Raw genomic sequence first — 144,179 nt, forward strand, 5'->3', positions numbered from 1 at the left:
TTCATCAGCATTAATTAAGTAGCTCTCACAAGACAGAATTTTAAAAGGTATGTAATCATAGAAGGATTCAGCATTATAATAACATTCAGTAAACACAATTTCAAAACCAAAATTGACAAGGCTAACAGCTGAAAGAGCTCTATACCCAAAGTTAGGTCTTGATATTAAAGATAAATTACATAATCCATATTTTTTCCTTATTATTGTGCTGTGGATACACCATAGACATATATTTCTGAAAAAGAGGTCAACAGTAGAATAGCTGTCATCACCAACATTTACTGTGCTTATGTTTCAGATGTAACACCACCATTAAGAAGCCTGCTCAACTCATACATTTCAGATATATTTTTGAGATTCTTTTCCTTAGGCAATATAGCTTTTGTGCCTAATCTGGTCACATTTTCACAACCCCCTGAGAAAAAAGCCTCTTAAGAACCCCACCAAAAAAAAACAAATTAGAGATTGGAGTGTTCATCTTATAACAAATATTGACTATGGACATACGTCAAAAAGCGTTAAGACATTCAGAACACTCTTGAATTATTACAAAACACCCCACCAAAACTAAGGGCATTTCATAACAACTCCACAAGTGGATGGACAGGTTGAAATACTTCTTGAATGACAAAATAAAAATTCAAACAGAAAACCCTTTTGTGTGATTGTGTCTCTGAACTCATGTTGGCTTGTACTCCAAAATTATAGGAAACTTTATAGTTTAGCATAAATATGTTAGGGAAGTCACCTGAAGTTTAAGCATGATCAAGTGCAAATCACAGTGCATCTTACAGATTTTCAGTGAAGTCTCTACATCTCTATTGGTGAGGCATTAGCTGTGCTTCTGAACTGAGGTGAGATGCCATGCAGTAAAAAGAGGATGAGGTTAATTTTAAATGCTCTGGACTTCCATCTGTCTTTATCTCCAGCTGCTTTTTCCTGTCCTGTGAAAAGACATGAAAAATGATAATTCTCTGATTTATTTCAATATTTTTTCATTTTCTATTTAAATATTTTAACTACTTAAATATTTTCTGAATTATATACTACTTTTAGAGCAAGCTGTAAGGCTGCAGAAAATTCTGACCCAGATAGCAAAGTATCCTTGATTCCAAAAAGGCAACTAAAAGCAGTACAGAGCAAATCTTGCCCAAAATAATTTTGGGGTGAAAGCAGACATTGCTTTGATGTTAGTCTGGAGAGGGAAGGCTCTTCCTAAAAGATACCTTTGGACAGCAAACTTCTGCAACTGTCAGAGTCTAAGAGAAACGATGCAAAATAGTCACTCTCCCTTATTTGTTTTGCAAACAGCCTGATAATATGTTCTGCATCTTCCAGTAGTACTCTCTTGGACCTGCAGTACTCCCTCTCTCGCCCTTTGAGATCCATTTTTATTTGTTGCTGCCTTCTCCAGTCTCACCAGTTCCTACTCCATGTTAGATAGACACCACCAGGCAGCTCTCAGAGAACTGCAGAGAATCTCTCAGTTTCTGATTTCTTTTGCCAGCATCACACTAGTGAGGAGCAACAGCTGCCGAAAATGCCCTGTAGAGACACTGGATTCATGACTGGAAAACAACAATGCAAAAGCAAATTCAACATGTTTAGTAGCTCAGCTCTTATAAGTCTCTACATACAATGTATAAACGCAGGGTTTCAGGAGCTTACAATGTGGCCAAATTTGTACTAGATTATGAGAGAGGAAAGCACATAACCCTCATTTATATTGGGAATAGTTAAAAATATTTTAGAGATATTATTAACATATACAAAAAACAATGCCAGTTTTTCATTTCTCAAAATTACTGGATCTTATCAGAAATGAGTGGGAGAGAAAGTTCCCATAAAGAAATCAATTAAGCCTAAAGCAGCATGGAAAACTTCCACTTGAATGGTTATGATCTGGCCAAAGCTACAAGCAACTGGAACTAGATTTTAGCACGGAAAGCATCGTTTAAACCCTAAACACAGACAGTTCTAACAGCTCTGCCCATAAACGACAAAGACCCAAATATCTTCCACATGTAACACAGTAAGAAATATTTGTCTTCAAGTGATTCTGCAGAGTAACCCCGAAGGAAATTAGGAAAACGGTGGCGGTCAAACGATGAGGTTGCTTTCCACGCCAAGGCCAGGGACGGGTTGCAGAGCTCCCTATCCGCAGTGCGATGGGCAGCGGGATCAGAACCTTGGACAGCACCGAGGGGACGGATCCAGCCCCGAGGGACTCGGCCGCGCCGGCTCCGGCCACCGCGCCCCGGGGTCCCGGCACCGCTGCCCGCCCACCCCCAGCCCCGGCCTCCCCTCCCTCCTCACCCCCGGCACCCCTTCCCCACACCTCCCCTCCCACCGCCACTCCCGGAACCCTTTCCCTCCTCACCCCCAGCCTCCCTTCCCTCCCTGTTGTCATTACCACTTAAAAGAGTGTAGTTATTGTATTAGCAATTGTTATATTTGTACGTTATGCTGGAATGTGTGATGAACTGTTGTGTTGCAGTCACTAAAAGTGTTGAGACTTATTTGTATACATCTGTGTATCAAAGGGGAGAATAATTGTCATTATCACTTCAAAGAATAAATCCTATCTGCAATTGCTAACCTAAAGATAAGTAAATCCTTTCAGTTATAGGTCAGTCTGACAAGATAAGAGTGACTTGCAAAACACCTAATCACAAACTATTAATGCAAAGACTACTGACCCTACAGCTTTAGGCATTTTGAAGCCCACACCATTAGTTGAGTGTTGCTTTAACACGTATCTCGAAACTGTTGGATAAAGTGTTCTTTAGCTGAAAATTGCTCATTATACGCTAAAACGACGATGTAACCAATATGCAAATGTCTAACCAATTGGCTTTTTAGGGTGTGAATGTAATAATAAGATTTTGTATACAATGGCTGTTACTTTCTCTTTCTGACATGCTGGCTTTGTTCCAGCATCTAGGCTTGTGCGACTCTGTAATAAACAATATCTTGTCTCTCTGTGCTACAATTTGGCTTTTTTTTTGCACACCAGGTGATAGAACCCTGTTTTGGCGACGATATCCCCATCCCCAGCACCCCTTCCCTCCCTACCGCCGCCTCCCTTCCCCACACCCAGCTGCCAACACCACTTGCAGACATCAAAGTGGTGTACATTGCAGAAGCCTTAGGGATTTCAAGAAGGAAGTGAAAAGGGAAAAGGAGTTCTTCTGCATTGCTTCATAAATTTTCCCACCCCTAAACATTTAACATGAAGAAGTCTACTTAGAGTATTGTAATATGACAGCATATTCTAAGTCAATGTAAAACAATGATATAGATAAGGCTAGCTACAAAGACTTAAGGTAATTTTGGGTACAGCCTCATATTTTCAGTACTTTTTCATTTGCAAATAAATAAGAGGTTTTTTGGAGTCTCGCTATGCACTCCTGCTTCAAAATATAAACTCAACTGCTATAAAGACATTGTGACAATGGCATTAACTGCCTGGGATTTTAATTTTTGTTGTTTACAGTTAAAAATGTATTTTACAAGTGCTTTAGGCAAAACAGACCTAAATTATTAGAAGCAGTAAAAATTCAGAGCTTCACAAACATTTAAGCTTATTTCTCATAATTTGTAAGAAAGCTCTTTAAAAATCTATATATTTAAGATGAAAAACCAACTCCCTATTCCCTTTTAATAAAAAATAGACCTAAAAAAAAAATCTAATCATTATTGTTTGAAAGCATTCTAAAGCAATAAGATGGTCACAAGACTTGATCTGACTGTTCTGCCCCTTTACAAACTCCATAAAGCTTGCTTTTTATGACTGATTGCTGTGCTGTATTAATCCCCTAGCATATAAAACAAGCCTATTGGAGACTGGGACTCCACTGGGGGAGGACAGGGAAGCTGTTGTGTTCTGAGAATTAATCCATCTAGGAAAATCAAAAGCCAGCCACTCACAATACAGTAATCAGCATGTTCTCCACTGTGAAAGCCCCACATTTCCCATTTAGAAAACTAAACTATTACTCAATTACGTATGAAACACACAACCCCCTTTTATTTATTTGTGTTTGTTATTATCTGACTTATATTTATGGCTTTGTGCATATTCCATTGGTGGGTATACAACGATCGAGTTAAAAAAAAAAAAAGAACCCTGCTTATTCCCAACTGCTTAAAAGGAAAAAGGGACTCCCACTGCTTTTTCCACAACCAAAGTTCTTTCTGGATTTGCTTTGTGAACAGGATTTTAACTCTTTATTACCCTAAATAAAAGGAAATTCTTTGGATTTTTTTCCTTACACAAAAACTTCATTTTCTGTTCAGGCTAATTACATTTTTTTTCCTCACTTTGTTAAATTATCTACCATGAGTTGCTTAAGTAGTGATACTAAAAAAAAAGTCTGAAGTTTTGCAATTAGTCAACTGAAAATTACTTTGTTTCTAGGTGCTATTATATTTGATGTTCCTTTCTTAGCAAAAGTTTAATTCTTTCATTTTAAAGTTGAACGATGTGGCTTTCCATATGTCCCCCCTCCTCTTTTTCCTTAACAGTGGATTTTGTTTTTTTTCTGCCATTTAGGTGCTAGTATGAAATTAAGGGAAAGTATGGTGAAATGGTGAAAGTATTTTCACCATTTAGGTGAAAAGTATGAATTTTCCATTGTGTTATGGAGATAAAAATTTAAAAACCCAAACAAAACCAGCTGTAGATCTTATGTGACACAGTAATTAAACTGTTAAATTAATTCTGGCCTAAACCAAGAACTAAGGCTTATGGAAATCATTGATAAACCACAATCTGTTCGATCACGTGCTCAAGAAGAACCAAAATCATTCTTTTCCATTCAGCTAGCAAAAGGCACCTACCTGTAAAACAAATGACTTTATAAATCAGCACATAAACACAACAACTTTTAGTTGTTGAAATGTTGCTGAAATGTTCCTGTCAAATTATTTTTGAAAAGCAAACAAAGCACTTCACTTATATTCATGTTTATTCTTTACTAAAGCAAAGGACACTTTTCTCCCACATTTGTTTTTAAGGTAAGAAGTCACTAAAAGCACCAAAAGTTACAGTCTTTGTTCCCACTGCCATTATCCCTTTATATACATCCTTTACTTAAATGACTAAAGAGAGCGGTTTTATATCATTGCCTTTTAAAACAACAGGTGACTAAAATCCCACTCAGTCAATTCCATAGTCCCACCTGGTCAGTGTGGTAGACACTGAAAGCTTATGGTTAAGTTGGAAAGGCCTTAGTAGTTTGGCTGTACTCACCACGAGTTTTAAGTATTACTCTATATTTCTTAGTTCAAAGTACCACATGGGGTTTTTTTTCATTTTTAAATAAAAAAACAAATTGGAGGAGCAAAAGCTGATGCACATGGCTGAATATCTGTTACATGTATATGTAGTTTTAGGACATTAACTTACCTTTCCATTTAAGAATGGGATTAACTGATGACAACAACATGAACAATTTAACTTTCCTGGGACCTGTTACACACAACTGAAGATAAACAAACAACAGCAATGATTCACAAGCGTTAGGAACGTTAAGCTGCAGCTCCTGGTTTGCTTATGGATTATACAGTTCTTAGCTACCAGGGCAAAGCTATGGCACACACAGAGTTAACCGTGCCCTCCCGCGCTTTCTTCACCCCCCTTCTCCCTCCATCTCATTCATGCCACATTCCAGAGTGGCAGGGTCCAACAACAATATAGGAGGGTACCCAAAATGAAGAGGCAGGGCCTTCCATTCTTCTGCCTCTCTTGAATTAATTAACTGGAAATGAGTTTTGTCAATGTTTTGGAAAGGCAGAGGGGTGAAAAGAAACTGCTAGAATTAATCACAGTGAGAAACTACCTCTTCAGCAGTCTGCCAGAGTTCAGAAAACCCATGAGAAGTGCAAAATAAAAGGAAAGTGGGCTGACTTACCATCCAAAGGAACAAATAAAATTCAAACAAACACCGAAGTCTCCAAAACAGAGACATGCCCCAGTGCAAAGGAATGTAGCATCTGTTGCCACAACAGCCTCAGCTTTGTTTTTAATATACTTGTCATGAAGACTGAAAGGTAACAAGGTAGAAAAGACAATTTACTAATAATTTAAACACACAGAAGGCACGTTGTGTTTAATTCATTAAATATTTATGTACATCAACTGTTCCACTGATCCTTATATAAGTAGAGATATTTAAGCACCATGACTGAAAATGAGTATATTTCATTGTTGAGCCCTGACTCAGCATAGATCTTTTAAACAGAGAAGGCAGACTGCAAAGCAGTTATTTCTTTGTTGAGTTTTTAATGATAGTTATCTCTGGGTTCAGCAATGGAAATTATAACAACTCAATACTGCACGCATGACATCTTTCTACTAAAGAAACAAGAAAGCAGTGAAATTTCAACCATCTGAAAAGAAGGATCTTCTTCCATAGGTTAATTTACCTAGGTATTTAGAAAATGTGTGGGTGTTCTTTTGTTTACAATAGTGAGGCAGAAGTATCATTTGGCGGTATGTCTGAGAATGAACGTAAGACTTCCAGTAGACTGGAACTAAAACTGAAGAAATCTTGATAGCCTGAGCAAGGAAAACTATTTTAAAAGAGAAATCCTCTTTTAATGATTTGACTCTTCTTCAGTTTTTGTTCACGAGGGCTTTTTCCTAGCAGATCTCAGAATTAACTTGTCATCTCGTTTCTCTATCTCTAAACCCATACTCTGAAGGGCAGAATTGTCTGCCAGCCCCTTCTCCTCCATCTGCGCAATAAGCTCTTGGTTTCTCTCATTCTGTTCAGTGAGATTTCGGATAGCATATACTGCCCACTGGTTCACAACTGTTGGACAAAGTTAAGGATCATTTATTGATTTAAAGATGAAACTATGCTTATTTTAATTTATTACCGCATGCCCCTCTCCCTGGGCCCCCACTGCCCCCCTAATCCCTCAAACCCAGAAAAACAGTAGAAATCAAAGGTTTTAAAAAGTAAGACATTTACAGGCAATGACTCTGAACCTGCAAACACTTGCATATGAGGTAATTTAAGTTTAAATGAGGTATGTCCCTTAACTTCAGGCAAGTTTATTAGGTTTCAACTAGAATTAAAAACCAAAACAAAACACAGACGAACACAGGAATTAAAAGGACATACTGTTTTACAACAAGACTATAGTTAATTGAAATGTTCCAATGATCTTCCTAGTGAGATTGGGGGAAAAAAAAGTCAGTCACTGTATTTACAATCTGAACACTTCAATGCAAACTGGCAAACAAAATAAGCCATAAATGCGGTACGAGAAAGAAGACAACTATTATTTCCACTCTAAAAGTTGAAGAAATGCAAAAAAAGAGAAACATTTCCAGGTTAGCAACTGAAAACAGCACAAATAATATGGGAGACACTTAAAATATTTAACTCCTAATGTTACCTAAACTTGGTTCTTTGTACCTGGGTCCTTTTACAAACTTGCCAACAGAACAGACACTATGATCACCACTGGGTAGCTCCTGCTCATGTTTAAATGGGCACAGGCTGCAACTCATTCACCTTCTAAGGTGGTCCCTTGAGGCCAGGATTGAGGTGCACGTCAGGGCTGTAGACAAAGGATTTAAATTCCCAGGATTATCAGTCAGGCATCTTCCAAGTGAACTACAGTGTTCATTTTATGAAGTGTCAGAGATGTTAGTCCCAATTCTGCAGCTGAAAAGCTCTGTTATGATATAATCTTTCCCAAGTTACCCATATGGGAGGCAAGCCATTCTGAATCACACAAAAGTGGTTTGCCTGCAGGGCACCAATTATTTACTACATGTAGCTTCACATCCAGTAGAAGAATATGCATCATTTACTCATCTCCTTGATGTCTTCTGGACAGGACAGTGTCTAAGCATAGAAATAAGATAGTATTCTTATGGGTATTTGCCAGAGGTGACTAGAGGGGAAAACTCCTCAGTTGTGGAAATGAGAACTTCAGCCAAAAGAACAATATACAGGAACTGGACTTTCTTGCACAATCTATCATACTAGTATTTGGAAAATCCAGCACCACCGCATGCACATCCTTACAGCAGCAGTCTTGCCATTGTCTCTGTGCACCTTGCACTGACTGTTGTGCCAACCTTGCCGCCACCTCCAAGCATTCCCTAGGCTTATGTACTTTTGGCAGAGGCAGCTGCTCGTGCTGGGTCATTGGATACACCAGGCAATGTGGATAAATAACAAAATGTAGCAGGAGCAGTTTTCTTAATACAAGACCCAGTCCTGCCTTCACAAGATTACATTTTAAGAGAGGGGAAGTGATAAACTGAGAATACAGAAGACCAAGAAAAAAACGTTTATGACTATACCTAACCACAGTGCTACTTCGATGCCAAAACAGAACAGGGAAGGGACTCAAATAAAAAGCACATGAGGAATCATCAGCAGAGAGCGAAGGGTTTAAATGAAGAGTAGCTTGGATGAACATCACAGGAAACACATGCTAGGGAACAATCCTGCACTGGCATGCATCAGTGAAACAGCCCCCTGCCTTTTAATAGCAGTTTATATTTATTTTCATGTTCAACCAGACCAGAACTGAAATTTAAAAAATAGCAAAGCAGTTACAACTATAGGGTTTTTTCTGACAAAGTTCTTCAGACTTTGTCAGGAAGCATGCTACATTCCTCCTCCATTTAAAAAATTCTGGCTAAGTCCTGGATCTGGGTGGGACAATGACAGAGGAGAGAAATTAAGGAACAAAATTAATTATGTATCACATCAAAGCCTCAACAGGTGAGCATGAAGTCCCCATGCCTGGAGGTATTTAAAAGATGCACAGAAGTGGTGCTCAGGGACATGGTTTAGTGGTGGACTTGGCAGTGTTAGGTTAACAGTTTGACTCAATGATCTTAAAGGTCTTTTCCAACCTAAAAGATTCTATGATTTATGACTGAGAATATCAATCTGTTCTCTCCATCAGTGTATCACTGCTATGGTATAGTGAAAAGTCAAGTGCCAAACTACATGTAAGTTACATAAACTGAATATTTCCACTGAAGATTACATTTGAGTATGTGAAACAACAACAAAATACCAAAGAAATCAAATCGTATATAAGCAGAATCTCACTCAGCTCCAATGGTGAGAATAAATTTCAGAATCGTAAAGTATGCAAGCTGACGGATGCACAGGAACAAACAGATGAACAAAGGCTGATACCTAGGCAGGTCTTTCCGAGGTCGGATTTAAGGCATTTCACAAGTGCCAAAAAATAATATTAAATACTCCCAATCGACTGTGAAAAACATGCTACCACCCTCCCTGGCTCTGCTCCTGGGATGACAAGCAGAATTCTCGTGTTCTTCTACAACTCTGCATAAAATACAGCACTTGCATAAAAGAATACCTCCAAAAAATATAAATTATTTTCAAAGAATGACAGTTCTCAATCTCACAAAGTGCCACACAGAGAAAAAATACTCTCATTTTATTTTTTTTTTTTATGTAGTAGCCTTGGGAATAATCCTGTTACCACCATTTTTATGTCCTTCAACACAAAAAAACTGCTAAACCCCAGAGCAAATGATGTTTTCCCATTATCATACTCATTCATGCTTACATAATATCTAAGACATCCCCATTATCTTATGAACTCTATCATCATTATGGCATTTATCATTATTGACTACTGTAGCTGAAGCTGCAAAATGGTTTCAATAACGTTTTCACTCACTCAAAAAACTCTTTTCTGCATGTAGGTTTTCCATTGTAAATTCAGTCATGAATATGCATGATTTCCCTTGTTCGCATGCTGTGTGAGGCTAAGACCTTTGGATGGTTGTGTGCAGACCTAGACAGACTTAAGTGTCAGCAGAGATTAAAGCTAGTCTCCAGCTAATATTCACATTACCCTCTTGCTCCTCTCCAAAGATAGCGACACAGAGAGAAAATTAAACATATTCTAGAGTCTCTAATCCTACCCACACTTTAAGCACTTTATTGTATGCTCAGCTTTAGAAAGAGAGCTTCTGAAGTTTCCATAGTTACTACAAATAAGAGCATGAGCCTGTTTGTTGTGAAACTGCATAAAAGAGAAGAAATGCAGCAAGCACAGTAGATCCAATTGCATAGAATGGTCTAGATTTTTCCAAGAGGACATAGTGTGCTCTGAAATTAATATTATAGACAAAGAAGTGAAGATTATAGTATCTCTGTCACAGTGCAGAGGGCGCACAAAAGAAAGAAAAATATTTCTTTCATTTTGCAGGAGCTTCATTACTAGACTACCTGTGTCTAGGGAATAAAAGCAAACATTCGTACACATTTATAGCAACTTTAAAAAAAATCTATCAGTACTGTATGCTATGGGATTCCCATGTTATTTTGACTTATACAAACAATAACAAAATGGAATCAACTTGTCCTGCATTCCATACTTGTGTAACATCTTCATCCAGCAATTTAAAATTTATCATCTAAACTCCCCTGGCTTGTAGCTTCAATTAGCAGGGAGGGGGATGTACAGAGAGAAAGGAAGAGAGATGGAGAAAATGTGCTGGCAATCTGCCCCAGAGGATGAAAGATTTTACTATCTGGAATCAACATAAACCACAAAAAACTATGCCACTAAATCCTGTGTTTTGCCATTGACTGCAAAGGGAACTTTTCACCATTCTCTTGTTTCTTTTCATATGGTTTCGGCTACAAGAGCTTGCTAGAGTGAATGCTGCAATAGCACAGGGACCATTTTATAAGTTTAATGGTGTATGAAAATACAACCACATACTGTCAGGAAACACCAACCAATATCCTATTGTGATACATTACTGGAGAGGAGGACTTACAAATCATTTCCCAAAGAGAGTATTCCCACTTTTCATTCTCATATTAGGAGGTCCAATTTGGATTAAATGTTATTGGCAAGTCTATTGGAGCCATCTGGATCCCTATGAGTTGTTCTTTAAAACAATTTTGATTCTATGGATGAAAGACAGTAGACATAATTATTAATAATGTTTGAATCTGATGAGGTAGATATACAGCAATGCATAAGTAAATGTGAAAGTATGTTGCTTGGGAAAAGCAAGCAGTAAGTTTTAAAACTTAGGTATTATCATTTTCTAATACAGATACTGAAACGTGGTAACAAGGAGAATTAAATACGTACACCTATTTTCTTAAGTCTCCTTGACAGTTATTAATACTGAGGAATTTCTAAGTCTAACATCCTTGCTGGAGAGTCTGATTTATTATAGAGTATAGATACTTTTTTTTTTTTTTTTTTTTTTTTTAATTAGACCATTTCCTGCACTGCAGTTATTTTCAATAATTAAATGATTACTTCGGAAACTTTCGTTCTAAAAAGTCATTGGACTAATGAGAAAACGAGGATATTCTTTGCCCATTTCTATTATTTCATTTAAATCAGATTATCGACTATTAAAATATTAACTATATTTTATGAAATGTGGGAAAAGATACAAAACTTTATCAAGAAAGACAACCCACACGGATTGGAACCCTAGTCAAATGGGCTGTTTATGCATCAGCTAAAGTCAGTCAGCTTCTCTAAGAGCTGGAAGAGGTCTATAGGGCTATTATAGAAACCAGAGACAATGAAAATATAATTCTTGTTAATTATATTTCTTTCTGGTCTTCAACAAGTAATTCAATTATCACTAAAACTTGTGTAGAGAGGAAAGAAATACTAAAGTGTCACGTTGGAAGGATTGCTTCCACGTACAGACCTGACCGGACCACACTGAAAAGACATAAACCATTTCCCCTTCAAGTCCTTTTAAGTACTTTTGTTTCACAGCAACTTGAGGATAATTCTTCTCACCATTAAAAGAGGTCTCTAGACAGCTACTGCAACTGTTAATCACCATTTGGATCAATGTGCTGTGATTGACCACACGTAGTAGACAGTCAGGATTCAGTCCTGTGCAGTCAGCCAAATTGCTTACAAAGCTCTACAAATTTCTTCCTGTTGGGGGTTCCAGTAGTTTTATGAAGTCTAGAAGCTGTATAAGATGATAGAAAATCCTTACAACTTATTTACCTTTTTTACAAAACTTTTACTTGTGCTTAAGTCATTACCAGAAACATAAGGAGCTAAAGGTTTTATCTTAATTTGCTTACTCATTTTAAAGAAGCTAATTCATTCTATCTGACATTAAATTATCAGCATCAGAAAACTTCACGAATTCAGACTATATAAACTTTAAATACTCTGCCTAGAAGTTACAATACGGAGGTCTAAAATATTTTGGTTGACTGTACTTTTATTTATTCCATAGCAGTCACTACATTATCACCTATGACTGCAGTCACCACCTTCTGGGTTTAAAAGCTACAACCAGGCAGTGCTCTATCAGCTGGGAATGTCTTCCTCCTTCTCCTTCTTTTCCTTTTCTTCCCTTTCCTTCCATCCCCCCCACCTTGGCTTGACCTGGCTCTTGCAGAGCAGCCACAACACAACTCATCTAACCTAAAAGCCTCCAGGTGGAGAGGCACCACTGGATGCTGGAAGACGCATATATTCCTGATCACATTATTCAGAGATAAGATTTGTTACACTGAGGAACCTAAAGCAGAGGTTCATTTCTGCTACAGGTAACTCTCACCTGGTCCAAGAGATCAGTAGGAGGGTTGGACCATCCACCTCCCAACAAGCTTCAATCTCCACCACTACGTGGCAGCAAAGCTTCACTGGAAATACATGAAATAAGATGCCTGCAGCCAGCCCTTTCCCACTACTCCTTACTGGGACAGGAAAGATCAAGGTGGGCTGTGAGCTCTCCCCATCTAAATTTGCCTCCACAAAATATTTTGGTAAAGACAGAAAGCCTGTCCCCAAAAACCTGAACTGAGGTTTGCAGCTCGAATTCCACTCTGTAGAAGAACATTGTTTTGCCAGAGAAAGATCTCAAATTGTGCCGCCTCACTAACAGGCAAAACTACTCAGTTTAAACTCATCAAAATAGTTTCAATACAAAGGCAACATTCTCAGTAATTCACAGCCTACAGAAATTAGGAAGTATCTGTAGCAGAAAATAATTGTACATTAAATATTGTTTTTCCAGTTCTCAGGCCTTCCCTAACCTCCCACACTAGGAGTTATCTCTTCCTCTAGCAGACAAACACCACCTTTCTGCCTACCTGGATTTATACCAGTCTCTTAACATCCTACCTATTATCTGTAATGATAAATCCATTTCTTAAATTGTGCCCTGTGGGATACAGTTTTCTTTAACATGGGACTCATATCTTCTGAATAATCAACAGACAGGTATGTTATAGCTCATGTATAACTTTCAGTGAAAGTTCATCCATTTAAGCATCTATGGCCAACAAATAAACTTTAAAACCAGAATGGATGATTATATCTCTTTTGCCCAACACTTCGGCACAGAACAAAGATGACCACTCTTGAAATCAAGCCTGCTGATTCTGTTTCATGTACAAGATATTTTCACACCTTTTTCTGAAAGACATCTAATATTGACCCCAAGATTTCACTGTATCACTAAATAAACTGTTCCAGTGGGTAAATACCTCATTGGTCGCAGCCTGTGATTTATTTCTAGTTTAGATTTCTTTAGAATGGTTTCCAAATACCGATTCTTTTCTTCATTATAGATTAAAAATAAAAATCACAGATCACGATCAAGGCACTTGGCAAGTATCTTTTCCATGAACTAAAGAGAGAAACTGAGGCACATAACCCCAGCTTTGCATAATTCTTGTACCTCTTCTCTCCATTTGTATTTTTCAGCATCCCTTTTGAAGCATAGGCATCAGAGCTATGTAACAAATTCTGACAAAATTTCCTATATGGCTGATTACAGGTACAATGCAGTTGCCTGCTTCTTCTGGCTGTTACCAATTTCAGAAAAAGTGAAAAGCAAAAGCTCACAATATTCGGTTGCCCCCTCACTCCTTGTTACAGTCCCGCAAGTAGAGTCCAAGCTCTCCAGGTCATTCAGAAACATGTTTCCAGCACTGTCCAATTCTGACACTCAGACCTCAATCATGAGGCTCGTAGTTCCAACGCTTGACTGTTCTTAACTTCATACTCACTCCAGTGACATCCAGCTGAATAGTACCTTGTGGTAATTAAAGGACTGGTTACTACTTCAGCAATTTGCATTACTAAGACATTTCTTACCTAGAGCAACGTGGGGGTTTTTCTCCCCAGATCACTGGTGTGTCTAAGTTAACAGAATATATAAGGCACTACTGAACAGTATTATATACCTAGATTGCTACTAGTCTTGAATGCCTGACAGCTAAACAACATTTTATCCATATTCTATGTGCCTCATTTCACACCCTGTAGGACTTCAAAGCACAGTGCCAACATGCCTTAGTATACTATGAAATTAAACACAAAATTTCAGCCAAGTACTCCAGAGCTACAGAAGCCATAGTACATGTTTAGCCATGTCAGGCTATTTTTATTATCATGTCTCTTATGCCAAAACTTACAGAACTTTAAAAAAAATTAAGCTATAACCTCTAGTTTGTTTTACTTTTTCCTATACTCAGACTTGTAATACTAGCTCAAAACCATGAATATGACACATTCATTTTTGCTGCTTAGGCTGCCAATTTTTTTTTAAATTATGACTTACATTTTTAATAGAAACCCGTAATTTATGAGTAACTATAAATCATCTGGTTTTATAACAGAAAGAAATCACACTCTCGATCAATCTCAAGCTAATGCTCCACAGTCACAAGATGCTGTTCTTACCATCCCTTCTATTACACTAATCCCATTTTAAGAATTCATGACAACTAAAGCCGCTAGTTATCTCCAAGAGGTATTGGAGAGTTAGTAGATTGTTACATTAAAAAGGAAAAGCTTCAGTTGCTGTTACCTAACTGTTAAAAATGCCTTAGCTTATCTTCTTTTCCCAGGTACAGAAAAAAAATGCAAAATTCCATTAAGTTGAAACTCATGTATCAAATTACTATTAAAACCTACCACAGACATTGACATGTAAAGCACTAAAGCACAGGGGGATGGGAATTTTCTTCAAAAACTCATTAAATATCAGGCAAACTGTAGTAATTTTAAATTTCCTTGGATGTGTAAAGAAAAAAACTCCACCTACACAGAGAAATATATTCACGTGCATTTATACACATACAAATAGAAATGAACTGCTTTACTAAAACACTTTAAAATGGAAATTACATCAGTCAAATAAAACTTTCAAAAACTTGGCACCAGACTCAAAAGCCCAATCTAGTTAATACCTGAGATGTGGTCAAGCTAATTATAATTTATCAGTCTAATGTAGATGACAAGATAAGCTGACTCATAATTTGGATAGAAGTTCTTTTTCTATCTATAAGCTCTGGACATTAATCTATTTATATGGATTCAACATGGTTCTGTATGACAGCTTAACTATCAGCATTGTGCTTGAATATTTATTTTATTGATTCAAGTCCTGAATAACTTACATAGCATAAAACCCACCCCTGGTGCTTTTGGCAATTTCAAAAGTCACTTTATGACAAATAAACAAAACAACGAAGGTAAACAAAACTCCAGTTTCAGTCTCATAAACACCAGACTATGTCCAGTGTGCATCCAAAAATAAAAGCTGTTAAATAAATGGGTGTTTTGAAAGATGCAACTGTATTATAACCAACTAAGGTTTTTCTCCCACGTTTTGCAAAACAGCCATTAGCCACAATCTCAGGAAATGGTTGCATCTACTTGAAGAAATCTCAGAACACCAAGAGACAAGAACAAACCAACAAGGTCAATGGAATGGACTGCAAATATATCCTTAGCAAGAAACGAAAGGTTAGATTTTGGAAACCAGTCTGGAAATAGAAAGAAAAAAGTCTAAACAAAGATCTGGGGAAGTGAAGAAAAATGATTTAAGGATAACAAGGTGCTACACAGGACAATGCATTTGCTAGCTGAAGTTCCAGATTTTTTTAATAACAGTGACCAAAAATGGGACAACAGAAATATGTCAGATTAAAGACATTATGCAAAGCACTGGCCATATGACATCTGAATATTCTTTGGAGGCATGTGAGGGACAATGTCAAGAACACAGACTGCAACATGATAAGGCAGTTGTAGAAGGCATTCCATTCCCAACAATATTTTTTAATCACTCCCAGTGTTATTTAAAAAACCCCCAAACACGACAAAAAACAACAAGAAAAACACAATCAAACAAACAAACACAAAACAAAACAAAAAGGAAACCCCCCCCCAAACCAACAAACAAAAAAACCCCAAAAATCTTTGGGTATCAAATTTCTAGTGGTCCATCTAAGCCCAGAGGGGAATTTTTCAAAAGAAAGTCTACAGAAAAATCAAGCAAGGTCTTTGAGCTATAAAAGCAGTGAAATATTATATTTTCTCTGATTTTTTTTTTTTTTTTTTTTTTTGTGCTCCTGGTAACGGAAGATCCACCTTCTTTCAAGAATTCAAGCCTGTCATGGATTTAAATCCACCAAGAGGATTAGGGCAGAGGACAAATACAACAATATTTAGTTTAGAAATAGAGTTATTAACTTTAATTCCTTACTTTTACATGCATGAGTTGGTGCCTACAGAGATTACTTTTTTCAAGGGATTAGAAATATTATAATGTAACACTTGAAAGGGCCTTCTTACATTCTATATAGCTCTGTTAAACTTTCTCCAGCTCTAATAGGGATCCTGTACATCACACACTTTTAATGATGGTAGTTCTCACTTACTGGAGCTAGGTAGAGGTGAGATACTGAAGAACAGGCTTCATATTCACATCTCTGCAAATGTGCTTTAGTATCTTATATATTCTCAAGAGACTTAACAGTGCCCCTCTGTCCATGAACTCTGAATTTCAGTATTTTAATTATCCTGCAGAAGCACTAAATAAATTGCATCCTCAAATTATAGAACCAGCAACCTGAAATACACCATTATGAATTAAAAATTTTGTTAAATGTCTAAACACCAAATTTAATCTTGGTCATTTCTGGAAGAAAAAAGGGACAGCATTTTAATTTAATATCTTTTCCTGTACCACATTGTGCATTCCTCCTGTGGTTTCAGTCTTCTTCAGTTCAGGAGAACGCTGCATTTGACAAGAGAAAATTTGTTCTTGGGGAATGGTGTGGATTATTGATACAGCTAGTAGATGTAAGACATCTCACGAGAAAACTTAACATTTTTGTCTTCATTCTAAAGTAAACATTTTCTTACAAAAATCATTTCAGAATTATAGTCTTTGAGTCAGAAGTGAAATCTACCCAATATCATGTTTAATCCTGACAGGGTAGGTGTTTTTCTTGGTTCTTCACCTTTAAGTGAGTTCTGTTTCAAAGAGTTTGCAACATACAGAAAAGACAAACAATGAGTTAAGACATGGAAGCTGTATTATCCCAGCTTCTCAGATGTGAAGTAAAAGTCAAGAGTGATTTAAAACTGGATTAGGTTACACAAATGCCTCCTGTACCCTTTTCAACAGGGACCACGCACCTAGTTCCTCCCTCTTCAGAGATTTACAATAATCCCACTTTACAGACTTTACTCAATATCATATAGAAAAATCCTACTCAGAATGAAATCCAGACCTCGCTGGTTCATTAATGCTTCTGTAAGAACAAGACCAGTCACTTCCAGTGCTACTTTCAAGACTGTAAAGATGACCTGGTACACAGTGACAGAAACAGGCATTGGTGGGCAATGACCTTCCCAAAAAAACCCAAAAGGAGTGTTTGGGAATAGCTGTGTTTTTCCCCTTTCACCATGAGAAATAACAGGAAAGCTGAAGCCTCTTGGGAATCATTTAGGAAACTAGGCCACCACTGCATTGAAAAAACGTCTTATCATACAACATTGAGGGATCCCCTTATGAGCCACACAGACCCCTAGGCTCCATTAGTATCAAACAAAATACAGCTATAAAGAATTCACAACAACTTGCAGGAACAGGATAGGATTTGGTCTGCTGAATAAGGTAAAAGAAATAAGTCCCTCTCAGAGACTTATTGCTCAATGAATAACCACACTTGTACCTGTTCCAGTTTCTAGTCTGACCAGTTCATCCGAATATATAATTTTAAGATATAGAGAAAGAGCTAAGTTTTGCACATATGCCATGAAACAGAAATCCTCCACTCTCTCCAGGCTTTTAGGGAAGAATTCTCAGCACATAGGAGCTGAATTGGACTGGAGTATGGCAACATAGTGACTTCTTCTTGCTTGACCAATTTTTCATCCTAGTTACATCTGTGGTAGTCGGCTGCCACTCAGTTGATATTTTGTGTTATCTTTGGCACTACGAACCTGAAGGTTCAGGCCAACAAATTTCTGTTCTTCTTCCACTGCTAGGTCACTAAACACTCACTGTCTTCCTTTTTCTTAAAGTCATTGTGACAATCAGTAGTGGTTTACAGAAAATACAATTCTAATCGTGCTCTGTGTCTGAGGATAAGGGCTGCAGTGGCAGTAAACTCTGATAATGCAGAACTTGAGCCAGCTACCAAAGAACACACTTCCATTCAGCCCAGGTAAACTTCAGACTTAATTGTGTAGCAAGGCCAAGTGTCAACAGGATGAGGAAAAGGGTAATTTCTTCCAAATGGGCAGAACTTGACTGGGCATGAGGAGGTCATTATGTTTTTCATCAGTAGTCTAGGTTCTTTGCACTGACATGATCTTATGTGTGTTTATGAAAATGCAGAACCAAATAGCTCACCTCAAACTACTAACTGCATTGGCAGTGCCTGAAGTGAGCTTTCCAAAGAAAGGCAACCATTACTGATGCAACATTACGCTGTATTTTCTTGCCAGTGTACATGAGATAGCCACATTTACATAAAAATGCTCAACTGTCTGATGGTTTAGTCTAAAAAGTCAACTCACTGTCCTGTTTTTGCTTTCTACTGGCTTCTGTTCAGCTGTGAGGCTTTTTTACAGTATGTGGCCTGTTTTAGGTTGTACTCTGGAACTTAGAAATAAAATGTCTGTCAGCTCGCCCCAAACTCTTTGTTGGCATCTCACAAAAACAAACTGACATTGTTGTAGACCATAGCAACTTGATTTCTTCTAGCTTTAGCCAGACGTTTCATGAACCACAATTATACTTGCTGTTGCCATGAAATCAAAAGTATTTTCAATCTATCTCTCAGATGACTCTCAGACCGAATATAATCGAAGAAGCTTAGGGAAGGAGTATCTGAAAATTAACTTATATTTTCTACATTTTCACCCATTATTTAAACTAAGGGGCTTATGTATGGATATCCACAGCAACCACAGGTTCTTCCTTCACAAATGCTGAAAATTCTTACTCCTAACATATAGCCTGCTGGGCTTTTACTCATGTGTATAAACATATATATATATGTGTGTGTGTACGTACACACACACACTCTACACAGCAGCGTATTTTTCCTTCAAGCATGACTGCACTTTCGGTTAACAGAAAAACATGCCCGATTAGGAGTTACTATAATATATATACTTACAAAAGGTCATTCCAATTAAATTCAGACATTCACAAAATCAATTTATCAAGAGATCTACTGTAAGAATCTCAAAAGAGTAAGACTGGCAAGCATCCTGAAAAAAAAGGAATATTCGATCTTCAAAACTGCATTCCCCTTCTGATTTTCAAGTTGTACCAGTTTAACTAACAGTTACTACATTATAGTTATTTGGATAATGTCTTTTTCCTAAAATAATAATAAATATTTTTAAGGACAGACATTAAATTGAAAACAAATAAGCAAACAAGAACAAAAAAAAAAAAAAAAAAATGAAAAGGCACATCTTTGTGTGCTACTCATGAGCCTGAATGTCAGGAAGGAGCAAAAAAGCAGACAACTTAGTTAAGGTAAACTGAAAAGTCTTCAATAATAAACAGGTTGGTTTAATTAAAATCCTTCATAAGCACCTTTTTTGTATGATTAGGGTCAACAGTCTTTTGATCAGAATGGGCTGGCCTCCCTCTTTATGTTTGCCTTTAGCAAGTTAAATCTATGAAAGGTCAGAAATGAAGCTGGAAGGAGCTTAGGATGAGGTAAAAGATAAGAAGAAAAAGAAGGGCTCTTGTCTTGATGCTAGAGCTTGTCAGAGCCAAGGAACATGGTGGCTTTGAGAGCAAAACAGAAGATATTTTAATTTAGAACACCTTTTCAACTCTAATAACTTGAAAAGTGGGATCTGGATCAAACTTTTCACTGATAATACCCAAATGGGCATCTCCAACCCACTCTGCTATTCTGTGGCAGGTTTAATTTATTTGTTTTTAAACACGAGTTACATAGGTAAAGGCACAACACCTCCAGCTTTTCAGAAGCAGATCAATAAAGTGAATATTCAAAACAAAAATAAATTATCTCATGAAAGAACCTCTCCTTAATCTAAAGACAAACAAGCCCACTTGCATTGCTGAAACACCATTTTTTCTGTTGGATACAGGTCAGTTATGATTAGGATACAGCCAATTCAAGATGGAAGATTTAATGTGTATAGAAAAAGTTAATGTGACATTCAACCTCCTCTGAAGTTTAACTCTTCAGACCCCAAGGTCTATAATGAACCACATCTTCTTAGTCTCACTCTACTTACCTTTTCCGCTGTGTTAAAAGACTGACAACTATCAGTTGAAAATCTGGTATCTTTCAGCATTTCTCCACTGAATTTACCTGGAACCATGTAAAGTTACACTAGCTGAAAATTTCAAATACCCATTCGAATAATCTTTTCACAGGGTACAGAAAATTTGTTCGTAACTGTCCATAATCATCTTCATATCTGTTACTAATGAGGGTGGAGATTTTTTTGTTGCTTTTACTCATGAAATAACTTGAAGGCAAAAGAACCATTTGTTAGTACAAATGTAAAAGATACAAGTCTGCCTGAGATGTAACTAGACAGGATAACAGTTCTCCCAAACTGGGCACTGAAAGATGAATTCAAACCAAAAGAGCTAAAGCAATGGAAACATGTCACTTGAACTTCAGCTAGTGACGGCTGAAGCGACAAACCTCCTGATATTTCTACGCACATTACAGAACTGTTCAGGATCTCAAAGGATGCAATTTTAAGGTAATGACAGGTTTACAAAGGAATTTATTTTAGGATAAGAGCAGACCCATTTCCTCTTTCAGTATGCTTCCATATGCCACAAATAAAAGGACTTATCAAAGGATTTCTCCTTTCAAAGGTAATAAAGAGCTCTTTTAACATCTAACAGGGCAGTTCAGCTTCTCCTGATGAATCACATACTTTAGGGAAACTATTTCTATTTCCATGGAGAAAAAAAAAATCCTATCACTTTTACCACAAAAGTCACATTTTTCCTTAGAAAATTTTATATGTGTAATTTGGAGGTAGAACTTAGTTACTAAAATGTAGAAAATCAGTATATCAACTCTGTCTTCAGTAGAAAACATAACAACATCTTAACTGTAGAGCCTGAGTGTCTCTGAAGCAGACAAAGCTCCAACAAAAATGTGCATCTACTAATAGTTTACTAGGAAATCTAAGAAGTTCTTATATAAAAGAAATCTGGAAGAAACTTTTTCCAGTCAGCTTTATCCAAGAAGAAAATGGAGTAACACAGCCTGAAACCACAAAAACAGGCATTAGAAAGTGGAATACAAAGAGAAGTTTCTGGACCTGACTCCCCAAAGGAACCTGGTTGAATAGCTACACTGAGCTTTCCCTTGCAGCTTTCTACACCACCTTGGCAAACTGCAGCATCACTGAGCGATCATATTTGAATTTCAGCAACTCGCTCAACACTCAGCTCGAGAGCTGCCTAAATACTTCCCTTCAATTAATTTTCCTTGAAATGAGAAAAGACATAAAATATATGCACTCTGTATCACAAAGTCACAATGCAGGCAATTTGGGGATGTTTCAGTTTTAAGCAAGTAGGCTTTGAAATCTTAGTAAGAGCATTGCTCTGCTTTACAAGTGTCACAAAATGGATTCATGGCAAACAGGACTGGGTGCACAGAGAGAAACAGTGGATTCTCTTCAGAGGAGTATTATGCAATGGAGTCAGGCACCTACGTGCTCCTAAGGACCTGATTTGTGTTGTCTAGAAGCAGCACAATACACTACAAAGCAGGTGAAAGTAGAGACAGATACAACCTGTGCAAACTCCTCTTCTGCTTCCCTGCATAAGACACGCTGAGAACAGAGCAGATGAGGAAGTTCAGAGGCAGGAGAGAAGCAGAGGAGCATTAACTTCATGTAGCACAGGAGCACATGGAATAGCTCTAGCTCAGAACGATAAACACAGTAGCAGCCAGAACCTGTGCTCCAAAAGCTGAGGCAGCAAACTGCATCCCAGCAGGCTAGACCCTGCTCTGCCCAAGTGCTACTCGCTTTTTCATTTACCTGAATGCTGTATGCTATGGATCAGTGGCAAAAGCTTATATTAAGAGGTGTCATTATGTCTAGTAAGTCTTTAAAAACCAAATAAGCAAAGTTTTATCTTCTGGTTAGAAGTTTATAGTACAACCATAAAATGTCAGGCTGTATCAAAAGGTGTCAGAAGTTCCACATTGCCCAAAAATGCAGTAAAGGCTCCCATGGTATTTTATTTTCATTTCATTCAAAATCGTAAATTACAACTCTACCTTTTGAAGGCTTCAAAGTTTATCCTCTTTTACTAACAGTTAAAATGAAGGATTAATCCTAGAAAGACATTCTAAAAGTTGCTGCACAGCTGTGCTTTCCAGCAAAGGAAGACTAACGCAGGATCAAAACTCCTTCCTAGGTTTTCTCAGGCTGCTCTTCTGGTTAGGGAAAGGTAACTTTCCTTGCCCATGCCATCGCATCCAGCAGTGCCCCTTACCAGAGTCGGACTGTGGAAATCAAACTCTGCTACTCAGTGCACTGTCAAGAGACACACTGTCATGTCTCCAACTACAGGAACGATGATGGATAAAAAAACCTTGCATACAAAGAAACAGTGAACAACTCAGAGGATACTTAACACCCACTGCTCCTGCACCCAGCTTGTTAACATCTTGCTATCAACTGTCCCTACATTATTTCATCCTTTTAAGATAAACTTATATGCAGATGATGTTCTACAGCATATTATTATGAGAATACTTAATATTTTCACAACTTTCTGTTTGTTTGTTTTTATGATAATTGCTAAAAAGTGATCTTTTTCTGACAAATTAGCTTAAAAAACCTATTTCATGTAAGAAAGCTGACATTACTCTAGACAGGAAAGGCATTTGTCTTCCGGATGCACTTACCAGAAACCTACAAAGAGCTAATGATTAGATGACAGAAAATAATAGCTCACTCACTGAACACATCAGCAGGATTACTATGGAGTTCATGAAGAGATGGGTAAGTCTGCTTAGCAACTGTTTATCTTCAATATAAAGCTATTTCACTCTAGCAGCAATTTATCTTGGAAAGTCTCTGCTCTTAAACTCCAGGAAAAAGAAAAATACAAAGCACAATGCCATTTTTATTAAAATCTCCTCAACATTTCAGTAATCTGCATCATTAATTCTCGCAATTACTAATTTTCATTACAGCTTGCTAGCCTTGCCTGTGGGCTGAGAATAACTTCTCCAGTCAGATTTAATAAGCATACAGAATTGATAGGGTACTTATTTCAGTCCACTGAATAGATTTCAGTTGAAGTAAAAGATCTGATGCAATAACCAAACATAGTCCTAATTCAGATTGCTATCACAATTACCTCACTGAATTGACATTTGTAAACGAGTAATATTTATTACTTTAGGGAACAGACTATAAGCACAGTTCGGCTTAGAATCGGTTCATGAAAGCATGTTTATAATTTTGTTGACTTCTGAACCAAGCATTTAAATACAACCTAGAAACTCAGAAGACCAGTTAGACTTAGGTACCAACTGAAAGCAATGCTGGAATAAATATATTAAACCCCCACACCTCTTCTCGTGAGTCATATTCAATAATCAGAATTCTTTTGTAAAGGATACAAGGATTGTTGTCATCAATGCTGCAGTTGTCCAGGATCAAGGGGATGCCATCTAACTCATAAACCTAAATAAAAACAAATCTTTACTTTAACAGATGTCTCAACAATACTCATGATGTTTCATGTAAGAAATACGTAAAAACATAACAGGGATGTCTGCTTCATAAAAAATATTAAATACGTTAACATAAGTTACAGAGTAAATCTGCTATTATCAGCAATAAGTATCACAAAACAGTGAATACAAGCAAATATTAATTTCACATTCTTCCTTCATTTAGCAAATTAGCAAATCAGCAAATATGAGATCTGTCTATTTTTATTTTCTATATACACGCACATGTGACTTCACAAATTACACTAATACATTTGTTTGTGTGGATGAGTTAATAACATATAACCCTAATAGACTCATATGTACACAACCCCACTACCAGGAACTCAGGCCAAGCTGACATTAACAATAATATGTAGCATAATTATCTTAAGAAAAGTATATTCCATAAGAAATTTATCTAGACTTCTCAGGTACATTGTAATACCATACATCATCATGCCTATTTATAACTTCAGAAAGTGTTACTTATTTAAATGAAAACCTGTTCTGAATTATCTGCAAAATTTCAACCTTGGAAATACCTTCTTAAGACATACAAGCGTTTTTGTTGTTGTTGTGTTTGTTTTTTTTTTTTTTTTAATTACAGAAGTTTCAAAATTACTTGAAAGTGTGAGGATTAATTATTCATATTCTTATACCAGTATATTATTTATACTCTTTAAACTACCTGGACATGGTTCTGGGCAACATGATCTGCATTTAAGCAGGGGGGTTGGACAAGAGGTTCCTCTACAAGTCCCTTCCAACCTCAACCATTCTGTGATTCTCTAATAGCCAAACTGTACTTGTCCAAATCTTAAATTCTTTAATTCCTTAAAATTTAATTTCAACCCAAAACCTAGCAGGCAAAGGAATTTAGACAGAATGTCAATTTAGATTGCAGTTTCATGATGAGATTCTCTCTTCCATCTTTTTTTTCTCAAAATATGATGTGGTTTTTTGTACCATGTAAAACAGCAGCACACAAAGTTTATACTGCAGGATGGATCAGCTTTCTGAAATGCACGTTCTATCATAAGAGAGGAAAGTTGAGTAGGAGATTTAGATGTGAAATCCAAAACAGACTATCCATCAGTAAAACTGAGTTCAGAGACAAATCTTAGCACATCCCTCTTACAAGATCCTTTTCAGATAATCTTATTGCAGACTCTCAAGCTACAACATGAGAAAGTAACAGAGACGGATACACAAACAGGCAAGGCTTACCTGTAAGAAAAGCAAAGAGCATTGCTAGCTCTTAAGACCTAACTGGCACATCTGTGCTCATAACATGCATAACTATACCTACATTAAATACAGTTAATAACACAAGTTTTAAAATATACATTCTTTCCACGAAATTTTTGTGTTTTGTCCAAAACATGCATGATGTTATACTTCAAAGCTTGAACAAACAGTGACCCTTCAGTAATACAGTACTTGCATGTGCTTGGGAAATATTAGTTCTTTGATTTTCATGCTGTAGCCTACAATGTTACCTTTTATTTTGCATCGGTGAAATGCTGAACAGTACAAATTAATCTAGATTAAGTGCTGTCAACTGAAATAAACCATGCAATCTGTTCCAGTTAGATTCAAACGAGATGTTCAGTCAACATAGTGAGTATTTGGGGAAAGGAAAATTTTAATTAAAATCCACACACGCTTCAAAACATTACTGCAGACACTTCAGAACATTACTGCAGAAATATAATGAGATTCCTTCAAAGCAAAGTGGGAACAGAAGCAGGAAACCAAAGCCTTAGTGATACTTTAACATAAAAACCCATTCCAAACTACCACTGCCTTATGAACCCACTGAGAGTCTCTTGAACAGCGTACAATTAAACGGCACATAGAATTTGACCAAGTTAGGTATAACTCTTGTCACCACGACACCAGTGTTACTATGTAACTTGTGACTTACTATACAATAAAATGAAGCAAGGGAGAGAAAACTTGTATAATACAACACCCAAGACAAATCTATACACTTCTCTGAGTGACTTGTGGAACGAAGACCTTTTATTCCTGAGCAACCACTGCTAGAGCATTTCCAGTCCACGCCAGCTGTTCATCAACCAGCAGTAATCTGCTAAAGTAGAATTTTATGGTAACCTAAAATTCATGCCAGCTCAGTAATTGCTCTGCATGTAGCAGAGACTTTTCTTCAACAAGAATGCCACAGATAGTCAAAGGAAGGAATTACTATCTCCCACCTGGCTGTCCTACTTGTATGGCAAGAGTCGCTCAAATCTCACTCTCACACCAGCAGATTTTGTAAATGTCAGGAAACCATCCTCCTAGGTTTCAACCTTTTACAGAGATTCATTGGATCTATGCTGCCCAATACAAAGAGGTTAGTGAATTTTTTCAACTAATTGTTGGCCTCAGAGTTTTTCCTTTGAAGAGAAATGTCTGTGAAATGCAGAGTACAGCAGTGGACCTTTTGCAGGGATCTTCTTCAGGGCTTGGGAAAGGAGTCAGTATTGCACAAGTCCCAAATCTCACTTTAAACAAGGTGCAAAAACCTCCTGAGAAGAAAACATGTAGTGGTTGGTGTGAAACTGGCTGTATTCCATCTGGATTTTGGAAGAGATTATAGACAGAAACTAAGGACTAGACAGTTCTGATGTCCGTACTGTAAACACGATTGCTCACATTGGCCTGTGTTACAAAAGATTACTAAACCTATTCTCTGATTACATTATTGACAGATAGCTGACCAATAACACGGAACTGCACTGAATTGTAAAAAACACTTACATGGTTATTTTATTATGAATAACTATAAGGCTTTATTCTGAACTACACTGAAACAATAAAAGAAGCTGCAGCCTATGTGTAGGCTGAACTCTCAATCACATTTATGTTAATTACAAAGGTTACTTAAGTTTAAAATTTAAAACATAAGGCTCTGTGCTAGAGATCTCTAGTGCTTCAGTCCAGTTAGTACCAAAACTTTTGCCCTCATGTTATTGTGTCAGTTTCTGAAGTTGTTTTCCAAAAAGCAGAAAAAATAGAACATCCATCATTCAAAGGCAAGTGTCTGTCTCTGTCAGTTAAGAAAGACATCTTTCACAACACAGCTTTACATTGCTGTCTCACTTGATTTCTGTATTGCCTTTGAAACATAATGAAGATCGGTATCATGCCAGTGAGAAGTGTAAATGTGTTATACCTAAAAGAAAACGCCTTCCCTGGTGACAAAGTGACTGCTAGGCTTTTTTCCCTCTTTGTATCAGGAATTTAACAATCCATTTCAATTACTTAAACCAAACACCGAACAGAAGCCCATGTAGGCAGAGATGCTATATAAATGTTAAACAAGAGCTTATGAAAGTGACCAACCCAGACCACATACACCCACTGCCCCCACAGCCAAGGAACAACACAGTTTTATTCGGATGGTTTGGGACATGTCAGTCCTAAGGAAAAAGCTGTGCTTTTTGTTTTGATAACAAATGAGTTTATTCAGCCCAAAACTAAAGTTTTAATGATATCTTCCAGAATTCTTATTTATTAACCAATATATAAATAAGGTCCCTAGCATAATGAAGGATAACTGCCTGAACAGAACTACCTCTGATAATTTCCCAGTATTTTTAAATGAAATTCACAGAAGTAATTGTCATTATCATCCACAGCAAAGCCCAGAGAAAATATAAATTAACTGTAGACTGTTTCTTGAATCTTTCACTCCAGCAGCAATGGAGCCAAGCTCAGAGGTAAAAATGCAAATTCTCCAAGCATGACAGTGCTTGTTGTTGAACAAGAAATCTGCACACACCTAATAAAATGCAACTACAATCTCCAGGTCCAGCAACTATACAGAAAAAAACAGAAAACCTCCAGCAAAAATAATCTCTTCAAAGAATTGTTAACTCTTCAAGTATTAGAAACATTACTTAGTCAACTATAAAAATAATATTATGCAAAAGGTACATTTCTGCCTTCAGATAACAACAGCTTGAACATAAATTGTTCTTCCTCTATAATGCAACTGATCCTGAGTCTTCAATCGATGCAGAAGGCAGAATGAGAAATGTGTTTGTTTCAGTCACAGAAATACTTCTATTTTGTAGAAGTTTCATTTGGTGTAACTAAAGATAAGCAAAAGTAAATGTGTTCTCACAAACGGAAGTGGACTGCTAACAGTTTGAGTAATCCATGCTAACGCCTCGTCTTCTTTTTACGTGTCACTGACAAGCACAAATAGAAAGACAAATTAAAGTGTTTGGCGTGGGGGAAACAAACTCTAGAAACAAGTCCAAAACTGGGAACAAGCAAGAACCATTTCTATAGAAAAGCTCTAGATATAACATTCTTTACAAATCACTAGTTTCCTACCAGATGAAGAGTCTGTCTCAAGCAACATTCACCTCCAGATCATTATATTTCTATTAACATTACGGAACTTAAAAGAAAAAAAGGCGTCTGGGAGCACCAAAACTGGCAAACTTCACATTTTTTGGACTTGGTTCCTTCACTGCACTCTTTGCAATGCTCCTAGTTCTGTCACACACATATAAGTATCAAAAACCATGCAAGCAGCAGATGGTCCATAGGTACCAGTGTGCTATCGACTGCCAAATGTCAGCCTTAGTTTGCAGCGGATCAGGGATTCATCTGCCACTACCCAGATTCCCCTCTCAGGAGCACTACCTCGGGTTTCTTGTCTACCTGTTTGCAGATTCCCATGAGGCAAAAAGAGTTTAACAATATTTCTGATACCCATACTTCTCTGACAAATTTCATTTAAACTGGCTAATGGATGTAAGGTAAAGGAGGAGGTAAAGTAGAAGAGACGGGGAAGAATAACACATCTGGGATGGCATGACCACAGGCAGCCTAAAGAACATATTAAGGTCACAGTAAACAAACTTATTGACTATATTTTCTGTTTTCTCTTAGTATTCTAGATTACTGAAATTATCTTTCAACATACTTCTCAAGAGCAAAATCATTAAGTTATTAACATCCATCCTAAACTGTATCAACAGGAACAGAGCCAGCAGACCAAATGAAGCAACTCTCCTTGGTACTCAGATTGCGACCCACTCAAGGGGCTGAAGCTCTGCCATGCAAAGAGAGGCTGAGGGAACTGGGGTTGGAGAAGGTTTCAGGAGAACCTGATGGCAGCCTTCCCACACCTACAAGGAGGTTACTAAGAGGACAGGGCCACTCTCCTGACTCGGGTTAAAAGCAGTTTAAATAGAGGAAAATACAGTCATAACAATGAAACCAAGAAGGTTCTGACTGGCTAGAAGGAAAAGTTTTTTACTGTGAGGATATGGAGTGGTTTGCCCACAGACACTGTGGGCATCTTTGAGGCCTTCAAGATTTGTTCAGCTTTGAGCAAGAGGTTGGACTACAGACCTCCTGAAATCTCTTCCAGTCTGAATAACTGTGCAAGCCCGAGACTTTTCCATCTCACTCCAACAAAAAGGAAAGAGCTATGACAACGGAAATAAGCACAAGTCCATCCTTTTCCTCACATTAGCTCAAGATCAGATCCTTTCTACCCTAATACAAACTTTTCTTGGTTCTAAAGCTGGAAAAAGTTGTCAGAAACTATTTATCAGAGTACATAACAAACGGAAACAGTCCCAGAAAGTCTTATGATTCTTGCCCATTGATGGAATAATGTGCATATTCACTGACTTCACACAACAGAGACATCTTAAAATCATTTGTATTTCAGATGCCAGACTGTTCATATAAATTCATTCCTATAAACTCATATTACTTGTATTAATGTCTGACAGTGAATAAAAAGGATTCCTCAACAAACTAAGATTACTATGTTTTCTACAGTAAAAAGTTAGGAATTTTGTGCAATCCAATATAAGGAAGAAATATCTGGGCTGGCCGGGAAGAAAATAAAGAAAGGAATAAAAGTGAGGTCTAGAAATTCCAAATCATTAAAAAAAAAGGCAGTGAGAGCATAAGCAACGTGGTTAACCTATGGCAGAAACTTCCTATGAACACAGTAACCTTTAATCAGAACACACTTTTTTCCTTGAAGCTATTATCTACATCCAGAAGGATGAGAAGCAATGAGCCTAATGAACAGAACATTCACATCACACATTTAGAAAGCATTTTTAACTGCAATGGTTAGTCAAGCACTGCAATACACTGAAGCACTTGTCTCAAAGATTCCTGGAGCAGTCTCCAATGTTGCAAGTCTCCTGACAAATCTTAAGCATGAATACTCTAACCAGTCCTGCTCTGGACAGGTGAATGGTTACGACCCTTTGAGTCCCTTCTGTCTCTAGTCTGCATGACTTTTCTCTGACAGAAAATCATGTTAGACTAAATCACACCAAAGAAAAGTGATCCAATGAAATAGACATTGGGGATTTGTTGCTAGTCTTTTGTCATCATTAAAGATATGCCTAAGTCTTATTTCTTCTGAATGTACCACATGAGGGCTACATAATGCCTACATAATGAGAAATATATCCTTCAGGGCCTGCTGACAAACTGACCGACAGGAGTCACTTTTCCTCCAAGACCTGCTCAAAAAGACAGGCAATTAGTAATTCGACATCTGGGCAGAGTCCAGTATTCAACTTGAGGAACAGAGCAACTTGTTAAGAGTAGGAATGTATCAGCTGGTTAGGTTCACATACTGGCTCCTCAGCAGCTATGATGGTACTGAAAAATATGACTTCATTTTGTTCATTTCTGAGTCTTGGTTTTGGGTTTCTTTATTTGTTTTTCCAAGCAGCAGAACTGACAGGAGATACACAGGAGATTCTACTTCAAAGGACAAAAGAACACTTTAATCCATCAGTGCTAGTGGATTCCTGGGTCTACTGCAGACTACAGGCACTTTGGCTTAGAATAGAGGCAGCTGTGGCTTGTGGCAATCAAGTCTATTATTGGAGTTCACCACATCCTGCAGATCTACTGAAATACTTGTGGACAGAGGCTCCTTTCTCCAGGACATCACAGCAGACTTGCTTAGCTAGTTTGAGAGCTCCTTGCACCAGCGTCAATGACTTTGAGAGCTAAGCGAGATCTTTATGTCCATTTCGGTCAAGGCAGTGTCCCCAGAATGCTCCCCCACCTAGTACACAGTTTAGGGTAAGCATGTATTTAACATTTTAATGTTTGAAAATCAGAAATCATGGTAACAAAACTTGTTGCTCCTGCTACATATTAATGTAATTTCAAATATACTCTCCCCTTTTGAGCATTACTTCCCAGAGAGACATGAGGTTTATTTCAACTCTCCCGAAAGAGGTGACCCTTCCCTCTTTCTGGAAGACAAAAAAAACCCCACAACAAAACTCAAACCAAATTTTAAAAAATCTTAGACTCTAATAGTGGGATCCCTTTGCGATGTCCTAAAACTCTATGAAGAGAATTGTTTTAGGAGATGATGGTTTTGGCCTTACTGAGGGGGAAGGGAAGAGAACACAAAGGTACCAAGCACACAGCCAGGGCTGAGCCAAAACAAGCAGAAGCAAGAGTGTCCAGCTACTAGGAGAGGGTAACAAGTCATCTCAGTTGCTGAATAACTTTTTCCACTAGTCTTTCCAAGAGCAAAACACAGGAGTTTCCAGCCATTGAGATGATAATATAAACACTTGAGAATTCAAAATAGGTTCCCACAAGAGACAGTAATACAATTGGTTCATTTTGTTTTTTAAACAATTCAGCTTTCGTCATTCACTTATTTACGGTTCCTGAAACAGAAGCCACTTTTCAGTAACAAATAGATGCTGCTATGAGGAGCGGGCTCTTAGCTCTTTTTAGGTTTAAATCTGCTATTTAACATGGATAAAGCAAGGTCCAACACAAGATGGATTTTGCTTGAAACACACAATATTTGCTAGTGTGGTCTTTGCCTACCCTGGTAGCAGCTGTAAGAGAAAACAGTGCAAAGAATCATCCAGTATAAAACCCTGTGCTTTACATCAGTTGAATTTGTACAAATTTGCGTCGACAAAAGAGTATATGTTCCTCTGCTTCTAGTCACTCACTATCTTCAGTTCACTAAAACCAGTAATCAGATGGTCTTACGTTTGCTGATTTCAAATCATTGCTACAAAAGAGGTCCTTCTTTTTCTTTTTTTTCTTTCATCAGAACAACAACAACAACAAGTTAAAAGAAATTATATGTAAGAATTAGCTACGTGACTAGAATCAGGCTGAGGACACAACTTATAGAACATCATCGCAATGTCAAAATTTTATTTTGTTCTAAAGAAGAGTGTAAAACAAAGATTTCAAATTACTCCAAAGTTCTGAAAAAACACAGAGATAAAGGTTGGGTAAGTCACATGATTCATTTCAGCTGTCATAATCACCATTGCAATAGGAAGTTCCAAGTCATTCTGGCAAGCTGCCACTGTTTTTGTGGCTATGGTATCTTTCTCTTCCATGTAAAGCTTAACAAAGCATTTTAAGCACCTCTCAACTAAAATGGGGGACTTTGCTCTGTTGGTTGTGTGTACTGTGGTTTTTTTGCTGGGGAAGGTGGTGGTTGTTTTTGTTTTTTCTTATCAGTTTCAAATTTTGTGTTATGTTGGAATAGCTTTTCTTCTGGAACAAAATTCCAGGCATTCCATAAAAATATCCCAACTTTGAAATACATTGACAGAAAAATAGATTACCACAGAATGTTTCTACTGAAGATTTCATCATTACTGTTCTACACAGGATCACACACACTTCTAGCCAAAAATCAGCACAATAGTCTTGTGACTCTGCTAACCTCTTCAATTTACTACTCGTGTCAGCTTGGGTACTTCATTTCTCCCCAACAGCCTACACACCTGCTTTGCTTCTACCTTCTCTCAACATTCCAATTGCTCCTTGAAACCTGGTTCAGCTGAAATATTCCCCAAAACTGTCAGCTGCTTACAACTTTGAGTGAGCAGGAATGGAAAAGGAGGAAAAGCAATTAAAATTCATACCCTCTTTTGATGAATACACAACCTTACTCAGGCCACATGTGTCATCACTCTCCCACGTTTCTACTGTATTCAAAAATAGCTTCTATTCCCAACATCAAGGATTACAACTCTTCCTTGGAAACTTCTGATTCAGCAAGCAAAATAAATGCCAATCAGATGTTCTGAGCTCTAATGATGACTTTTGTTGTGTCGAGCACTACTTATTATAGCACTCTCCTTTTATTCCACTTTGAAACAAAGGTTTAAAAACATTCAATGTCAGACATATGAATTCATCTGTGGCAGAGAGACACAATACTCCAATGATGAAAATAATGTGTGAGAAAAATCTGGGATGATTTCAAAACCTACAATGATTTGTTCTGGTGATCACTGCATTTCACAGTAAAATTCTGCAGCTAAATACAACAGCATGCCAGACTGAACTGCAGCACTTGGAGTGCACTGACAGACTTGAGACTAAAAGCAAAGTACCACAACCACCCAAGTGGTGGCAGCTTCCCAGTGACACACCCCAGAGTTCCCTGTTGCAATTATAAAGTGACTTTAACAGTGACAAATATTTTTAAGGAACTGTAAAGAATAAGTTACTGAGTATACTTTTGTCACCCCAAACTTCACAGCCAAGGAGGGTGGGGGGGAAATAAAAAAAGGAGGAGAAAGCTAGCATGCTTGAAGACCGAAAACAGCACATAGACATTATTAACAGCATGCACTGTTCTCCATGTCCACATTTCCTTGTATGCAGAGCTTCCAAGATTTTAGTGACGGGTCAAGGAACAAACCATTAATTTTCTAGTACGTGTGTAAAGGATGTGCACCCCATTACATGTTAAGTATAACGCTATCCTCGATGATAATTACATTTTTTCACCAGATTAAAGCATAGTAAAATAAAGCAAGCATTTCCGCAAAGGACTGTAAAATGCCTTTCTAGAACGATGCATAAACTGTAAATGGCAGACTGCGGGACCTGACTGACTACTAAAGCCTGAAGACAGTTTAATGGTGTTTGCTGCTTGTGTTTTAAATCAGATCAGTCAGGGAAGCCTTCAGAAGTCTGCAGCCAGCCATACAACTCCATCGCTTAATACCACAGCAAATCATACTTCTCACCTAGCAATGCCAATTTCACGCTCCATTTTATATGAAATGTTACATTTTTCAAGAAACATGTAAGTAACAGAACTATGGTCCCTTTGAAAGAAAAAAAATGCAAATCTTGCTATTACAATAATTGCTTTGTTTCAGGACTAATAGATGCGCTCTCCGTTTAATGCAAAACAACATGTACAGCATACCAGGAATGGTTTCAAAGGAGGTTAATGCAGGTGCAAACCAAGACTCAAGTTGGGAGGCAGAAAGACTTAGATGTATAGTGTTCTGCTGAGAGACTAATTCATACCTTCTTCCCAATAACTTTTTCCTTTATGATACCTTCAAATCACAGAGTATTCTTAATCCAAAATAAAACAGGTGGCACATCATTTCAAATACAAAGCAAAGCAACTACACTTCCTTTCATTTTTCAAAGTAATCTGTTGGCTTCCTTTTTATTTTATAATGTAAAAAAATATATATATACATATAATATCTACTATAAAAAATACCAATCCTGCTATTTCAGTTCTTCCCTGTAAAGCCCTTTCATTTCTTCCTCCAAGTCATTTTATAACCAAATTCAGTACAATATTTATTTAATGGTCAGTACACAAATAAATCCTGACGACTTTCACTGGAACATTCAGGAAAGGCAGGAGAAGGTTGAGGTGTTCAGATAAACTTCATAACAAGGACTAGGTCCTCTTTTAAACATGATCAAACACCAAGCTCCTTTCAACCCTCTCTCACAAGCTCTGTATACTCAGCTGTCAGTTTCTGCCCACATTACCTAGAACAGCAGTGATGAAAATCTACCACATTTGCTTCTTATATAGTAATAACAGACTGTCAGGTGCGGGGCTTCAGATATTTAAGCTTCTTATGCCTCTCTTTGGAATTGTGCTTTTGTAGAAAGAATCTACTTCAAAGTAAAACAGATTGTTTGTAAGCAGGATTAAAAAAAAAGTTATCGTAAATTAAATGATTATAAAATGAACAAAGTAACTTTTGGTTCAGTTTAGCATTATTTGCAAGTCAGATTAAATTTATTTATTAATGACTGAAATAATGCCACAAACTACTTTGGCAACATTTTTACTGAGACAACAATAGTCACACATTTTATGAATAAACAAAACCTCATGGTTCAGAATTTTGCCAGAAGATACTCTTCTGAAAGCAGAGTATCACAGAAGGACTGAATGATTTTTCACATGCCAAAACCAAACATTAAAAGAAAACAGAAGACTTTCATTGATGCATTTAAGAGATTTCATAGTATTAATGCAAGGGAAGCTGTGGTTTCTCCAGAAAAAGTATTCAAATCCATTAAGAGAAGCTTTATTCAAGTTAACAATCAGTAGTAACATGATGTATCCATTCTCACTTTATGGCACCCTATGAAAAACAGTGACGATTTCAATAAACATTATATAAATTTGACTTTTTGAAAATTGAATTATTTGATTTGATTTCTCATCAGCTGTGTTTTATATAAACTAGTTGTTTAATGAGAAGCAGGGATGTTACTAATGAAGGTGTTCTGAATTGCTGAACTATTATGGAGTGGCTAGCAGCATTGTATGCTAATATGAAACTGGAAAATATCAATGTATGGGAAGATGACAAACCAGCCTTTTCTGTCCTTTAAAGAGAAAAATATTAGCCTAAGATTTGTAAACCAACATAGTTGCATTAAAGTTTTATTCTTTATCAGCTTAACTAAGTAAGTGGAGGAAATCCCTGTGCACACATGCTATTCAAGCATGTTCCTCACACTTCTGAACAAAAAGGGTTTTACTTTGGTTTGGGGTCTTTTTTACAGCTTTTACACAAACAGAACCAAATCTCCAACAATTCCAGGATTTTGCTAGTAACGGTATTTCATTTTTAACTGAAAAACAAATCTGAATGCTGATCCTTTAATGACTGTTCATCGTTCTTCATACTTGCAGCTCTTTTTTGCTAATGTAACTGCAGTTAAAAATAACTGCTAGAGGGTTTTCCCCACTGACGATCACTACAAAGTGTGATTCTGGTGGCATTAAGTTTTTCTAACTTTTCATTCTCTTTTTGCAAATTCCCAAGCTACCAGCGGCATACCGCAACAGGATTCAGAAAGCAAGCCAAATTATACTCTAGGTTACACTAGTGTAATAGTTCAGTAGTTGGCCCCTTCCAGCAGTTATCTACAAACATCCCAATACATAACAGCAGAATAAATACTTGCACCTTACGTTACATCCCCGTGCCAGCTGAGGAAATCAGTTATCAAATGACACACTCCACTGGCTTCATAACCCAGCTCAACTGCATTCTGAAATGCCACTCCAAATACCTATCCCCCAAGACCACTCTTTGACAAACAGATAAATGTAATACTTAACAAACCTTTCCTGCAGGTTGAGAGCTGTCTGTGTTTCAAAAAGGTGGACTCAATTTCAAAGCAGTATCGTTCACAATGTCTTCTGAATGACTGAGGCGAGGGGCTGTTTGTGCGCTGGGAGAGGCATCTAGCGGTAATAATTTGAAACTCTATGCCCTGCCCTTTCAAGTGGTAAGAGTTTCATTCATGGACAGTTCGTGGTTGCAGAAACATAGTGATTTCAAATTTGGCCCATCTTTTTGAAACATCCTGAATTTTCAAGGAAAACAAGCTACTGAAAAGGTTAGGGACTAGAGAATGTCATGAAGTTAATACAAGGCAGTGCACAGCAGCTTCAAAACCATGTGCTGCAGCTCAACAGATCTGCAAATGAACTAGCAATGAGTTCTCAAAGGTTTAGCTACACAAAACATCTTGAGGTGGGGGTCTCTGTGGCCCAAGCCAATGGGACCCAAGGTCTAATGCCTCTTACTGTAACCAAAGAATTCCTAGTAGAGATATAGAACATAGGATGGAAGGAAGGAAGGAAGAGAACCATCAACTTCATCGTAGGTGAACAATACACTAGCAAAGTTGAAGGCTGCAAGAAACTTGGCTCGTTCGAACTTATTTCAGCAGAGCTTCTAAGTGCATTAGTAAGAGATGCCGAGCTGGGACGCTGGGCTTGCGGTTGCCTTTTCTGGCTGCCCTCTTTGGATGGTTCCCAAGGGGCTGTGGGCTCATGACAACTAGCACTCCTCTGGAAAACATTCAGGAATGGTTGGGTACATAGCATAGGCTACAGGCTCTTCTCAAGGAGAGCTATGGGAAAGGCAGTTCTGTGATTTGATTTTGGCGGGGGAAGATGAAGGTGAAGGAAGAGAAGCCCATAAAGGAGAATTCTGTCATACAGATGTGACCCATGCCAAACTGTGCCACTTGCCCTCAAGGCTAGAAATGGTAACTAACACATTTTACTTGCTGTATCCACTAGGGACTGGCCCAGTCCTCATGTGGCATTGACTGTTTCTGTGCTGATGATCCAGACTTACAGAAAGTTAAGCAATTATTCTCTACATTTACCTGAAATTCTAAGAATACACATTTTCTTTTAATGATTCACCAAGCATAACCTTTGCACAGGATCAGATTCTCTTATGAAGATAAATTTAGCCACCTCGTTGAGATTAAGATCAACTTTACATTTAGAAAACACAAGAATCCTGATGTTGTGATTTATATGTCTATAAAAGCCATATATTTAGTATGCATGATATACAATAACTCAGGTATGCGTGCTCTAGCACTAAATTTCATGCTGAAAGCTTGCTAATGCCTCGGGCTATTGAGCAAGATGATACATGAAGCTGCACATAAGGAGATTGCATATTAGTTACTTAATTTACCTCTAAATTACAACTACCAGAGGTTTTTTTGAGGATTTGTCTCTCTAAAGGTCTTGTAGTCTGGTAATAACAACTGCAGATACTATGAAAGTAAAATTCCCAGCTTCTAGTTGAACTCATATGCATGATGAACAAAATTCTAAGGTTTTAGATTTGTAAAGGTGTAATTCAGACTGTTCTAAAAATTCCAAAATAATTGTATCCTTTCATATGGTCAATTTACATTAAAATATTTTTGTGGGAAACAAGGCATGCATATACATTCTCAGGCATTAAGACTATTATTTATAAATTTTTAAATGTTCTGTTTAGCTTTATTTATATTGCTATTACCTTTCTTGCAACAGATCATTGATTTGATTGCAGGTCTGTACTTATGAAGTCAAGAGTGCAGGTTCTAACTGAAAACTAGAAGTTCTTGTTTCAAGACACAGTTTCATTACTCTACATTAAGTATATATATACATCACGTTATTAAAACCTCATTAAAGCAAACCTGCACATACACAGCAACTCTTCTTAGTAAGTCCATTAAAGAAATAAGAACTCATATGAAAAGAGCTGGCGGGTACATTTCAGTAGCTGAAATTTGTACCAAAATAAATGCAATCATAAAATCAGAAACATTTTAAAAAATTCTTAAGATCTACAAGTCACTATTTTTTATTATTTTTAAAAAAAACAAAGAAAACTTCTGTAAGAGTTTACTAATAAAGTCTATTATCTTTGAAGTTGATTTTCAAAGGGACAGTTCGACACTTTTATAGAAAAGCCTGCAGGAGCAGGTTGACACTAATGGTGGGTCAGAAGGTGAGAGGAGAAAAAGTGTTGAATCAAAACCTCAATCAGCTGCCCCCAGATTGATCTACTGTAGGAGCATTAAAAATTACATTTTTACTTTTGAAAGTAAGAAAGCACTTTCAAGCTTTTTTTCTCAGCAGCTACAAATTCTAAAAGTACTTTCAAAAAAATGCATTAAACGGTGAGGTGCTCATGCAATTGTATGACTCAAGACCTGGAATTCAAAGGCAACACTCCTAACCACCACAGTCTTCAACTGGATTGCAAATTCCAGAAGAACTGGCAGTAGTGAATGTCCTCTCCAATTGCATCAGCTTCTCATGACCAGAGCTGAGGGCAACAGGCAGAGCTGAGACAACTAAACAGACCTGGTTGGAAAATACCAAGGTAGTGACGTCTAATTAAGTTCAAGGGAACATAAGTTAGATGTAAGTTCAAGGGAACTTACCAGTTTATTACTACTTCTCACTGAACTGTTGCAGGCAAAACACTACTTTCTTTTTTCACTACAATACTGAACAATTGCCTGAAATAAAGCCATCGAACATTTCCAAAGAAACATGCACAACCTTCACTTTTCAGGATTAAAGGGTGAAAAGGATTTTTAGAAAAATTGGAAACTGTCCTACAGAAAATTGCAAGCCCCAAACAGCTTCATGTGTAGCACTCCTCCTTCTCTAAAAAGACAGTAAAAAATGGGCTTGGAGGTAAATGTTGCCATTTACCCTTACTAAAATGGAACAGAAATTTTGCCAACTTCAATATAAATTCACTGAGCTACATAATTGTGCTCTAGAACAGTAATTTCTAGACCAAAATCCAAACCCTTCTTATTTTGTCATAGATAAGACCAACGTCAAACCAAAGACAACTGTAATGCTAAAACACACACACACAAAAGGCGGCAACTCAATACTTATTTTAGTTTATGAAGAATACACAAACTTTTTATCTTCTCAAGATGAAGCTAATCCTTATACTAAGTCCAGTTTCAATATTTCACTTGAAATATCAGTCAGATTGTAACAACTTAAAGCAACCTCGTGGTGGGTTGACCCTGGCTGGACACCAGGTGCCCACCAAAGCTGCTCTATCACTCCCATCCTCAGCTGGACAGAGGAAAGAAAATATAATGGAAGGCTTGTGGCTTGATATAAAGACAGGGAGAGATCACTCACCAACCACCGTCACAAGCAAAACAGACTTGACGTCAGGAAATCAGCTTAATTTATTACCAATCAAATCAGAGTAGGGTAACAAGAAATAAATTAAAATATTGAAACACCTTCCCCCCAACCCGTCCATTTCCTCCTGGGCTCAACTTCACTCTGATTTCTCTACCTCCTCCCACCCTGAGTGGCACAGGGGGATGGTGAATAGGGGTTGTGGTCAGTTCATCAAACAGGTTATGCTTGGACTCTATGATCTTTAGGGTCTCTCCCAATCAAAATGATTCTATGATTCTATTGTCTCTGCTGCTCCTTTCTCCTTACCCGCTTCCCCTGCTCCAGTGTGGGGTCCCTCCCATGGCAGACACTCCTCTGCAAACTTCTCCAACGTGGGTCCTTCTCACAGGCTGCAGTTCTTCATGAACTGCTCAAATGTGTGTCCTGTCCACGGGGTGCAGCCCTTCAGGTGCAGACTGCTCCAGCATGGGTCCCACACAGGGTCACAAGTCCTGCCAGCAAACCTGCTCCAGCCTGGGCTTCTGTCTCCTTGGGGCCACAGGTCCTGACAGGAACCTGTTCCAGTGTGGGCTGCCCATGGGGTCACAGCCTCCTTTGGGCATCCACCTGCTCTCATGTAGGGTCCTCCATGGGCTGCAGGTGGAGATCTGCACTACCATGGACCTCCATGGGCTGCAGGAATACAGCTGGCCTCACCATGGTCTGCACCACGGGCTGGAGGGGAATCTCTGCTCCAGTTTAAAACTGTTGTCCCTTCCCCTTGCACTACACGTCCTGGTGAAAAGGTGTCTCTCCATCTTTCTTTTAGGTCTCTTTAAGTTTTGAAAGGCCACTTTAAGGTCTCCCCAGAGCCTCTCTCAGACTGTCCTCATAGAACAGGTATTCCATCCCTCTGACCATTTTTGGGACCTCCTCTGGACCTTCTCCAACAGGTCCATGTGTCTCTTGTGCTGGGGGGCCCAGAGCCAGACACAGGACCCCAGGCGGGTGTCACCAGAGCTAAGTAGAGGGGGAGAATCACCTCCCTCAACCTGCTGGTCACACTTCTTTTTCATGTACATATTATATATTTATATTCATATATATATATATTTATATATGATACTTACTCACAGGCACATATTTATCTGTATAAAATATACACACACCCCCATATATTTAAAATTATACAGGTTACAGATAGTAAACTAGAAAATAGCTAATTTCTACTGTTTATCAATTTCCCTAGACCCTAAGAATTATGGAAAATATTCCATTTCGTAAATGAAAACAATGAACGATAAGACAAGACCTCAATCCTCAACCAGTGGCAAAAAAGTGCATTTCAGAATTTCAGATGGTGAGGAGGCATCTGAGAAGTTAGAGATGAGGACTGCTTGGGCACACTAGGTTCGTATTATCACTTTTCTTTTCCAAGCAGATACAATCCTGCTAGAGTCCACACGAGCCTGTACCAGTGTCTGAAAGGTGGATAAACAGATGTGCAATGCTGTTACCTGTTTAGTTACTCTCACACTAAACCCACAGGTATTCTCCACTTAAATATACACTGACTATTAGCAGGTTCTTAATCTTATCCTACTGAGTGATTAGACTACTCAAGTACGTTGGTTCTCTTTGGGCACTGGTAGCACCAAACTTTTCTGAAGCATTGCAATGCTGAACAGCAAGGAGCAGAATACTGCAGGTCTGCAATCTAGAACAAACAGCATCACCCAATGGAAGAAATTAAAAACTGCATATGACAGTCACTGCATTTTTCCAAAAGACAGAAACAAAAACAGGAGAAAGGGGAAAAAAACCCTAAGAAAACCAAATGTGCAGGCTCTATCGGAAGACTAGGTGCTCTGATATGTCCTCATGTGCTTCAACAGGAGTTTTAGCAAATAATTTTAAGGGCTGGTAACAGAAGTTATACTGACTTGAAGGCACACAGGCAAAGGGAACTGAAGGGTCACAGCTGCTTTTTGATAAGGCAAAGACAGGTTGAAGGCTGCAAGACATTACACCTCTACTGAGCCTGATGATGGGCTGCCACAGGAATGTAGGGATTTAAGTAACTGAACCTCACTGTGATGAAACAGAAACTAGACACCAGACTTCTTTAAGCACATTTGTAAGCTTCTGTCTAGCTCAAGGCTTCTCTAATTTTGGTGGGAAAGTTAATATCAGGACTCAGTGGCACACGTTCAGCATCCTACTTGCTGGTCACTGATAAGGGATTGTCCACCACTGTGTTCCACAAGCCTTCACACAAAGTCTCCTTCACGTCCTCCTTATCCTGAATGTAGCACTCTAAAACCAAGAGTTACTGCAATAAATTAATCACAAAATGTAGTCTATAGCACACGTCATGCTCCCTTATTTCCTCAATAAAACTATTTTACTGGTGCTTCCAAAATGTGAACTGAACTGATAAATTACAAGCAGTGATACCCAAATCTCGATACCAAACAAAACTGGGTTTTGTGGGGTTTTGTTTGTTTGTTGGTTGGTGGGTTTTTATGGTACTTGTGCCCATACTTATAAACTTCAGGATTGTCATAAAAATACAACCCGAGAAACTTTACTATTTCACAGTAACCAAAACTTCCTAACCAGCCAGGAAACAGATGAAGAGATGACTGATTCCTGTGCCTCACAGGGTAATTGAAAGAGCAAAGACAACCTCTCATAAGGGGAAAGGAAAAGAAAGCTTTATACATCCAAAAGGGATCACATTCAACACTCACAGCCTTGTAACATCAGCCTATTGTGAAGTCTGGTGCAGCTTTGAAAAAAAACTAAAAATAAAAATTTGAATGTGGGATGGCAGTTATGGAAAGAAGACAGGGAAACTCTAAAGTTCATGTTGAGGTTAGAACAATGAAAACCAACACAGAACACTAATGAAATTCCTTGTTATAGTAATGGAAAATACATGTCACATGTATCTGACACCAGTAAAAGTGGAAAGAATTTGGATTAACAGCTCAGATCTGAGCTGGAGAAAAACGTATTCAGAAAGATAGACATTCTTCCACATATGGTGGTCTTGCCCCCAGCAATCAGTAACACTGGTAAAAAGCAGGAAATGGAGATAAACTCCCTTCCTGCAATACAGGGTACAATATGTTTTCTAAGTCCTTTTTAATATTAAATTAGCCACATCAGAAGGTGGTTATTTTAGTAACAGTTTTCCTAAAACTGAGTACCTCAAACAAGTTGAGTTCTTCACCACCTAGTAAACTAGAAACAAACATTTTTGGTTGATACAGGGCTCTTCGCTTAACTGAGAATGATATATTTAATAACACAGGCAAAAAAATCTCTGAATACTTCAGAACATTTTGCAACTACTAGAACCTTAACATGCCATGTCTTACTAAAACATCTGAATCCAAGTTGGAGAATGGAAAAAACGTTGTCATGACTCCCAGACTCCTTTTTCTAGAAGCTAGGCCACATTGCCTCCCATCTTTATAGGCCTCAACATGTATACCCAGAAAAAGAAATGATGAGGCTGGTTAAGATCACTGAAGAAAGCAATGACATTCTCTGACTTCAGAGGTCTATAAACTAGGGCATTTGCTCAACAGATGCTGAGGATATTCTTGAAGAAAGAAAGCACCTGCAAAGCCCAGAAGAACACTCTTCTGTTTTACAGAGAAGGTAACATGCTAAGGACCGCCTGCAACATCCACAGCACAGTTGTAACCGTCCCCCCCGCTCCTCATTATACGGTTCCCACTGGCGTTTACAGAAATTACTCCACGCGGTGAGGACTGCCACACAGTAAACCTTCCAGGTAGGTACTACATCAGGCCATTCTGCAAACCGACAAGTCTAAAAAGCCCACAATAGCACGAAATGCTGTCTGGTGAACACCAAGTTTAATTCAAGTCTGCCACATGTACGATAACTACTACTCAGCCCACTGGACCAAGAAAGGAGTCACAGGAACCCCTGAGAATTCTTCCATATAAAGGTCAATAACTTCTTTTTAGATTTCTGTCTGGCTTAAAATGAGTATTTTTCCATGAGCTGTTAATCTCAAAACAAGCACATTAAATATCGATGCCACAGACGCAGTTTCAACACTTACAATTATTGCGAGTTTGAAAAAGGTCTGGAAATGGCTGTTTGACAATGGCATGCTGAGCTTTCCTTTTAAAAGGGCTGGAGGCTTGTGCTGTGCTGCATGGTAACAGGGTTCAACACCAAATAGGGTTCAAAACACCATTCAGAGTCAAGGACAGGCCAACAAGCCTCTAAGTTGGTACTGACTGTTTGGAAATGTATGCAGAGCCAGCTTGTTTTAATTTTGAATCTTAGAAGTCATCTAGTCATCTTTTTTTCTCTCTTCCCCCTCCACTATAAATCAATTAATTTAATTTCTAGCGGTATCCTGCATCTTATTTTAAAACACTGGGAACTTCACAAAAATAATCCTCCTCCCACAGTCTCTCATCTACTCCAAAATGCCGAAGTCCTGTTCTTGCTTTTGGCAAGTGTATGTTGCAAAAAATCTTTGTTCTACAGACATCTTCACATGGCAGAAGTCAATGTATTTTACATTTAGGTATATTCAAAGTTTGGTCAAAGTTTCAGCCTATGATTCATGAGAACATAACAATAGATAGATTGATCTTTATATTCCTTTATCTGTTAGACCATAATTATGGTAATCCTCCACATGAAGCAGGCCAATAATACACTAGAAGGGAAGTATGACATTGTGCAGCCTTCTCCTACTCATTGAGGATATCCAGAAAAATCAATATGTGAAGATGTCTTTACGTAGTATGAAATTTAAATAAACTGGAAGCTGTTTAATATAAAACCTAAAGAAAACCAGAAAAATAACTCATGCAGTATTAAAATTACCTTTCATATGAAACATTGACTGTACCTAAGTGCATCTAAGTTCCTTGCAAGGGAAAACTCTCTGTATGTTGCATGATCAAGGCTTCAAATGATATTGGTCAAACTGGAGAAGTCACAAGGAATGACTGGATCACCCGTATCAATTGCCAAAAATTGGTCAGGTGGAAAGGAGAATAGGAACAGGACAAGAGGGAACATTAACTTGTTGCCTATAAAGGGGCAGCACAACAGAACAAAGCTTTGTATTATTCTCTAACAACAAATGAATCACATTGTTATAAAAATAATTCAGGATTTTACAAACCATACTGCATTAGGCACGCACCTCCAACCTCACAGAAACAAAATAAATCCTGACGCCAAGCCCTTATTAGTCATATTAGTAATGTATAACTCACACCACTTAGAGATCTCAAGATTATTTCTTGTTTCTAGCACTTTGATGAAAATCTTGGCACTTCATTAAAGATTCATGGTTGCCACAGAGCTGAAGACTAACATAAAATCTCTATGAGACCAGGACTAGAAACAGTTACCTTATGTGTCACAACAGACACTCTTAAACCACAGACACTCTTCTAGTCAGGTTATTCACTATACTAGTTAGGTAGATATTTCAGTTCCACAACAAAACCTAGGCTTTTAAAACAGTTCAGTGAGAAAGTCCATTTTAAGCTTTAGTGGTGACTTTTACAGTGCCATACCTAGATAAAACTAACCAACTAAAGGGCTCAGTCCTGCAACACCTTGAATATTTGTAATTATCTAGAAAAGCATCAAACCATACAGATAGCTACAATATTAGATTAGCCCCATCCAAACAGTGGAACAATGCAGAGCTTCACAGTTCAGTTTGCAGGAGGAGCTCACCACATCAAAGCATCCAGATCCAAAAAAGCTCCTCCCTTTTGGTCAACTCTAAACCAAGAATCTCTTCCATTTTAGGCTTATGTTTAACATTAGGAGAATATAATAATCATAGTTATGCAGGTTTTTAATGAAGAAATCAAAGTGGTTTATTCATCTCCTCCCTCTCTCAACCACATATGCAGATAAATGTGGGATGCCCTTCATTGCAAGTAACTCCAAATCCTGCCATTCCAGAAATAATGTAATTACTTAAAAAAGTTAAACTAATCCTGAAGAAAAAGAACAGATAAGGTCATGCAGTCTTTCTAAAAACTTCAGGTGAGAAAGAGCTAATTGTTAAATAAAATGAGGTATTTATCTTTGGTTTTAAATTTTCTATTTTATAATCACTACAGCAAGAAGATTAAATTAGGGAGCTGATTGGTGACAATTTGATCTATGGATGCTGGCATTGTTTTCTAACTGGATTCTAATTGGATTCATTGCACACCTTGCTACAGTGAAAAAAAGAATGGAAAACTGAATTCCGAAGAAGTCAAATCCTGTTCATGCTTTCAGGCAGAATAGTCTTCCACTTAAGGAGCTAGTGTCATGTAAAACAATCTGGCTTAGACATATATAAAAAAAATCCAAGCTACATTAAACCCATTAAACAGTATCCAGATCTTTTACTTGCTACTTTTATTAATATTACCTGTAGAAGCTCTTTTTGTTTCCTTTTCTCCCAAAACCTTCCCTTCTCAACTCTGCATTGACAAAAACCAATACAATTACATTACAGGAAGAACTGTTGCCACCTCAAACAAAAAACAGGCATGCGAAAGAAATTTCCCTCATAAATTCTTGACCTCTTTAGAGTGATTCCATTTAGATAAAAAGGTGCCAGTACCAAAGACAATTCTGTATTTATTTTTTTTCCCCTACATAAACATGAGAACAACTTTACCAAGGAAACACACATATTCCGTGATTAATATCACATCATTAGGCTCATCAGCATCCCCAGTATGTAAAATGTCCTTGGCATAGAGTATGGATTGCTTTCCTTACCTTAGGGAATCAGTTTTGCTTTTAACAGGCTGATTAAAAGACACATCTCAAAAATACACTTGTGCATATGGTGGCAGAGCGGTGGATGTTGTCTACCTTGACTTCAGTAAAGCCTTTGACACAGTCTCCCACAGCATCCTCACAGCTAAGTTGAGGAGGTGTGGTCTAGACAATAGAGTAGTGAGGTGGGTTGCAAACTGGCTTAGGGAGAGAAGCCAGAGAGTGGTAGTCAATGGTGCGGAGTCTAGTTGGAGGCCAGTATCTAGTGGAGTGCCCCAAGGGTCAGTGCTGGGGCCAATATTATTCAATATATTCATTAACGACTTGGACGAGGGAATTGAGTGTACTATCAGCAAGTTTGCTGATGACACCAAGCTAGGAGGAGTGGCTGACACGCCGGAGGGCTGTGCTGCCATCCAGCGGGACCTGGACAGGCTGGAGAGCTGGGCAGGGAATAACCTGATGAAATTTAACAAGGACAAGTGTAGAGTCCTGCATCTGGGCAGGAACAAACCCAGGTTCCAGTATAGGTTGGGAGATTACATATTAGAGAGCAGTGTAGGGGAAAGGGACCTGGGGGTCCTGGTGGACAACAGGATGACCATGAGCCAGCACTGTGCCCTTGTGGCCAGGAAGGCCAATGGCATCCTGGGGTGTATTAGAAGGGGGGTGGTTAGTAGATCGAGAGAGGTCCTCCTTCCCCTCTACTCTGCCCTGGTGAGACCACATCTGGAATATTGTGTCCAGTTCTGGGCCCCTCAGTTCAAGAAGGACAGGGAACTGCTGGAGAGGGTCCAGCGTAGGGCAACGAAGATGATTAAGGGAGTGGAGCACCTCCCTTATGAAGAAAGGCTGAGGGAGCTGGGTCTCTTTAGTTTGGAGAAGAGGAGACTAAGGGGGGACCTTATTAATGTTTATAAATATATAAAGGGTGAGTGCCATGAGGATGGAGCCAGACTCTTCTCAGTGGCAAACAATGATAAGACAAGGGGTAATGGGATCAAGCTGGAACACAAGAGGTTCCACTTAAATTTGAGAAGAAACTTCTTCTCAGTGAGGGTGACAGAGCACTGGAACAGGCTGCCCAGGGAGGTTGTGGAGTCTCCTTCTCTGGAGACGTTCAAAACCCGCCTGGACATGTTCCTGTGCAACCTCACCTAGGTGTTCCTGCTCCAGCAGGGGGATTGGACTAGATGATCTTTTGAGGTCCCTTCCAATCCCAAACATACTGTGATACTGTGATACTGTGATATTCACTATTCTGCAAGGCACAGAGACCTCTCAGTGTGTATCAAACTGTCCCAGCATACTAATTGTATTTCTGGACAAAGTAAGCAGGTAGAAATAAACTACCTAGCAGTAGTTAAAGACAGCAGAGCCAATGCAACCAAACCCAAGCTGAGTGCTTTGTTCTTACTGGGTTAGGCTTAACCTTGCTTTCAGAAACGTCACAATTTTTCCCTTCAGGATTCCTCTCAAACAGGACAGTATGATCTCAGCACACCCATGTTCTGCCAGCTGGCTGCTCCTCCACTGCAAGAAGCGCAGTCCATGTGTCGCAGCTCACTGTTCTCGGCAATGCTGCACCCTTCGGGAATGGTTTTCACAGGACAGAACACCCAGGCAATTCAGATTCCCTCATTTGATCTCAGAGGTAATAGTGAATCAAAGTGAATTGTGAATAAAGACTGCAATTAAACATTGTCAAGCTTTCTACTTCCTTTCAATTCTGTATTTGCTAACTCCAGAAAGATTACATGATTGAAGTCTATGTAGCATGGAGGGTGTTGGTCCCTTCTCCCAAGTAGAAAGTGATAGGACAAGAGGAAATGGCATCAAGTTGCACCATGGGAGGTTTAGATTGGATATTAGGAAACATTTCTTTATGGAAAGGGTTGTCAAGCACTGGAACAGGCTGCCCAGGGAAGTGGTGGAGTAACCATCCCTGGAGGTGTTTAAAAGACATAGATGAGGCTCTTAGGGATGAGGTTTAGTGCTAGAGTTAGGTTATGGCTGGACTTGATGATCTTAAGGGTCTCTTCCAACCAAAATGATTCTATCATTCTAATTCCTCTCTTGTCACAGGAGAGGAAGGGAAACAATGCAGAGTAAGGTCTACAATATTCTATTGCTTTTTTCAAGTATTGAAGACACTTGTAATTATTAAGCTGGTGCAAAAGCAACTGCAGTTTCAGACCGTAAATTTTAAATCATTATAACTAGGCTCAAACATATCTTTATTAGTCAAAATAGGAACCATTATAATCAACACATTTTTGTCAATGAGAAATGTTTGTTTACTCATGTAGCCTAAAAATCCATGCTTCAGGATTCAACGAACTCTTGGAAAGCATTTTCTGCATCCTGCTGGTTGTGGAAGTGTTTTCCCTGCAAAAAGTTGTTGAGATGCTTGAAGAAGTGGTAGTCGGTTGGCAAGAGGTCAGATGAATATGGCAAATGAGGCAAAACCTTGTAGCCCAATTCATTCAACTTTGGAAGCGTTGGTTGTGTGATACGCAGTTGGGCGTTGTTGTGGAGAGAAGAATTGGGCCCTTTCTGTTGACCAATGCCGGCTGCAGAAATTGCAGCTTTCAGTGCACCTCATCGATTGCTGAGCAGACTTTTCAGATGAAATGGATTCACCGGGATTTGGAAAGCTGGAGTGGATCAGAGTGGCAGCAGACCGCCCAGCAGTGACCACGACCTTTTTTTGGTGCAAGTTTAGATTTGGGAAGTGCTTTGGAGGTTCTTCTCAGTCCAGCCACTGATTTGGTCATTGTCAGTTGTTGTATACAATCCACTTTTCATCACTCGTCACAACCCGATTGAGAAATGGCTCGTTGTTGCGTAGCAAAAGAGATTATGGCACTTCAAAACGGCAATTTATTTTATTTTCAGTCAGCTCATGAGGCACCCACTTACCGAGCTTTTTCACTTTTCCAATTTGCCTCAAATGTTGAATGACTGTAGAATGGCTGACGTTCAGTTCTTCGGCAACTTCTCGTGTAGCTGTAAGAAGATCAGCTTCAATGATTGCTCTCAGTAGGCCACTGTCAACTTCCGATGGCCGACTACCACACTCCTCATCTTCAAGGCTTTTGTCTTTTTTGTGAAACTTCTTGACCCACCATTGCTCTGTACATTTGTTAGCAGTTCCTAGGGCAAATGCATTGTTGATGTTGCAAGTTGTCTTCGCTGCTTTACGACACATTCTGAACTCGAATAAGAAAATTGCTTGAATTTGGTTTTTGTCTAACATTATTTCCATAGTCTAAAATCAATATAAAATAAACAGCAAATAATAAGTCAGCAGCAAAAACCCATAAAGTGAGAAAAGTGCATTAAAATGATGTATAACATCACCACATTTATTTAAGAATGTATCCAATATCAAATGGCAAATTTCAACAATGCAAAAACCGCAACTACTTTTGCACCAACCTAATAAATGAGTTTAAGTATTTTAAACAAAGCATACTGCATAAACACCTCGCAAGATAAACAACAGTTTTAGGGAAAGATAAGAAGGTTGTGCAGAGCAGTGCCATCTGTCACAGCAAGACTGAGATTAGTCATCTCATCTTTCAGCAAATATTCTTGTAAATTAACACAGAAATGAGGGTGCATATTAATTGCTATGACCTATTTTTTGTTTCATTTTTACAACAAAGGATTATATCTTCTATGCTTTGTTCATTGGGTTTCTTTCATAAGGTTTATTTGTTATTAAAACGGTTCTACTATACTAAACCAGCAGAAAGAGCTGGGCTGAATCCATCACTTCCTAGCTCTAAAACTGAAAGCAGAAAGTAAGCACGTAAAGCCTTGTGGCACGAAAACAGTAAAAATTCTGCCCAGATGATAAAACTGAGGTGTTTAGAAGGCAAGACAAACAAGATGAGGGGAGTACGGAGGAATTTTCACTTTTTCCTTTTTAGAAGTTCACTCATCAACTACCAGCCAAAACCTCCACTCCTTGCTCAGCCTGAGAACCCACCTCCTCCATTCCAGTATATTTAATAAAAATATACAATGCATCTTTGCGAAGGAGGCCCAAGAATCAAAATACAAAACACAGGACTGCCCCACATGTATGACAATAACTCTTGACAGCTCTTCTTCCTGCAGAGAGAGAAAGCACAGGAGAACTGCACATTTATCACAGGCTCTTGGCAGGTGCAACGTGGAACTGGCTCAACAGTTGGTGTCCGAAGTACAGCAATTTTATTTCTTGTCTTCATGCGAGAGTGCATCCAACTCTGGACATACACATACCCAGTATTTATCAATCCAAAATTAACATTTTATGGGATGCTTTTCTTATAAATACCAACCCATCCAGCCTCACAAAACATTCAAGTGGGCAATAAGCCTGGCAAGACCCATTTTAATAACAGCATCTTAGTTTACAGCTTAAATATCTGCCCATACTCTTATATCTTAAGAACTTTATCACAATAGTGTAAACAAAACTATGAGGAAGAAAAGACGTAAAGAATGCATTCCTAATGCTAAAAGAGTACAAGCTAAAAAATGCTTTCTAAAAACAAAGAATGGTTGTAAACAGAAAGTGAAGAAGCAACAAAGCACTGGTAAGATTTTTTCTTTTCAAAAGCATTACAAGATTTTTCAGCGCTGCCAACAAACCAGTCTACTAATTCCCTGCAATTATTGTTCTTATAGCAGGTGGAGACCATAGATGGAGAAGCAGGCTCTGCAGTGCCATTATACCACCAGTCCAGGCATTCTCTGCTACTTTAACTCTGTCACTAGCATCCCATGCAGTAGGGCTGCACCATCGTACTCCAGGAGACACATACTGCTGGCTGTAAGACCTACCTCCCAGAGGATGAGCAGTTGTCACTTGACTCTTAAAGAAGCTCCTGGAGACAGTGATACAATTCTGTTCACTCCAAGCGCTTAGCCCAAGGCACCGTTTGTTCCCCACGTCTTTGGGGACTATGTTTTCAGAACAAGTCAGGCAGACGAACAGAAAGAATTAAAGTTATATTCTAAAAATAGGGGCTTTATTTTTTATTGTTTAGTATTACTAGTGTGTTATTACTCCATTTGCTAATGTATTATCATTGTTACTGGGAAAAGAGCTCTACTGGGACTGGAAATTACAGAAAAATATTAGAGAAAACAAGTATGAAAGCCTCAGTTCATTAAAAAGTCAGAATACTAACAATGCTGTTCGGGATCCTTTGGTAAGTGACCCACAGTCCTGTCATGCCAGGCAACCAGCTAAACTGACCAGCTGGTGCCTACAATTCACACGGTACGTCACACAAAAGCAACGGTCAATGGCAAAGCCCGAGGTCTCCCAGATACATTGGTCAGTTGGCTTGTTACATTAAAAACAAACTACCCTGTATGATGTTACTTTTGGCTGAATATAGAAAGTAAACTCTGTGTAAAACAAATAATGGATATAAAATAAGACCTCTATTGTGAGATACTACTCTGAAGAGAGACGTGGGAACCCAGGAACTAACCCTATTTACATTCAGTTCTAGGTCTGACACATGTACCACTTCGAACAATTCATTCTGATCTCCAAACTTCAGTTTTCTTGTCTGTGCAATGATAGGGGCTGCTTGCCTTGTCCTCACAAGCACACGTTTACATATGGAAGCTGCCTTAAAAATGACAAGTGCATTTACTAGAACTAATATAAACGTATAAAATAAACTGAAGGTACAGACAGGACATCATAACATCGGTATTTCTGAAGTTTCAACAGAACTCAAATAGTGTTCCATGATATCACACACAAGAATCTAAGTAATTTTCAAGACAGTATAAAGTAATAATATGTGCAGGCAGTTTAAGGCAAGTTAATACCCAGCTTCCACTGAAAACACTAAGCCTGCATGCCTAACTGCTCCAGGGGCCTTTGAAAATCCCTGCAAAAATTAACAATAAGCAGTAAATCAACCCTTTCAAAATGAAACCAGCCCCCTCACCTCCATTATCATAAGGAATTCCACAAAAATGTGTTTCACTTACACAAACAGATATTACATCATAACAGGTAAGAGACAGAGCTACGCAAGAGTAATTAATAGGATGAATAATATTTTCCAGAAATATTAAAATCCTCTGTTATATACCGTAATACGAACGGGGAAAGGAAGGATCATTACTGTATTTCCCATATATAGGACCCTATTATTATAATTTGTTAGACAAAGAGGGTAGCATTCTTCAGATTTTCCATTTCTCTACCCTCCAGATGAAAAAAAATAATGACAATGATGAAAATATCCTGCTGCCATTATAAAAGCCTAACTTGATGAACACTGCAGCAACTAAAATCAGATTTGATGGCCTCAGTACAAAATAATAGAATTATAAAATATCTCAAGTTGAAAGGGACCTATAAGGACCATTGAGTCCAACTCCAAAATGAAGTAATCACAAAACCAGAATTTAGTAAATAGAAGCTTCTAACAGAGATTGATTTTTCATTACTCAGTGTCTTGATAGCTCATCATATTTAACTTGTTGCAGGGAAACCAATATTAATTATGTATTTTTGGTATTTGCTGACATTGAGCACCATAGAGAGAAGTAAAAATACTGCATTATATCCTTTAGCCCTTCTTCAATATATTATTCCTTCTATGTTTTTCATCTTCTAGCTTAAAAATTGTTTCATTGATAATAGTTGAAAACTTTGATTTAAATTAATAAAAGAAAGAAAGGAAAACAACTCCAAATTTCCCTGTTCAAAGTAATTAACAAATATAAATAACAAAAGCTACTTAAGACCATTTCCTTCCAGGACAACAGCAGGTTTCTCCTCAAGAAACTCACAAGGAAGAGCCAGAGAAACAAAAAGATTCAATGAAGCTGAGGCTACTGTAATACACTATGTGGCTGCTTAGCTCAAATGAGAAATGTAACCTACTTGGATTTTTGGAAGTGCTCAGATGAACCGTAACACAACATTATTTCATCACTGCTTTTCTTGAAATTATGAAATTATGTTAGTCTAACGAGTCTTGGAGGAAAGCCACATCTTTTATCACACTAAGAAAAAGGGTTTCATAGTAAAAAACATGCTGTCATTCCTTCTTTTTCCTCATTGTGGAAACAAAACTGATTTTCTATATAGGAATTCTAAACATAAAGTTAAAATGATCTGATGGAAGCAGACCTACATTTTTAAAGTGACAAGAAAAAATATAAGGGCTGTGAGAGGGAAAAAAGCATTAAAGACTAATTCAAAGATGAAAAATTAAGTTCACACAATAATTCCCATCCGTTTCTCTTCAAAGTGAAGTTAAAGTTTGGTCTCAGACATTTTCTTCTCAAAGAAAGTGCAAATGTGAAAATAATAAAGGAATTAGGCACTGGCTTGCAGGCTATAGGACTGAAGAAAAAGGTAGACAGGCATGCATTATATTGTTATTAAAAGTTAACATACCTGTTTTAGTCACTCAAAATCACTTTAAAAATATCTATCTCCTTTAGAAGACCAATTCTCTTTGTTGATCAACAATATATTTTAATCAGTAAAGTCATGGTCAGGCATATATATCTGTTCACATAGCAGAGTTCTGCCAGAAAAATGTATAAACTTACCTTGTCTTGGTTTTCCTTATTTTTGTAACACAAATTTCCAATCAAACGAATGAGATGAGATTTAAAACCCACAGCAGGATGTGAAATTTCTTCCAGCCCTGTCATAACATGTGTGGCAGTGAAAATATTTACAGCCTGTTTCCCAGCAAGATGAGTTAATCTCAAGGTATCTACAGAAACAACAAGAATTTAATGAATTACTACACAAAAATTAGTATCACTTTGCACAGATATTTACTACTAATTGTTAGGTTCAAATTTAATCAACATAACTTCAGATATTCAGCAATATGTCAAAAGAACTTGGAAAGTTTTCTTAAGACATTTAAATTTCTTCATTTGTGCTAGTATAAGCATACAAGGCTGTCCCAAGGCCAAAAGGTATTTTTTCATCCTTTGTACGCACTTCTATAGTATCTGAAGTCTGGTGCTATTGGTCTCTGCTTGATGTGGCAGAATTTGTAGGCTGTTGATGATTCTGGCACCATAAATACATTTCTAAATACAAGGTGTTTAGAAAACTCCCTTTATTTCAAACTTGTTGCAGCACCATATAGTAATCCCAGAATCACTTTTTTCTCTCTTCTCCAGTCTGTTCCTAGCTCTTTAGTATGAGAAAGTATTTTGAGTACATTTAGCACTTTGAGACACCTTTACAAATCCTTCAGCACCACAATCTCATCAACTCAGAAATACTAATGTTTCTGTATGGTAAATGCTAGTTCACAGCAACTAGGATTTTTTTACAGTACTCCAGAGAGAAACTAGGGAGAGGTGAAACTAAAATCTGTGAAAACAACATTCCACAAAGAGACCACACCCAGAACAAAAGTTGAAATCACGTGAACACCTGTGAGCCCGTACAGCTGAGAAGCCAACTCACTAAAGGCTGTGCCTATATTTAAAAACAAAGATGTATTTTTCCTCTAAGCAACCTGCAATAGTAAAAAATGGCCTGGCATGCCCTTGTCCCAAGATGCTTCATGCAACTTACATAGGAACAATAAAGATGTGGCAAAACCAGGCCATAGCACAGGGCGGTAATGAAGCCCTACGCTCCTTCTGCTCTAAATGTCAATATCCATGGTGGCATGGGCCCTAAATCTCCTGGATTTAAACTAGAAGAAACTTCACAGGTCCTCATATTATAATTTCACTCCCAGATGGCTGATACAGGAGAACAAAAACATCTCTGTGCTGATAAAGAAGTAACCACATTTATTATAGTTTTTTAAAAATCATGAAACTACAATAAGGTTTGGAGGCCTCCCATATTAGAGACAACATATATAAGTGTTCATATTTTGAACTAGGAAAAAACAATCGATCTCCTGATTGCCCCTAAAAAAGTCATCACAAAATAGCTTTTAACACAATCTTCTTTCATAGAAATTTGTTTGATTTTGTAAATTCATAAAAACTGGCATCCTTCTCAGGGCATTCACTTTGTGTGCTTCCTTGCCTTATAGCAGGGGTGTCACACTCATTTTCACTGGGGGCCACTGTTTATACAGTCCTAAAATTACACTCGGCCCTTTGAAGGCAACTGCGAGGCTGACGTGGCCCCCAGTGAAAATGAGTTTGACACCCCTGCCTTATAGTCTTAGTATTTTGTCACACGCAAACACCCAAGAGGGAATTCTGTGGTCTTCCCAAACCTTTTGCCTGCCCTTAAGAGGGAACCCTGAATAAGGATTGAAAACAACAACCACCACCACCACCACCAAAAAAACCCCCACACACCCCCCCCCCAAAAAAGGTAAAAAAAACCCTATTAAATTTTGATTACAGCGCAGAAAAAAATGCAACAAGCAATGCACCCATCTGGAACGAGAGGTACAGGAAAAGGTAGAAGAAAAGCAGCCACCTTCCATGCATGATGCCAACCCAGAGAGAACAGTGCTCCTCTCAAACATTGCACATTAGCACAACACAGCAACTGCTCCAAGGATGTCATCCATGCTCTCAACCAAAGGACATCTCAGTCTGCCATTCTCTCATTATTCCAAAGAGCAATTCTTCCAAAATGCCCTTGAATTCAAAAGACCACTTACCTGCCTGGCGATATTCCCCAAACACTGCGCAATCAAACTGTTAACAGTACTGAAGATATTATTAACACTGCAGTATTACCGTCTAACTTAATCCAACAATTACTGAAAATGGCAAAACACACTCCTTCATTGATACTTAGAAGATCATGCAGATTTTTTCACATCTTTCAGTCTTCTAGTTATTTCCGATAGGAAATTTCTCATTATATAAAGTGAGGAAAAGAACTGTTTCATCAAAAGATCTATTAGATGAAAATATTTTGTACGGTCTATGCTTATTCTTCTGGTCTTCAGAACTAAATATTGAAGGTCAACATCAATAAAGTTTTTCACCCTTGTTGCCAATCCAGGATTAAAGGAGTCTTGTAGCCAAAAGTAGTCTTAAAGAGAAACTATAGGAGTTGATAAATTCCTGTTGGCTGAGGGCATGTGGGAAACATGTACAATGCACATGGTAGCAATGTTCTAGCCTGCACACATTTCATTAGCCTGGAGACAGCTCTGGAGAAAAGTCAGTCTGTGCGCAGCCAGAGAAAGGAGGACGGACCTACAGGCTGCTGAACTCCACTGATCTGCACCTCTTCCAAATTCTTATTGAAGTTGGAACACTTATGCAAGCACTCAGATGATACAATGCATAACCTGGAGTTTCCTCAAAACACGCACACACAAAATAGATCTTTTTAGTCACCTTACTATAAGCAATAAAACTATGAACCTGTCATCAAAAATAGAGGTTTGCTTGTTTTAGGAGTGGGGTTTTGTTTGTTTCTTTCTTTTTGTTGTTGTTCGTTTTGGTAGCTTTGTTGGTTTGTTTGGTTTGGGTTTTGTTGTTGTTTGTTTTTCAGTCATAGTTAACAGATGTGTCAGCCTTTTGGTTTTTTTAAGCCAAAATATTACATATTTCTCTTTAAAATCCATAAACTTTTACAATTTTCTCAGAAAACGGTGGGATACATCAGTCTCAGAAAGTGCTAAGATTCAGGTCAGCATACATATATGTCCTCTTCCTTCCTCCCCAAGTGTATAGGGACTCTCTGGACCATCCTGGCTTAATTTTCTTTGTCTACAGCCCTTCACTTGTTGTTTCTTACCAGAAGAAAACTTCTTTCAAACTGACCTTTAAAAGTCACTGAAGTTGGTTAAGAACATTCAAACTGTACTTAGTCTCCGTTTTCAAGAATTCAGGAAAGAGAAGGGAACAGGCATGGAGAAGTCCTTTTTCTACTTCTTGAGGAAATTCTTTCACACACGTTCAGAAGAACATAGGAAGCAGTCGTCCTTTGCATAACTCTTACTGTATAAATAACACCTTGCTGACAGTTGAATCAAGGCTCTGTTGAGTAATAGGAGCTAACAGAGCACGTAGAGAAGCAGAAAAATTCCAGGTACAAATTAAATATTTGAAAATGTAGATTAACTCAATCTCCTATGTATTTATTTTATTAAAAGGTCAGAATCATAATTACCACCAACTGTGGAAAAACATGTTTTCATTCACAGAGCAACATGATTTGGAGCAAGCCAACAGTTAATAAACTCTGTGGCTTTTCACTCACCTATGGCTGTTTCCAGCAAACCAGGCAAAGCCTGTAGATGTTCCAACTGTCTGTTGTTTGATGTCATTTCACAAAGAACATCGAGAAGACAAATTGTAACCAGTGCTTCCTGTAAATGAAAATTACATTTCTGAAAAGGGTTTATGAAGGATAAGAACATAAAACTGATGATCTAAACAGAGGACAGGAACTCTCAGCACTTCAGGTTCTTTGCAGATCTTCTCAACTGCCAAGAATAAATTTATTTAAAATGCGGACATCTTTCTACAATAACAATAATGTATTAGACAGCAATAACTTATTTTCTACAGTCAAACAGTGTCATATGTGCCCTGAAAATTCATGGGGAAACCAAAACAGAGCCATAAGGGATAAAATTTTAACAAAAACACAGTAGCTTCCAAAAGCAGAAATGCAGAAAATTACTAGCTGAGAAAATTATTTCTGTATAAATGTTTTCTTTGAGTTTATTCAGTAGGAGCGTCCCACTTTAAAGACACAAACACTGCCTGCAAGACACCAATTTGTTATCCGCAGGAATTCTGTAAAGTTCTGTGGTCAAATGAACTTTGGCTGCGAGAATTTACATTATTCTTGGGTAAATAGGATTGGGATCATAGATGCAGCATTTTGGTTAGGTATGAGACAGACAATTTTATTTGCATATTATTTATTCAGCCAGAGAACTATTTTTTCCTCACAGACTATGTTGATGCATGCTTATAATGACAATCCAGCACTTAGAGAAACTACCTTCAGAGCGTGTGGCATAATTTGGAACACCGCATGTTGCTCAAGAACCAGACTGTGACTGCAAGATGATTCCACACAAGGTGTGGTACATAAACTGCAAGTAGCCTTGAAAAGGCTCAGACACAGGTCACAGTAACTATTCCTGTTTTGTCTGGTCCAGGAGAAAGAGACATTTACTTACCACAGTATAATATTTTTTAAATCAATATAACGTAATCAAAATAATCAACAATAGCGTTCAGTGATTAAGTGCTACATTAATTCTTTGCTCCTTCATATGCTCCTTGAAGACAACAAATTAGTATAGTCCAGGTCCTATTTTTGTATTTTCATCTGCTGTTATTCAATAAGCTATTCAATAAATTTCTTCCAACAAAACCAACCCCTGAATACATTAGTGATTGCCTTGTTATAAAGTAAGAATACCCCAAGTGTATTTCACAGACAGTAAGGAAGTATTTAAAATTTTTAAGTCATTTTGCACTGTTAGAAGATGGCAGCTTGACCAAAAGCCTCTTCAGCTCATACACTTAACACCTACACGAAAAGGTTATGTGCTTTATAACCGTAAAGCAAACAAGTATCAATATGCAACTATAAATCACACCAGTAAGGTACAACCACCCTTGCTGCCTACATGTATTCCATTGCCAGTGTACATAATGCAAGGTCTGTAGCAGTGGATACTACAAGGTGTGGCTTTTCCTCTCTCAGCCTCACCTTTTTAGCCCCTCTCCCCACTTTTTGATTTTTAATGCCTTTCTTCACTGTCCTCTACATATTTCTTCCAGGGTTTTATACTGCCATCTCTCCCTTTCTCTTATCCCACCATCTGGCTCAGTTCAGCAACTGTTTCAAATAGGTTTGAAAAGGGGAGCAGATTATTTAAAGAGCAGAAAAGATCCCCCAAATTCTCATCTACACCTGAAATTTGATACTTTAAAATAAAAGTGTTTAGACATATCTAGGTTTTGGTTTGGGTTTGTTTGTTGGTTTTTTTCCCCCCAGCTTTCCATATTTTTTTGCATTCCACCTGTACAAAAGACAGGGAACAAAGCAGAATACTTCATTTCTAAGTTCAGCAACAAGATGCTGTTTGAACTCCAAAATATTTTGAAATCTGACCGCCATCTTGATATGGACTTAATCTGAAAAGTAAACAAGGAAATAATTGAAGAGTTTTTAAATAAACATTTTTTGAGAGAGACTCAGAAAATATGTTCTTTATAATGAGATGAAATAAGAACTTAAATTCCAGAGAAGGGTTTTATTTTGCAAGTATGGTTGAATGTTAGTGAAATCAAACTGATGTTGAAGTCAGGTTTATAATGGAAAAGCTATTTTAGACCTTGGTTTAAGCACTGCAGAAGCATATGATTAGCTTTTCATTGGTTTGAGATGGAAGCTACACGACCTGAGGTTCCTTTGGGAAAATAGGCAGTGTCTACATATAATAAATTTAAACAGTGGATGGGACACCCAGACAACATTTTAGGAGTCAGGCCAGTTCAAGGACTGTTCCCAAAAGGCAGTTTTCAAATGTGGCCTCCCAGTTTTGGAGGCTAAGACAGCTTACCAGTACAGACACCGCCTGACCAAGGCTCTTGGCTACAGGGCCACAGAAAAGTCCAGGCAGAGTTTAGTTTAATATCACAGATGTTGCTAAAGCATTTTTAATGACAGAGTCAGCTGAAAAAAAAATGTAATTGTGCATGTAAAGTAAAACTCTTGGGCAAAAAATAAAATATTTATATAATTGAGAAGAAATTGGTGCCAATTTCGGTCACTTCTAGTACGAAAATAAAGTTCTAGAAATTTAAGCTGGAATTTCTCCTTTCCCATGGCAAGCATATGTTATAAATAAATATATACACACAATATGCATATACACACACTTTTTAAAAACTATTCTTGTCATTGCTCTCCATTTGTTCAACTACTATGACTTCTGGTTTGCGTTCATTAAATGATCCACATTTCCCAAACAGTGATATTCAACTTCCCGTACAATGTGTTTATGTGAGAGAAGGATAAAAGCAGGGCAAGTTATACAGTAATATTCTCAATACAGCTGTCCTAGCACCTTCAAGTTGGACAGAGATCTCCTCCTGCAAGGCCCAAACAAAGGTTTTTTTCCAAGAACTGAAACCACAGAATACTTGGCAAGTAACCATGCAGGATTAATAAATAAATAAATAAATAAAGGGGTTGGGTGGGAAGGGAAAAAAGGCACAACAGAGAGAAAAGGAAGGGTGGAAGCAAAATGCCGTTGTCTCAGTATATGTCCTCTTACTGCCAAGACAATACCTTTTCCAGAGGTACTCAAGTTTTCTACCATAACTTAGACTAGGCAGTTGGGGAGAGAAGCTGTGCTTCTTGGACAGTTAAGTAGAGATTGCTGTGTGGTTGTTATCACCTCCTCAATAAGTGTTTTTTGATATCTTTACGTAACACCTCTCAACATACATTTTAAATTCTTGTGCCTAGTTAAACAAACAAAATCAACAAGTAAAGCACTGTGTAACATTATCATATAAATGCATTTAAAGATGAGTATTTTTTCAATTTGATAGTAAATTAGCTATGATAGCCATTCTCAAGAGTTTCTACAAATGAAACTTACAGGTTAGTTTTGTTTTAACAATAAAATGCTTCTGACTACACGTATATTGGTTAACATAATTTCAACATACCACGGTGGTCACTTGCTAAGAGAGAAGCTAGATGTGACTTTTTTTTAAAAAAAAAAAACTTTTATGATATTAAGAAAATATGTTAATTAGAATTCTGAAACTAAGGATGATTAATCAGTGAGAATCAGTGACTAATTCTGTGTTTGAGCAAAACAGATTCTCAGGCTTTTAGTTTTCTGGCTAGTTGTCTTAAAAAAACCCAAAACCAAACGAAAACACAACATAAACAAACACAAAAAACAAACAGCAACAAAAACAAACCACCACAAACCAAACAGAAACAACTCTCATGCAAATTAGCTGAAAACATTAAAACTTTATCTGTATGAAAGGGATTAAGAACTGAGACCAATATGACCTGGCACTGTCTGCTCACAAGATGATGACCTAATAGCACAAATAAGGTTACTACAAGTTATGATGCAAGTTGCTTCCTGTATTCCCAAAGGCATCGTCAGGTCTTCAAGCACTTGTTGAAAGTAAGAGGGAAAACAGAAGACCAGATTGTTTGAAATGACCTCTACCCTTAGATGGTCTAAACCTCCTTACTGCACTACATGGTGTGGCGAGTAGCCAGAAACTCTTGGATACTTCATAAGGATGAAATAAAATCAGGCCATCCAGGACCCAGCTCTGCATCATAGGCTCGCAAAGTGCAACCCACAAGCCATCTGTGACCCACAAAAGCCTTCCTCTTTAGTTTGCAAAGGGACTTCACAGAATCACAGAATGGCTGGTGTTGGAAGGGACCTCTGGAGATCATCTAGCCCAACCCACCTGCTAAAGCAGGTTCACCCAGAGCAGATCACACAGGAATGTGTCCAGGTGGGTTTTGAATGTCTCCAGAGAAGGAGACTCCACAGCCTCTGGGCAGCCTCTCCCAGTGCTCTGGTACCCCCAAAGGAAAGAAGTGACTCCTTATGTTTGGACTTCATTGTGGCCATCCTCAACAGAACCAGTTCATTAAGCCTGAAGCAATAACAGATTTTGTCCAAGTGGACTGGAGATGGGGCAAGTGTCTGGGTACTCAGCAGACAGGAGCCGTATGCCACTGAGAGCCAAGCAAGCTCTGCAACTTGATGCTGTGGATGCAGACTGGCCCCAGGATTGGTGTCTTGTCAGAGCCATGCAAGGTCCTCCAGAGAGCCCCAAATCACTGGGTATGGGGAAGAGTCAGGAACAAAAGTCCTCGCTCACAGGGAGGATCACTAGACATTTCAGACAGCTCCTCTGCACAGACCCAATCACACATCCCCCCCACAGCTCTCCATAATCAGAACTTAATGTTCCAGGTCCCAAACACATCAGAACACCTTCATTACAAATAACCAAATGCATTTTCAAAGAACTAGTATTTGAGACCTTAATTATGTATTAATTGTCAAGTTATGATCATTTATTTAAGTAAAAAAAACAAAACAAAACCAAAAAACAACAAAACAAACAAACAAACCACAACCTTCCCCAGGTTTTACTTATATTAGTACTATTAGGAAAAAAAAACCAACACACACACAAACAAAAAAACAAACACAAAAACAGACAAAACCAAACCAAACCACCACCACAACAACAACCCCCACATTTACACCATTTTTGTGGGGAAATACAATTCACAACCCAAATAAATTACAGAAGTGATCCTTACTAACAATATAATAAAACATCCAAACATGTGACAACTTGAACATTTTCTAAATTTTGAGATCTTTAACAACGCGATAGATTTATTTCTGTCTCAAAGTATGGTATTCATTGTCAACCCCAAATTAAAAGCAAAATGAAGCTGCTGTCTCACAGACTCTTGTGAACTCTGCCACTGTTTTCCTAATATAAGGTAAACCGTACACAAGGACCACTTGTGTAAAAGTGGCAATGAAGACTCACTTCAGACTCTAGTACTATAATGTTTTTTATCGGTCATACCTCGTCTTCTGCATCTGCTGCTGAAGTTAACTTGAGCACAGCTTCACATTTCTCTTGGAAACAGCCTGCAAGGAAGTTGGCATGTCTCATGAACACATTCATTTCTTCACTGGTAACTGGGTTCTTCTCACTTACTTTGGCCATCATCAACTCTAACAAAGTAACTCTAGAATCAGAAAACAATTTGTTAAGCAAATTCACTAAGCCATATAGCATAACATGTAGAATAAGCAGATACAGCTGCTAAAAATTATATGCACAATTAGAATGCTAGTGACAGAGCTGATTTTTAAAAATTAAGAGGTTTTAAGAACATTGAAAATCAGTTCCTGTTCACTGGTTTATTTCTGCAAACTATTAATTTAATTCATCATTCAATTAATACAATCTGGCCAGACAGTCAAGTCAATATTTTTCTCAAGCCTATTTCAATTTCTAATTTCTTCTGGCCTAACACAACATTACTGCGACTACATGTTCCGTATGTCTAAAATTACCACCAAAACAGCTCTTAAAAGCTGTTGTTAAGTTCAGCAAAATAAACTTGGACTATTTGACAGCTTCCTTTTGAAAATACCAGCTTTTCATAGCCCTTGCCTTGGACACAGTCTTTCACTAATTCTCCTCCCCAACCCCAAGCCCATTCTGAGCAGGAACAGGGGAAATAAAACTTGATATGCACACTCAGTTCCTTACAGCTGTTTTATAATTGCCACTGGATGGACCACAGTAAATCCAAGCCAATTACTCATGTACCCAGTAAGAGTTACTCAGTGTATTAAACCAGCAAGTAAGTGGATACATAACGAAGTCGCTCTATAAAATGTACTTGGGTCATTTATTTTAACAGCTTTAAACTAATTTTATTTCAGATCTCCCTTCATGTTGTTAGGGCAAACTGGGGGTATTTTGTGGAAGCAGGACTCTCACAGGGCAGAGATCCTCCTGCAGGCTCCCAGGTCAACCCCAGCGCAGAGGAGCACATGGGTTAGCGAAGTCCCACTGTAATTCTCTCAGCCTGAAAGAGCGCTATTTATTGAATGAATTAAAGAGCAGGCTCAGGGTTTTCTTTCAGTAAAATATTTGCAATTCAGATGGAAGGACTGACATTTAAACATGTGGAATAATTCAAATGCTTTTTCTTTTTTTTTCTTTTTTTTTTTTCTTTTTTTTAATTTACCAAGCAGGTTGCCACAAGGGGAAGAGAAATGTCTTTTTCTGTGGAAAAAGCATGGTCACTGCTTTATTAACCTCCAAGAACCCAGCCCTATTAATCATGTAACAGCTACTCAGTTCTTGCTAAACTCAACCCTCAATGTCATTAATACAGCTGCATTAAACAGTTATCTGAGCAAGGACAAAAAGCTTTTCAACACAGAAAAGCACCCAACACCATTTGGGAAAGGGTGGACGGCAGACAGAAGGCTGTCAAACACTGGTATCCTCTCTCACAGGCTTTCCTTACGTATGTGACACAGCACCTAACACGGAGCAGTCATTCTGTTTGTTCTGGAGGTCATACCTGGGTACCACACCCTCACCCACCTCCAAACTATCGAAATCCAGTCACCCCACAAACCTAACTGAAGGAAGCCTTTCAGATTGGGCATGGTATATGAAAATTAAGTTAACTACACAGACACGTCATTCATCCCCAAGACAGGACTAGATGTTATATGCCAGTTTTTACCAAGTTTAGAGCCTTTCAAGTATATGCTCAACTAAGAACACAGGCTGCTCACAGACTTGATGATTATGGGAATTATTCCAATAAAATACTACAACAGAATTCCAGTCAGCTATTGTTGCACCAATAGTCCAAATAATACACGTTTAACAACAACATGGAATTCTTCTGTAAAGAAGTTGGAGGGTCACCACATACTTGCATAAAATGTATTTGTGAGGTGAAATTGTTGCCAATAGGGGAACTTTTTACATTACTCTTCCTCTTGCAATATAATTAGGTGGCCTTTTAGACAACCATAATCCTTTCGGAGAAATAGGAGTGACATTAAAACACCACCTGTATGTAATTTCCTGTTTTCTGTTCTCTTTAAGCATTCATGTCAAAACCATTTTCCTGAGTTTTCTTCCAGGCACAGTCATTCATGACATGTCCATCTTTCCCCTGAATTTCAAGCAAGTCTTGCCATTCAGCCAACAATTTCCTGAGACCAACACTTTTTGTTCTGGTGCAAGTTCCCTTACACTCCTTTATTCTATTGTTTCTCTCAGTTTTCTTCCAAGACTCACCCGAATTCTTCCAAGTTAGTTCTCCCACACAATACAATTTTCTCATTTCTTTTAAAAGATCGCACAACTGTTCACCCATTCAGATAACAGAGTTTACTCCTACTTGTTTGCTTATAGCAAAGTACAACAGATATGACAACTGTTAGTACCAGTTTAAGTATGCCTCATCATGAATTTTTGTAACACTGAGTTCAAGATCTAAAATCTAATGTTGTATATTATATTTATGATTATATTTCGATTTGGAAATGATCATGCCATGTCATCTTCATTTCCTTAGGCACCACTTAGGAAGACTTTTTGTCACAGAATCACAGAATCGACTGGGTTGGGAAAGACCTCAGAGATCATCAAGTCCAACCCTTGGTCCAACTCCAGTCCATTTACTAGATGATGGCACTAAGTGCCATGTCCAATCTCAGTTTAAAAACCTCCAGGTTTTTAATCTCTTGTCAATCTCTTGCCTTTTTTTTTTTTTTCCCTTAGTCAAATTTAATCCAGTTCTTCATGAAGCTCATTAAATTGGCAAGAACTTAGAACAACTACTATGAAGTATTTGCAGTCATCTGTAAAACACATCGCTGTCTCCTACAGTCTGCAAATAAACCAGAGAATTGAAGTGCAATTTAAATCTGGAAGCTCATTATTGCGAAAGTCCTTCTAAACCTCTTTAAAAGTAGTATTGTAAAATTCTATCAATTTTATTATTGCCAAACAATTTTTGTATAAAGCATACCTGGTTTAAAACCTATTAGCAAGTGCAAGACACTTGGGACATTTTTTCTCTGTAACTGGGACTTCTCTTTCCTGAAATGTTTCACTGACAGCAATGATTCTAAGACAAATTATGTCTGTCTTTGAAATTTTCCAATTCTTTCATCTTCAAATGGTACTTGTAATGATCCTATTAAATGAAAATTGTTGACTTTGTGAAGAACTACAATCCAATGCTCCCTTCAGCTATTCTGTGCCTGTGAACTTTATCAAGAACAAAAACCTACCATAATGTCAGCATTAGCAGCCCTGTAGCTGAACATAAGCAAGAAGTGGTGTCGCTAACACTACTTGAGTGCCTGTTGCCCTGCTGGTAATTGGACCAATGGCTCCATCATTCACTGAGAACACTTCACATGAAACAACACAAAATTCAAAACTAAAGATGCAAGTAGTTGAGCATCTTAAAAACACCTGAAGGATTCAATTCCACTTTTGTTGCTGTTAATAAAAGCAAGAGCCCTTCTTAAAAGGGACAACATGGAGGTACTCATCTTGAAGATTTTACAAGGTAATTAAGACTATCAAGGCATTAACTTACATTGTCCATGCTCAAGGTTAACTCAGATTAAAGCAAAGCAAGATTTTTCTAAATACATCTGCCAAACACTTGTACACATGTGCTGGGAAATCTCAAATCTGGCAAAGAATTCAAGAATCTATAATCTTTTGGCTCAATACCATAGCCATATGTTTCTGCAATAATCACTTGCAGAGAAACAGCAGGCATTGTCACATCATCATACACTTTCTAAAGCCAGAATACCATTAAAAAAGCTGATCATAGTATTACAGTCTTTATTTCAGGCCATTTGCAAACTCAGACATGCAACACTGAAGTGCTTACATTTGTCTAGAAATGAAAGAGAAAGCTGTTCAGAACTCAGGAATTCATCTTTTAATTGAAAATTTAGATTCCAGATCCACTTCTGCAACAAGAACTACTTCATGGCACACACCATGGCCACAGTATCACAAATGCACTACATTTCAATTACAGGAAATATTTTGAATAGTGCGAATGCTGTGAATAGTGCAAATAACTGCGGTTACACAACTGCATACACTTTGGTTATCTAAGGCAACTGCCAACTTTAGGAGTCACCACTAACGTATGTATTCGCAAGCTTTCTCGGCATAGTAAATTTTGTTTCAGTAAATACATATAAAGTAAGTGTATTTAATGTGTATGACAGAGAATACTGTAACTGAGAGTTACCATATATTCATGAGCTCAAGCTGCTTTCCCCAGACACCTCAATACCACATCTGTCCTGTTCTTCATTTATATGACTTAGTCAGCCTTATTGGACACCCAATGCGGCAACTCTTGCGGTGAAGGCTCCTTGTCTCGTTTTGAAACAATGAATTCCCTGTGCTTTGGTTTATACAGTTACTTTTTTCTCCAGCTAATGACAGTCAAAATGTTTTTATCTGAATTGGATTTCTCTCCTCATATATCCCAAAAGAATACATTCTTAAATATGCTAACTTTATAGAGGAAGATGTCATAACAGGGTTTTCTTCTATAGATTAAATGCAAAAGGACTATTTCTACACCACTTACTTCCATATGTTTGACAGTATATTAAGCAGTATCAAATTAATAACAAACTGTACTGTGATTATCTTATTTAAAAACTTAATTGAGTTCACTTGATTTGAAAAACTCGTGAGATTGATAATAAATTCAGCAAATATGCTGTGACTGTCCATCCAACATGTGGTTATCCGTACGATGCGTACACCAAAAGCCTTTCAGCTGCGGCAGCCAATCACCATCTGTAGCGTGGTGTGTGCAACCAATCCAGCAGAGACCTTTCTAGAAACTGATTACATCTATTGCTTTAAGTACAATTGAACACCCTAACCCAGTCCTGTCTGTCATCAAGGGGATTATGCAAATATACAAACTGCCATTCATGACATCCCCCAAAAGAATTGAATCTAGCTCATGCACCTAAAACAGTCTTTCATGCTAAGTGGTTAAGGAGCCCCTACCTCCAGGCACAGTAAGCACACAGCTCATCACCCTTCCCATTTGGTCAGCCAGAATAAAGGAGGAAGACAGTATTTTGCTCCTTATCATTCCCATCCCTTGTTTAATGGTGTTTTATCTATGGTTCTCAACCTATCACATGCTGTCTCATTGCCTACCATCTCTTTATAATCTCTGATCAGCCTTTGTACCACCATTTGTGATAACACTGTGGCTTTAGCCACAGCAAAGAAATACAGGGAAAAAAACAAACACATACACACACATTAAGGGACTATTTGTCTTTCACCTGCAAAAACTATAAGGGGAACTTGCAGTTTCCCGGGGCAAATAGGGAACAAAGTAGCCACGCTGAATACATAAATAAGATCACAAGATCTTGAAACAGCTGGAGGAGCTGTAGAATCACAGGACAGGTTTTCCCAAAGTTGATTATTCTGACTTAAAATATTTTATCTTTCACTATTGTTTCTTAAAGAAATTGTGAATGAGCATTTTCATAGCTATAGCAATGGCCATTTCCAATCAAATGGCTAAACGCATTTACATTTACTCAAATGCTTGAAGGAAGCTGTCTGTTGAAGTATTTTATATTTTCAGTAGCAGAAATACAAAAAGATTAAGTAATCACAGGCATCTGAACATCCACATTTTTTCGGTTCTGCTAACCAGTATTAGATACATTTCCAACTTCAGTAACAGCTTCCTTCAAATTTCTTGTAATTACAACAGGACTACGAACAGCTGAGGACATTTCAAATACAGCTGGAAAACACTACAGGGTGTGGTGCTCTTAAGAAATCTAGACATAGGCATGAAATCTTGTCTTTTTTTTTATTTTCTTTTTTTTTTTTTTTTAAGTATTTCTTTACCAAGTAATGGCGCCAACCTGGATTCTGCAACCCTACATAAATCACTGCCAGTTGTGGCTAAGCTGTAATGTTAACCAACCAATTTAAAACCATTACTGACATAGAAACATGTATTTAGAGATTTTGTGCCAACTATGAAACCACACAGTTTTTCAATCATGTGAACAGGATACTCTATATGGAATGCTAAATACTAAAAGCCACATTGGTTTTTGGGGTTACCTTTCTTGATTGCTCAGTTTGGCATAGAGGGCTTCTACCAACTCTGGACATTTCAGCAAATGGTCTGTAACAATCAAGAACCTAAAGAAAAAGAAAAAAAAAGTGTTACTGGTGCTACAAAAACAGCATCTACATTTACTCCAAATGGTACTGGTTATTTTTGCTCCTGGATGACCATGTGACATGCTTCTGGTCCTATTTGTTAACAGATACAAACTGCCACAAAATAATTGTACATTGTTCTGCAGTATTTTTCCTAATAGAGCGATGGCCATTTCGCATCAATTCAGTGCACTTTTACTCAAATGCTTGAAGGAAAGCTTGTTAGAGTCTTTTGACAGTTATGCAAAAGGCATACCACAATTCAAATAACACCAACTCATCCAATTGTTTATGCATCTCAGCAAAACGCCAAAGTTCAAACTTGAAAACTATTATGCTACTCGTCACAACACTGTTTTTAAGCACACCAGTCAAAGAAGTGCCCAAATAATTTCTCTTTTAAAAAAATTCTAACAAAGTATCAAAACAAATAGAAACTTCTTTGTCAGATGCCAGGCAGCAACATACTATTCACGACTTACAAAAAATACCCTCCTGGTGAAGCAGGAATCTAAGCTGATAACCAAATCTCACTCCTTGAGGCAGGTAGGTATGGTCAGTCTATCCTTGTGCTAATGCCAGAATTTACACTGATCACCTTCCCAGGCACCAGTCTCAGCAGTCAATAGCAGATGCTAATCATTTCATTTCAACCCAAACACGTACTCTCAGCATTAGGGAAAAAAATTAAGTATGTAAAAATATTTTTCTTCTCAAATTCCATTCCTAGTAGTACTGGCAGTGCTATATATGCTGCACAGGTATATATATATAGATATATATATACACTACACATATATATATATATATATACACTAAACTGCATTTTTAAAGCAGCATGTCTACCTATTAAATATAAAATAATTACAGGTCAAATCTCAGACCATCCTCTGAGGTAACGAAGCTACTGAGAACAAATAACATGAAAACCAAGCAATTTCAATATTCCCTCCACCTCCTCCCTACTTTTCACTTTGCTGACAGCCTTTTATTTTATGTATCTGTAATTCACTACTTAGCTAACAGTAAGGTCACACAGAAGCCTTCCAGCTGCAACAAAGTATTTTTTGGAAAAATACTCAATGACAACTGGGGAAATAGGAGAACAAGAGGTCCAAAAGATTAATAGCTATTATATTTCTAACGGTAACTGTGGACTTAGCCAGCCTCTGGTTCAGTTACTGTAAACCAGATTTTTTCTAAGAGGGAGAGGGAGAAGAAAAGCTATTTTGTGTTCTGCTTTTTTTTTTTTTACTATTTGTACACACCTACAAGGAAAAAAAAAGGATAGCTGTAGGGAATCATCAACTTATAATTGGCATTCTGAGTAGCGTAGCATCAATTCAAAAGTTTCCCAACACAAATTTGAACCTACAGACTTCCCTTCCCCAAAGTCAACAGCACAGATGTATTCCAACTGAGCAACACAGACTCAGCCATAACAACTGAATCAAGCCATCAGCAGGGCAGGCAAGGAGAACACTTCTAGAATTCCTGAACCAACAATTCAGAGCATACGAGCCATCCACAGAATGGTAACAACTGACTTTACTTTTCAAGGCTTTTAGCTGGAGCTGCAAAATAAAAAAGCATAATAATCGGAGTTATGCAGAACACACAATACTTAGCCTCATAACATACAAATTTCAGCTGACAATGAAGTGTGGCAAAAGAACATTTAAGGAGACAATCTGAAGGCTGATTTTTCAACTTTGCCGTTGGGGCTGTGAATTTAAATCTTAATTTTCATGATTAAAGTTACATTGAGGAACTCTTGACTATTTGCCTTTTAGTTGAAAATCGATCAATAATTATCACAAACGGATCTACGGCTATGAGGAACACATTAGTGATTACTATTGAAAAGCAGAAGACTTGTATTTCAGTTGTTACTATGTTCTACAGTATTGTGTTTATTCCCACACATCTTTCACATTCTGTAGATTAGATCTCTACTGTTGAGGAGCTTGCAGTATTCCAGAACAAAGGAGCATATATTTTTGTATATGCTTCTACACTTTCAATTCCATGACATAACACCTCAGAAATTTCTGCTTCTGTATTTAAGCTTCTCTTTTATCTTATCCACTCATCATAAAGAATACAGCACACAGATAACAGTAGAATTAGTAGTGGAATAAAGCACTTTCAACTCTTGCTACTATGCCCAGAAGTTTTGGGGGTAGTTAAGCAAGGATGCAACAAATTAAATCTAATGTCTTTAGTCTTTAGCTCTCCTGTTTTTCATTTGGGGCAGGGGGGAATATAAGGAAAAGTAAGACCATCCACAACTCTGAAATAAAAAGACATTCAGTTTTGGGTTACTGACTGAATATGGCATTTCAGATGCACACAAAAGGCTTTGGTAGGAGATTTAAACTCCCTTCGGGGACCAACAGCAGAACCACTGGCATAAACTGAGGACCACTGCAATTTAGTGAAGGAAATTGTGAAAATTAAAGTTGTTATGCAAGCGCAACACAGTAACAAATGAACAGTGTTAAATATGCCAGTTTTCTTGACTTTTTAAAATTGTTTGGCTAAAATCCTAAAAAAAAATCAAGTGCTTACATAGTAGATAAATACCAGAGGAGATGTTCAGTTTAAAGACTTTACAATAGCACAAGGGCTGCATTGTACCAAATTGGACTTGAGAAGCAGCCAAGATGAAATGGTATCATCTACATTTGCACTCAGTATATTCCAAATGACCACTAAGCTTGCTCCAATCAAAGCCGGGTGTAAGCAATCAACTTTATCATCAAATGTCATGCTCTATATTAAGCTGATTTGATCCCATTAGCAAGTTTAGAGAAGTGTCCCTGGTCTCAGAAAATGAGGAGGAAAACCCCCATATACGTTTTAGAAGAAAGAAGAAAAAAACATGGTGATTCTCTATTTGATGAGCAAACTTATCTTCCAAACTCAAAACCAAAAGCATTTTTCATCATGCTACAATAACACCATTCTATCCAAGACATTTAGTAAGAATGAAATAGCAATTTTTATTGTAGTTCAACAAACAAATGTAACAAATCATCCAAATTTTGAAGAAAAAAGAATAAAATTTAGACAGCTAATCTTTCAAAGCCATATCACCAGCCTTTTTAGATGTTAAAAAAGCAATATGCCTCATTAGGAATTGTTTAGGACCAAAATATATTTTAGGAACAGAAGTATTTTTTTGTCCTTGCACAAGAGTATAAGCACCCTATCAAGCACCCTTTGCTGTCACAAAGATGTCTAGAAACTAGACAATTCATCCCACTCAAACACCAGTACTTCTTGCTCAAAGAAAGAATAAAGAAACAATTCCATATTTAAGGCTCAACCAATCCTCCTCTCCTGAGCTGAAACAGGTACAGCAGTGAACATCTTTCCATCTTCAAAAGGCATTACCCATAATGAATACACCCTCCTTACCAGTCATGACACCATCCATCAAGTCAACTTGCAGGTCTGGAAGACTGAGTTCAGATTACCTGTAATAGTAATTACCTGTCTTCTGATTTAGAAGACACTCTTGTTCAATTTGATAGCTACATCTGAAAGGTGCTAAAAAGAGATTTTTACTTATGTGCAAAGTTGGAATCATTTTTTCTGAAGAGCTACCAAGAAAAAGCTGGAAGATGACTTGCAATACAATCACTTTCCGCTCCCTTCTGTCCATGAAATATACAAGAAGAAACAAGTGACAAGATAAATAAATGTGTGAGGCTGGGCTTTGAAAGACTGAGGAGATCTATGCCAATACACCACTACTGCAAATAGAAAGTAGAAGGTACTAAGACCTCTACAATTAAGGAAACTTTTCCAGTTTTGTCAGTACTATTTAAAACCACCGTTGAACTTGGAACCTGCAACATAAGTCTAACTTTCCTGGAATTAAAAATAAGAATTACTTTCTGGAGAGCAAAAGAAGGGGGCAGGGGACACCCTAAACTATCAGAGGAAAGACAGAGAAGAGATAGAGCTGCCAGACCAAAATGTAAGAAAAAAAAAAAGGTAATATTTTCTGGTTTCTGCACCACATGCATACCAACTAAGCACTCTACTGAGGAGTTCCATCTTTGCCTTTAAATCTGTGTCCAACGGCAAGACTCCTTGCCACAGGAGCACTAGTTTCTGTCCACACTTTTTTCCATAAGCCAGGACAAAATAACCAAAGGCAAAAAGTGGGGAGGGGGTGCCCCACATCCTAATCTTTACAGTCATCATTGAGCTGTGGTTTCAAAAAGAGAAAGTGGATGTTCAGAAAAATCTTACTTCCAATGCCAAACAGCTGACCACACTCTTAATATCGTTTTTCTGGAAGCCAAAAGGCCTATTATGCCTCTTATTTTAAAATGGAGGATTTTTGTTCCTTGCTCTTCAGGAATCAAAAATACAACCTGTTTTTTCTTTCTATAGTAGCTAAACTGCCCCATGCACACACTTGGAAAAACTGATGACACAAGCTATGCTCTCATCTCTAATGGAACCACCAAAGCATTTCTAAAATAAACAGCTTTTAGAATACACATTGGTCTTGGTTAGGATAAATTATAATGTAATTTTGTTCTACTTTTTCCTAATTATTTTACAAAACACATATGTTTGCAGGTTCAATATTCTAAAATAGATCTCGTGGCATTCTGTGCTGGTTTCTCTTCTAAATACAGTAGCTTCTGAAATGTGTGACACACTTCTCTGCTGTTGATTAATACAAACCCAAAAGGGAGTGGATGTGGATGTGTGGGGAAACACAGACGAATTACTTTTTAAAGGCTCCACAATTTTCCATAGCCCAAGGCACAGCTCTCTGCATGTTTTAAGAAAAAGCTTTTACTGAAAAAAAAGAGAGAAAGAGAGAAAAGAGAGAAAGAGAGAAAGAGAGAAAGAGAGAAAGAGAGAAAGAGAGAAAGAGAGAAAGAGAGAAAGAGAGAAAGAGAGAAAGAGAGAAAGAGAGAAAGAGAGAAAGAGAGAAAGAGAGAAAGAGAGAAAGAGAGAGAAAAGTAGTGCTTGGCAAGCCTTTTCAGCATACTACACATATGACATATGACATGGGATTCTGCTTGTGCCTTCTTTTTGCTTTGGAACTACAAGGGAGTTCATTACAGAGGACTCTTCACACCTTCGTAGTAATCACAGAAAAACACAGTGAGTAGGAAATACATTTCAGTTACTGAACAGTGTATCCCATCTCTGTTCCTGAGAGGATGGATATGTCCAATTTCCAGAAAGCGTCTTTTGGTAGGCAGCAGCTCTTGAAAGAGCACAGCACTGGAAAAAGAGTATTAGCTTATGAAGTAAGTATATTTGCTTACATGTTTAAAATATGTTCAACTTAACATGTCAACACTTCAGAAGAATTAAATGTATACCAGTACAGAGGTGTATTAGAAAGACAGAAGGTACACCGAAAATAAATTTTCTCACAAGGGCTTCAAAAACCATGCTCATCCCTTTGCATGTGAACAGAAGATAGAACATAGGGGTGGCAGAAGCAGAACCAAAAGATGCATAAACGCAGAAACACCGATCACAGTTTAAGAGACAAATCTGCTGCTGCTAGGGAGCAGATAGAAAGGATCTAAGTAATACTAAAAGGAAAAAAAAAAATCACAAGAGAGTGGAAGCAACAGAACTGAAGTTGAGAGGTTTAAAAACACTCCATGTGCAAAGAAGTATTTCAGAGGGAATGCTAGTCCCACAACTACGATCATGAGCAGACCAAGAAAAAAGCAACAGATCATAACCAACCCCTGAAAGGGAGACCCTACCTTAAAGGGTAAGGTCTTAGGACTAAAGAAAGGACAGAAATGGTCACTCACGCACTAGGCTGCAGCAGCATTCAAATTTTTCACCATAGTTTGAGCTAATAGCCTAGATAGTAGCTGCATGTTGCAAACAACAACATGTTTTCCAGAAGAAAACTGCACAGCAAAGAACTGTCAAGAAGATAGGATCATTTAATTAGTGTATGCCATAAATCAAACCAAAGAAAGGAAACTACTTGCTGCTGCAGAGACAGCGTCTTTGCAAAATGCATATGCTTTGAAGTACGTTCTGTTAACATTATACTCCTTGAAACTTTCTGAGAGCAGCAAGCCCTGGGCACTCTTTGCAAGCCCAACTACAGATCCAAACATTCAGGACAAGACAGGTAAGTTTCAACAGCTTTCAGTCCTGGAAACTTCCAGTTTCTTCTTGCTCTAAGATTTTAGCCAAAAGCTACAAAACAAAGGGGTATACAGCCAGTCAGGCAATGTTTTGAAGAACATCATTTGGAGATAGACAATCGTCCTCCTCAGATTATGGCTCTTGGGAGTTCGAACAGCAGCAGCAACTTCAGAAGAGCTCCTAGTACTCAAGGTTATAGGATTGCTAGCCTGAAACAAGTTCAGGAGCTGTGTTGACTAGAAGTTTAGAGGCAGTTTAAAAACACATTGTCTAATATATGTTAATTAATACTATTTTTAAATGCAACAGCATCTAGTATTAAAGATGGCAAAGGTAGCAACATTAAAAAAATCTTGGATCTGTTTAGAGGATCAAGCTTCTAAAAAAAGAAAGAGGAGGTATCGGTTCTTAAATCAAGAAGATGTTTATTAAATGTCTGAATTACATTCTGCAACTTCACAGATTTCAGAGATAGAAGTAACCACAAGCTTAATGAAATGAGTCTTCAGATCATCTGGTCTGGATAAACAGGTATAATGATACAAGGACTGAACACAAAATTTGACCAGGGCATTCCTTACACAGCTGACTTCCTTCTTTAATTAATTAACTATTTCTTAGCTCAGCCTGCCACAGAAAATACTTAATAAAAGTGTGTGTCATGAAGACACACTTAGGCATGCACCACAACACTGTTACTGCCCTTTCTTCCAAGTTCTGAGGCAACTTTTGTTATGCTGTCAAATGTTTTAAAAATGCATCAGTGCTTATAGTCTCAAAATCTCACTATGTTGAACTGCAAAATAGCTCTCCTCTGTTTCAAAAACTGCTTAGAAAGTGAATGGCCTGGCTTTCCGTCACGGATTAGATTCAGGAGTTGCTAAACTGAGGCCTTATAACCCACCCTTCCCAGGAAGCAGCACAGCAAACACTTCAGACATTCTCTCTTCTCCAACAGGAGATCCTTGTCTTCTACTGAACATCTCATGATTCGAGAAGTAGGGAAAAGTGGCAGGAAAACACCAAAAAGCTATGTCCTGCCTTTAAAGAAGTTTCCTTCATTTTCTTTAACTGGGAAATGGAGTTATGGCAGACAGAAGAGGAATTGCAAAAGGTCAACTACCAACAGCTGCTTCTAAAAAAGGAGCTCTGAGGAACTGCTCAGAATACGCTCAGATTTCCTCTGACAAAGCCTTCTCCCTTCGGAACTGCTGTGAGTATGGAGGAAGAAGCCAAAAGGCATCACACTTGGAAAGAGGTTCCATTCCTATTCCTCCTGAACTTTCCCTAAGGACTTTCTGAGCTTGGAGATGGAAAACTGGACTTTAAACATGAATGTGGGATCATGAACAGAGGAGGAATTGCCAATTCACCAAAAAAAAGGATTATAAAGATGTGCTTGCCCTCCTGTGATGGGTGAAAAGTACAAAACTCAACATGTTCTAGCTGAATGGAGTAGTGAGGCCCCCATGGGAGAGACTACAGCTCTGCCAATGGCCTTAAATCCAAATATTTGTCCTGGAAGTCCTCTCTCAGTCCTAACGGTTCATGGGAGCAACTGCAAAAATAACTTGTGGAATTCACTGAATACTAACTTAGAGGAACATTAGCTTATAAATTTCAGTGTACAATAAAAGGGAATAAAACCATGAATAAAAGTTTTGCCTGTAACCAAAACTCGCCTGGTTATTCAAAGAAAGATTTTCAATGCCTAAAAGCAGAATTTGACAGCAAAAAAGCTCAGCCAAGAGGAATAAACACACGTGGCATTCACTTTTTATTCAGTATAATATGAAGCCAGATGCTCTAGCTGATAGACAAGAAGGTAGGCAGGAATTAAATCATATTTTTAACTTTAGAAGTAAGAACAGCTTAATTTCAGTCATTTGTGAGTCCAGCAGTGAGCATAACCTCTTGGAAGAAGAATAGTTTGTATTTCAGCTCAGCCATATAGTGCTGTAACAGCTGCTTAGAAATGGTCGCTGTGCACTTTGTTAGCTGTGGCACAAGGGACCCAAATCTTTACAACAGAGTACTGGCTCTGTTGCAAATACCGCGGCTATGTACATTCATTTAAGCAATCCTAGTGGTATGTACTTCAGTGAGAGCTGAAGCACAGCTCCACATTTTCAATGAATTGCTGACAAAATATTTTTTCTACAGTCCAGCCAGAGAGGCATCCAAACCTTAGCTTTGACTTAATAATGAATTATTTCAAACCAGAAAGATTATATGCAATGACAAAACCGGACACCAAAGCAAGAGCAGCAATACTACAGAGTCCAAACTTATTCTAAACATATACTCAAAGCAACAATAACTATGTCTGTCCTTCACACACACGTTGCTTTCTTACCTCCCCCTCTGCACCAAGTAGACCAAAAATATTACATATATAAATATCATAATTTCTTTCAGGATGGAAATAACTTTAAAAAAAAAAAAAAACTAACATGAAAAAGAACATTTAAATTAACTTCAGAATGACAAATATTCTCACAGCAAGAAGAGATGAATACAAGGGAGAAGCAGAGAGTAAATGTGTTTCCTGAGATGGGACATATTAGAAACAGAGTATTAGAAGAACAAATGATGTGATGATCAAGAAACACATGGGAACAGGTACAAGATGAATCACAAAAAGGCTCTAGAGCTACAAAGACGGAGAAAAATCAGCTCCTTTCTAGTAAGGAATTATCTTTTTCACTTTCAAAGTAATGCTGTTTGAATACCTATTCGATGCTTGTTAGTGCATTGTTGCAATAACTTTTTTGTTTAGATTTTGCACTTTACCTATGTTGACTTGAAAACAGTGCCAACGTTATTGAAAGATTTCCATTTATAATTCAGTTCAAGATGATGTTATAAAATGCCAAGAAACTTACACTACAAACGCATTAGTTTTTCTTTCAGTTGGGAAAACTGATAGTAAGCTTTGAGACTTAACTAGACAACGTTTAAGTACTAGGAAAAACCCCATTCATAATATTTACTTAATGCCTGGAAGATATTAGATGCTTTTTTTTGTATATGCCCTGTACAAGGAACTCTGAATTCTGACAGCAATTAAGAGAGCAAACATTCTGCAACTGCCTTATGGCAGGACTAGGATTACTCTTTTCTACCCATCTCTTTTCCTTCAGCACAGTCTTCTATCCTGTATAGAAGTTTGCCCCTTTTTAATTTCAAGATTTTTCTGAAAAGTGACCCTTTCCCGCCCACAAACATCCATAAAGGATGTAAGACATTTTCACTGTAACATCAACAGAATGCACTTCAGACTAGAAAGATCAGGGAACTCGATAGTTGGCATTTATTCTGATGATGTGTTTATTCTCCAATTACCTTCAAAATATAAATTTAACACCATGACAGCATCTTCCAGCTTTCCCTGGCTTTCATATCTCAGTCAAAACAGATTTCAGCATGTCTTCAATACACAGGGAAAATGAAGGATAATCAAGATAATGATCTGAAAAGCAATATTTCATGTGTTTATATTGACAGATGCCACAACTAAAGACTCACTTTGTCACTTCTGAAATAGAAGTCTGATTGCCTGACCCTGAAACTTTGCTTTCTGAAAACTAGTTATGTCCCAAGCAAATTGATCTAGTTATATAAAAAGCCCAGCCACAAACAAATTTTGAAGTAATTCTTTTTCAGTACAAAAGCAAACTATTAAGTGACATTTACTTTTCATTCAATCATCTTAATTCTGTTTAGAGACTTTCTAAATAACTAGTAAAACCCCAACAATTGTTCCTAAATAAATTTTGAATTTAAACACGACCTTCAAAAGAATTCTACAAAAACATACAAACTATCCTTTTTTTCCCCATCATATAACAATTAAATGAATGTGTATTCTTGGTGATGCAGGGGAGAACTTTTCTCAAATGCATAACTGACAACAGTATTTACAGGAATGGCCATTAGCAAAACATACAAAAACTCGATGGAATAAAACCAGTGATTAGGTGCTTTTAAGGTATGAGAATGAAATGTGCAAGATTCACAAACAAAACGCGTTCTGTGTTTTGGTATAAAAATGATAGCATGTTGCACTAGACAAAAGGTGTTAAAAAAATAATTTTTTTTTTTAAAAAAGAAAACCCCCTACACTTTAAGTAGTACTCACAAGCATTAGTCACACAAGTCTTCCTAGCGTGACCCAGTAATCAAAGACTGTAAGACTATATTCTGCATTTACTTTATTTAAAAAATCTCCAAAAACCAGCATGCAAGTATAAATTAGTTTGCATTCTGTAACTCTGTTTCATTAAAAAAGGCCATGATTTTAAGACTTGTTTATATCCTCAACAAAAATATAGTCTTATTTTAGCAGAAATCAAAACAGTCAGTGAATGCATAATGAAAATTATCTCTGTACCAAACTACTAACTTCTAAATAGATCTTAATTTATTACTTAGCAGTGTCACAAACTTAGACATTTTAATACAAAGATTTACATTAGAAAAACACTTAAAGGTGTGTGTGGGGGCGGAGCCAGGAACCTAACAATACATACGACCACTCAGTCTCCAACTGCTCTTTGTAGACTTTTAGGACACGGAGAGTCACAGTCAAGTTCCCAGGATCCAGGAGTTCTCTCACTTTCTCTGAATTAAGGCAGTTGAACAGGACCATACAACAATAGGTAACAATTTTCTCATCATCGTATGTCAGGCACGTCCTTCAAGAGAAAAGAAGGAGTTAAGAGAATAAGTAAAAACTGAGTGAGGAAAAACAAGACTATCGGCATTCAGCTTGTTGAGTTCTTCTTTGCTGACTTTCAGAGAATCATGAGTTTGTCATTGTCTAAGAGGGACAGAAGTCATCTGCTTCTATCATCATAAGGTCTTTCTACACCCAGTGCTGACACGTGGGCGCCAAGAAACACACACAGAATGAGTATCAAACTGAATTAATGTGTCTTTGTTACTAGCTCAGTACGAAAAATGTTCCCAAACACATAAGACTTTCACGCGTCTGCACAAAATCATTTATGTAATATGTCATTACACACAAGTCATCAAACCTCGAGGAAGATAGTCTGGTGAGCTTAGGTGGCGGGCAAAAGGATCGGAAGACACAAAGATTGAGTCACTTTTGCAGATTCCATCTGATCCACAAATACTGACAGGTCTGCACAGCAGCAAAGTGAATAAGGGACAAGGTGTGTTCTTGGAAATTAGTATAAATACTTGAAAATATCTCTGAAATAAAGCTTATGTTTAAAGTTCAGCATTTGACACAGAGTTTTCTTCCAGTTTCTGTTATATGAAACCAATTTACTGTCAGCTTAGAACGAACGGGTTTTTAAAGGTCCTGACTAACAAAAAAAACATCTACAGGATATGGTCTCAACCGTCCCATTCTCCTCAAAGTTATTTTTCAAACCTTCATGGTGCTAGTAGAGGCACAACTACCATGTACAAAAGATTTGAATAAAACCACAGAAATTACATTATTAAAAAAACCCTCATCCATGCTTACAAGAAGAGATCTGGGAAAGCACACTTCCAAATGCTATTCTGGGAATCTCCGTTTCCTGCAGCAACGTTTCCAAGAAACTGGAGGCTACAACGAAGAGCTGAAAAAGAAAAAAAAACCCCAGAAAATATATTAATAGGAATTCAAAGAAACACTAATAAATTTCATATACAAGACAAACTGTTCAACATTACAGCTATACGCTACAGAATCCATCTCAAGCTTTGAGTGCCGTATTTCACTGCTACTGTACACAAACATTTGCATTTTCTCTTCTAATATAAATAATTTTATAAAGTAGTCTAGAATGATACCCACAACAAATCACTTTAAATCACTTTTTTTTCCTCAGTTAGACTTATATGAATATCGAACAGGTTATTAGTGATTAATAAGAACTCATCAACTCTGTCAAGGTTTAAGATGGGTTCAAATCAATGAAAGGCTGGAGCTACCTACAGTTAGCACAACCTGAAGCAGCCCCACACTGAACCACCACATGGCATTGGCCACTTTGCCTCTTCCAGATCTGAGGTGGCTTCCTTCCTTGGATTATATTAATGTAAATAGGCCGCCTGTCATCACCTCAACTCTGCGAAAGCAGCTCTGCCTGCTACCAAGAGAGCTCCCCAGGCACCCTCACTAGGCTGGCCAGAGACAGCTCGAAAATTTTTTTGCAAGAGAACTGAATCTGTTCCTTGCCACCCACATTAAATTTTATTTAGCTGGACAATCATTATATACTATGACGATGTGCTCAATACATTCTGATTTCTATCCCAGAAAAATTAAAGCCAGTACTCCAAGTAACTTGGTCTCCAATTTTAATGCTGAATTTAATATGGCAGATTTCTACTATAACTACAAAGGCTTTATTCCAGCCTCCTCTCAATATAGACTTAAAATAAGGGAAGACGATATTTCATCATACAGGTTAATTTCCTAGAGCCCACAAAAATATACAAATTAATGACAAACAAATGCATGAACCCACAGACCTTACAAAATTAGAACACTTTTTCTGGCACGATTGACAGCACTCCATAGTCCAGCACTTATTAATAGGTTGGCAAAGAAAGTTAAAATTAAACTAACAGATAGTACAACAGCTGCCTATTACAAATGGAGGTGGCTGATATTGCCAGGTTCTGAAAATACAAAATTAGGCCTCTTTGAAAGGTGCTGTGCCAGCTGGCAGACAGATTTCCTACAGAGGTCTGGGCATACATCCTCTTGGGAACAATAAGAAAGCAAATCTAAAACAAGGTCACTTGGGCTTAGGGAACAGTAACTTTTTTTCCATATACATTTTTAAAGTCCAAAATATATATATGTCCTCTCTACACTGCATTTTGAATAATCTTCTCCTTTATGCTTCAGTTCCTAAGATCTGTTTTCTTTCCCTGCACACCTGCACTTTTTTATTGTTTTCTGCCCATCATTATTCTTCTGCTTCTCCCGTCCATCTGGTTCCCACCCTGCTGACTTAGAATTTTTCTGAAGGACAGCAAGCATGGGCATGCTACTTTTCTAGCAGATATTTTATGGAAACACTTCCCTGCTAGGAAAAAAAAAAAAAAAAAGGGAGTAAATCCTAGGAACAGGATATTATTTCTCTTGGTGAACTCCCTACCTGCTATGAGAAAGATCTCTCAAAGAGACAAAGTTCGTTGATTATACTCCGATCTTTATTTGAAATTTGCTCGACCCTTTTCAGCTATCAATTACACTTAGGTTGTTTAAGCTATGAAAAAAATACTACACATTTGCAGCACAAAAATAAATATCTACAAGTTCTCCATTGATTAATGGAGAACTGGGGTCTTAATACTTGTGAAAGCAATCAACACTATACTTGTCTGGTTGTGATGTCTTGAACAAGTATGATGGATCCACGAAAACGTTACGATTTTGTAGATGTACCATGGAAAAAAAAGTTTAATTTGTAAGTGCTTGTTTTTAACCACTAATGTTTAACATTTTTCATTTAATTAGAGGACATAAATCAATATATGGGCAAGAAGATAATCTACAAGACAGTAGCAACTGTATCTGTTCACAACTAAGCAGAAAAAGAGGATGTCTTGATAATACAACATTTCGCCATGCAAATAAACTCATGTGATGAATCTCAACAATTCAAAAGGAAGATGTGATCCTACAGACACCTGGGAATTGAGCTATGTCAGGAGTACAGATGACACACAAGACCTAGCTCACAATTTGCAATTTGTCCAACCAATTCATGTGCTCTGTCTTGAGTACAATACAACTGCTGCACCACTTCTGCAGTGCCTGAACTCCTTTTCCCTACCAAAAAAAAAAAGTAATTTGTATTACAAAAAAACATAACTCATTTCAGAGTACTTAGTGTGATGCCAAATCAATTACACATACCAAATACAGTTTGTGTACTGGAGCATGAATAATCATGTTTTGGCTTCTGTGATCACAGATCTACCTTTCAGAAGCCAGATCTGTTTGGAGCTGATGGGATTCACCTGACTAAGTTGAACAACAAGCTGGTCACACTTACAGGGCAAGACCCCACCTGGAGTACTGTGTCCAGCTCTAGGGTCCGCAGTACAAGGACATGGACCTGTTAGAGCTTTTTCCAGAGGATGCCATGAAGATGATCAGAAGGCTGGAACACCTCTCCTATGAAGACAGGCTGTGAGAGTTGGGGTTGTTCAGCCTGGAGAAGTCTCCAGGTAGACCTTATTGCAGACTTTCGATATATAAAGGGGACTTATAAAAATGATGGAGATAGACTTTTTACCAGGGCCTGTAGAGACAGGACAAGGAGAAACAGTTTTAAACTGAAAAAGGGTAAGTTTAGATTGGCTACAAGTAAGGTATTTTTTATTATGAAGGTGGTGAGACATTGGAACAGGCTGCTCAGTGAGGTGGTAGATGCCCCATCATTGTGAGTGTTCAAGACCATGTTGGATGGGGCTTTGAGCAACCTGGTTCAGTGGAAGGTGTCCCTGCTTATGGCAGGGGGTTGGAACTAGATGATCTTTAAAGGTCCCTTCCAACCCAAACCATGCTATGATTCTTTGTGTCATGGTCCAGTAGTCACAGATGGAAAGCCAATAATGAAGAGGGGCAAACACAAAAGTGATTGAAAATTGATCCTCATGGGCCCCTTACAACTTGAGATATTCTATGATTCTGTGAAAAGTTATTAGAGCACCACCACTGGACAGGCTCTTCACAGCATGTTCCGTGAAACACATGACAGTACTATATGGCATAACCATGTGGTTATGCTAAAACAAACACCCCACTCCACCCCCTCCAACACACACAAACAAACAAAACCCCACAAACCCATAAGAGCACCTGGCAGTCTTGCAGTATGCACATATCTCATATGCAGTGTTTTTCTCCAAAGATGATTCCATACAAAACATACTAGCCTAGCACCAAGCTACTAAGTGATAGTGCATTTTGATAAGAGCATAGAAAATCTATAGTTTTGTATTTACGCTTTAAAAAAGAAACCTCAAAAAAAAATCCAACTAGAGCTGTTCATTCACAGCAGGGTATGCATGTGTTAAAAATGCAAATGCTCCAATAAAAGTATTGCATTCCCAACTATGGAAGTCTCTTCTTAACATTCAATTTCCACTTTTCTCTTTTTTGTTTTACCTCTATTGGACTTGACAGCTGTAGCATATGATTCAACTAAGCTTAGAAACCTGTAGAATACAGAAACTGCTTTTCTCCTCTCCAACAATTTTGCTGTCCTTACAGCAACAGCAAGAAAATTTAGAAGCCAATTAAGACAGACTTTAGAAGCTGATTAAGACAGGCTTCATTGCACAGTATACCAGCTGAAGCCATTTTGCCATCCATTCAATATGCCGTGTGCTTTCTGAAAATGGAAAGAAAAGACAGCAGGACTATTTCACGTTTCCCCTGAAAACTTACAGATCTCTATGAAACTAAAAATAATTGTCAACCACTCTTTCCAGCTGCATTAACTAGTATTTGGGAAATATTACTCATAACAATTATAAAAACTTATGTCTTTTCCATAGGACTGATTTATTTAACATCTTAAGTTCATTCCCTAGCTGTTGGTATCTATAAGCACTGCCGTTAACAAATAATTCCGTAGCTATCGGCACAGCTAAATTTTAATTAAAAAGAAAAATGTTACACTGTGTGTGGTCAACAAGACTATTTTTAACCTGATGGTCAACCACTGTGAAATTACATGTACTAAGATGTAACTTGTGATACACTGATCAACCTTAGAGCAGAAGAAATTTTTCCCCCCATTGAGATTTCAATGGTTCCTGTAAAAGCAGGATGTTCTTTAGTAAATGCAAATACTCAGATTACATGTTGCTTTCATAACCAGCCTGCAGTGGGTTATGGTGAATTTTCTAGGTTCTAAAAAAACAACCGCTTTATACAACAGGGCAACACGTAAAGGAGAAACACTCTCTTCCTGATGAGTTTTGGTAACTAAATGTTTGTCTACATGTAAACTGATCTTTTAGAGTCACTAAATGCCACCCATGCAAAAGATGACACAGCTGCTATTGCTTTCTGGTCCTCCACAAGGATGGCTCAAATGCGTTCCCGCAGTTCAGTACCTTCAAGATCGCAGCTTCACTTGTTCCTTTCAGTCTCTTATGATCACACAGTAACTGAACCACGCTCAAGCGCACCCTTTTCATTTGACAATTCCATTGTAGTACTACCCAGACGGTTGGCAGGACACACATGAGCCTTGCATAGGCCTGGCCCTAGTCATGCTCTTCCCGAAGATGTTAATTTCATGCAGTGTCATTTGCAGAATCAGACTGTGTATTACACTATAACTTAAATCCTTGAAGTTAGTAGGACAAAGACTTCAAGCATTATGATTTAAAAATGCAATACATTGTTTCCTTCTGCTCAGCATGGTTAAGTGATACTATTTTTAAAAAAATTTAAAAAGATAAATAAAGTTCCAACACTAAAGCTAGAAGAGTTTATTGCTGGTAAGTCTCTATAACAAGATTAACTGTAATTTCTCCCCCCAGTATCTTTCCTGGTTAGATTGTTACATTTAACCATTATGCTATATTTTACTGTAGTGTATATTATTTAAATGTTTATATTCATAAACATTTTTATGTCTTCCTTACAGAACATGAGTTTTTTCCTGGTGGATAATCAGACTTACCTTTCACATTCCTACTACAATTTCTCTAGTCAAGAACAGAAGCCCAGGAACTTGCTCACCAGTCACCTTGAAAAACCTTGACCTCAGCTGCAGAGACTTAAAACAGTCATAGGAGGTTTCCATTTTTCTTATTTGGGGCAGCACAGAAAGAGTTATAAGTACAATCCTTTGCCTTTACTGGAGTTACACAGAGATATAAAACTAATCCAGTCAAAGCATGTATGAAGCTGTACAACATCACTTATCAGACTGCAAACATAAGGCTAGCAAACTTGCATATCTCTCTTTAATGCTTTGGTAACCATTAACTGTGAATGAAAGATATAGCTGGTGTGACCCCCTCTACACTGGGGGCGTGCACAAAGGTTTACAACTACTGAGACCAAATCACAGCCTCCTGACAGCCTGTACACCTTAAAGCTGTCTGTGAGCTTTGCCAATCTAAATTGTGGACCGCCAGCCATTATACAGACCACCAGCCATTATAGAGACCACCTTCGGTTGTTTGTAAACAATGGCAGAATGTTTTGTGATATATTGCTATCCCCAGAAAAATAAAACATTCAACTCAGCATAAGGTGTAGACCTCTATAACTATGAAACGTTAGTTACAACCACTATCATCCGGTCACTGACTTGTTTCCTTGTGGCTGCAAGTTAAAGCAACTTCCAGTCATAAAAAGAGTTATTTGCCTCTTCACCACCATGAATCATACCACAACTACTGATGAAAATGTATTTTCCTTGGAAAACAGTCTGTCTAGACTACTCGAATGTACAATACATATATGGGCTGTGTCATTTAAAGTTATTAAAACAGTGCTTAGTATTTTATTTCTGTAAATAAAATGAACGTCTAGCTACCGATTATATTTCCGCCTTGATCATACTGCACTTGCTGCAGTGCAGACTAGTAACCCATTTTTTACCATCTGTGGAACAGCAAGAATGTTGTGTTTAATAAGTTTCTGTTCCCACTCCTCATCTCCTCTGCCTCCAAAAGAAAGTAACACTCTTAATTATTTTTCTTTCCTTTCAGAAATGCCAAGGAGAATTTGACTCAAAGACAAGAAAAATGCCCACCACACTACTAAAAATGTGGAGTTACAAGTGAAGCTTGTTACTTCCAGTTACAAGCTGGAAGAAACCATAAGACCGTTCATCAAAGTAGCCTCTGATGCAAATTAAATTCTAATAAGATCTCATAATAGTAGATTAAAAAAAATATATATATTTGTGCGTTTATTCGGAAAGAATCAGTTTGACAGCCCACCGCCTGACATGGGATCAGTTTCATAGTGATATCGATTCATACAGCAGTAGCAATGTTTATTAAATACAGCTAGCAGGCCTGTTCTCTTTATCTTCTGGTATTTTAATTGCATCATTTTATTCTTAGAAAGTAAACACCATAAGTGTGTTCACATCCTTAATAAATTATCTATTAAAGTCTAAAGGCATAACAAATGGGGCTACTGTTATATCCCCACAAGCAGCAAAAACACATGCCTGAGATTATTCTCCTATGTGAAGTAAAACACGTAAATGCTTGCAGATTTGGGAACTGCACTTATAAGCTTCCTGCATGTGTTAGGATGTAAAATCTTTTTCTTCAATCAACCTAAAAGTTGAGGCTAAATCTAACAGACAATGTCTCTTTAAAGACCCAGCTCTAGCAAAATCAGCAAGTTTGAAGTACTGGGGAGTCTCAACCTGGACTTAAACCATGCCAGGAAACCAAGAAAAATAACAGAAAGGACTGGCCACCCACTACGCGTTATTCGTGGTATCTAACCATATGACAGACTACTACATGATACTTTGTCCAGGTCTAAAAAAGAAAAAAAAAAGTTATTAACATGTAAAACACTAACCAAGATTATAGCAAATTTCTCCAATTATATCTGATGATGGTATATTGTGGCTGTTGTTTCATTTCAACCAAAATTTCCACTGAAGTGCTTATATTTTCCCTAGAAAAGCTAAATTATCTTTTTCTGGAAGTCTGTGGAAAGGATATCAGACCTTTTTTTTTCCCCTTGGACCATTTATATTCTGTATCCAGCTAATAATGGATCACAGTCCTTTTGCAATAGACAAATAAACTTACATTTAGTTACATCCACATTAATCCAGAGCAACAGCTTTAGTGTCTGTGGTTTTGGGCACTACCATTTGTTTTTATTTATTTTTTATATCTATAAAGGCAGCTTGCCTCTTCTCATTGGCTTGTTACAGTCCTTTCCATACTACACATGATGTATATCCAGAGTGTGGAAGAAAGGAAAAGACCTGAATGTCTCCTGGTATAAATCTTGTAACTTTTCCTTTCTACACTGGCAATATTCCCTAAAATTCTCACTGAAAAGTGAAGGATAGGCACAAGGCATTTCTCTCCCAGTCCATACCTGCTAGCAGAACGGAAAAAAAAAATCTTGTAGCCTGTGTTTGGAATGCCCCAGTTACAGATAGTCCCTTTTCCATCAGAACAATGCTCATGTAACTGGAGAATCTGAAAGTTGTGTCACAATGGCAATGATAACCAAAAGGCTGGAAGAATGCCATAGTGGACATCTACATAATTATAACTGCCTGGATTTCGATCCAAACAAGCAACAGTTTATCCGAAAAGAAGCAGATGCCTCACATTATTCTCTTTGCCTGGATCTTCCTCCAGTTCCTTTCCACTCCCTTCTATCTTCACTTTCTCTGGGGGAAGAACCACAGCATTCTTGGGCCTCTGTGGTAGACTCTTTAGTAGAAGCATTTTCTCTCGGTACAGGTGAAAATAGCTAAATTTCTTCTCCCTAGACTAAATTTAGGATGTTCTGTCTTTAGGAAACTCTCCGCATTAAAAGGTTTGTTTGACCCACTCTTTCCACCTTGATCTCACGATTCTGACGCCACTGCTAGGGAAAAAAAAAACAACCTAGAACATAACAAGAACATAATCTAATCTTTACAATTATTTGTCCTTTATCTCTTCTCTTCCATCACACCCATAAGACAGAAAAGAAGCATGCGACCTGCACTATATTATTGCAAATAAACACAGGATCTATTACCGACAGTAAATAATTGGCAAACCTGATTGATACCTGCCCTTTTCTGGCCAAAGCCTAGCAGCAAGTTATGAGATACAGGCTGGTTTCTCTTCCTGCCTTTGATGTAGAGGAAAGATAGAAACAGCCACCAAGCAGCTGCTGCAAGGGAAGATGAAGGCATGATGGCTCTGCCCACACCAGAGCTGCCCTGTGCAGCTGCCGATTCAGCACACAATGTCAGAGCAAAGTAAAAATACTACAGCCTTCACATCAAAAGAAAAAGACAGGGAACAGTAATTTTTTTTTTTCACCACACCTTTACAGTCCACCAATGGTGACCATCTTAAATCTACATGTATTTCAGCAAGTTTTGATTCACATATGTTTATGTAGATTAGAAACCTGCCTTGTTATGAATCTTGTTGACATTATTTGCTGGTAGAGTAGGGGACAGTAAAGAGTAAGGAAGGAAGGAAGGAAGGAAAGGGCTTACAGAACACTGTATTTAAAGGTCCAGAGAAATATAGGCATTACTGTTCATGTCAAGCCTCAACCAAAGTAACCAGAAGACATTCTAATTAAATAGACATCAGCAAACTCTCATTTCCTTTGTGCTCCAAGTGGATATCAGTCCACATTATAAAACCACTATGCATATGTCATAAATCAGCAGCATCTTGGCAGGCTGTACTAGAAAGCCTCCAAATCACAAGAGCAGGAAAAAAACAAAGCAGCTGTACACGCTGCCTAAAAGCAGTACCAGCAGTGAAAAAAGACAAACCTACAAGGCAGCCCGCTGACCTACTAACTGTTGTAACTTAAGGATATTAGCTCAGGTTACTCTTCTCCTAGAAGTAACAAAATTATTTATATGGTCTCTGAGACAGTCATTGCTTGTCTCCCAGTCCAGCAATCAAGAAATTTCTCCATTATAAAGGGTAGTTTTGATCAGCAGTGCAACAATGTGCTGTTGTAAAGCACAAGGTTTCTGTCACTATTTGGAAGTCTGCTTCCAATGCCATCCATGTCAATGGCATCACACAGGTGAACCTCACTAGGCAGGATCCCACCGGTAGTTCAAACTGTACCTCAACAAGCCACTGCAATGATACACTTTTATACTCACAGTCTATGGTAAATGAAGTAATTCAGGTCAGCACAGCTTAAATCAGTCAGAAGCAATAGGACTCAAGGAGAGAACCAAGATAAAGGTAGTAAAAAAACCCCACTATCAAGAACCACTGGATTCAGGCTCAGCAGGACATTTAGACCAGAGTCAGGAAAAGTTTTTTAAATAAGAGGGGAGGCTTCCACAGGACTAACATGGAATAAACTGAGCAAGCTGGAGTTTATTCAGACACAAGATCCTACAACTACCATTGTCTGTGGTATCAAGGGTCTAGTAATGATGATCCAGGCCCTGTTGGAAGTTTGAAGCCCCACTCTTTCCTCCTTTTTTTAATCCCCAGTAAGACAAGAAAATGTTACATTTAAATAGTGTCCCCGGTCCTAAAGCTGCCCTTCTTCACTGGATCTGAACTTGCATGTGTAAAGTATCCGTATTAATACCGGAAGTGAGAGCCAAGCCATGTGCACGAACACAGATGCATCAGGCTGAAAACAATGTTAACACTGGCATTCACTCAAAATAACAGTTACTGTTGTATCACAAAAATATAGTTTACTGCATTAACCAGGCAGGGGACAGTTAGTTGTGCCTGTGCGCACTGCACAAGATCCAACATGTGAGAATTTCAGTGCATGAAGCAAGAGTAAACCATTGCAGACAGGGACAACACTATACACACAAGAACTAAAGAGAATTCAGTGTTTGCTAACTCAGGACAATTCATCAGTTTGACCTGTTTTAGTCCAAGTTTGGCTCTTTTCCTTCTGTGAACAGCTGAAAGAGGTATAAAAGTTGGCTCCCTATTTTGCAGCTTCTGAAAAAAAGGCCAAAGAACAAAGACCTGGAACAATGACCTGAACTAAAGCCCACCCAAGCCAGAGTTCCCACAGCCTTTAATGGATTTTGGACCAAACTATGAGGACCCAAAAAAACCTTCTCTCCCGCAGAAGGTGACATCAGGTTGACATGCTTAGGAATGATGCAGCTTCAACAGCTATAATCATTTCTATAGATTTTATGAAGGCAGACAGTTCATTAAAAAGCTGTGGCAATGTTCACCAAAATGCAGCACAGACAGAGTAGTTGTAGAGTTGAAACTGCAGTATAAGGCAGGACTGAAGTATTTTTACATCTGGTAACTTACCATCACCCAGAAGCAAGAATGCCCAAGTCCTGCCTGCAACGTTAACTGGCAAAGGGGCAACTGTCTGTTCTTAAAAAAACCCTCATACTTGCTTCCTAGCATAGATGTTTCCAGGAGACGCTCACAGTCACCTTTCAAAAGCACTCAGACTCACCTTCAATTTAAAAAAAAAAAAAAAAAAAAGTTAATGAGGTAAACACAAAGGAACCAAAAAACCCCAAACAACCCCAAATGGTACCAAGAGAACAAACCAATTACTTAAAACTTTCCTGTTTGGTAAAGTAGTAAAATGCTCTGAGCTATAATAATTAGGGGATAGCAAAACTCAAAAAAAACATAGGATTTTCTTAAGCTATGGAAACATGAAACCAAAATCCCAATACAAGTGCAAATAGCAGTTTACTTCTACCAGATAGTGTATCAACTGATTGTTAGGGCATACACTCTGCAAATGCTACACAGACCATGAAAATCCCAATATTATTTTTACAGATTGGAAAAACACAAAGGCCAAAAACAACACCAATAACTCAAATAAAAAACTCATGCTTATGTTTACATAAAAGTTTGATGAGTATAATATATTCGTCACACTCCCACAATTATTCCCTGAAAATACTATAAATATTATTTTGACAATGTAATTATAGTTTTTACTTTAACAGTGGCAGCAAAGTACTGGCACCAATCCCCCATACAAAAAGCCTAGACAGACAAAGCAAAGATCACACATGGAAAATGGCAACTCTTAAGATCAGGGCTGTCCCTTGTTTATATGGCTAAAAAAAGTCTGTTCAAATTAGCATCTGGTTTATTTAAGCTGCAAACACAAGTCGTTTAATTATGCTAGCAGTAAGCAAAAGGAAACCCCAAATACAAAAATAAATGGAAGTGCAGATTTTTAAATCCAATCCAAGCATGTTCCTTTCATGCTCCTTTTTGGGAATTAACCCCATGGACTGTGCATCCATTCAGGAACTGCTCAAGCTTTGTATTTATGGTTCAAGCTTTATAACCACTTACTCTCTCATTCCATGTAAATCAGCATGTAACATATGACTCACACAACAAATCTGCACTGTAATAACTTACAGTATTTGCTTGCCAGAAAAAAAAAATAATAACAATAAAAATACAAAACAAAATCCCAACAAAACAGTTTGCCTCCTCCTCCAGAGATAAATATAGAGGGCACTGATGTGGGAAGAGAGGAAGGATTAACTTTTCCTTCCTTAGTCCTGTTGGTTTAAATTTAGTGGCCATTGTGTTTGAGAGTCTCCATGACACAATTTAAAAATTACATCTTATCCAGTTGTAGTCACATTACAATCAAATCCATATAACCAAGCCTGTGTTGAGACACTTGTTCAAACTGCAAAGAAGACTTCGGTTTATAGGCAATAAAACTTAGCAATGGTTTCTCAACTGCATTGGGCGAATTCTGGATGTTTGCTCTGCTATGATGGCTGTCTAGTAAAAATTTACCGGTCCATCACACTTTCCAGGTATATTTTAAAATATTTATTTTCCATGTATAAAACACAAGCAGTGATTTCGAAATGAAACCATTCAGTGGAATATGACTAAAGAACTACAAAAAGTAGTGAAAGCAGAATGCAATTATTTTAAGAGAATAGAACAGAAAGATACTGAACAGGAAACAAATGAGAAGCATAAAAGAGACAGACTCCCTTGGTTAACACTGGCATTTGTTAAAGAGCTTTTAGGTTTCATAACTGACCACTCTGTTTCCCTTTCAACTTCTAAAACATTGCTGAAAGACCAGCCATTCCAAATGCTAAGGTACAGGAAAAAAAAGTATCAGAAATAGGCCACAGATAGTTAGACTCCTATGCCAGCACATAAGCCCTAAATGCCCCGATTTTCAAGCTAACTGGTTCTGCAAAGCTACCCTTCAGAGGCATTCTGAAAAGGTCTTAGTATCTACTTCTAGCTCATTTTCCCATTGCCAAGATACAATCTTTTTAATGAGACCAAAAGTAACAGTGCTGCTGTTGCCACTGCCTTCCAGGGAAAGAAAATAAATAGATGAATCAATAAATATTGACAAGAATCAAGAAATGGCTAAGGACACATGGCTACCCATTTAAAAAAGAATAAAGGAAAAGCAACATACCGTTCTTCGGTAGGCTGAGCACCTCACCTTCCCCTGCTTTTCCACACCCTCAAAATTAGCCAGACTCAGCCTTCCAGTACAACTCCAAGTCGCAAATTGTTGAGTGTACAACTACTACATGTCAGAGCAAAGAAACACGTTTGATTTCACTAAGTGAGGACAGAATTGAAAGGTTTATTTCTTCCAGCCTCTCTTGAGGAAGTAGAAATCACTTGAATCACTTAGCTGGTATTCATTTTTGCTTTCAGAGTATTTTTGCAAACATAACAACTCAGAGCTCCCTTTTTTACTCAGATTCTTCTTCAGGGGAAAAAAAAAATATTAAGCATCTGATTTTCTGTAGACTCTTGAAAATTACTTTTACAGTTTTCTAAAAGGGACAAGCTACTCAATGCAGCTCCTGGAAATTTCCGGATCTCCTCTTTCCCATTTCTTTTCAGGGATCTCTCATAATGAAATGTCAATATGGTTTTCTAGTACTACAGGAATTCCTACATCTTACGATTCAGTGTCTTTTAAACATAGCATGCCTTCACCTTCAAGAGTTTACAAAGAAATCAAGTATCATTCTTTGCTCAGCCGTGTGCTGTTCTCCTCCTTCAGACCTCAAGAGAAAGTTTTTGTCTTGTTATTTCAAAGATAAGATCCTTCCATTCCACCTGGCTTCTGAAAGAAATAGTATCTCTGGAAACTATAGATAGCCTAGGTTCCTTACGTCCTATTTTTCAAGCACACACACCCTTATGCCTTCATTTTTTTTTCTCTCTCTATGAAGGAGCGATGTTGGTTTTGTTTTTACAAAGGTCTGAACTCCAAGGTTACTTATTGCCATTTCTTCTGCAGAGTACTTCTCTTCTGTATTGACAGATTAAAAAGTCATTTCCAACACACCTTCTTCCTAGACCACAATCAACCCAAGAGCAACTGTTTTTTCATTAACTAAAAGAAAATACGCATGATAGCTGATCAGGTCCAAATCAGTTTGAATACTTAAAGAACACTAACTAAAGCCAAACCAAATTTATTATTAATGCTGCTGGCAGGCAGGCGGGAGAAAACATGAAATAATAATAATAATAATAATTAAATAAAGAAATACTGAAGAAGCTTCATTTCATTGTGGTCATCTTCACCTGAACAGCATCACAGGCTTTCTCCTCTTCTGCTCAAAGGTATACACATTTCTTTGTAGCTCCCTTGTAAGTACAAGGCATTTGGAGTATTTGAAAAATGTTTAAAACAAGATATTCCATATTTTCCCACACATCTTCCCTCAAGAAAGGAGCTGTGAACAGGTGTTAGACATATGATACTCATGTTGCTGAACATCTCACCAGAAAACGCTCAAGTTACTATAATAAGCACAGTATTAAAAAAAAAAAAAAAAAAACCTACATAGACTCATCTTTCATCATTGCTTTTAAAGGAAAGTTCTGTGGTGAATATAGGATCTGTAGCAGTTTAACTATACCTGAACACTTTTCTGAAAATTGGAAGCGAAGTCAAATTCCTGTTCAAGGATTCAAGCTTATCATTCACTATAATTTACCAAATGTTTCTGGACTTTGTAACATTAAGAGCAGCGAGCAACCTAAACCTTTGTACAACAGCTGGCACATCTGGACACTGATTTTGACTGAGGTGTCCAGGACTACCCATGACATTAACATATGCTGTTAATATTCTCCCCTATTAACACATTTTTATGCAGCTTACCCTGGTTGGTTAAAACCCCCAGAAGTATTTTGGCAGATAAATACTTTTCAAGCAATTATGTTGGAATTCAAAGCACATTCTTCAGCATCAGCAATATTTTGAAGCAGTGAAAGGTTTGAGAAGATCTATTTACAAACAAAAAGATTAAAGCCCCTTCTGTCCATGATGGGGTGGAGGTGGGAAGAGATGAAAGGATCAAATGGGACACAGTCTATTGAACTTGAGCTTCCTTCAAAACAGGCATGTCCCTCCCTGCAATTAAGGAGAACCAAAGACATCTGACTTTTTCCAGATTTCAGAGATGAATCCCTAAATCCAGATCTCACACTCTGGAATCCAAAGATCCATCATCTTCACAAACCTCAACATACCTTCCCAGAGATCTGCTAGATTCTGCTGGAAAGCTTAAGATTTGCCATAGGAAACAAACAAACACAACACAATACCAATCCCACAACCAAACCAAGACACATGCTATGAAGTGAAGGAGATTTTCTACTTGGGCTTCTGAATAGGATATTTCCTATGTCTGCTGCAATCCCTAACACACTGAACTACCTCTTAGCTCTTAAGAGACCTGGGTCTGCTTTAAGTTCAGTCAAAGTTCATCTGCCAGCTTCATCAGCCTGCTCCTCTGACAAGTGTTCTTGATCTTTGTACCCACAGCAGGGAAAAAAAAATGCGCTATGATCAGGTACTATTTTTAAAATTAAAAAAATAACTAAACCAAAAGGGATGTGGAGAGGGTACTATGAAAATTCCATTAAATCTGTATTGTGCAGAGATTTACTTTTGTTCCTAAAACTGGAAGTAAAAATGTCACTATCTTATTAGCCATTTGTTGGAAGACTGTGGTCTCAAATCACTTAACAAAGAAATTTAATGCATGTAGCATTTCTACATAAGTACAGTTACTGCGTCTTCTTCATTCCCTATTTGAATTCATTCTGAACTGCGGGGAGGGGGACAGCATTTGTCATCTTGTCTGTCTTCCTACCAGGAATATCCAGGCTCCATAATGTAAGAGGTTAAGTACCTCCTTACACAATCACCCACTTCCTAGACTTTCAGGTGCGGTTAGGGTGGAGGTGAAGTCCAGTTTTCAGATACAGACCAAGAACTGTAGCACTTAAAATTTTTTTCTACTTGTCTGGGAAGTTCTAACTCTTGCAGAAATGAGGAAGAACTGCTGGAGCAATAAGCGAGCACATTTACCAGCATATCTGACTCACCTGACACAAATCAGTCTTGATGCTGCCCAGAAGGGCTACAAATTGTTAAACACTTGTTCAGCATCATTGTCCGTTAACCCCCTGCACTCATCTAGCTGTTGGCTTTCGCTGTGCAACTCCTTAGAGTAGGTTCTCCTCTCCAAGTACTACAAAATATAAGTTGCTCAAGAAAAATTACTACTATGTATTGTAAGTAATTATGAGAAGAGAAACTAGGCTATGGAATGCAACTAAAACTAACTTGGGAAGTAAGGAGGAAGTGTGAGGACAAAGAACTATCTGCAGCAACACTACACAGCAAAGGTCTAAGAATTTTTTTACTACATTATTGTTATTATTATTATTATTATTATTATTACAGGGATGGCTGGCTTGCAGGTGGGGTTGGACAGTCTTTATATGCCATATGTATGAATTCACTAGCTATTTTTAAAAGTATCTGAAGCCTTAAAGAGCTATTCCAGGACAGACATACTAACTCACCTCCGGGTTTTCTGGCCCATTGCCTTAGTGGCATATCATGTACTCAAAACAACAACTTTTTCCACAGCTGGCTGGGACAAGTATATTACAAGCATACAGGAACTTACCTAACTTTTTATAGCATAAAAAAATTAAAAAAGCTACCCTGAAAACTTGCAGCAGAGTTGTTTCAGTAAATATGCTTAAGTGAGGAGTCAAACCAACCATAACACTTGAGCCTAAGACAAAGTATTTTTAAGTTTTTCTTCTAGAGAAGATGCAAGAGAGTCTGAATTCAACTGAATGAATCTTAGCAACAGTTTTTAATCACACCATTTTGCACAGCACTGCTTTTTTATTGCTTTGATCACTCATGTTAGAAGCAGCAGTTCGTCTTCTCCCTTAGAACTACCACACTGGTCCCAGTAGTGGCCAGAGAATATATACTTTATTGTATTTCTGGTTTTATCCATTACAAATTGTACTACACTGAACTTCCTACAAAAATTACCACACCACTCAGAGATTTACCAGTCGTAACAGTTACCACAGATGAGGTTAAAATAATTTTTCAGTCTGCATAATCTCTCTTCCTCATAAATACAATAACGTTGTGACTTCAAATTTATTTAGCCTACAATTATTTGCACTGGGAATTTTTCACAGATACACAAATGGAAACATCACTTAGTGTTGTTTACTCTGCAATATACCGCATTACCTCTTTATCCTTGCATTTTGTTGCTATGGAAGTAACATGAACATATTTAAAATACCTTAAGGATATCAATGGGCACTGAGAGGGATCATCAAATCAAAGCAGCCATTTAAAAGAGGAAATGGGACACATACCCAAATGAACAACTTGAAATATTCCACATAACACCTGATTATCTGCTAGAACAAAATACACATGCCACTCTAGCCCTCTGACTGACTTCCTACATGAAATACAAGGAGAATCAAGAAGCAGAAATGCAGTTAATAAACACAGTAACATTTAATAATTTCATGGGTTTCTTTTGTTTCAAAGGTACTATCCAAGTCCAATTTAGCAATTTACCTAGCTTTTAGAAGTACAACTAATAATCCACAGTTGAATGTAACTGTTAACTTCTGAGGTATACCCCATGGAAGGACCTTAATTTTCACTTAGAACAAAGCTAATCAGATTGCTCAGCAATGAATTAGCAATGCTTATTTGTCCAGAAATCTTTGTTGTTGTACTAACATAAACAGAATATCTAAGCCATGTTCATCGAGTTGTTTCCCAATAAGATCAATACTACATACAGTAGCAAACGAACCATCTATCCTGGGACAATACATCAAATTTAGTAATAATTCAACCTCATTTGTTGAATAGCTATGTAAAGTAAATCACAAAACACTTTTTATTTAAATACTGTTAAAAACTTTCTAGTTAATGCCCTCCTTGATTTTCGGCTTGTCAAAGGAGTCTGAAGCAGTTAACCAAATTAATGGATTCCACCCCCTCCTCTCTTTTTTGCTGAGTAACATTCACTGCCGCTTCTTCAGACGCCAGCAGCATGAGAACAGCGCACATGCATATGATAACCCATCAAGGAGGGGTCAGCAGCCACAGGACTGAAGGGGAGACCTCAGGCCATGCACGTAACCTACACAGGGTGCATCCTGGTCACTCTCCTGCAGATGCTGGAGGCACCACCAAAAGGTGGTATTCTCAACACTGCAATTCCTGATGCTTTGAATGAGATGAAGGTGGGAAGGCCACTTCCTCAGGACAGTCTTTTGAGCCTACTGCTGTCAAGGACCCTAGTAGGGACAACATCAGGCTGGACAAAAACAGCGTTTTAGTTCCCATCACTTACTGGTCTACAAAGGGGTTCACCACTGTGGGTAGGACGCTCTTTCCCACCATGCCTTTCCCCAGTCTTCCCTGTCCAGCCCTGTGACACAGCTTGAGAATCACTCCCATGTACTGTCAGTTCCTCCCCTTCACAGTCATTGAGCAAGCCCTCTTTTTTTGCCACCCACAGGATTTAGTTCTGGTTCTCTGACACTGAAGGACTGTACTAGCATCACCCATCCTTCCCTGGAAGGAGGATTCCAGCAACAGGTGAAGGAGACCACATGGCCTAAGCATAATACCATCACATGTCTGAAAGGCTTCATTTTGAGCCAAAAATAGCAGCAAAAAGAAAAACAGTACCCTGGACTTCACTGCTCTTTCTCAGCTTCATAAAGGTGTTTGAGGGCAAGTTACTGTATGACAGTAGTTTCACTTGCTTTCACAAAATTATAGAAAAGCAGCAACAGGAACCCAGTAAAAACCTCATCCAAATAAAGGGAGTGAAAAAAATTAAAGGTTGCAAGAGAAACCAAATGTTTCCTACTCTCTGCAACCACAGATGGTAAAGACTGGGGTTTAATGCTCTGTATCAAGCTCCATGTGCACACACAGAGAAACGCAGCTTGTGAATAGAATTACCAAAAATGCCTTAATAGCCAGTGAAATCAGTCTGGTAGAAACTGATAGCAATAACTACCATAAAGGACGAAGGATACTACAGTCACATTTTCTCTTCTCTGCATGAAAAGAAAACAACCCATTGGTTAAAGAAATGTGAACACTATTCAAATCAGTACTTAGTTATTGGCAGATATTATCCTGACTGACCAGCAACCACAGTACAGAAATTAATATTTAAAAAAAAAAAAAAAGTCACAGCCAAAATTCGTTTCCTGGAATCATATAAATTATTTTAGGTGTCATCAAAATAAACAAATGAGTATTTCTTCATTACACTATGTTCGGAGATCAAATAAAAAGACACAAAAACAGCAGAATATATTTTGAACAACGGTATTACAGGAACTTTTCCTTTTTGCAAATCAAGTATCCTGGTGACTTTTAAAGAACTTTTCCACATATTTATCATTTAACAATCTACAGGGAACTGTTGAGGGAAAATACAATTGAACTAGACTTTGGGCCGAGATTTTTTTTTTCAAGCAGCATAAGAGGAATCCGCTTAATTCTTAACTGCAACTCAAGAAACAATTAAGCTTATTTATGAAAAAAATGCATCAGTAAGGCAGGATCACCACAAGACTCCGCATATTAAAAAAATGTAGTACGGGCTATTTATTTAACAAAATCCAAAGCCTTACCAGTCAATAACAACTCTTCTTTGATTTGTATTCCATGAAGCAATTTGATCAAATGGACAGAAGTTGAGATGAGACCCAAGTTCCTATTATTAAATTGTGAAAAAAAATATATATCAGTTGATATGAAATACACTCAAATAAAGCTAAAATTCTTTTCACTGAAGTTAACAGCAAGTCTTTAACATTTTCAGAAACTCTGAAATCAAAAGCAGTTAATCCTACTTAACTATGCCTGACTACCAGTAGCCACACTACTATCATCAGAAGCAAAAGGAACAAGTTTACTGCACCAGCCTGTGTATGAACAATTTTTGGATACAGTACCTTCAGAGCTAAGTATCTTCTCTCTTTTTGCTATGCTTCTAAATCAGATGTTAGAGATAAAGCAGGTTATTCCTGCAATTTAAACAGCTTTATTTGTGTAAAAGCTTTGCTTTGCTTGAAGTTCAAGTGCTCAGGGAAAGTGAAAATGTATGTTACTTAGTAATAAATTTCAAGGATTTTTAAATACCAACAACCTGATTAGTCACAGTCATCAAAGGAACAAGAGAGCCAGTTCAAAGGGAAACACAGAAAACTCTCAGAGGGAAGCAGGGAAGCTCAGGTAATCATTTATTCTTTCTCCAATGAGACAGATTCATAGGTAGAATCTCAGAATGGTTTGGGTGGGAAGAGACCTTTAAAGATCATCTAGTCCAATTGCTCGATCCTGTCCTGTGGGCAGGGACATCTCCTGCTAGACCAAGCGGTTGAAAGCCCCTCCAACCTGACATTGAACAGACATGGTTCCACACATGGAAAAACACAGTGACAGTGAAGATAAACCAGTGAAGTGAACCCATTTGGAATCAAAAATGCCAAATAATTCTACAGCCAGGACCAGCGATCCTGGAGGTAGACAACATCCATATCAGGATGCGCATGCAACAGGAGTAAAAAGCAGAAGTCAAAGAATACAGTATAAACATATTAAGTTTTCAGCTTTTAACTCATTTGTACTTCAGCAGTCAAGCTTTTTGAGAAGAGATCCGCTGAAAAGAGAACAGAGTGGCTTAAATTTCAGAGAATGGCAACAGCATCGCTACCAAACCTCCACACCCAAGCATGAGTTACTAAAAAACATCATATCATCACATACAAATGATGAATATTTGTCTTCTGCAGATGTTTGCTAGATAAACATATGCTCTCTCATTAAGTTCTAACACAGAAAAGAAGCTAAAGATACATATATAAATATACAATACACATATGCACACTTGTATACATACAATTTATTAAAATCAAAACATTTCCCATTTCTTCAGACTCCGAATTTCGTCTACAGCACCCAAAGCAGAAAAAACGACCGTGTAAGGAACAAAGCTTAACATTCCCCGATAGTTTAAAAGCTGTTACACAACCCATGTGTTTACAATCTTTGCATTCTTTCCTAGAAAAAAAATCAATTTTGATTTTGATCAACAGTTTGTAACTTGGGTTTTTTAGGGGAATATTTGAGTGTTGCACACTTAAATATCAAAAGCACATAATTTTCCTCCCATTCACAACTTTTGATCATTCAGGACATTTAATTCCTAAAGAAGATGTGCATTTTCAACTGTTTAAAATCAACACAAACATATGGCTAGTATACAGCTGGCTCAAGGCATCCAGTGAGGTATTAAAAGGAGCATAAACTATTATGCTGCTACAAAGCTAAAATAGTATCTGATAACTGATCCACTGAGTCCTTCACTGTTAACAAACACAGTCAGAATTCTCCATACACATAGACGTTCCCTCTCCTGCAGTCCAAAGGAAAGTACAGTTATTAGCATCCAGGTTCCTAAATGAGCAAAGTTATGCTAACTGCCTAGTGAGGGCAAGTATCAGTATCACCAGTGCACAACACATTTTTGTTCAGGAACAGGCAGGATATCTGATTTTTTTTTTTTTTTTTTTTACTTTCTAATGAAATTCAGATATCCATAACTAGGTTGTATTTGTCATGCTACCAAAGGGCAATCCCACCAACTCCCAGCCACGCAATTATGTTCCCCCCATTTTGTTAACATGAGTAACTATGGAGCTACAGTAAGTTACGGTAAGGAACCCAGTCTGGCTGAACATCCACCCAGCATAAATTTATAAAAAGGCATATGAATTTTCTGTCAGATCAATTCCTTGGCCCACAATATGATCACAAGTACTAGCACTGCCAGGAACAAAGAAGTAAGAGCCTGAATTTAGATTTAACTTTATTCCAAACAAATGCCTTCTATGAAAAGTTCTGCAACTTTCATGGCATTAACAAAATCCTGCCCCAGTGCAGAAGTTGCAACTTGTTCCCATGTCAAATTATATTTAGTTCCATAAACCAAATTTCACAAGTCCCAAGAAACCAAATTTTAAGATTGTACTCCACAACAATTCTTTGTGACCTAACCAACTTGTAACAGACTTTGCGGTATTTTGTTGGTTGGTTTTGGCTTCCTGGAGCGGGAGATGTTTCATTGTTGTTTGGTTTGTTTTGGTTGGTTGGTTTGTGTTGTTTGTGTTTGTTTTGGGTTTTTTTAAACAATGGGTAGGCTACCAGGTTTTCGGTAACTACAGTTGATTGTATCCAAGCATCCCCTCAATGTTGCAACAGATGCAGGCAAAAAAAAAAAGAGTCTACATAACTTAAAGAACAAGATTGACTTCTTATGATCCATTAATATCAGTTTACCTATATATATATATATATATATAGGTGTTGATACACACAATTCTACATGCTATACTTTGCCGTGATTGCCAGACAGATCTAAATGTACCTAAACAAAAATCCTGTAACTGATAATTAAGACAATTTATTATTTTGTTATGTTATCCAAAAAATAAACAAACAAAAGAGAAAAAAATGATAGTTCTCCAGTCAGACTTCCAAAAGGCTTATATTGCTTGCATAATCAACTTGCACTAAGGATACAAACCCTTTGTTCTATTATTGAGCAGTGCCCCAAACTCTGATCTACAAATAGGTCAGCTATTTTTGCTCCTTGCATACTCCATTTCAAGAGATTGCATCAAGCAGGAAATATCAGTTAATAAATCAACTAACACAGCAGTGTAAAATAAGAATCTCTATATAAAACCACACAAACATCAGAAGGTTATATTTTTGTATGGGTTAAAATGGATCATAACTGTACCTCATGACATTTTGATTCTTGGCACACTCAACACAGGCATTCCTCAGACATCTGAAACACTCTGCTATGAGCAGCAGGCAGGTGTGTATATCTACCGATCCACAGGAGTCCTTGTAGACCTGCTCAATTTCACTTGAAGTGCTCATCAGGATTTCCAGGAGATTCCGAAATATGCTTTCTTCTGCCATTTCTCTGAAATAAATACATTTGTAGTGAACAAAAAAAGTGTGCCACAATCAAAAAGCATCACATTATGACAGCCACACTTCTCATTGTAAACCCAAAGATGTTTCTGCATCGATTTGTAACTATCCTTAGTATACAAGGTCTTTCAAGTAGAAAGAGCAAAATATGTGCCCACAATTGTCCCACCAACCTTTTCAAAAAAGGGGCTAGGAGGGAGTTGTGCTGCCTTAGCCTTCCTACAGCTTTCCAACACCTCTTTGGAATCTAAAAAAACAACCACACAAGAAGTGTCCCTAATAGATAGAGATAGCATGATCAGACAGAACACTGCATGTTGTTTTAAGAATCAGGAATTTATTTAATTAATAAAGACAGTTTAGATGTCTATCACTAGATGTTTCAGAAGAAGGTACCAGAAGCTCCATTTTAAAATATCCTGTCACAAATTTCACCGGAGGGAGAACGAGTCATGCAGAATGCCCGTGGCTGCACTAGCATCATTCTGAAGTGTGTGAATCACAGCCAAAGGAGAAAGTCAACTCCATCTATGTCAGGAGATGACTACCACAACACAAAAAATACCACGTCACTTATGAGATTATCAAGACCTGGGAAAACAACACTAGGAAACAATAAGCCCATAGACAGATGTTATATGAATGGATGAGAGAGCTGATGCTGCTGCATCACATAGCTCCAAACTCCCCCGGATGGATACGCACATTTGCAGATGGATCTGTCACACAGATACACACAACGTTTCCAAACTACAGCGCTATTCACATACTCTCCTGATTTTATGTTCAGAAAGGAGATAAGGGCAACACATTACAAACATTGCTAACTCAGCTTTGATACTACATGCTGGTGGTAAGAAGCCACACCAAAGACAGTTGATGGCATTGCTACAGGAAAGCTCAATAAATTTGCTCATCCAATACTCCTGATCAGAGTTTAAAAGAAAAAAAAAAAAAAAAAGGAAATACAGGCACAGCTTCCTTGAACCATAAACAGACTTGTCTCAAGATCAAACAGGAAAACTAGGATCTGAGACATAAGGTTGAAAAATACCTCCTAAGCTATGAACAGAAGAAAGTGGGATGAAGTGGAAAGTAATATCAAACAAAACACATTCACACAGAAAACTTTTCCTAAAGGAGAACTTAAAAATGTATTGATCAAGCATTAGTGGATAATACAGTATCACCTCTGTTCTGCTGCTCCCTCAAACATCTAAATATTTACACAATTAGAAACTCTACCTACCCTTCATCATAAGTGATCACATATCCATAAACCAAGCCATGTATATGACTATCATTAAATTGCTACATTAGACATCAGACCTTCAGGAAATATGTATTTTATCCTACAACCTCACATCTGATCAAGACCAACACATACAATCTCCAGCTACATAAAAAAATCACCACAGCATCAGTGGGAATTCTCAACAGGGGGAAAAAAAAAGCAAGCTAGATTTCACAGTTGTGTAATACTGAGGGAAAAAAAAAAAAAAAAAAACAACAAAGTGGTACAAGAAAGACCAAAAGCAGACTTGGTTCTCAGTCATCAAGAAAACAGCAGAGCTGTTTAGAATTTGGTTTTGTGTTTAAGACCTGAGAAAATACATTCATGGGACTTGAACCCTCGACTTACAAGAAGCGGTGCAGCTCCTGCCAGTTCATCACAGGTGTGCATGTAAAAGATGATGCAGTGGCTGACGTACCACAATACACTTGGTAAATCCATCCAGGCTCAAGTTTTTTTACACATCAGAAGAGCTATGGTCTGGTAAAGGAGCACCTAGTCAGGCCCTGTCCCAAGCACACAATAGCTGTGTTTTCTCTGTTGAGTGACGATGCCACACAGAATCACTAGCTGTTAGTTAGCTGAGTTTTTAAACACTGAATTTATTCTAAAATAGGAAATCTCTCAATCCAATTGCAGTTTCCTTTATATTTATAATCCAACACATGGCCTATGCCTATGTGTTCCATTATCAGATGAAACTGGTCATTTCCTGACCCAACATCAAAATACAGAAATCAGTGGTAAGTGCAGGACATGTACTACTGTACAACATTCAATTATTTGGAATTGGTAAAACAGAAATGAAAAAAGCTGCAATTACTTCTGTACATGTTCTTGTGACTCTAGTGGGAAAAGGCCACCTTAAGCTGCTTCTTATCCTGGTAAAGTTTCCATTCTTGTTACAGAGTCATGCAGCAGAAGTTTTAGTTAGATACTGGATCACAAGAATACTAGGCTGTTGTGACAATTTTTAATATTAGACTGAAAGTTAAAAAAAAAAAAAAGCTAAGTGTAGAGATTTCCATCAAAATACAAAGGTGAAACTCTCCCCTGTCCTAATGGAGCAAGTGTGAGGCACACAAGGGAGTGCCAGTCCTCACTGTCAGTGTGGAAGTAGATGTGGATCGTCACATTTCAGTGAGGAGAGACAAAACTCTGAAGCTCCCTCTTGCACAATATGAAAGAAAATTAATGTGCTCAAGTCAGATATCTCTGGGCAGAAATCAAATATCTTCTTACAACAGAAAAGCCTAAGCGTACAAGCAAAAGTTATTCCAAGCGAAAAAGGAATGATTTAAAGGCTGTTTGGGAAAGCAGGATTCTCTTCAGAGAAAATTTAAATGTGACTCTGTACTTAAGCATTTATACGGCATAGCAATTTGAGTGTGCACTACAAAGGAATTTTAATTAAAATCATCCTTCTGCACAAAAAACTAACTTCTCAAGTCAGTGAGGAGAGCAGGAACTGATTAGCTAACATAAACAGTCAAGAGTGCTTTCAGGTAACTGTTCCACGGCAACGCTTAAAACTGTTTTTAAAAAAAGCACTCTTCTTTCCAGTGGTACCTCAAAGATTCACATACAGATAAAAATAGCAACTAAGTACTTTTAAAGTGTTTTTTTTTTAATTAAAAAAAAGGAAAATATTATCCTTCCGTAACCTTTCCCCTAATCTTTAAATATTAATTTATAAAATTAGCAAGGAACTTGTTTAGGAGCTTTTAGGTGAAAAAAAAAAAAAAACACCTTCAATTGTAAATAGGCCTTGACTTTCATTCAGAACTGCTCTGTGGACACTCCAAAACCTTCTGTTTCCTATGTTTTGTTGCTTAAGACAAAATCATCACAATTTGCTGCTGCCACCTGTCCTTGATTTCAGCATCAAGTATTCTGCAGGAATACAAGAGGAAGCAGAAGCAAAGGGTACAACAGGCCAGCCCTCAGACAAGGAAGGCACGCGCTATTTCTTAGTAAGTCAAAACAAAGAGTTATTATTGATGTATCCATGCCAAAAGGAAGATTACTGTCACCCCTTTTAAGATCTAAGTGCTTGACTGCTAAAAATAGAAAATGTACAAGATATCCCAGTGAACACAGAGTTAAAAACATGAATGCAACCCTGTTCAAAAGACTAGGGCTCCAAAAATAATTAAATTCATCAGGAATTATGAGAACAACCCAGAAGTTTGCAATTCTGTATTTCCACTCTGTTTTTTAGGTACCTATGCCATTCCACTCCTGTAAGCAGAGTCCATAAAAGGCCTTTAAAGTATTTATCTTCACAATATTCCTGGTAATAAAGCCATTTTATTCATTTTGTAGATTAATAATGGAAGCATAAAGAAATCAGGCCATGTGCTCAAAAGCACTGGTAGTCTCAAGTAAAGAACACAGCTGAATTCAAGTCTCCCAAATTCCACACCACGATCTTGTAGTTGGGGCATTATTTTCCTCACCTTATTTGCTTCTGAATTACAGACCACTAGAACTCACATTTTTAAATTGTTTCCATAAATGCTGAACAATTACGTAATAACCAGAGACCTGTCACTGAATATCACAATTTTAAGTACCAAATATCTGTTCGGTCATGTCTTCTGGTTCAACAGCACCAACAGCAGTATCTTCCACAGTTGGCAAATTTATTGCCAAAGTTACTCTCAGATCTTTTGTGTCATATGCTATAGGATGTAAGCTAAGACTACAGCCTTGTTCTTCTGGAAGGGCAACTACAGTGCCTCTCTTCCAGCCCACCTGCACCTGTAAAACTTGGTTATTTGAGGGAATATCTACTCCTCTGTCAAACACAGAGGAAGAGGTTTCAGGGAGGAAAACAAGAAACATGCAGAGAAAGCATCAGCATATAAGCCCAAAATCTGCACAGGTCCTCCTCTCCTAGGGAAACTGAGATGAACACGAGAAGAAGGTCTCCTGTACACACAAAGACCACAAGAGAATATTTGTAAGTACACCTTTCCCCCACCACCCCACAACTTTTAAATGTGGATTTATTGAATAAAAATAGCATTGGGAATTAAAAACGAAACAAAACACGTACACGCAAAAACACAAAACAAAAACAAACAAACAAAACCCCACACCACTCCACCACCGTAATTTTTTGCTAAGCTAAAAAGTTTCATTTCTTCTTTCTTAGGTGTTCTAACCTTCAGACAGCTACTATTAGGAAGAGCGAGCACGAACTTCACATCAACCTATGGCTCCTCCCACCTTCCAGGGAGAGCAAAACCCATTCCTCTAAGCCCAGTCACGCAGCTGAACCTCTGCATGCCCAACCTTTGCCAAAGCCAACAGTGTTGTGCAGCACTGCAGAGGTCACAGAATGTTAGGGACTGGAAGGGACCTCAAAAGATCATCTAGTCCAGTCCACCTGCCAGAGCAGGAATACCTAGGTGAGGTTACACAGGAAGGTATCCAGGCAGATTTTGAATGTCTCCGGAAAAGGAGACTCCACAACCCCCCTGGGCAGCCTGTTCCAGTGCTCTGGCACCCTCACTGAGAAGTTTCTTCTCATATTTGAGTGGAACCTCTTGTGTTCCAGTTTGAACTCATTACCCCTTGTCCTATCATTGGTTGTCACCAAGAAAAGCCTGGCTCCATCCTTGTGACACTCACCCTTTATATATTTATAAACATTAATGAGGTCACCCCTCAGTCTCCTCCAAGCTAATGAGACCCAACTCCCTCAGCCTTTCCTCATAAGGGAGATGCTTCACTTCCTTCATCATCTTTGTTGCCCTGTGCTGGACTCTCTCCAGCAGGTCCCCCCAACCTTACCCTAACAGCAACACTCCATACTGGCTCCTCACTTTCTCCAGTAACCCCCTGCTTTCTCTGTCTACCTTAAAGCTCCTAAGAAGCATCCAGCCACCACAGCCCACCCTACTGCATGGCAGTTGCCCCAGCCACCAAGGCCTACAACCACTGTCCTCGTCCCAAGGCCTTGCCCTCACACGGGTACAAAGCTGTCACCCAGCAGGGCCTCACACGGGCACGTTCTACCGCTTTTTGGCCACCCTGCAGGGCCCCCCGTGGCTTTTCGCCCCACAGCAGCCATTTCCATGGCTACAACCCACCTGAGCTTACCTGCCCCAGGGGGGCAACTGCTGTCACCTGTGACTGACAAACACAAAACTATCCTCCCCGGCACTGATAATAGGAACAAAAATCTTTTAGAAACCCCTAGGCATAATGTAGCAAGACTAGGCATAATGTGACAGAAACCTAACAGCGAAACAACAACTCTATAGAGACTGGACATAAGGCAAAGCGGGATGTCCTTGGCTTGCAAGCAAGGAAAGCGAAATGTTCTGCTAAATGAAGAAAGAGCTACATGACTTTTGGTGAGTAGCAGCACAAAGTGACAATGTGCATGCTCAAGAAATTAGGTCAAGAAGCCAACGCTGGGCAGGGACACCAGGCTGTGAAGACCACAGGGGACACTAAGAGACCCCTGATGAAGACTTTCAAATACCAAAGATGGACATCTGGCAAAGGGGGGGTTATGTAAACAATTTATGTTTGATGCATTAACTAAGCAGTAGAAGCAAATGAAGATGCAATAGGTATATGTAATAAATAGCAAGAAGTGCGAATCATGCACATGCTCGATTAGAGGAATGATCCTCTGAGCGGCCGGTATGCTGCGATAACCACTTTCAAAACAGCGTAAAGGAGTCTTTTTTGCCGACTTTTCGGTATCAGCGCAGGGACGCAAGCAGACTGCCAGCTCCCCATGGCATCCCAAAGCGAAGGAGGGGAGAAGGGACAAGTCACCCCCACTGGCTCCAGCCCCACAGATAACTCCCGGGTCCCACAAGAACAGCCTCCGGGGGATGCAGAGATGAGGGGGGCAGAGATTGCACGGCAGGAACGGCCGGCACCTGGGCCGCTGCTCTGAGAAGCCCGCAGCCGACTCCCCGAGGCGCAGCACGGCGCTCAGAGCCGAGGCGAGCCCCTCCCGCCAACACACGGCCGCACAGACCACACAGGCCCGCCGGCACCGCCGCTTCCCGCGGCCGGAGCTCCCTCCCCCGGCCCACGTGGCTGCGAGCGGCCCCTCCTCCCCGCTACCTGGGCTGCGCCTCCCGGAACAGGCCCGTCAGCGCCCGCACGCTGTCTAGCCGGGCCTGCGGCGCGGTCGCTACGGCGCGTCCCAGCCGCGCCGCCGCCTCGGACAGCGCTCCCGCCGCCGCCATCGCCAGCCGCGCCGCGGCCCAGCTCCGCCCCCCGCCGCGCGGAAGTGGCGGCGGCCCGGCCCCAGCGGACGGGCGGTGCGCTCGGCGCTGCGACGCGACCCGACCCGACCCGCAGGGCCGCCGCGGGGCACGGTGGTAAAATGGCCGCCCCGCCGGTGGGAGCTGGGGTAGCTCATGGCGTGGGTCCACGGTGCGTAAACCTCGCCGTTCTCCCCGTGGAAAATAAACCGTGGGGACAGCTTTCTGTTGCACCTTGAGTTGGAGAGTGTCTGGAGTAGGCCACGAAGTTGGTGAAGGGTTTGGAGAGGACACTATATGAGGAGCAGCTAGTCAGCCGGGAGAAAAGATGGAGGGGAGACCTCATGGTGGCTACAGGTTACTCACAAGGGGAGGAGGAGGGGCAGGTGCTGATATTTCTCTCCGTTGATCAACAATGGAACCCGAGGGAACGGCAGGAATATGTTCCGAGGAGATTTAGGTGAGACATTAGGAAAAGGTTCCTCCCCCAGAGGGTGGTGGAGCACTGGAAGAGGCTCCCCAGGGAGGTGTCACAGCCCCAAGCCTGACAGTGTTCAAGAAGAGACTGGGCAAAGTCCTCAGACACATGATGTGAACTGTGGGGTTGTCCTGTGCAGGGACAGGGGTTGGACTCGATGGTTCTTGTGGGTCCCTTCCAGCTCAGGACATGCTATGCTTGCACCTCCCCCCATGGGCCTGTAGCCACCCAGGCGCTGCCCCTCGCCTCTCCACAGGGAGCAGGGTGAAGGCTGGTTGTGCACCGCAGACCTTGAGTCTGGGCCTTCTGCTCATCCCATGTGCTTTGAGGCATCTGCTGGTAAATGGTCCAACATGCAAACAGAAAGTTAGCATGCATACAAAAAGCATACATATGTTGAGGGAAGAACATAAAGCTACCCGTGGATAAAAAGACCTGGTTGTGGCCAAATGCTATAGAAAGCCTCATTAGTTGGAACTAAACTAAGTTTACCAAAGGTATTCAAAGGAATCTAAAAGCAATACCTCCCAATGCTGTCTCCAAAACAGGTTTCTGTCACCCAGCATGCAAAAAAAGCCAAATTGTAGTGTACAGAAACGAGATACTACAGAGTTGCGCAAGTCTGGATGCAGGAGCAAAGCCAGCATGCCAGAAAGAAAAGTAACAGCCATTATATACAAAGTCTTGTCACTACATTCACGCCTTGAAGAGCCAATTGGTTACACATTTGTATATCGGTTACATAATAATTATAGCGTATAATAAGCAACATTCAACTAAAGGACACTTTATCCAACAGTGTTGAGATATGTGTTTTAGCAAGACTCGAGGCTCCAAACTGTCTAAAGGTGCAAGGCTAGTAGTCTCTATAGTCTCTGATTAGGTGTTTTGCAAGTTAGTCTTACCTGTGTTAGACGAGCAGACTGACCAAAACTGAGAGGATTTACATATCTTCGGGTTAGCAATTGCTGGCAGGATTCATTCTTTTAGGTGATAATGACTACACCAACAGAAAGCTGGGTGGAAGAAAAACACTCCAGTGATTCATTTCTTCCCACCCATGCCTTCCTCCCTGCATCTCCCAGGTACCTGTGGCCCTGGGACCAGTGCCAGGGCACTGCAGGGGGAGAAGGGACACATCTCCCAGAGCAGCCCCTACACACCTGGAGGCTGTAACCCTCTGTTAGATAAAACTTGCATGACTTGGGTTACCGGTGGTGCAGGCTTTTTAGGACCACTCTTAAATTTGTTTGTCCATTAGTAAGTGTCATTTCCAGGCTTCTTCCTGGTAATGATTGTGTATTACTTATTAATACACAAACAAGCAGCTTTCAACAGCTCTAGGAGAAATTAAGTAAGTAAAAGGTGCCAGGAAAGAGCCTTGGCAATCATACAAGTTCTTCAACAGCTCCTATTACTTTTAAGAATTGCCTGTTATGAGTAAAGAGTAATTTATCTCAACTGCAGTGAAACTCGAGACTAAGATTAGTGAAGCATCAGAAGTGTGCTGGCTGCAGCTGAGAATGTTGTGCCTGACAGTGATGGCCCCGGGAAGATCTGGCTACTGCACATAACAACATTGTTCTGCATGTTCTTGCTGACCACTGATTCAGTATGTCCAGGCAACCAGCTGATCACAACTTCAATGAAGAAAACAGTAAAGTACACTGAAATCCAGCAAGATAGTCACATGTATTTTGTGAAAATTACCTGCAAATATATTTGTGTATTGAGTTTTATCCTACCCTGTTTGGGAAGGGATGAAGTGTGGCCAGCAACACAATTTTATTCAACCTTCATCATCTTTTACTTGCCATTTTGCCTGTCATTTGTCAAACACAAATCTTGTAAGCAACAATTTCTTGTTTAGCCCTTATAACATGTCTCTTTAGGGATTTTTTTCAATGACATCTGATATTTTAAGGCAAGAGTTACCCAGCTTTTACTCCATCAAGTATACAGATTTTTCTTGTAGTGTACTTATGCATTACACTGCCAAATATTCCAAATCAAATAGCTGAAAATACAGACTAGATCATAGGTGTCCAAGACATCAGGATGGGGATGCATTAATTCTGTAATGCAAACTAGCAGACTATTAAGGCTTCAACTTAACCCCAGTTGAAGTAAAGGAAGGCAAAAGTAACTTGTGTTTACCCTGGGGCAAGGTTAGATGACATGCAGCAGCTTCACGTATAAATATTTTCTTTTTAAGAACACTTAGAAAACAAGGCACTACAGAAGAGTCTTTTTTTCTGGCAATCTCAACAGATCCCTGATCTTGGTAATGTCTTCTTCCAATGATTCCCATAGGCCAGCTTTATCCTGGTTAGATTTGCTGCCGGTTTCATCAAATGCCTCTTCAGTTATTATTATTACTCACGAATCTTTGTGAAAAATAGTTTTGCCTATGCATAAGATCTCTTTCGAATTTCTTTTCTGCCCTAAACAGCCACAGCATTTTTTGTTTTCCTCATTTTAGTGTTTCCATGCTTCCATTCATTCTCAGCAACATACTCAAAACCACCTTTATTACAAGGCTATGCAATACTTTGAGATAGGCTTCTCGTAAGGGAGTTTTGCAGGGTCTCAGGGATATCACTTATAGAATTTAGTGATTTTTACCAGATTACTCACAGATGATGTACCTTGAGCGCATCTGATCTGTCTGATTCTGCGAACACAGGCAGATCCCTTAAAGATCCAGCTTTTCCTTCCAAAGAGTTGATAATCTAAGTAACATCAGTTTTTCTTTGCACAGATTTAGAGAACTATAAGAAGGAAAGTGCTCCACCTGGAACGGATGACTCCATCTGAAGATAAGATGATGCAGAACCTATTTATAAGAGTTCTGCATCAAATTAAGAGGTAGAACAGTCTCTTGAGGCACTGGTGTCTGAAGCTGGATGCAGAGAAAGATCCACCCCAGCTGAAAAACTGGAGGGAGACAGTTTCCTTGTTTCAGCAAACACTGGCTCTGCAGGGGGCAAAGCAGGTCAAAGACTTTGAATCCCTCACGTCTCTAATGTTGGGAGATGATCGCTCGTTTTAATCAAAAGATGTATACTAGCCTTGCCTTTTTTATTGTAGGTAACTTCTGTCAGAAGATAAAATTTGGGCTCTGGAAAAACTTACTTTACACTAAAGAAGAAATTCCCACAGCATGTTGTATTTCCGGCATAAATATTAGTTTTCTGTCTTTTATTTTGGGCCTGTATTAGATTAAACATGACTTGGGCCACAAAGCTTTGAAGCTGTAGACCAAACTTTTATTTTTGGTCTAGCATTTAATAGGATCCAGTGAAATTTATTGATGCACTTGGGAAATGCTTTTGATTAGCCTTTATTGCTGAGCAGTCAGTCCCACGGTGGATCCACTGAGCCATGGAGCACACCACATCCTCACGCTGCCCCTCAGTTGCCCACTTATACCAGGCAAATGACAGTAATTAGCTGAAGAATTCTGAGCACCTATATTAAGACAAGGAACAGCACATTTGAGAGGACATAGCACCATATTCTTAACCACCAGAGGTGGAACACTGAACAGCTTTTATGTTTTTTGGAGGCATTCAAGAGCAATAAGAATACATATTAAATGGGCACTACAGACTTTCATAAGCCCAAGAGTAGCTATTGCAGTCGCGAGCCAACAACTCAAGACATTATTTGGCTTCACATGAGATGTTATACGTGTGTCTGAGGGCCATAAAAGAGCAGCAGCATTTGATGTTGAGATGAACATGTCACTCCTTTGTTATGTAAGAGCATAAATGAATTTAATTTTTCATAAGAAAGAAATCCCTCCATCTGGACAGAAAGCCTGCAAGGCCCCGGAGAAGACGTTCAAAGCGGTCGCAGTTTGTCATGGAAATGAGTGGCATCTTCCAAGAAGTAAATATGGGTGAAATGCTGTCCACTGTACAGTTGTCAGGCTGAGAGTCACTGCAAATACTCTCACCTCATTTGGTAGATGCAGTCCAATTTCCAGAGTGAATGAGGAATTTCATCAGTGTCACCTGCCCTTCACAAAGTTTTTATGCCACATACACATGGAGTGGTTTTGTCAGGATCAGCATTATCATCATCATGGTGGACAACTGTGTGAGCATATGGAAGGACACAATCCTTGCCCTATCAGCTGGATTTGAGAGAGGCTACAGATACCTGGTACCCAAAGTCTGGTTCATTTATAACCTTGGGAATTCCATTGTACAGGAACCTTACCTTCATGTACCCATTGATTTATATTATGCAGGATTTAACATCAGGATTTTGTCTGGTAGGGCAGGAAGTGCAGCTGAATTTTAAGAAGGCTGGTGCTAAGTTAAAGGAGGCTGTGTGTACGCAAATTTACATAGTCTTGCTGTTTTCTGTGTGTAAGGGACACAAAGATTGTCTCACATATCATTAGAGAATGTGTCAGCTCTGGGAGTGTGCTCATGGCCTCTGCACCTCTCCATCGTTCTGATTTTAAACAATATCAAGCAGGAAACACCAAGGGAAGGGTCATTTATTTCTTTGCTTGTCATTAGCTTTGCTCTTGGCAACAGCTACCTGCAAGGACAAAGAAAAAGCTTGGGCTATTTTACCACCTTTTCCCCATCCTGACCCATATGCACTGAGTGTAGCTCTGCCTGCACACCTTCCATGCATTTACCAGCTACCACCTTTCTCGTCCTCCAGCTGAAAATACCTCTTGGGCTGCTTGAACTTGCTTGCGAGCTGGGCTGGGCATCCTCCAGAGATCCTAAAAAGTGCCTTTGTCTGCCTGCCTTTCCACTCACTCCCTCCCTTGCTGCAGCAACCTCTTCCCTCTCAGTTTGTAGTTGTGACAAGAAGTAATTTCCATGCTGTGAGGGCACAAGCAAAGCAAAAACCTTGGCCAGGGACAGGCTGTCTTCCATTCAGAAATTTATTCTTGTGGGTAGAGAATCTCCCTATTACAGGGTTTGAGATTAAATCCTGGGTTTGGGATTTAATTACCAGGACTGTGAGTAACCCAGCGGCTAAACCCATACTGATTTCTTTGTTGCAGAAGCAACATTGCATACAGGGTTTGCCTGCTTAAAACCCCAGTGTCTGAAAGGCACAACGGGATCCCTTTATCTGCAGCACATGGCACCCACCGCTACAAAAGTGAATGCCCAGTTCAGCTTGTGCATGCCTGCATGTGTGTTTGCATGTGCTTAGATGTATAAAACCAAGGTATGTGGCATATCAGAGACTGGCAGACCTGTAAAAAGTATGGAGAGTTTCTCTGTTATTATATAGTATACACTAAATCAGGACTCAAATTGACACATGGTGAGTGATGTTCTCACTTTTGTGAAAGCCAGGGTAAGTATAGATTGGGATCACTAAGGAGGTAAGTATAGCCACAATAGAAAATGGAGGAGAGGAGATACACACGCTCTTGTGTGACATCTGAGGTAATGCAAATTTGGATTAAACCAAACCTTAAAGAACTCACTGATTTTTCCTCTATTTGGATGTCAGTTGACAATAGTGTAGTTTAACACTGTGACAGGGAAAAAAAAATGCAGTTACCAAAGTTTAATGACTGTAGGAAAGGATAGGGATACTCCAAACATTACGCAAAGCAGGGGAGGACATCTCTCTCCACAAGGCAGGCTGTTGCTGACACTGATCATGAAACTAAAGAAGAAAAGATGAATGTGGGGAAGGTGACAGTAAGCAGCAGCTTTACAGAAAGGCATGCCTAGAAATGGAGTGTGTTGCATAGAGGCAGGATACATGGAATAAGTTGTGAGCATTTTGTTTAAGTTTTTTGTGGGAAAGGAGGATTCTTGAGGAGGACTGTGAAGGTGAGAGGGTGCAGTTACCAGTCTCCTCTTCTGACCTTTTTGATTATCCAGCGTTATTTTAAGTCCTAGACTCCTGGGTGAAAATGCTCCCACGAGCAGTGCTAAGTGTGAAACTTGTGCCATATAACGCAGATTTCCCATATAAACACAATCGGATCTCATCTCTCACGTTGAAATCTTGGCTTTTCCTGTGTTTTGACAGCAGCAACAGTTTTTCTGGACTTCAGCAGCCTGGACGGCTGAGCGTCAAAAAAGTTGCTATTAAGTGTACATAAATCACTCCTGTGCTCTATACTGAGCTCACCAGGCTTTTGTGCATACAAGGACTTTGTCACAGAATAGAAGGTTCAAGTAGACTTGCTGCTTTTGCCTGCAGTGTGTAGTCACTCTCCACATGCACATTAAACCTGACCTGCTGGGCTTGCATCATGTTTGCAGAGCTGCACATGAGAAATTTACCTTTTTTTGGGGCTGCAGAAGCCACTGTTCAGCATCTGTGAGCAAAATCCTCCAAAAACCTGTGGACAATCCTGGAAATACTATCCTGATTCTGCTGCTTGGGAAATTTAATTCATCTGCTAAGCCTGCAGTCCAGCCTGGCTCCTTCAGCTATGTTAGAAAGATACTACTGGAGTGGTGAGAATACTTTCTAAAATTATATCTTCTTCCCAGAAAATAAACATCCTTCCTAAGGAACAGGAATAACCAAAAGCTCCTCACCACCTGGTCTCTGTCAGCGAGTAAAAAGGCATGCACTGAAATATTTTTGAGGAACTCACAAGTGAAGTCGTCCTCCTGAGTGCATGTGTCAAGCCCTTATGAATGGATGGACGAAGGGAAATGCCCACAGGGAATCCCGCGTTACTCAGCACTGCTCCCATTTATCAGCATCGGTGGACCTTGTCAGTGCTGAGAAATTTGCTGGAGGGAAAAGACAGGGGGTGAAAGAGCAAAGAACAAGAAAAAACAGTATAGTGACTCAGAGTATCTCCTATTTTGGGTTGCTGCTGGTGACTGGAAGTGAAGAATTATAGCTGTGATCCTGACCGTGCTCCTTACTATGAAATATGGATTAAACCCCTCCAGCTCTGTCAACAGACTGACATCTAGTGGAGGTACAGAAATCGGCTGCAGAACTCAACGTAAAATAATCTGACTATACTGAGTTCATATTATTCACTGCAGATATTCTGTTCATTTAATTTGTTAATTTCATTTATGGAATATAATTTCATTAGTGAATCTATGAGTCTTTATTGTAAACTAAAATCACAGGAGGTGATATGTAGATTCACAGCATTTCACTTAGATCCTAATCTTTCTGTGTAGGCTAACTAAATCATGTAAACCCAAGACTTTAAAAGCTTTTCTGTACTTACAATACTATGTCAGCAGATAAGCTTTGTAAGACAAGGGCAACAGGACTGGGATTTGTATAATAGGTGTTAAGAAACAAATACCTACAGAGTTTGGGTTTGGAGCATTTAAGAAAGCCAGTCTTACGTCACCATAAGAAATAATATTTGAGAAGATTCTATTGGTAACTTGGAAGTTGCCACATACATAATTTCTCTGTCTCTAGGGGCAAAATATATCCAGTTATATAGAGAGAGTTGTTAGATTGGCAGACCGATACAGAACTGAAAATAAAGGGTTGAAACTTCAATTCTCCAGAAGACTTTTCTGTAGACATTTGTCAATTTTTGTAGCTATAAGAAAAGTTTAATAGTTACGAGAAAAGGGTAGTGAAAATTGGGAGTATTAATTTTGATATAATGCTGTGAAACTCGTGAAGATCTAGTCTAAAATCTCAGATGTCATTTTATTAGAATTGTCCTATGCCAGCTTTATGTTCCTTTGAAAGAAACATGCAACCTGAACTGTAAAAAAGGGAAAAAATTTAGCTATTAAAGTAACATCTTTAGAAGACTTCTGAAGATTTGTTGGTATGAGGATATTTTATTTATATTTTTTATTTTATTTTATTTTCAAAACCTTAACATACCAAATAAATATCTGATGAAACTTTGCTGTCCCACCTGTGGACCTGAAAAAAAGAAAATTATTTTTTCTTTTAAACCAATATGTACAAGCTGTCCGAAAAGTTCATCTAATTACATATCTGAAGGGAGGCTTTGATCCATTCATGTTTTATACATTTGTTTGTTTTTTCTTCTTTTTCCACCAGATCGTGTCAGTAAACTAAGGTTAAGTGATGTATAGATTATTATTTCTTTAAACCGCCATCTTAGCTTCCTTAAGCAGCCACAAATATAAATGATATTAGTTTCCTTTTGCATGTGCTGGTTATATAATAAGATTTGGTCTCTGCAGAAGTCATTAATTGTATTTACAAGACAGGATTCTGATTTTCTAAATTTAAAAATCCCCCACTCTTTAATGACCAGGAGTCATAATGCTATGGAGCTATAAATTTCACAGCTCACATGGAGATAAAAGTACATTTTGAAGGAGGGGGTTGTCCATCTGTTCACCTGTGCAGCGTCCTCCTTAAGCCCAAACCTCGCACAAATAAAATCAGCCCACTGTGTCTGTATCTGTCTGCCACACATTAGCCACTTGCTAGATCGAGACTACATGGGTTTTATTGGCTTCTCCCCACATCATTCACCAACCTCTGGATGTGCCTGGTACCTCAGTAACACTGCATTCAGTTTTTAAGTAATATAAATTAATAATTAAAATAAATATTAACTATTAATACCGTGCAAACACAGACATGTTCAAGACACTCTCAGGGATGGGCGAGCCTGCTTTTTGATCTGAGCAAGTGCTGATATTCACTGAATACAGATGCTGGTTTCACTGGAGGGGTAAATAAAGAGAAGACACAGTCGTGAGTTGGAAGTGGAGGCTCGGTTGGCAGGAACTGGGTCTAGGATTATGTCAGTCTAAAGCTCCCCACCAACTCCTCTCTCCCCTTTCTCCCTGCCCATCAGTTTTGTTACCTGGGACTCTGCAATTGCACCAGACTGCAGGTCTTCCTGTTAGTCTTGGGAAAATGTCTTGTTTGTCTCCCTTTCTGGTTTAGAGGCAGGGCAAAAAGGAGAATAAAGGACCATATGGCATTCATGTCTGCTAGACTTCATTTTTGCCTTTACCTGTGCTTGCCCCTCGCTGATGAAACAGCCATCCTTGCCCGCAGGGTGAATCGGCATTGCAGGCTCATGGCCCCAGTACAGGGAAACGTGTAGGGTGGCAACAGAATGGAAAGCAGCATATTTATTGTATAATTAACGCAAGTAAGAAGCCTGAACTCTGCAGGTCACAATCTCTACTCCACTGCTTCTGTTTTATGCCAACATCATAAAAAGCCAGACATGTATCTTAGACAAAATCTGCTGAGTTGCTTTTCCAGCTAGAAACTCCATCCAGCTATATGTGCTATAGCTTCCCAAACTAACATCCCCTTACCTCCTAAAACGTATGTGATTTACACCTGCCCACCCCTGACTTCTGGATACGGACTATAGTTTCCCAGCACTGTCTCACTCAGTAGGCAAAAGAGGAGTTATTTGATAAATCAAAAAAAGGTAACAGAGTCAGTTTTTCTTTACAGAAGACAGAGGTTTCTAAGACCATCGTGTTAGGTGAAGAGTCTGAGTATGGTGTGTACCTTCATTCCTGAAGCAAGGAGTGCCTGTTCTGAGGAATCTGTTATAAATCACATTTTTAGTGAGACTGGCAAAGCTGCATAACTCTGGCCTCGGGGAATCTGTCTAATTTGTCAGCTAAAATTCAGTCTCCTGATAGAAAACTAGTCCATTCATGCTTCATGAAGGCTAATTACCCATGGAAGGAATCTGCTCAGGGAACTTGTCAGCAGTGATGTGATGTGGTGTGGCACCATCATCCGGCTGGGAGCTTCCCAGGAAAGGTCAGCAGAGTTCCCCCTCCTCCTCATGCCGAGCCGTAGCTCTGTTTCTCCTCTGTACGTGCACATCACGGCACGGTCAGTGGGATGTCCCAAGAGAGAGGTATCGTGATGTGGCACTTTTGCAGGGAAAACACTTGCTTCCAGTAGCAGGCTGTCTTCTGCATCTGGAAGTAGTGGGAGTTTGCTGTAGTCAGAAGGGTCTAAGAGAGGATTTGCGAGAAAATGTATGTTTTGTTAGACCACTAGCAGCGTTGCAGAAACCAGAGGAGTTCTTATGTACCCACGTCTTTCTTCCAGACCTGCGACAGAAGCTGCTTACAAACTCACTGCCACTTAGCATTCCAGTACAGAAGGGACATGAATGATGAACAGCAAATAGGAGCTTCCAAAAACAGTCCTGGGAAGAACCACTACTTAAATTCTTGAGAACTTATTTTTTGTAATCATTCATGTGCATTATGAACTGTAAAAACCTCAGCATTGAATAAATTGCCGCAGATTTAACACTTCTCATACCAGGGAAGAATTTTGTTTATCTAGTGGACTAATTAAAGTAGTTTAAAAGATTTTCTAACTACAGATCATAGTTTAATTGCATTCCATAATGTTAGATGTGCAGTGTATTATTTTTCTTCTGGGAAATAATAATCTGTTGCTCATCCTAAACTTTAATAAGTACCTCTAGCTGTATTTGTTCCATCTTAGTAGCATTTTAAAATTACTGTGTTTTGGCACTCTTAAATATGTAGCCCAAACTTTGTGCATGTCACTAAAATAGTGATGAAAATTGGAAAATATGTTGGAACAATGGTTGGATCTTGGGGGAGAAGTTCATTTACAATTATTAGCAACTAGAGGATCAGAACCTCTCATGGCCAAGTCATGCTTACATAAGAAATCTCTTCAGTTGTTTAACTTGCTTTAGGAGTTACTCATCATGCAGTTACGAACAGGTCTCCTAGGCTGAATTAATTGTATTAAAAAACCCAAAAATTAATAAGATAAGAACTGCTCTGGAAAAAGTTATGTACAGCCCCAAGCTATCTATATGCACTGTTTCATTTGCTGTTATAGAAAGGCTTAGTTAAAAAATACTGTTACCAAAAATTATTTGCTGAAATTAAAAAGTATGATGCATGCAGATTGACTGAGTATGCCTGAATTCAGCAGGACACTGAAGCCAATGCAAGTTTGCAAGAAACCAAGCAGTATTGGGATGACTAGCAACCTTAAAATAATGCCTATGTTTAAGTTTCTTGATGTACCAAAACCCCTCTCTTCTGTTTGACTCCATCAGGTTTGTGTGTTTGTTCTATTAGATGGCATCAATAACCAGTCTCTTCTCAGAGTGCTGTGTAGAAAAGGGAGCATAATTGTCTGCAAAGAGGCCTATTAAGTGTTTGCTTTTAAATCAAAGAACACTTTTGAAATATTAAATAAAGAGGGACTACAATATACAAGTCACTCCAACCCATCTCAAAAATACTGATGCACATTAATGATTTACTTTGGGCTTATACATCTATTTGCTTTTGTATTCAAAACGTTGCATTGTTACCCTAGAAACCCCAGTATCTCACAGAGTTTAGCTTATTCTCTATCTAAAGTACACCCTCTTAAGGAAATTCATACAGGTTCTCATGAGAGCACTTTTCCCTTTTTTCCCCCATTGTTTGTAAAGGAAGAAAAAAATGACTGGTTTTGTTGTGAATGGGCCATTTTTGTCTTTTCTTCCTCTGCACTCCCATCCCATTAATGCTAGCTGCAATTTAAACATGACAGCAGACTCAGCCACTGTGTTCACTGTTTAACAACGTTCCCAGTCTTAATTGAGTTGGGCTGCTTTAGTCCTATATCGATGTGTATTGATGTGCCGCAAAAAGCCTTTCTAAGAAATGCCTCTCCTTATTTTAGAGGATACCCTGGTTCTCAACAGTCTGGCCTCTCCTATATGCCTTTAAACAAGGGGAATGCAGCTCTGCTCTGATACGCTTACATTTTACTGGGGTATCATTAACTGGGACATATTTCAGCCCTTGGTACAAAGGCAAACGTCAAGAAGAGGTTGCCAGTGAGCCTCACAGCCCTGCTTCTGCCCCATGGGATTCCCTGGCAAGTAAACGAGGGTGGGGAGAAGAGCAGTAATTACCCCATGAGAGACTGTACCTCTCAGAAGCCAGAGATGACATGAATTGGCTGCCTTGAAATTGCCTGGCCTCCCTCCTGCGCTGGTGGTGATTGCCAAAGATCCAGCTCAGGGAGCTGAGACAGGCGAACGTGGTGGCTGCACACCAGTGTTGGAGCTGGTGGCATTGGGAAAGGGGCAGTCCTGCTTTGTCCCCAGTGACAGTTACCACTCTATTGTTTGAGGTCTAGCAAGTCACCTGCTGGAATAATGAGCCAAATCAGATGGCTGATCCAGCAGGGAGGCTGGAAGCCGACTCCAGAACTCCCTGTCCTACCTCCCCATGCCAGCTCTTGGTTGCATGTGTCCCACACCTCACTGCCTCCTACGCTGTGCTGGTGCAAGCATTCCTTTCACCATGCATCCCTCCGGGTTGGTGACCTGGTCTGACTGTTGCACTTCTGCCATATTGTTTCCATACAGATCAGTTCCCGATGGCTCTCCACCATGTGGTGGCTTAGGACACACCTTAGAATTGCAGAATTGTTTGGGTTGGAAAAGACCTTTAACATCATCAAGTCCAACCATTAACCTAGCACTGCGAGGTCCACCGCTAGACCATATCTCTAAGCACCACGTCCCTAAGCACCACATCTGTAAATCTTTTAAACACCTCCAGGGATGGTGATTCAACCGCTTCCCTGGGCAGCCTGTTCCAGTGCCTGACGACCATTTCCAGGAAGAATTTTTTCTGATATCCAATCTAAATGTTCCCTGACACAATATGATGCCGTTTCCTCTGGTCCTATCACTTGCTATCTGGGAGAAGAGACCAACACCCTCCATGCTACAACCTCCTTTCAGGGAGTTGTCGAGGGCAATAAGGTCTCCCCTCAGCCTTCTTTTCTCCAGGCTGAACAGCCCCAGTTCCCTCAGCTGCTCCTCATGAGACTTGTGCTCCAGGCCCCTCACCAGCCTCATTGTCCTTCTCTGAACTCTCTCCAGCACCTCAGTGTCTTTCCTGTACTGAGGGGCCCAAAACTGAGCACAGGATTCAATGTGCCACCTCACCAGCACTGAGTGCAGGGGGACGATCACATCTCTACTCCTGCTGGCCACACTGTTCTTGATACATGCCAGGATGCTGGTAGCCGTCTTGACCACCTGGTCACACTGCTTGCTCATGTTCACCCGGCCATCAATCTACACCCCCAGGTCCTTTTCCGCCAGGCAGCTCTCCAGCCACTCTTCCCTGAGCCTGTAGCGCTGCCTGGGGTTGTTGTGACCCAAGTGCAGGACCTGACACTTGGCCTTAACACAAGGGAGGAGATGGGGAGCTGCAGGAATGAGGGACCCGGAGCATGAGAGGGCAGGATATGATTAACTGGCCATTGCCACCCTTCCCACAAAGTATGACAGGGTGAGTGATTTTGAAGAAGCAAGATAAACTTTGCAGTTTGTACTGGGTAGATGATGACCTGTACTGCTGTGACATGACCTAGAGTTAGGGTGAACCTGGCCCAAACCAGACCCTGATTAAACCACAGGCAACTCCTCAACCAGAAAATGCCATCCCAATCCCTTCTGTCCCCTCCTGGCACAGGCCAGCATGGGGCTGCCCACATCTGAGCACAGGGCAGAAAGATGCCAGTCAAGGGGAAGCTCTAGAGAATTAGGTCCAGGGAAAAAGCCTACAGAGTTCATCCCCCGAGCACCTGCAGCCACATGCTTACCTGCAGCCCTCTGGTAACATCAGGAACAGCAAGAAGGCTTGTTGAGCACTGTGGTTTACATGACTAATCAATGTTTGTTCCAGATGTCGACTTTTTAAATTAAGATTTATTCAGACAGATGCAGAAGAAAGGAAAGATGTAAATGCAAACTTAAAGCTTCAAAAGAGTTTCAAAGCTCATTACTCAATATTATTTCCTTGCTGCGTAATCTGCTCTCATCACTCATTGACTTCTGGCAAACAAAGAGTTGGGCTCAAAATACTTTTGATGCTCAAAAATACTTTATTTTTAAAGTTGCATTTCAAACTCTACACATGCTCTGCCCAGTAACGTCTCTTAAAAACACTGCCCTACTTGTCTTTCACATTTAAGAATCTTGCTAAGAGAACTTCGCCAAAAGATAGGTAGATAGATTGTTTTTTCTAAACAAGTAGTAAAGGGGGAAAAAATTACAAAATAAGTGAAACCAGCCCACTTGTATAAAAACGAAACCTCTTGATTGTTTTTCTTTGATTTACAAAAATATCTCATTAATCACTGCAGGGTTTCTGAGGGAAAAAATGTCCAGGATACTTAAACAACAATATAGGTTAGATTCACACAGAGCAGAAAAGTTCAACTGATTTAATGATTAAACAAAAAGACGATGTGTAAATGACTGAGGATTGTATCAGGGAAAGATATTAACTGCAGTTTCTCAATGTGCCTACCTTTGTATTCTTAGTAATTCACTTAGAGGAGATGCTCAGGTGGATAGTTTCAGCTCTTGCCAACCTTAAATGAGAAGAGGTTTTATGCATTTCAGTAACAAAGAATGCCATCAGACTGTATCCACTTTGTGACAGTTTATCTGTCTCAGAGCTGATCAAAGCTTTCCAAATTTTGGATGATGTTATCTTCTTAAAATTTTGAATCTGGATGAAATAGTATTGTTCAGATTTTTCAAAAACAGTATTTCCCCCCCCCCCCCCCCCCAGATAGATAATACTTTGAAATTGCCTAGGTTTTGATAACTGTTTATGAACATTTTAATGTAAAGGAGGAAAGAAATTTCCATTAAGAGACCTGCAGCATTTCGATAAAACCAGAGAAAACAGAGTGCCTCCTAGTCTAGGTAGAAATGACAACACGTAACTACTTTTATTATCACAGTTCAAGTGTGGAACTGCAAATACTACATGCCAGCAATACAGTCTCAAAGAATTATGTGAAAAAGGTACAGACTGAATTTGCTGGTTTAGCAAAACCAATACTTAGTTTCACTGAATGAATTGGTCAGATGAGCTTAGTGAGCTCAAGTGATGGTATTCTTTCCAGTCACACTGCAGATGAAGGTATTTTGTAGGAGTTACCTCCAGGAGATGAACAACCTTCTTGCTGACCACAGATGGAATGTAAATGGCTTTGATAACGGAAGTTACTGAGGGGTCTAGAAGCTCCCCTTGGCCCCAAAGCATCACTGTAACTATTGTGTGCAGTACAGTCTTATGATCTGATTGTTTCCCAAGCATCGCTGTTAATGCACATGGACTGAATCTGGGCTCATTTGCCCTAAAGAGACTGGTCCTTGGAAAGCCCTTACACTCTGAGTCAAATTTGATTCACATATACTAACACAAATTTCACCTCCTCCTTACACCAATCAGTGAATTCATTGGAAAATCAAGTCTGGGTTTGCCCCCATAACAAGAATAGCACAAATACTATCAGGGCCATATCTGAGGAACTTCTCCTTCTCCTGTGTGAGAACAGAAATTGCTCTGTCCCTGGGTCTCAACTGGCATTCAGCTTCTAGCACTGCCATTAGCGAAGGTAGAACCATAAGATGGTGCCTGTTTAAAGGCGATCAATTATCAGCTCTGTTGGCACAGGACCAGTCTATCTTAGGCCAACTACCAGGCAGGGAGGTGTTATTTGTATTAGATGTTAGGGCAGCAGTGAGAAAGCCACATTTCCTTGTGAAAAATGCCCAAGAACAGAAGAGTCTCTGTCCGGGAGAGTTTGGCTACTACCAACTTGGGTGAGGTCTGAACTGATGGCCATCAAGTCAAAAGGTTCTGCAGTTCATTAGCTGCTTCACATGCCAAACCGCTCTGTTGCACCATTTCAGATTAAACTTACTACAGAACGCATCTTTGTATAACAGGATGGAGTTTTGCTCCTTGCAACGTGTGAAACATTGAGTTATTGCTAGCTGGGGCTAGGAGCAGAGCTACTCCGGGAGCACACTAGGGGTACAGTTGGGATATGGAGTTATATCTGCCTCCTTGGAGTACTCTCTTCTTGTTCAAGTTGGGAACGTGCTCAATTGCTACCCATATTAGGAGCATATTATCTTCTCCATGAAACCTTAGCTGTGTTGCCTCACAAATTGTTGTGAAAAAAAGCCAAAGCACCATCAATTTATGACCACTTCCATGTTCCTCCCCTCCCACCACTGCAAAAGCCACCCCACAAGGCTTGCTCATGCAGCCTTGGCTGTCCCAAAGTGGTCTCAGTGTGTGCCTGTCCAGGGTGGGAAGATGCAGGAGAGGAAGCCGTGGCTACAGGTTAGAAAGGAGAAACTCAAAGTGCACTTTCCATTTCGCCTTATTGTGTTGGAAAGGGAGGGGTGGGGGGTAAGGTATTTTCTGGTTATAGTGCACGTTTTCCTAGCTCAGCTTAGCTTGAGTACGCATGCTTGTGGTTCATCCTCACAAATGCCATGTCAGGCCCTGGGCCAATACAAACACCAAGTCTGTCTTCAATATATATATATATGTATATATATAGTGAAAAAAAAATTGCTCCATCTCACTCCAAATTAGAGTGTGTTTGCAGAGACCGGGAGGAAGCAAGGAGGGCTCTGGTAGTAGTAGCAGTGTTATGCTGAAACTCTTCCCTTAATAGGCTATGTTGAGAAAAGCACAGCTATTTTCCCTAGCTGCCATGCTTTAGACTTGATTATAACACAAATGAAAATGTATTCAAACATACCAGGCCAAAGATCACAAAGGAACGCATCTGAATTCCATATGATAAGAATCTTGACATGACTCTGTGGGAATTAAGGTGCCAGTATGCCCTCTAATTTGAGGGAGATACAGGTGCTTTATGCCACATGCCAACGTGAAACCTCCAGTGTTCACTTCTGATAAAGGCATGTTAACAAGTGACGTATTTGTTGATTTTGTCTTTAAGATATTCCCATGTTGTAAAAGCCTGCAAAGCCACCTCCCAAAACTCAGCTGAGTAAAATAATAGGAAAACATAAACAAAAATTAAAATAAGTAAAACAAACCAAGAACTTTTCAAAAAGGCAGCAACTGAAATAGAGTGTGACGAGTGTTTGATCACAACTGAAGACAGAAAGGAAAAAAAAGAAAAGTTAACTTTCTTTGCTGGTGGTCAGTTACTAAAAATTAAATTGAAAACAAAAGAGTCCATATAAATTAATAAGTTATTCACGGCAATTAGTTTACCAAACATAAGTCCATGCAGTTTTCTTTCAGAATAAATATCCCAGTCTGGTTTCCTGGCCTGATTCCAGATAAGGTAATTACATTGTGCCTACTTAAATTTCCCCTTCGGTTCAGCATGATATATGCATCTTCCTCTCCGAAAACTGTTGTCTAACAAATCCAAAGCCTGCCACTCATCTTTCACTGTTGTATAGCTTTGTCTTTTGCTACGGGAGTCTTTATACCTCTAGCCAAGTAGGCTTCACATTTTTTTAGGCTGATAGCATTAAAAAAGTAGATTTTGAGCCATAGAGTAAGATTTTCATACAATTAAGTATTATAATGCTCTTGAATCCAAAGTTTCGGCCATGCCACAAATACAAAATTCAGCCCAGAAGGGGCTCTGAATTTGCCCAGTCTCTAAAAGCTGCTGCATGCTTTTATTAGTAGTTGGGAACCCAGTTTCAGTCGGGCCACCTTTGGCAGGTATGAAATGTGCATCTTAATGCTTCCCTGTGGGCTGGGGATTATCTGCACGTGACTCCAAGTTCCAGAACAAGCTTAAAAACATTTCAAAAGCAGCTGAAGGCTTTTCCTGCAGCTCCACCTTTTGGGAGCTGGGGATCAACCAAATTGCTTGAGTTGGTTGTTTCTTTACTAGAGAAGGACTTAACCTTGTTGTATTTGTGGCTGACATTGACCTCTAAAATATAAAGAATAAAGCGTGTTGGAGGTTTTAAAGATGTGTTGCTTCCTCATAGAAAGCCCTAAGATGCATTAGGCTGGAGATATTTTTATTCTAGGTAGCTAGAGGCTACCTAAAGGCTGCTCAATACAATCAAGTACCCCAATATATAGTTAATCATCATTATAATAAGAGTATTTTCATCTGGACTTTCTGCTTAAGATTTAATTGAAATAATTGTGCCAGATTGAGGCATGATGTAAGTAGATCACGTGAAATATAGAAGGTCCACATCAAATTCAGTACTATTCTTGCACATTTGAGTTAGATTTGGTTTCCAGTCCTCCACTTGCACCCTCACAAATGATTGCAACCTGGAGAGTTCACGCAGTAAGGTGCTGTGTACCTTCAGCGCCGTTAGGTAATTGCTGTGCTCCACTGGGAAGTTGGATTATCTGGTCCCTTTTAAAAGAAGGCATGGCGGACAGCAGAAAAATATGTTACCCTGTGTTGGTGGGCTGAAGACATTTGAAACCTGCAGTAACCAACCTGGAAACCCTCAACTTCCAGAACACCTGAATCTGGACTACAGCACAAGTCTCTCCCTGCTGTAAAACACAGGGATATGTCGGAGACTGCCAAAGGGCCTGATCTAGAGCCCACTGGAAATTATGATAGGTATGGCTGCCACTGGGACTTGAATCAAGTCTGCGGTAAGTTTTAAGATGAAAAGATATTGCGGCAGCCAAGAGTGACCTTTAAGAGAAGAGAATCCCCCCAGAGTAAATATCCTCACTTGTTGGTTCCAGAAAGTGAAGGGATGAGTGGAAAAAAATAATAACTTGCAGATCAACAACAAAATCCTTTTTACCTCTTTTCACTACTCAACCATGGATAAAATTGCTTTGATGAATATCAGACATGTATTTGCCTTTCATCACTTTTCATGTTCTAAACCTTGCCCCCAGACTCAGCATCTCCCTTTCAGACTACTAAATATTATATGTGCACAGGAGCAATTTGGTATGTATAATGATAGGCATGATAGTTAAATTGGTTTCCAGTGTCTTTCAGGCTACATCCCTGCAGAATTGCAATTAAACACTTTACAAACCACAAGGCTATGCTAATCCTGCTTCAAAAATCTCCAATGGCAAGGATAGCAGTCTGCCTTCCCTTGCCACTGACAGACAGAGAGAGCCAGCATTACTCAGGCTCTTCTTAAAAATATTCTGGTTTTCCCCTTTGGCTGGGTGGTTCATGTTTCAGCTGTAACATTCTGCCTGAGTTCACTATTGCCATGTAACAATGTCCTCTTTGTTTAGCCCTGCTACCTCATTTCTCTCTATTAGCCTTTAATCCCTGTCAGGGTTTCACCTTTGCAACGATGAGGTCACAGCTCACGTTGATTGGGAAAGGAAATCCTGATGATCGTTGCTGACAGAAAGCTGATAATGCTGGTTTGGGCAGCAATAAATTCTCAGTCTCTAAATGAAGACTAATCTTTGAGGCAGAAATCACCTCTTCCAGTATTTTTTTGGGGCCTCATTCACAAATATTTTCCCATGCTCGAGCTGCTTGACCTTTGAAGCATTCAGTGCACCTATGCTGTTGTGGAGAACTGTCTTCCAGGGATCAAAATAAGCATCCATCTATCAGTGAGAGGCAGGTGAAATTATGAAATAAATAATGATGTTATCCTCACTGGGAATGCAGTACTCTGAGCTCTCTATAGCCTCTGCAACCCAAAGTGCAAAATTGCTATCTGCTGTTGAGCCATTCTGTCCTGAGAGCATTTTTATTTCTTCAAATGGCTGTTGTCAGGACCAGTTTTATTTTTATTTTTTCAGCACAAAACTACATCATACAGAGAGAGAAAAGAGATGAGCAGGAGGGGTTTGTGCTGTTGAATTCATGTTGCTGACCCAATAAAGGATTCAATAAAGACAATTCTTAAATAACTCTGAACAATACAGATGCTTTTACACCACCACAAATATTGTCATTGGTGTGGTTCCCTGCTTTAAATCATCTATGGCCATTGAACTGGCTCTTCTCCACTACAGTATCCACTATATGCAAACTCCTTGCACCTCGTGCAATGACACAGCTCCTTGCCAGTAGCAGGAAAGTTCACCAATGGTTGAACCAAGAACTTCATTGGGAATCCAATAATTCAAATAATTGACAATACTGCCAAAAGCTCAACTTCTGCACATTATATTATATTTTTATTTCTGTTCCCCAAAACAGATGTTCCTTCAGCACACTGCATTCTAATCTACCACAGTTTCTTATCTACCTAACCTCAGTGCTCCCAAATGCAGCTTCTTTGTGCACTAATTCACCCCTGGACAGATGTATCCAGGCTCAGTGCTCCAAGAAATGAAAAGGTGGTGGTTGAAAGCTTCAGCTCACTCTGTCAATCTGACTACTGTTTTTGTCTCTGCAGCAAGCTGTACTCCCTCCTTTGATCAAAATAACCCCAGACTTTGGTCTGAATGCAGATTTGAACTTTACAAATTGGGTCTCCCCCATCTAACAAAGTGTGCATTTTACTCCCTTTTCTGCTAGCAGTAACAAAACTCCCTACTCCTATGCACAGCTGGTAGCATTTTAGTCAGCAATGCTTATGTAATCTTTTATAATTTTTTTCTTCCGTCCACAGTGTGTTGGTCTTCTCAATAGTGAAAATCCTCTATTGCCTGGCCATAATTCTCTCTGAATATGGGCTCCAGCAGAGCTCCCAAGGGGAGCAATTCAGGTGCCTGAACACAGATGTGCAGTGCCGTGATATAATAGATTATTTAGGCTGGCCAGGATACCTGCACCAGGCTGACAGATGTGATGTAGCAGCTTTGAAAGATGCACACCTTTCAGAGGGGCAGCCAGAGCCCAGGCAGGCTGTAATATAATCCTGAAAAGACCTCTGCTAACTTCAGACACCTGAGTCATTCTTGCAGCCTGTCCAGGTGACACCATGCTATCAGAGGGGCAGATTGCTTCTGTGCTCATCAGATGAATGGATCAGTTTGCCCTGTACATTATCAAGGGTCAAAAAAGGATCATTACGTGATGGTATAGACACTGGAGTGCCGGTTCCTATACTGATATTCCCACCTTTGTAAGGACAAACATCAGCATGTTTATATTATAACCCTTCTGCCTACAGGTAACTACTCTATATATCTTATACATGTCTGGACACATCAGATTTTCCAATCCCTTTGTCAACTAAATCTACTGGCCTATGGGTTAAACTCTTCAGAGGAGAAAGAGGAGCTTTGTTCCTTGAATTGTTTTGACTTCAGGATTCTTTCTAATCTTCATTTAGTGAAAACTCTAGCATTACACACTTTCTTTGTGTGCAAGATAGATTTCTCATTAGAAAAGTTTGGCTGGACCAAGACTTCTAAACCTGCTTCACATGCCAAGCTAATATGTCTTCACACATCTGCATCCCATCTTCTGTCAGGGACACCTCAGGAGCTCAATGGCAGCAACAAACAAAATAGCTGCAGGTCTGACCAAAGGTCCAGCTCTCTGTCTCGGACCACAGAGAGTAAGCAGATACCTGGGAAATGCTTGGGTAAACTTTGTCCAGGGAAGTACCATTGCTGGAAAGTGAAGGCTGAGGAGCCAGCACACACAAAGTGGAGACCAGACATCTCCTTGGGGCTGTGGGAGCAGTGAGGAAGCAGGAAGGGTAAAAGCAGGAAAGCAGCTGCCATACAGAGAGCACAAGTGGAGATGCTCCCCTACTTAACCTGGTTTCCATTACCTGCCTTGTCTGAATAAGAGTAAATTTCCTTAATTGCAAGAACATTATCTCTGCAAGGGATTGGGCTGGATAGTCTGGCTCTTGTTTCTGCCCTTCATTTGTATGCCCTGGGATGCTGGCGAGACAAAATGCTGCATAAATGCATGGGTAAATACACAGCAGTGTAGCAGTCAAACTCAATGGGACCACAGCACCATCCCTCCTGCACTCCCAGGACTCTGCTCCAGATTACAGATGTTGCTTGTTTGTGCTGACTCCTGTAAGCATCTGGCCACTTTCTGTCCCTACTGCACAGCTCCATTTCACGAAATTTAAACCTCAGACTGAAAATGGGCATAGTAATACATCCTGGAAGGGAGATGTGTGTGGAGATATGCTAACTGCTGATGGATAAAGTCCCAAAAGGTGGCACACACTTCTCCTAGACCCGATCAAACTGCCATTCATTAAAAACAGCTTTTTGCTTGCATCCCTCTGCAAGCAGCTCTTAACAACCCACTATCCTGCTTTTGTATAAATCTGTTGCTAAAAAGAACATGTATTATGGTTTTAAAGTCAGGTTTTTTTGACATCTTGCTTTCTATATGTGTATCAATATAACATAAAAGCTACAGAAAAACAAAGTAATCCCGATATTGCTGAAACATATACTTAACTCATCCAAACTGACATCCCAAATCTTATCTCAAGGAAAAAATAAGCAGCTCAAAACATGAAAAACCCTCAAGAACTCTTTAAGGAAGAAAAATCGACATGTCAAGTACAGTGCTACTATTCTGCAATGCTGTTTTAATCCGGTTATGCAACTCGAACTGAGTAATTAAAGTCCCCACAAAGCCTCCTCCAGCTTTGCACTGAATTCATTATTCCCCATTTCAAAATATAATCGCTTAAGCTGAAGTAACCACAGTATTATTGTCACAGCTCTGTGCTGCTGCGGCTAGATAGCATACCTTTAATATTTCTCAAGCAATATAGCTGAAGGCAGACTCTTGCAGCAGAACAGCTTGAATGCCATACCACGATTACAGGACAACCTTTGGGACTGAGAATTGCCTTGGGTTTGGAAGATTTTATATAAATAGATGCTCTTTCTTGAAAAACAAACAGTTAATTTCATCAGTATTTTAACCCTATTGACTGAAGGCATTTTTCCTTCAAACCTTATTTTCCATTCTGAGATTTCTTGTTATCTTTTTATCACCTCATTTTGTTCAAAGGTTTTATAACAATTCCAAACAGGTCCCCTGCAGAATGTTTGGCCTACCCTAGAGGCAGAATATAGGTGGACTAGTCTAATGCCTGAGAAGAGAAAGGCCTGGCACACCCAACAAACTGGGGTTTCCAGGGGAAACTGGGGTTTCCCGGGAACTGAAATGAATCCCACACAACCCAGGAAGGATACAAGAATTTCAAAGGTTGGGTTCAGGACATACCCCATGGCAGAGATCTAAGCTTCTTGTGCATGTGGTGATGAAAACCAAGATGATTAAATACCAAGGAGCCTTGGTGAGATGATTTTTCTATAACAGATGTGCACCTTATTCTACCTGATTAAAAAAAGCTAGGTGCTAAAGCCTCCGGTATCCCTATTGACTGGCCATTTACAGGCTGCTCGTTTTCAGAAGTTTCTCAGTTCCTGTATTTTTGGGGACTTTTTTGGAAATGGAAAAAGTTGCCTGCCTGAAAGGCCATCCCACCTGGGAACTTGGGAGCATACCAGAAGAAGAAGAAGATGGAAATCCAGACCTACTTTAATATGGGAAAACTGAAAATTTAGACTTTTCATAAGCATCGGGAGGCCCATGATACTCTCCTCCATGCCAGAAGGCATGTTCACCTGTTCTTATGGTACCCATTAGTTTAGGTCTATGGCCACTCTGATTTGGCACAGCATCACACTTGAAAACATCAGGTTTGTTTTGGCTAAGAAACAAAAACTTACCCAAGGCATAGAAATTTCTGCCCAAACACTAAAATGTCACCAAAATCCTAGTGCTGAAAAGACTATCATGTACCAGGGAGTGTTGAGCAGAAGTAATTGTAGGCTGCACTGCCAACTCCTGTAAAGCAGAAAAAAGGAGCTGGGAGTTTGCCTCTTACTATCAGCTACCACATATCTTTTTTTTTTTAGCAGCGTGGGGTGATTTTGATCTGTGTTCTTCATACTTATAGCTCTGATAAAGAAAACTAATGCACTTTCAGGTAGCTTTAAGAAGTGGTTTGACTTACCTCTAAATTTTCTACAGAAATTAACTACTCTAGAAGGATAATGTCAGGTTAAAAAAAATAATAAAAATCAAGATTTACAAACTGGGAGGATCACCACATTACAGGATTTTTATTTTAGAATTTCTTAATCCCTAGCATGCAATAGATCAGTACCAGCTGCTTCAGTTCTATAGAAGTGATTTCCTAATCGCCATTCCCTAGCAAAATTCTTATGGCTTGGGACTCAAAAGGATAAAAGTGCCAGATCTCACCCAGTCTATGGAGAAGGGGTTAAACTGTATTTCTTGCAATGTCAAACAGGTTCTAGCCACTGGTTGACAAGAAGTCCACATTTTGAATTGCACAAAGAATGTAATTTTGTGTGGGACTGTGGAGGGAGGCTGCTTGCTTTGAGGCCAAAATTTGGTCAAAGGAATTATAGTGACGACAAGTATAGGCACACTAAACTGTGTGTACCTTACTACTATGATAAAGTGAAGGTTATTATTATTTTTTAAACCCTTGTGTTGTTATTTATAGCTGTTTTGTTGTGCTTATGTGATCTTTTAAGGTAATGACCTATGTACTGGACTGCTAAAAGCACCTGGGTTCAAACACCTCCAACAGCAAAACAGTGATTTCATTTTTAATACAGACCAGGTAAAAGACTGGCTTACAACACAAGTTCTTAAAGAGTTGCATCAACCATAATGATGGGACAGTGAAGCACCATGCATGGTTTGAAAAGCCTGCTGAGGAGCAGGAAATTCTCAATTTGGCTTTGAGAAGGAAACCTGTCACAGGGTACATAACCCATCCAAGTATCATGGAGCTCCTCCCTCAGTCCTGGTTTGAGCCACCAGAACATCTGATCCTCTGATGAATATGGAAAAGTCTGAGCTTGGCCAACAGTGACACTAGCTGCTTGTGTCTGCATAAGCTGTAGATTTATACTGCATCATGTGCATACACTGGGGCTTTCCACTGGTGGCAAATTAAAAGCTTCAGTGTGAGCCAGTAAGAGATTTTTTTGTTACCTGTTGTTTGGTGGGGTGCTGAGGTTTGGACTGAACAGACTTGTTTTCATAAAAAGGTCTGAGTTCTGGAGAAATCACAGTTCTGTGTAAAAACATGAATGCACAGTCTCCAAAATACTGAGGCTGAAGTAGCAATATTCAGTTTACAGTACTCTACCACAACATCATTGAGACGATAGAGTTCATGCCTTTCCCATTATGGACCACTTCTCAACTTTTGGGGGAAACTTGTGGTATTACTGTGAGACTGAGTTTGTAGAAGGACCTCAGCTATTCTAGAAGGAGCAATATTCAGTTTCACACTCCCTGGTGAACTGCAATATCATTTCCAAAGAGAAATATTTAAAATAAGAATAATTAAAAACCTGAATCATTGAAATCAGTTTTTTGAATGGTGTTATTTGAGTTCAATTTGAAAAATCTAAAGCCTTTCAAAGAAAGTAGTGATCAATTCAAGAAGCGTTATAACATGTTAGAGCAGAGTTCTACCTTGCTCCATTACCTTATCTCTGGCAGTAGCCAATACTGGGTACTTGAGGCAAACACTGATTCCTCCCAAGGATACTCTCCAATCCTCCAGCAATTTGCATCTCAGAGTTCCTGACACACAGGAAAAGTGTTTGAAAAAAAAAAAATCCCTCTGTGAATTTTTACTTCTGGGAATTTGTGCAGCCACTTCTGTAACCTTGTGAAGTTCTAGTATCTACAATATGCTGTAACAAGGAACACCATAGCTTAATTACCCATTGTGTGAAAAACCACCTCCTTCTTGTTCATTTTCTGTGTAACCTCCAATAATTATGTACCTACTAAACATAATTTTATTTTTGCTTATGTATTGTCAAGTGAAAGCTGAAATAAAGTATGCTATCACATCTACTATCATTATCACAGTAGTTAAATGAACCTAGTATAGCAATACCCCCATGAGATAGCAGGAGTAGAACAGTTATCTGCATTGGCATTTCAGTTTGCACCACTAGTGCACTTCTGACGTTAATCTCCTGGTTGTCTCCACCTACTAGGCTTTGGTTTATACTGTGGAGAGGTCATTGAGTAACAACTAGATTCACCCCGGACGAAACTAAATCAAGATGCATACAAACAGGGTTCCTAATGTTCTCCAGCCTCATGGACATGCAGTACTACAAACCAGACCAGACTTTTTTCAGAAAAAACTCAACATATAGGGTTCATTTGTGGAGGATGAACATGGACTCCTTACCTTCAATTGTTTCAGTCTCCAGATCTGATCCTTTTATGCCTCACTACTTTCTAGTATAGACAAAGCCTACATGATTTGCTCAAGGCCATTGAGAATATCAAGGGCAGATAAAGCTCAGCCCTCCCGAGCTGCTTCTTACCTCTTTCAAGACATATAACACGATTAAACGTGCAGTTATAACCTCCTGCATCCAAACATCTTGGGCTACATATAGCCGCATATCAGCATGCACATCTGATTGTCACCAGCTGCAGTCAGACAAGATGCCTCCTCCATCACAAGGACCTGTCCCCTCTCATCTTTCTTTCCTTCCCACAGAAACGTGCTTTTATTTCCATCAATGAGCCCCACAGTGACCTGAGACAATTCGAACTACTGGCTTCTGAGAAACCAACTTAGCCATGGATGATGACATAACTTGACTAATAATAGATCAGCAGTGCAAATAATGCAAGGCCAGAAATAATACAGCACAGTGCTGGCAGTCTCTGTGCTGAGAGGCAAAGTGGGCAGTATTACTTTTCAAATGAGGTTTATTATCGATGAGCTGAAGGTGAAGAGTCTGCAAGTCATTCCATCAGCAGACTTTCTTCCACTGTTTAACAAGTGATTATTTGCTCTGCAGGTAGCTGAATCGTGTTGCCATGGCATCTTATAGGGTATCAGCATTTCTATTCCTCAGTCCCAGTTGAAATGCCAATATCACTTGACAATTTGCTTCAAGTTTTATATATATAACCTCTGGTTTAAATTTAAGTGGGAAAGTACAACACTACTTTCTACCAAGTCCAATATATTTTATTTCCGTGTTTTAATCAGGAAAGCATGGAGTTTAGAACAACAAAAAAAAAAGCCTTTCTGTAAATACCTTAGCACATACATACTTACTTGTTATACAGCCAGATTTTGAGAAGATAAAGACTAGATTAAAAAAAAAGTTAACATACCGAAGTATGACACATAGCTAATCTGTCTTGACTTTTATGACAATTTCACTAGGCATCTGCAGATCTTCAGAAATCTAGCCATGTGGAAAATGGTTTCAGATCCACAGAGGCTATCACATACTTGTTTTTGTGGGTTCTTTTTGCCCCAAGATTTTCCTTTTTGATAAATAAAAAAAGGTTAATAATAAGGTTAATGTGTTATAGAAGGTCTCATGCATTAGCATTGTGAAGAATCAAACAAAATGAAAACAAGGTGGGGAGAGAGAGAGACAGAGAAAGAGATTCAGTCATTAATGAAATTCTGTGGTCAAAACTAATGACAATGCTCCATTGACTTCAAGGAAGGAAACTCAGGCCATGAACTGCAATTGGAAGAAGAGAATAAAAGCATATTGTCTGGACAAGACATATGCGCAGAGTAAGTTCAGAGACAGGTCCTACTCAGTTATTTTAGCATGTTGCATTTATGACCCAAACTCAGGGCTGCAATTACCTGAGTGCTCCTTATTTGAACATGAATTAAGTTTCATATAACATTTACTAGCTGCAGAACAGAGCAGTGCTTGTTTTTATCTACATGGTGGCTTACATGATATTGCAAAGAAATACCAAAGAGTGTGGTGGGTACTGAAGAGCCATAAGGGCAGGTAGCAAGAAGACTTGCTTATGCAATTAGAGTTGCAAAGGAAATTAAATAAGCAGAACAAGATTGCCAGGTGGGTATTTAGCTGGTAAACAGGCTATAATATATCTGCTCTCACAACTTCCTTCAAAAAATATCTGATATAAACTCTTTAACATACTGCAAATAATTACATGCTTGAATTTCCTTTAACCTCACATGTGTGGGACTTAAAACCTTGAGTGAAGCACAGGTGGTTTGAAGTTGATTTGTTAATTTTTTTTTTTTTATCTGATAGTCCCCAACCCAGCATTGTAGTCATGGCTAATTTGGTTATAACTATGTTTTATCTCTATGTTTTGTTATGACATCCTCTCTCTCAGAATGAGCACTGCCCTCACTGCATTTACCTCATCTGTGTTTACTTTTCCAAACATTCATGATCAGGAGCAGAAGTGAATCCTATTACCTTAACCTTAGCTGTGAGCACAGGGAACCATTCAGACTTTTAGCCATTTTCCATCCACTATTAAAAAAGACAGGAAAACAAGCGTTTGTAACTCTCTTTTTCCCTGTCAAATCAAGCCAGCAGCCTCCTTCCCAGTCTGGGGATCTGTCAATACAATAAGATTATTTTTTTCAGACTCCTCTTTTTGACCAAAGTCCTCAAATTCCAGTCAAATGGAGCAGAACAGAGTGATTTAGAGTTTTGCATTTAAACCTCCCAACAGTTTCCATGAAGAGTCCCTGATTTTGAAGTTAATTCAGTTCAAAAGCCTTTTTAAGAAGATTCAGTTACAGACCCTTGCTGGCCCTCTGGTAAGATTCACTGGGCAACAAATATTGTTGATAGAATATAGTTCTTTCAAAGACAGTTCCATCTGAAAATGCATAGATGGTCTTTATTTATTTATGGCATACTGTTGACGTGGTTTCCTCCGTTATTCCATTAATTATATTTTATTTTTGTAAAATGTGTCTATGTATATTTTAGATGTAAATTTACACACACAAAAATAAAATATGCAAGTTAATGGAGACCAATAGAGAATGATATAAAAGAAGACAAGTGTTTCACTCCTGTTTCATCAGTAAGTCATCCTGAACCATAATCTCTACATGCTTTCTGTGAATGGGGGAAAAAAAAAAAAAATAATTTAATTCTGCTTTCTCATACATAACAGAAAAATAAGAGCATTTAAACTTCCTAGCCTGCTGCAACTGGTTCTTACTGATAGATCCCCAATGATGGATCCCATGAGACTATCAGAGGTACTTCACACACAGATGTTCCTGGGCACACCTGTTGGCAGACTGGGAGGTCTCATTTCTTTTTCTGGTAAGAATTAGCCAAATGATAGCACTTCTCATGCGTATACTGGAGTTTGTGGTCTATAAAAAACTTGTTACCTGATTTACATCCAGGTAGCTATCAAGCACTCTTCTCTCATCTGAACAGTTACACTGATATTATCTGACAGCCACTCAACCATCTAGATACGAGCCCATTGGGCTGAAATTATTTTAATCAGATGAAAAAGGGAAAAGCTAGACAAACTTTCCATTCTCCCCAGCTCCTTGTTCAATCTTTCTTTCTGCCTCCATTGTTCTCCCATTTTGGTCAGTTCTTGGTTGAGCATTGTCAGTTTCTTTGCCCAGTCACCTCCTGCTGTGCATTTACCATCTTCTAGCTGAGCAAGGTAATACTGAACAGTCTTCTCCTCCAGATTTGCTTAATTGCTTATAGACACCTTTCTCTACCAATAAGCATCTGCTTTTGCTTGTCCTCTCCGAGGAGCAGGGTGACATGACAAAACTTTTTTGTCCACACAATTCTATATTTTCCTGTTATCTCTGTTAAATTAAACCTCATTTCCCTTTTACAGTGGCTCACCAACAAATGGTTATGAAAGCCCATCATCATGAAGCTGTCCTGGCCTTTTTTTCAGCTGAATTCAGCAGTGAAATTGCTGTTGACACCAGTGACTGGATCCAGCCCCAAAGGAATAAAGCCAGTTCTTGCCCATGGTGGGCAAAGAAGGGCACCATCAGTTCAGAGACAGCCATACCAGCTGTGCCTGCCCTGTACCCCCACACTAGGGCAGGTCCCAGGAGGTCCAGTGCCTTAGGGTGCCCTGCACCCGGCACTGGGGTGGGATTCAGATGCTGAAATCCAGGCAATTAGTGACAGCCTAGACATCTCCCAGTCAACATACTCTCCCAGAAGGGTATGGGCCTCCTGGAAGTACTCTGTTGTATCTCAAGCTGCACACAGATATCTTTCACACCCTGAGACATCTAAAATGGCACTAGAAGCCCATGGTTAAGCAATTGAATCCCAGCCCTCAGGTCTTTGCTGACAGTGGTATTTCTGACTGACCATCCACCTTCACAACATGTGGTCTTAGAGCCACATGGAAGGGAGCAGGACAAGTTCAAACAAGACTTTTCACTTACCAGTCTGCCTGGGGTCATTGTGGCAGGACTGGCTGGTCTAGCTAGAGGCCATAGGATGCTAATGGACAGGGACTGGTATTTTAGGGAGAAGCCTTGCAGCTGGGCACCATGACCTGCTAACTCATCAAATTCACTGGAGACCCCAGGCTGTTCCTTACAGATTAACAACCTTGTCTCACTTTTACTTCAGCATTTCAGGTAGACCTGCACCTCCATCAGTAGGTGTCTTCAGACTGAAGAGAGATGGCTGTTCCAGGGAGCCACTGTTTCCTTAGGAGGTGGCTTGACAATGTGGTCACTGGTCTCCCAGGCTGCTACTGCCTCTTCTCCCTCCTGCCTACACACTCAACCAGCTGGCTCTGCTGCTTGGGTAGCCTTTTCTTCCCACTCACTCACCAAGAAAATGCTACCTTTTGCACCCCAAAAGCAGGTATTTATGTAATTTTTAAAACTTCAGTCAGTTCAAGGAAAGAGGGCTTTGGGGACCAAGCTGCAGATGGGAGCACAGCACTACAGCACATTGAACCCTCAGACTGGCTTTGCAGGATCAAACTATCTCTTCAGAGCCCTCTCAGCTCAGGATGTTCCACTGCAGACTACAGGAATGGACAAAACCCACCCCATTAGCACATGGTGATGAGGACCCCTCAGCAACATAGGTGCCAAGCTGGATCTCTGCACAGAGCTTGGGACTGCAGAAGACACTTTTCTTTTGGGCCTTCCCAATCACCATTGCCACCTTGCAGTGGTCTCAGCCAGCCTTCCCACTGTTTCTGTGAAGTTTCTCGGTTAAGAATTTAAAAATATTTCCACAAACTGCCTTAACAGTTTTATATACTAAAGCTACCTATTAAGATAAGCCAATTAATAACATTTTATTGTTCTTCCACGGTGTCTCTGACACCCAAGCGTTCAGTACAACTCCCACTTATTAACAAAACATTGAAATGTTTTCAGGTACCCACCTACACATAGATAGAAGAAATGGGTAAGACATGATATGAAGAGGTGAAACACTTGCTTGAGGTCTCTTTATAATGGTGGGTGCCTGACAAAGCATGAACTTTTCATTAACTTAAGTGGACATCAATTTAGCCTTTTTAGTATTATTGCCAGGAGATGAAATAGAAGTCAAAAGGTCCTGACCCCAGTGCAGTTGTGGAGATTAATTGGATGATATTGCTTTGGATAGCTCAGGAACCTCCCACTGGGCCTCCTTGGCTTGCACTGGAGAAGCCATCTAGACCTGTGCCCCACCAGCCAAGCAGACAGGAAGCCAGGTCTGGTACAACAAGCACAGTCAGTTGGAAACGAGGAGAGCCAGTGTGGTTTCCCTGTATGCCTGGTGTTGTGTAGACAGCAAAGACACAATAAGCCCTTCCACCCATGACAATCATGTTTCTCCTCTCCACAGGCTCACAGAGCTCCCCTCAGCTGCTGCTGGAGTCCCCTGGCTCTGAACAGTGCACAACCATCCATCCAGCTCTGCCCAGTGCTTCCCAGATGGGAGATCAACCCTGTTGGCTCTTATTTTTCTTCCCCCTTGCTTCAGTAGAAGGATTTTCTCCATTTTGCTATAACAGAACTACCACAGAAAAGAGGCTGAATCAGATGTTTCCCAGTCTGTCTTGCAAACCCACTGCTTCCATGTTGCAGAGAAGAGGGGATGCTGAGTTTTGCTGCAGAGATGTCAGAGAGACCCTACTGATCAAACTACTCTTTGAACTGCTCTTTCTACCTCCTGTCTCCCTACAGAAAAACTACAACAGAGGAAGCCTCTAGACCAAGTACAAAGCCATCACAGAAGAGTGAATCTCCAGATCTGACCTCAAACAACCCCTTGTGCCTGGTCAGAGTCCTTCTGCCACTGCCTGGGTAAACCCATCTCTTCCCTAGGTGTAAAGATCTGTTTTAGCTCCTCTCTAACCCTGTCTCAGTAAGCTGTTCATCTGCAGATTTGGATGATTTTGTGGGTTTAGGAAAAAAAATATAAATCTCATTTTGTCAATTCCCTTCAATGAGAGCAATCTTCCAGCCACCCAAGTCAACCATCTGTGTTTGGCCAGACATCAAAAACAAAGTCAAGCCTGAACCACCAATTATTTCAGTCTAACCTTCACCTAGGAAGAGTTCAGGGAAGCCCACGTGTTTTCAGACTGCATTAATGCCTGCTTCTTGGCTTGCCAAGGTAGATGCTTTGCTGCATCTATCTGCCAGACTCATCCACACAACCTTCTTCACCAGGTCTCTATCCAACATGGAGACAGAAGCTTTACAAACATGTTGGCTTACGGGGGCAGAAGATCTCATTTCAGTTTGACGCAACATTAGCAGCTGGAATACTCTTTCCATGTTCGCAAGTGTTCCATGTCTGAGAAGCTTAAGGAGGGAGAGGTGGAATAAGGAAGGGAGCAGGTGTGAAGCTTACTCAGGGTAGGGGTAAGAAGGAATTATAATCACGAACACTTATAAAGACATCAGCAGCCAAAGTTACATGAGTTGGAGGGAACAGAGTTGCCTGCACAAGTTGAAGAAATGTCACTGAAATAAGTCTCACACACATAATTCAAAACAAAATGAAATTCACTCTTACTAAAGAAAGCAAAGTTTACCATGACCCGTGAACGGATGGGGTCTGATTTAAAAAAAAAAAAAAAAAGAAGTATGAAATTGAATGGCTGCATAAGAGATGAATTATATCATCAGTTAAAGGCTACAGAGTCCATTTTTCCTTATGTTTTGGGCAGTTATTTTATAAAGTACTTTGTCCTCTGTTGATACTACAGATGACCTGATGCTTACTGGTAGAGCTGGACAAATGGTCACCAACTCAATATGGACAAATGTTCAGAAATTTGGACAGGAAAAAACATTATTTTCTAATTTCTAAATACTAGACAGCTGGCCACAGTTAAAGTACCATCTAGTACTTTCTGGTTAGCCTTAGTTAAACACATATTTGCAATTTTCAAAACCTAAACTGTAGTTACAGAGTTATGATGGTATCCATTACACTGGTGCTTTTTTATCATTATTACAACTTCTGCCCAAATTGTTGGCAGTATTAGGACAAGTCAGTAGCATGTAATTTAACTTACCTCACATCCAGAGTTGAGGGTGGTCCCTCTGATCAGGTCCGAGGTCACTGATGGGGCAGGTTCAGAGAAAGCTGCTCTTGCCTTTGCTGGGGTCAGCCTAACTAAAGAAACCTGGAAGCCTTTCTCTTTTATCAGCTCTCCCCCACCATCACTGCATGACCTGCACCACATCTCACTCATGTGAGAATCATCAGCTAATTGCAAATCAAAACTGCTAATCACCATCTTGGGAACCAACCTGCGAAGGTCACCCAGTCAGAATTGCCAAGCTAAGATATTTATCACATATGGTGTCAGATATGGTACAAGACCTTTTCTTTCATTTGATTTTTTTTTTTTATTTCCCATTCTATTATATTCCCATCAGAGCAATACCAACACCAGACTTAAACTAGGTGTGATCATAAAATA

General features: G+C 39.1%; 1 protein-coding gene across 1 annotated transcript; it reads right to left on the reverse strand.

Moving 5' to 3' along the window:
• Positions 1-4,974: 4,974 nt before the first annotated feature.
• On the reverse strand, positions 4,975-110,242 carry ATXN10 (ataxin 10). The gene is made up of 11 exons (XM_082076339.1): positions 110,061-110,242; positions 103,467-103,658; positions 100,291-100,373; positions 81,089-81,185; positions 80,121-80,285; positions 69,325-69,405; positions 63,202-63,367; positions 57,830-57,938; positions 54,217-54,386; positions 23,949-24,012; positions 4,975-6,818 (listed from the first exon to the last, which is right to left on the reverse strand). The coding sequence occupies exons 1-11, from the start codon at positions 110,183-110,185 to the stop codon at positions 6,631-6,633; spliced, it is 1,440 nt and encodes a 479-aa protein (XP_081932465.1). The 5' UTR covers positions 110,186-110,242; the 3' UTR covers positions 4,975-6,630.
• Positions 110,243-144,179: the final 33,937 nt, after the last annotated feature.

This window comes from Streptopelia decaocto, assembly GCF_964273445.1.
Source record: "Streptopelia decaocto genome assembly, chromosome: 1".
Lineage (NCBI taxonomy): Eukaryota > Metazoa > Chordata > Aves > Columbiformes > Columbidae > Streptopelia > Streptopelia decaocto.

What these genes read in the sequence shown, in the direction of transcription:
- ATXN10 (XM_082076339.1), bottom strand. Translation starts at nt 110,185, where the DNA reads ATGGCGGCGGCGGGAGCGCTGTCCGAGGCGGCGGCGCGGCTGGGACGC. An exon ending in CAGCAGATGCAGAAGACGAG is followed by an intron (nt 57,939 to 63,201) that starts GTATGACCGATA and finishes TTTCATTTACAG; the next exon opens with GAAGCACTGGTTACAATTTG. An exon ending in CATTGATGACAACAATCCTT is followed by an intron (nt 6,819 to 23,948) that starts GTATCCTTTACA and finishes TTTGTCCAACAG; the next exon opens with TTGTGAACCAGTGGGCAGTA.